The following is a 126,322-nucleotide window of genomic DNA, read 5'->3' as shown; positions in this document are numbered from 1 at the left end:
CTCATAATGCCAAGTCCTCTCCATTCATAAACCTTATGCAATAACAACAAAACCTTAATTTTCTTCTATTGCTAACAGGTGCCTTTAATTTAGAATAAAGAGTAGAAGGCCCAAGCTCCTCTGTATCTTTTTTTCTTGGGCAACAGCTAAATATACTATGCTAAATACACTGTGCATATGCTGCAGTAGATAGGCAAGAGGACCAGAGAGAAAGTTGTCCTTTGCCAAGGCTAAGACATTTTTATGAACTTGTTGTAGACACTGGGATCCAAACTTGCAACTTTACATCTCAAGTTGTACCCACCAGCCTTGCATCTCCACAAACCAGCACATGAGGCTTTAGGAAATTTGTTAGGCTATTCTTTCTTAAGGCTATCAAACCTTTAAAAAGTCATATGTTCAAGGCTTGTTCTGTTTTTTTAGCTCAGTCATGTGGGTAGCTAACTTGGAATTGGGTGTCTGACAATTTACAAAGTAATCAACAATCACAAACTCTTTCAGATGACCTTCAGTATTTTCTTTTAAAGTAAAACTCAGACCAGAATTTGCTAAGTTGTAAAAGGTATTCCACATATTAAAGGAAAACATTTACCTTCATTTTCCCTTTTCAGATGAAGGAAGTTGATCCAGAGAGCAGAAATTTCAAACCCATAAATTCAGCCTCAGATGCAAAAGCTGCAGGAAGGGGGAGAAAGGAAGGATACACTGCATCCTGCCAAATGGCTGTTCCAGGGATGCAGCAAAGTGAACTTCTCTGCAGTTCAGTGAGAGGCTCAGAAATAGCTGAGCTTTCAGAACATGCTGGCCATGTCTCCAATGCACTCCAGTTCCAGGGGCCTTTGCAGGACTATGTGTGCTGCCCATGCCAAGGCTGTGCCTGCCAGAGTTTTCCCATATGTCAGGGTAATTACATTTCACAGTTTGTGCAGGCTGGGTGCTTAGATACTCCATTGAGAAAAGGGAATACTGCTCAGTGTAGTGGCCCAGGCGTTTCATGTGGTTAACTTGTGTGCTTTTTGCTGCTGTTTCAATGTTAGCTCTCTCTGAGTAAATACTGTGCTCTCCAGATTCACATTTCTGTATTCTCGCCCTGTTTCTCGTGACTCATACTGCACTTACAGGGATTTAATTATCAATCACAGCCCAGCATCTGAGAAATAAAGCCTTCAAGTAGAAATCTGTAATGGTAAGCCAAGGGAAGAGCTAACGCAGATGTTAAAATCTGCTTTTGCAACAACAGAGCTTGAAAAAAGTCAGTTGAATTTGTCATGATCTCTGCTGTAGCCAGAGAGGGAAGACATTAAAAATGCATCAACTCCTGGAAAATTACGCTTTCCAATTCCTGCCTTTCTTCTGAATCAGAGCTGCCTCACCTAACAGCAAAACTGACTTTTGACTTTGCATTACCAAAATAAGTGTGTGCCTTTAGGAAAATGCTGCACTGTATTCTGATCCATTTCTCCATGCTACCCTTGCCTCCACACAGTCCAGATTATAAAACCTCTGGGACATTTGTAACTGTTCATTCTTGGCCTCTATTTTGCAATTATTATCACTCACAAAGCACAATAATCAAACTGAATCAAACTTGTCAACTAAACTTTAGGTAGTCAGGTGCTATTTCATGTTCATTTGGACACATTTGGATTCATATAAACACAGGCAAAGTTCACTTCTGAGCATAAAGTCAAAATGCAGCCCATGCTCATATTCAAGAGAATGTGTTTTCAAGAGATGGCAGAGGAAGAAATCATGCAGAATAACAAAACCCACGGTAAGTGCCAGCCCACCAGTGTCTGTCTTCATTTATGACTAATTTAAAGTTCACCCACTTAGGCATCATATCAGTTAACTCATCAGTTCATTTGCAAGCTGGAAAGGACAACATGGCAGAATTCAAAGTTGGTACTTCTGCTTTCTTTGCTGCCCTGGTGAGAGCTGCAAGATGTGATCAGCATTTCAGGCTTCTCACGGCCGACACAGTCAGCAGTAGTTAATTATTGTTTATAAAATGCAGAACTCTGTGTTCTCACAGTTAGAAGTTGCATCACTCTTTGGCTGTGCCTATTATTTATCAGCTGAAGAGCAAGGCAGCAAACAAAGCAAGGAGAGTGAAAAACACCAAAACCCATGACAGTTTACACGGGCTGTGTAGGGGCAGGGAAAGCAAAGGAGGAGGAAGGGACACGGGATGCACTTGCCATCAGCCTATTTTCCCTGTCTCTGTTTCGTTTATTTCTCTCAGTTTCCCACTGTGCAGTATTTTTGCCTCCAATTTAGATGTGGTCACAGCTGGCAAAGCCACCGAAGTACTGCTGTGGAAGAGATTAGAATGCCTTACCACTGGGAGCCTGGTGTGTGCTGCCTCATCCCCTTCCCACTTAAGCAGGAAAAGCAGCTCCAACCACCACTACAGGAGCCTGCTGTGCCACCCCAAAGGAGAAAACAAACCAGCCAGACTCAAAGTTCTGATAAGTTTAAGTGGCAGATGGCTACAAACACCCCACAGCTTCTTGCACCTGCACAGAAACCTAGAGAGAAACAACAACCCTTCCACACAAGCTGAGGCCCAACACGGGCCGTGAGGATGTGGCAGCCAGCTCTGCCTTCACAGAGTCATGAAACCACGGAATATCCTGAATTGAAAGGGACCCACAAGGCTCATGGAGTCAAACTCCTGGCCCTGTGCAGGACTGCCCTAAGAGCCACACTGTGCTCCTGAAGGCATTGTCCAAACAGCTCCAGAACTCCGTCAGGTCTGGTGCTGTGACCACTTTCTTGGAGAGCCTGTTCCAGTGCCCAGCCACCCCCTGGGTGAAGAACCTTGTCCTAACACCCAACCTAACCCTTCCCTGCCTTCATGCCCTCACTATCCCTCACTCTGCAAGTGGCATAACAGAAGAAAGGGCCTCAGAACCACGAGTGTCTCTCTGCTCCTCGGACTCCTGCCATCGCCCTCACGGGGGAAGGGATGGAGGGGACGGCCCCTCAGTGGGGCCGCGCTGGCTGCGGGGCGGGCACAGTGTGGGATCCCCGCAGCCCCCGCGCCCTCATGGCTCCCACTGATGGCGGCTGCCCAGTGCAAGCTGGCCTCAAACTCCCCATCTTCCCATTTCAGCCCCGTCCCGGATTTGCCATTGTGAGCCCCAGAAACCAATCCGCGCCCCAGCCCCCGGGGCAAGGCGGCCAAGCTGGGGCTGTGCAGGCCCGGCAAGGCGGGGCCCGGCGAGGCCTTTGCGCTGTTGGGGCGTTCAGAGCAGCAAAACCGACGGCCTCAGCTGCGGGTTTGTGGATTCCTGCCAGGTGAGGATCAGCCCGGGTCTGGGCTGAGTTGGACACCTTGTGGGCTTTTCTAGTTACCCACCCGAGGTCTCTGAAGGCAAGGAGGGCCCCTCTCTGTTTCGTTAGTCTGCTGCTGATCTGTCACAGAGTAAGACTTGCATCCGTGGCAGAGATGTATTCAAGGCACTAAATGGCTTTTGCAATTATTAGATGCCTTTATCAGCTTTGCTTTGGCACTTAATCAGCCGCAAAAGCTATTTATTGCCGCATAAACTCCTCTGCAGCAAACATTATCCTTTAATTAATCCCTGAAAATTACAAAGGCTGATGAGGTAACCCCATTTTCACACCACCCAGTTAAGATGAGGAGGATTTGTTGCTGTTTTCCCCTTTCATTTTGTTTTTAGACGTTTGTCAGCTGTCTCAGTCAGAGGGCTTGTCAGGACAGGTAGTAGCAATTAAGCAGCATGTCCCAGGTAACAAATACCAGCCAAATCACTGAGCTGTGAGGATTATTCACAGCTGAGAAAGTTAGGAGATGAGTAAAATTTAAACCTTAATTTAGCTCACATTAAAATAGGAAAGGCAATCTGAACGGCATGTTGCTGCAGAGTTAAAGGATGTTACAGACTCGTTAAAAGATTGGACCAGTTGCTAATTAGGATTTTTTGAAGCTAAGGACACAATGGCAGAAGTAGATCTCTTGCATACTGAGAGACTTCAGATGCATTCTTACTTCGTATGTCATTAACTTTTGTATATCAGCACTCAGAGGAATTCAAAGTAACTGAAAAGCATCAAGATCTGTCTCTGCAACAACTCAGTACCTTAAAATTTTCACTAGAATAGTGGCTTTTAATCTAGATATAAGTTTTCTTTACAACACAGACATAAAATTCTGCTATTTCCACATACCCGAACCCATACCCCCACCAGATTCAGACATTAGTTATAAAGTAAAGCAGTTCACAAAATAACAAAAATGTTAGGCATAATTATTTCAAGCTTAACTGACCTTATGAGAACTAGAATTATAGCTGGAAATTCAATGCTTTTGTGTAAATGTGCCCATTCTACTTTACAGGGGGGTGAGAGGAGCAAGAAACATTCCCAAAAATATTTGGGAGTTGGCAGTTCTGAGTCCTAATCTCTTCGCTTGCCATGGATGACTGATAATTGTTGGGAATTACCATTGGCTGCTCGGAAACCTGATGTCAAGAGAGAAGGTGTTTCATCCAGGTCAGTTGCTGAGTTGCAAAAAGGTGTTGGGACCTTGTAATCAGCCAGTTCTCTGCAGATGTGCAGAAAATGTTTCATGAACTGTAAATTGTATTTAGGAAGTACCTAGTGATGCAAGTAGTTAAGGTAGAATAAATTTGGTAGGAGACTTGAAGTATAGGAAGGAAGGTTGCTCTAAAAATTATTTCAACAAGTTTCCCCATCAGCATTTAAAGTTTCCAAAGCAAATTCTGAAAGGGGAAAAAAATCTCTTGTGTTTGAGAAATGGGAAAAGAGAAAACTGGAAAAAAAAAGTTGACTTCTATGTCCCTTAAAGCTCTTTATTTTTCCTCATCACTGAAGGAAAAAACACAACCCAAACCCACAAAAAACGCAACCTTGTTCTAATCCTGGCTCACAGCTGCTAGGGAATTTACATCTCCTGTGGCAGGTGTTAATCATGGTGAGAATAAAGAGCAGTTCCACTTCAGTGAGTCTTTCTGTGTGTTAGTAGGTGGTAGCATACTCAGGACTCAAATTATAAGAGATTATGTTTTCAGAGATGTGTTGAAAACCCCAACCCAGCAATTATGTTTTCCAAAGTGTCCATTTGTTACTGCTGGAGACATCCTGCATTGCTGAGTGGTGCGTTCTTGCCACCTGAGTTTCTGAAACATAAGTAGGGGGAAAAGGATTAAGTAGGTGAATACTGTTAAAGAAAACTTTGGAAGCTAGGAAGTCTGAGGCTTTACATCCTGAGAGGAGGTGTGGTGAGGTGCAACTGGTGCAGCTTTTTGCAATGTTAGATGGTCCAGCAGCCATCTTGCTGTCCTGCGGGGGGGTGGGGGTGGAGGACAGGGCTCTGCAGCAGTGCAGTCACCTACTCTAGCCCCAGGATCAGTCACACAGGCAGAGGGACACACCCCAGGTGCAGAAGCACCTCGATACCTGGAGTCCACAGTTTCTTGAAATTAAAGGAACCACAGTAAAAAAACTTGAGTTCATTGTGAGTTACATTGGGTAACTAAGTTAGTTCTGATTTAAGTTACTTCTGAATTAACTGTGGTAGTGAGAACACATGCTCAGGAGCAGTGACATTCAGGACTCCCAGGTCTGTATCTTGCCCTTTGGCTAAAGATGAGGCCAAAGGTCCAGACCTGTGAGTAACCTCACCTGAGGAAATACCAGCAGAGGTCCCTCACTGTGATGGGTTTGATATTTCTATGCATTTAGTTGCAGCTTTCTCATATGCCTGTAACTTCCTTTCTGAGCAGTTTGGTATTTTTGTCATGCCTAAACCAAAGGATTTGGATTCAGGAATAATGTTCCTCATCCTGGTTGCATAACAGAGCACAAATACCAGCTGCTGTCCTTTTCTTTCAGAGCACAGCTGGAACACTGGGGGGAAATGGCAGTCCCAGTCGTATTTCTGTTCTTATGTACAAGAATGATTGTTCAGTGATGTTAGTGTAAAGGCCTGCAAAATGCTAGGATATGAGTGGATTTGTGTGGGATTCCTTTCACCCTGAAACTTTTCCACAATCTGAAGTATCATGGGAAGTATGGAATGTGAGAGTCAACGTCTAAGGATATCAGGCTGCTCACTCTAGTCTGGGTTTTATGTGCTTCTCTGTGGAAAAGAGACCATGGTTGTGTCTCTGCATCACAGACTGTTCATTTTATGCATGTTAAAGCAAAACTTCCTTTGGCTAAAGTGCAAAAAAAGTCCTGGTAATGTAATTGCTACTTACCTACAGCTACTTGAAAAACATTCTCTTGACTCTTCAGGGGATACAGAAAAAAAAACAAAGAGAAGGGATTTTGTTTCCCTCAAATTACATCACATCACACAATTTTCTATTAATCTTCTTTTAAATGTAAAGAAGATCCCTGTTGTTTCAAAAAGATGACAGCATGCTGCTCAGTGGGCCAAAGGGATGATAATGCACTCTTAGAGCATGAGGAAATCAGCCTTGTTAGCTCTTCTTCCAAGAATAAAGCGAACAAAAAGGTTAATGCAGGATAGAATCCTTTAGAGTAATTCATCAAATATGTTAATGAGAGCACCACTTTGTTATAATTTCTAAAAAAGAGAGGTTGGATCAGAACAACTTGAAATTAGAAACAATCTCGGCATACTGACTCTAGGACTTGGTAAGATACAGAGACTCAGAGCTGCCTGAAGAGTCCCCTGCATCACTGAGCCCAGCCTTGCCCCACCAGAAAATCTACAGGAGGAAGCTGCAGGTGAAGTTTCTGTGAATGTCCTGGGTGAGGGGGCATTGTCTCCTACAGCTCCAGCAGCAGTGAGGTGCAAGAGGCAGACAAAGGCAGAGCTGTTATTCATGCTTTATTTGGTACAAACAGTACATCTTAACCTGCCTAACAGAAACTGAGCCAGACTGTGTCAGAACTGTTGTCAGCTTGGATTCCAGAGTTGTTCCTAATGTCTGAGCAAACCTTTTCTTCCAGTTTCTGCCCATCTGATTTGCAATCCAAAGGGGTTTGTAGAGTCAACCTAAGTGCATTGAATAGGTTTTGACTAACTCAGTCTCAGTTGGAAATGTGTATGTAATGGGATATTGCTGAGAAACAGCTTCTTGTATTGTGCTTTTCTGTGTACCAGTTTTGTTTGAATTCTGCCCGTCCTTATTGGACATCACATCTGTGTCTTTGAAACATTGACCTAATAAAATCCAGTGCTGGGGATAGAGAGCCAGGGAAATGTTCATAACCTCTCTACCCAACACAGTCCTTTCAAAGAGGGATCAGACTTTCAACTTCAGTTCTTTGCACAGTGAGAAAGAACCAGCAATTAAAGCTCCTTATATCCTTGTAGTTGTTAAGTATAGAAATTAAATTATACCAATATGTGTTCTCTACAAGGGAGATGGAGGCAGAAAAAGATCACATTAATTAGTTTTTTCTTTTGGAAAAAGGACTGGCTTTATTGAGTATTACAAGTGAGACCAGTACATTCCTGACTGGCTGTAAGATCTCACACAAGTTATTTCTTTTGGTTACTTTTTTTTGTTACTTTTATGTGCTCATTTTGTTTTCGTGCTTAGACTGAAAGTGCTTCAGGACAGAATCTCACTCTCTCTGCCTTATGTAATGCCAGGCCTAACAAAGCTTTGCTTTGCTTTGGGGCCTTTAGACACTGATGAAACATAAGTACTTTCAAAGATAATTAACTACACTGACTTTGAATGGAAAGTTATAATCTGGCCTGAGAAAGAGGAATCTTTGCTGCTCTACCCTTTCTGCTGATAAGTATTCTCTTGGAAAGGAGGAGACTGGAAATTTTTGCAAACATTCTAAATGTTCAAGATGCTTTCAGAGTTGCAGCTGAGTCTGAAGGAGCTGGAATGTGAGTGGTTAAATTGTGTTTGGCTGAAAATCAAATTAGCTTGATACCTGCATGTCTCACTAGCACCTAAAGCCTAGAAGAGGTTTAGTAAAAATTGAAGAGCTCCTTGTCCTACACAGACAGCTGTGGTTGCTTACAAAACTTAACCATCAAGAACCTTGAGGGGCAGAGGGTTGCTGTGTGGTAATATTTAGGCTGTAAAACAAACAAATCAAATAAAAATAGGCTTTCCTTTGAAGAATTATATAATTTTTTCATTCATTCTTTTTTTTCCTATTATTTTTATCACAACAGCACCTGAAAGTCCAGTCAGCGTAAAGAGCAAGGCAACATACAAACTCTGCCATAATATTCTGCCCTTCTTCTGAAGCACAGTTGGTCTTAGGGCGCAGTAAGAGGGGCAAATTAAGTTGCTTAAGAGATGCTTGGTCTGACTACATTTTATGACTTTTGCCTCTCCAGAAGTTCTTGTCATGTCAGTTCTACCAGCTGATCTACTTTATTAATTATTTTTTCCAACTTGAGTTTTTTGTAGAGTGAGATTGCATGCTATAGTAATTAGATAGATAAGAGCTGAGATAGCTGGAACTCTGTCAGAGAAGTAGGATTAAGTGTCCAGGGAGTGGAAACTTCTTAACCATGATCAGGAGCAGAAGACACAGCAAATGAACATGAACTGATTAGATTAAGTCAGCCCTGGTGGCACAGGTGTGGGAAATAAGTGCAGTCAGAAATTCCTTCTCACTGAGTTAGTGCCAGGCCATGAGTACCTGCAAAGACAGTTACTGTTGCAATTACTCTGGCCTTTAATTTCTTTGTTTAAAAGCTAAAGGAGGTCCCCCCAAACATTTTAATAAACAGAGTGACTGATGTAATCATAGAAGGGCGCATTTAAATATGGGTAGAGTATATACAGTTTGCTTCACCCCACTTCTCCTGTACTCCTGTACAAGGCTCTTTAAACACAGGAAGTGACACTAATTAGTCCACAGATGCAACACAAAAACTGTGGTCTGTGTGCTTTCCCTCAGAAGATTTGTGACTACCAGAATGTCCTCTGTAATCAGAGAAAATATTTCTGTCATGGGAGTGGTCCAGGTTTAGATATTCTGTTGGTATCATCATGGTGGACTATTCTAATTTGCCTTCTAGTTCAGTAACAAGCATTTCTAGTCATTGGAAGTTTTTGAGAAATAACACCAGGTCACTAGATCTGCTGATCCTCAAGGCAGGCTCATAATTCACTTACCTGTAGTGCATATAGGGGCAGCTAATAATAACTCATAGACCCAGTAGGGCAGGTGCATCTTTATAGGCTGTTGGATGCCTGTTGGTTGGGTGGTTGGGGAATTGTGAACCTGCCCAGTGTTAAGGGCAGTTAATGCTTTCATCCTTGGCAATGTGACTTCGCCAGGAGCAGCTAAGAGGAAGTGGTGTGGACAGCAGTACACCTGACATCTTGCCCTTCTGTAGCATGTGGGATTGTCATGTGGGACTCACACCTGTGTGTCCTTGCAGTCAACTAATTTTTTCTCTCTCTTTAATATATCATTGCAACTGAAGCTTTCTTATGAATTGTGAGAAAAGGTGGAGGCTTGGTGATGGGAAACAATGCAGGTCTACAAAAGCACTTACTCCTTGGATTTTGGTACTTTTCAGGCAGCTATTATATAGTGACCTACTCTGCTTCCCCAGGGCAGGTAGTTCTGGGTCTGTGCAGAGGCACCTTTAGGCAACTAAGTCAGCCAGAGAGTTCAGACAGCTTCAAGGTTATGCAGCAGCTGAGTAGGAATTTTCAGAAAGAGATCTGGACTTTAATTTTTAATTGCATCCTTTTTTATTTTTTCAGTTTGGTCCTACAGTGAAATTTGATTAAGACAGTACTAAAAGTTTTTCCACACCAACAATTTCACCTTCAAAAGCATTTGCAGCTGTGACCTCAGATATTGTCCCTATTTCATGTATTTCTCCTCTACTGACAGAAGGAGGAATTCATGTTCGCTGTTCCTAAATAGGATCATGCCAGAGAACATCCTGACTCTGTGCAATCTCTCTGCCTGCAGTCTGTCTGCTTGATCTGCCAACCCTGAATTTTCAGATCCCCACCTGATATGAAAAGGGGCAGATATTAGTTTTTCTCTGAAGTGAACTGCTGAATTAACAACTGTCTCATCTAAGGGCCACAAATGGAAATGAAGGGCTCATTCCCTGTGCTGTGGCGCTCAGCTCTGAATGATGTGGCAGGCGCTCAGAGCAATGTGTATGATATTCTTAGAAACCATTTTGATGAGGTATCCTTACATCAGCCGGGAGCAAATGCAGATGAAAGGCTCAACAGAAAACAAACCAGAGGAATTTCCTTCAGTCCGAGGTTCATGTCCTCATTCAGAAGTTAGATTTGGGATCTGCTTGTCCTGGGTGTCATCAGAGTACATTTTGAAAGTACGCACACAGCTGTCCAGAAAATCTGAGAGGATTGCTGGCCAGCTCATTTGTCTTTACAGCTTACATCTGGCTTTGATGAGCTGCACATACGTGCATATGATCTTTGTCCAGGTGGACAATGTCTAGTTTAATGTTTAGCAATAGGTCCTTCCTAGCCTTTCAGTCAAGGGCTTCAGTTACATATTAATGGCACAGGTCTTTGTGCAGGTTCAAGAGCAGGAACATTGGGACATACTGGGGTAGGGAATGTTTTGGCTCAGGATGTCAGATATAGCTGTTGGCCCCAATTTGGCAATTACTTCAGTGTCCATGTAATTTTAAGCACATAAGTAATTCCAGACAGTCAGGCTTGTCTTTAAAAGTGCGTTGCTGACTGGGGAATTTCTGGCTTCTATAGCTGTTCAAATCTTGGCTCCCAGGAGTCTTCCTCCAAATTTAACGTTTCTGCTTTACTCTCTTGCGGTAGAAAACTGGTACCCTGCTTTGCTCTGTCAGCACAGGCAGAAAATCTGCTTTAGTTTCTATCCTGTGAGATTCTGTCATTTATGCATTGGACAGATACCTTGATGGGAATAAACATAGGATAGTTTACTTGAGAGGCTGTACAATGTGGATTCCTGAAGCTGAGACTTGTTATTTAAGTTGAATGAAAGTGCAACCCAGAAAACTGGCAAAAATTTTACATACACTTCTACAAAGTTGGGTGCTTGTTCCACAAATTTTAGAAATAGAGCAGTACAGGAGCCAGAAGATGTATTGGAAATGGAATTGCTTTTGCACCAGCATTGGGAGAGAAATGTGTAAGCCTCTTTGAACTGGTACATGAAGCTATATCAGCTCCATGCTATATGTGAGATAAATATTATTCATGGCAGTGGGGAAAATATATAGCAGCTTAAATATTAAGGGAGAGGAAGGACTGTTTGGGACATTTGTAAGTAAGTAATATTTACATCTAAGGTGCTATTCCTTGTCCTGATTTTTTTTTAATGGATCCTTCACTGTATTGCACCATAACCTGTACAAGTGAAGGAGTTTCTTCTCTCTTTTAGGAAGTGATTTTTTGTGTCTTTTTTAAAAAATTATTATTATTCCCATGTACTAAGAAATGTCTGCAGGCCATCAGCCATTTCCCCTTTGGCCATGGAAGAATGGGCCTATAATAGGAAGACAGTACTGCCCTACAGTGTAGTCCTCTCTCCTCCTTTTTAACCACGTATCTCCCTTGAAGAGCAGAGCCTGTCCAGCCTGACCCAGGTCAAAATGGGAGAATGGCAAAAGCAGATTTCCCTGGGAAGCCTTTTTTTTCCATTTACATCTAAGTGTGTAACTTCACATCAGAGTTGGTCTAGCTAAATGAGCGCCTTGGACACCACCCTCCTCACTACATCCTAGCTGACTTCCTCATCTTCAGCTCTTCCTCCAGTTGGAAAAGCCACAAGTAACTGGGGGCTTCTGTCAGCTGTACTGCCAGAACTACAGTCAGCAAATCCACAGCTGTTCCCAGGTGCACTCCAGATATCTCCAAGGAAAGCATCAAGAAGTGGGATTCAGTTTATGACACATTTTCCTGCCCACTGTAGAATAAATGGGAGCATGCAGCTCAGTGGGTTGCATCAGACAGCCCAGTGAGGTTTTGCTCTGTCCCTTCCTCAGCTGTGCTCTTGAGGCTTCTGTTCATACTTCAGAGCAAGATTGATCTGAGGAGAGGTATGTGTAAGGGTCTAGAGCATGTCTGGGATGGTGCTCGTGGGGAGAGGTGGAACTGACAGAGCAGTGATATCAGCACCTTCCAAAGCCTCAGAAGGGATATAATGTTCTTTAGATCTAGAGAGAACCAGCATTTTCCCCAATTGCCTTGTCCCACTGCCAGGGTGAGCCTATTACAAGTAAATGTCTGGGTAATAGGAGGAGCTGCAGAAGGGCCCCAGGAGCCCAAGCAGGTGGTACAGCTGGTGATGACAGGCTCAGTCTGTGGGAACAGTATGTGTGCTGGAGATAGCCAGGGAGAACCCATTTTAGCAAGAGCTGGGCAGACTCACAGTCACATGGCCCTGGCTGAGCTGTACAGCCTGAGCTTTAGGAAGCTGAGAGAACCAAGTTTTCAGAATTTGCATATTACAGCTGAGTGACTCCACTGACGCAATTTCTTGGGGCCAACCAATTGTTCTCACACAGTCCTGTTCCTGCAAGGATCACAAAATGGATGACAAATCCCTTCCCCCCCCCAAATTTCTAATCTGATAGCGCATTTGGAATTGGGGTGGAAATTGGGCAAAGATTCAGCTTGAGTATTTGATATGAAGTGTTCACTTCTGGCTAATGCTATTTCTGTTACATCCCTCCTTCAGAGCATGATTTAAGAGGACTGTCTGAGAGAAGGGCACTGCAACTTGCTGACTCTGTGTTACCTCCTGCAGCATTTTGAATGCAGCTTAATTCCCCTGTGAAAAGAACTGATACAACCAATCCCCATGAACTCTTCACACTTGACAGAAACACAAGTGAAGAGGGTGATCCATAATAATTAGGAAATTGGGATCAAAAGTGGGCAGGCTTAGCCCAATCTGTTTTGCTCAGGGGCAATACTGCAGCTTATAAGACACAACTTAATTACGAGAGTACATCCTTTCTGCAAGTGAAGGCAGTTTCCAGAGTGGAAAAGCTGCTATAAATATAGTTCTAAATTCTACTCAAAACTAGGTTAGGAGAGCATAAGCTTGAGTAGTATTTAAAAGAGTAAAAGGAGAATGTCATGTAGTGTTGTCCTATTTCTGGCATCACTCCTCAGTGGAAAGGCCATTGCCACCTATCTGCCCTCATATGTTGTTCAGAAACAAGAAATCAAACACAAGGTAGAAATGATGGTCCTTAAGATCCCTTTCCAAACAAAAGTGGTTGTCCTATTTAAGAGCAGCGGCAGGCATCTTCAGCTCAGGGCTGCAATTGCTCTGTCAAAGGCAGACTGAGCTATGTTTGTGTGAAGAGTCCTTTTGTGTGTCACAGTTACTGACTTAATAAAAGTCTAAACTGCAGAAGAAGTTCATCCCCACACTTTTCTGCTTTTCCTCTTGCTTCATACATGTACCCTACACTCTACAGGCTCTGTTCAGTAGAGCTAAGACTCACAGGATGGAGGTAAATTTAAGATTTAAGGGTTATCTAATATGTTGTGTAAGAATAGTCTGACAAATGCAGAAGATATCACATATCTTAGCATTTGTTTTCCTTTGTCTAATACAACCCCCAGTTTCATTGAGGATTAGATGTCACCAGCCATTACACAGCAGGGAGTTAATTACAGAAGTTACTGGGTTATATAATAGTGATTTCCAGATTTCCAGACTCAGTAAGTCATATCTCCTCATGACCAGGATTTTTTCTGGCCTTCTGGCTGCATAGTCTATACTAAACTTTTTTTTTTCAGGGCAGTGATTGAAATAGTATTACTGAAGGAATTTTAGCACTGAAGTCTCCTGGTATCTGATGGATTTTTCCAGAACAAAACATTAGCAAGAGACCGTTACAGTTTGTGATGTTTATATCTGATCCTGCTCTGAGGGTGGTGCTTTCATTACATGGCCATAAAGTAATGGTACTTCTCTGCCTCTAAACTCTCCTGACAGAAAAGTGCTTAAACATTCTATTTCTGGATTTGCTTTTTTTGTCCTTTGTAGGATTGGGGTGAGTGGCACGGAGGGGTGCAAGGGGTGGGATTGCATTATCAATTATGTTTTGCCTCATAGAGTGCAGGTCTTCAGCACTTCAACACTTTAATTTTCCTTTGTGTGGCAGGTAATTTTTCCTCCGTGCTTGTTGGAGTATGTATTTTCTGCTATTGTCTGGCATCAATATTTAGCATGTTTGAATAGGACAACCTAAGCACCCAATGTGCTGTTATAAAAATCTGAACTGAGAAAAACAACTCAAGGTCTCAAAGCTGAATCTCCAAATTAAGCCAGTGATGTTGAATTTGAGCATCACTGTGTCTAATTGTTTAGCTTGTGGTGGCCACAGCATAATCCTTGTCCTTGAGTTAGGCACCTGTGAGTAAATGTGATGCAGAGCTACTCAAGGTGCTTTAGCATGGCCTAATTTAGTTTCTTTTCAGGGTGGTTTATCACACAGTGTGTTTTGTACTCTCAACAGTAGTGCTTACTTGCATTATGCTGCCTGTAACTGGAGTAAGGCTTTTGCTTCCTGTTGTTCCCCTTTATATAAAACAAATCAAGTTTCTCTGGACTAAGAGGGTGGAGCATAGGAATGATTTACTAACTGAAAGGCTTGGATGCCCACTTGAGAGGGAAGAGTTGTTGGTTCTGGTTTCTGTCCTGTTTCTGGATTCAATGTAATCATCAAATACTTTGCTTATTTCTGCCCGAGTGACTGAAATGTGTCCATTTACAAATGGCAGCATGCAGGTCCAGTCAGAATTAAGGAAGGTAGAGGCAGATTGCTCAGCAGGGCATTTCTGGCACATGTGTCTATGCTGTCATTCTGTGGGCCCTGAGTACAATATGCACAAGGCACAGTTGGAGGAATTAGGTTCATTGTGAACAAGATTTTGCCCATCTTCTAGAAGTTCATGGTTGTTATTTGACTCTGACCATGTTCTGTAGTTTGACAATGAGATTAGAGGGTGTTTTATAATTTTGAAAGGCAAAGATTTTGGAGGACAGATGAGATGAGATCATATATCTTTGCCATAACTTTTGACAGTGTTTTGCAGAATTATTTTGCATATGAATTGCACCAGCTCTATCCCTTTTTCAGGCTTTCATTTCAGTGGATACATGTTGAAACTGGTAAGGAAGTCAAGAAGGTGTATCAGAGGGCACGATCTTGTTACGTATAATTTTATGAACCAGCACTTTGATTATTTACCTTAATGGTGATGCTTGTGCTCTTCCAGAGACCATTCTTCTTCACTTGGTAGAGAGCAAAATACATATCACAAAATAGTTAAGAGTAGTTGCCACAACCATGACTAAATAGGTTTAGTTTTTGCTCCATAGTGGAGGACATTTTGAAAAAGAAAATAGTAAAAAATAAAGATATCCCCAAGTGTTTTGACCACTCAGACTATTGGATAGAGAAGGAGAAATACACCTCTGTTCTCCAGTATGTGAAACATGATAAATACGTTTTCAAGTGCTTTCTGTATTTAGGCATGCAGGTGAAAAAAAATGCAGGGGAATGCCCTGAGAATCTGAGTAGATCTTGGGTTATTGAACAATTGTGAAGTATTACGACAAAGTAGGTTTATATATTCCTGTTCACAAAAACATAGGGCAATGCTAGGGCAGCAGCTCATAGGGGATTTTAGGAAGTTGGTAGCAAATAAACATCACTCAAGCTCCTAAATGGAGACCTGGTTTTAGTGATTTAGCCCCAGGTGCCTCCCACAGTAATGGTAGGCACAGACACACTGGGAAGCTGCTGTGCTCTGGGTGGGACAGCACCAAAAAGGACCTGCCATATGACTTTATATTTGCTGATAGTTTATTTCTCCTTCAAAAACAGGAAAACAGGGAGATTTCTGGACCTTTATCATGTTTCCTTCTCTAACTGCTGTATGAGCAGTTTGTCACCCAAAATAAACTGCAAAAACTTGCTTGCCCCAGGGGAGAGAGAGGATTCATTTGAACAGGCATCATCTGTGTGTGCAGCTGGTGCATTCAAATTCGTCCTGTGTTCAGAACCGAATTGTGTGCTCTAAGGGTTTTGCAAGTAGATTGTAACGTTTTTATGAAAACAGGTTACAGAGGTTTCTTGTTTTAAAACCCATTTCTTGGTTCATCCCTGGGAGAGGCTGCAGCAATTCTGCCCCTGTGCTCATGCTGTTTATCTTCTGCTAAACAGAGGAAAGCAGATTATGGCTTTTAAGAGCTAAGCTTCAGCTTTTCTGCAGGTCTGTGTGAGGGGGAACATGTTGCTTTGGTGCCTTGAGTGCAAAGATGTTCGCTTGGGAGCATGTCTAAATAAGCTTAATACACTTCCACAGTCACATAGGTGACTATTTTAGTTCAGTTTAAGTTTGTCAAAATAACACATACCAAGCAGAAGCAAAAGAGGCCATGCAGCCTTTTTTAAGTGCACTGGTTTAAATTAAGTTACTGCGGCCTTTTTTAAATGTAGGCAAAGACTGAGGTAAATGCTGTTATCAGCTGGAGAAGGGAGTTGTCAGTATCAGTGTACCTTGCCAGCAGCATGGCTGACTTTATCAAAAAGAGAAGGACTGAGGATTAGAAGGTTCAAAGGAGTTGCACTTCTTCCCACAACTGTTCTCTTTAATTGAGGAGGGGCTAAACTCAAATTGATTTTTGTCCAGATGGACTTGGAATATTGTACTGTGAGAGGCTACACTAAGCAATTAATTGGAAGGTGTTTTAAGAACTCCCTTCTCAAATTTAGCTCTGAAGCAAGAAGCTCACAGTTTCTCACACATTCATTCATCCAGGAATGAGTGTTACAGATCACTGCCTACAGATCACAATATTGCTCACTAAAAGCACTTCTGGCAGAGCAGCCAGACCATTCTCCCGGTAGTTACGGGTACTCACTACCAGTTTGTAAACAAGTCAGCTTTTAACTTCTAGTGCTGATAGTTCCAGCAGGGCTCTTGAGCTGCATTTATGTAGACACTGAAAGAAAGCAGTGACAGACCATGCACTATTCTTGAGGCTTTCATTTGCCCTGACATAGAAGAATTCCTTTTTTTTCAAGGAAGTGTCCTGTGGCATTCCAAACAGCTACATTGCTGAGCTTTAATTGTCATATATTCTTAAAAATTAAACTTTTACAAACTTCTGTTGCAGTGCTTTTTTTTTTAACTGATCAGTCTAATTTCTGCCTGTAACCACTGTTAAACTACTAATAAAAGAGTGCAATATGTTAGCCAGCAACTTCTCTTTAGCTCAGAGAAAATAATTCAACAGTTCCTTTTCTCAAGTCACTTCATTCTACATTCCCAGAAATATTTCCATTATATATATTTTTGTATTTATATTCAGTTTAGCATAATAAATACCTCTTTAAGGTGGCCTTTCCATTTTAGAGACAATACATAATTGGACCATATACTTGCATTATAAAATAACTAGAAAAGACAGTGTGTGTGCATGTAAGGTGTGTCTTTGGTTAACCTTATCTAGTAAACAGTTTCCCAGTACAAGATTTGGGGGTTTCGTATCTAGTTTACATTCCCATAATGCATATCCCAGGATTTCCTTAGCATGTGCAAAGGATGACAAATATCAGTACTTCATACAACTATATTTAATAAGTTATTACAGAAAAAAATAAAGTTCAAACTACAAAGTTTAAGCAGTTGTAAGCAATAGCAGCATTGAGCTCCATGTTTAGTCACAGTACTGCAGTTCCATACAAGCATTAGTCCAAGCCAAAAAGGAAGAAGCCTTGTTAGAATTACTAGCAAAAACAATCTAAGAGAACATGTAGTAAAAGATACAGTACATTTAAAATTAGTTGAAAAACAAGTACAGAGATCTTAGCTGTGAATGCTCTAAAAGTTATGTCCATTAGTTTGACAGTAAAATTACAAATATCTAATACTTTATACCCCAACAGAACTACATCCAGGAAAGAAAAAAGAGCAAAAATTATCTCTTGTTAGCACCCTGGTTTTCTACTTACTGATGATCTTTTTGTCATGTAAATTTGAGTGTGTCAGACTTATGTGACCAATGTGATTTCTGACCAGCTACCCATTTGGGGTATAGAGTAGTCACTAACATGAATATAAAATACTCCGTGGTATGATAGAACACTATAGCAGCAGAGATTAAGAAGTTTGTCTGTTTAAAAAAAAGAAAGAAAGGAAGAAAAAGAAAAAGGGTTTAGCTGACATCATACAAACCAGCATAAAAGCAACTACATACAAGCCAGATTAAACAAAAGAGACATTTCTACAAATCTGTGACTAATCTTTCACTCATACCTTGCAAGTAGAGATGTCACAATACTGAAATATTAACATGGGAGCTTTTCCCAGTTAAGCGCCTTTTTTTTTCTTTTTTTTTTTTTTTTTTTACTACTCTAACAGATAGTGAAATCAGCAAAGTTATTTGCTAACTGCATATTTGCAATACAATTTGTTTTAGCCCATGCCTTGCTAGCAGGCTATAAAATACAAGCATGTCGGCAGAAATATAAGCATAAACTTTGTACCACTTAGCAGGAATTTTTTATTCCCTCTTCATTCCTTAATCTCCTTTGTTTGCAATTTGTGTACATTCCAACCAGTAGTACCTAATTTGAGTCTAAATTTTACTTCACTATTTGATCTAGTCTATACATTACTTACAGAACTGAACACACAGAGGATACACAATAGACCAACTCTGGGCACATTTCTTCCCACAAGTCACGGACGAGCCACTCTAACGCTCGAGCAGAAGTTAAGTCTAAAAGGTCATCAGCAACTTGTGGAAGTGAGAGTTTTGTCTAGAGAAAGTCATTGTATGCCCTGTTTACGCAACACCAGTTTTAGTCTGGATTGTTTCAGGTGCCAGAACAGAGTCACTGGCTTCAGGAAGGGGTTTCTTCTGGCTGCATAGGGAAACAAAAGTGATGGAAATGGAGGTGAAAAGCATTTTGATACTGGCCCTTGGTATTGCCAATACAAAAGAAAAAAAGGACAAAGACACAAGAGAGGCAGAGAAGAACGGAGAAAGACAAAGAAGCTGAACGGATGTTCAGACGTGGTGGCAATATGAGTTACTGCGTTGCTACCAGGGGATGGACAGACAGTGTTTTGCATTAACTTGGCAGCTGCTACCCACGTGGGGTGGCTGAGTTAGGAAATGCTGTGGGCACCGACAGTCTGCTCCACGCTGCCACTGGGAAACGCATGCAGAGAGGACTCGTGCAGGAAAGGGGCAATTTCAGTAAATAAATAACACGGTGGCAAAATACAATGAAGAATATATATTTTAGGAGGTTCACTCTAAGGCTATTGAAAAGAGAGTTTATTGAGTTAATGACAAGGAAAGTAATGAAGAGTTATGCTGAATGGGCAGGGTCAAAAACCCATTGTTCAATAGATTTAGTTCCTTATAACGGCAATAGTATTTCATCAACACTGGTGGTGTACAAATCTAGACAGCGAACTGGTACTGTGACATCCCTATTATCTCCCTAAATCATTTTGATAAAGGAAAAGGCTTTTCAAAATATCACGTTTTTTCTGCTTCATTCTGTCATTTTATTGCCCAATTCTTTGTTACAATTTTCCAATCACTTTACATAACCAACCATTTTCATCATTGCCACACTATTGTAAACCACATCAGCAAGTTAATACATAAAGCTTTGCATTTCAAAAAACTAGACACTTTAGTAACAATATTACAAAGATTTTAGCTTCAAAAATAACTGAAAATGAAAAAAATAAACTTTTAAAGAATCAGCATCATAAAATTAATTTATTCCAAGTAAAAATACAAAATAATATTAATGACATTGACCAGATATGAAAGTCTCTCCCAGAAACAACTATATTAATGGTTGAGAAAGCACTCCTTAAAGAAAATACGAAATAAAAATGAAAAATATGTAAATATGTTTAATTTTTTTCTTAGCAAAAAATCTTTCTAAAAATAACAATGAAAATTTGTCTCAGTACAAAGGCTACATTACTATTGAAAAAATACCAGCATGAAGAAAAGGTACATATTTGACAGTAGAAAAATGATTTTAGTGAATCACAATGTCTAAAGTCTGCAATGAAAATAAATCTGCAATAAAGATTTATGCCTTTTTTCTTTTCATTTTTCTTTTTTTTATACAAACAGTACAAACAGTATTGCACATAACAACAAATAGTCGAGGTTAGGTTAGCCTTCAAAAAAATCGACTAGTTCAAGTCTCACATCAGAAAAGGCCACAATAGGACCTGTTGTACCCAGGGGCTTCTTAGTCAAGTTGCAGTTCAGAACTCCATATTTTAAAAAATAACTTTTTTTGAAGGACCCTCTTTTAATATAACATATTAACAACTCAGGGGCACATTCATTTACAAAACAAAAGGGAGCATGTCATAATTTAATAAACTAAAAAAAGTTCTCTTTAAAAAAATACAAACAGAAGAACTCTCACAATTCTGGTCAGTCGTGCATAATCACACTTGATTATAAATATACAAATTAAGGGAAAATATTTTTTCACCTTCTATTCACAACTTTCAGCACCAAATGGAGTTTGTGTTTACACCTGTTCTTTATGATGATTTTGCTTCAGATTTAATCCAACATTATGCTATATTGTACATTTTCCAGCTTCTCTCGCTCTCGCTCTCTTTCTCTCTGGGAGTATTTTTCTACATGAAAGAGGGGTATTTCTTCAAAAAGGTTTACTTCTTTCACATAATTAGGTAGACTTCTGTAGGTTAGCTATGATCTTTAATATTACAGTTATAAAGCTCTAACTTCTTCATTTTCAAAAAAACTCAAATAAGCATGAAAAAAATAAAGTTACCCATCTGTTAAATCATTTTTCTTGCAGAATTAAATTAATATATATTTTTCTGAATAAACTTACTTAGAAAATATCATTTTCTTTCCTATATTTCAAAATTGAGGTATTGCAAAAGATCATGTCAGTCAGAAAGCATGCCTTTTTCTTTAAAAAAAATCATCAGCCAACTGTTGAAAACTGTCTAGATACAAAAAGTAGTGCATAACAAAATGTCTTGTACAGATGAAAAAAAACAGAAAAGACACCTGGGCTGGGAAAAGCAATATCACAAAACCGCCCAGAAGTAACTTCAAAAGGGATAATTATAATAAGCATTTTAAACCAGTAAAAAACTATTTTTCCTTTTTTTTTTCTCCAAAAACAGAAAAAAATCCTTTCAAAGCCAATACTTGCAACTAAACATCGGGAAAACCAACTTACTAAATTAGACACAAAGAAGGACATCACAACAAACAAAACCCAGAACATTTAAATCTACTATGCGGTGTCATATCCAGTCAGATTGTCCCCAGAACTGCAAAAACAAAGGAGGAAAAGGAAAAAAAAACACATAGTGTACACATTCTCACAATCATTAGTATACCAAGTGTGTTTATATTTATATGCTATCTGCAGCCCCATAGTTCATGCTAAAAAAATGTCCACTGTGTTAGCAGGTCTTAATTGTATTCAAGCTTCACAGGATACATCCAGGGATTAGAGAGATAACGCCACATCCACAGAGCAGACATCTCATGTTACTTTAATATGCAGACATTTCTTTAGCACCACTTTGTTTCCTAACTTCCTTAAATGTGCCTAGGTTAGTATTTGACAGACTATCTAATCGGTAGTGTATGTACGCCAGCATGAGCTCTTTGGTTTTCTGGACAAGGTCTGCAGCTACGTAAATGATGCAAGCATTAGGAAAGAGATTGTAACTAAGAGCTCATTTCTGTTTATGTACCTGTTATGAACTGTCAAAAATGTGTTAATGTCAGATACAGAGGCTTTAACAGTTAAGTTTGATCACAGTACTAGACATAATCACTTTACTATATAAAATAAATTGCACGATATATAACAGAGCACCGCAAAGTACTTCATCTACCATCCACAAATTTTTTTTAAGAATATCCTACAGCTAGTTTTTATATTTGTTGTAATATAGGTCATTCTGTAATGGGCTGATCCTAATTTCAGAAGCATTACATTTACTGAGGCATGCCTTCCTCCAGTCAGTAATCAATTTTTTTTGTTACTGAGCATTTTGTAGCCTACGTAGATTCATAATTTGTGCATTGTGGGCAGGTTTTATATTAGACATATATAAAATTTATTGCATGCAGCAACCTGATTAAGTAAACATGCAGTCAAAAAATATTGACCTTCCTTGGAAGCTTTTCTGTATGCTATACTGATCTCCTTTCAGCAGCCATCACTATTTTAATCACATATTCATTTTTAATTGATACCCTAGCCTGAATAGAGTATTATGGTATTAGTAATACCATTTTAATAGCAGCAAAAGCTATTGCAGCATACATTTACATAACACTAAAAGACCTAACAGAACAAAACAAAAAAAACCAACAAAACAGAACAAACAAACAAACAAACAAAAAAACCAAAAAAACAAACCCTCAGCAAAATAAAAGAAAAAAGTCTGATCCAGCTTATGAGGTATCATCCTTACAAGTCAAAATCGAGAGCAACTAAAGGCTTATTTTCTTTAAGGGTTATTACTATTCTAAATGACCCAAACTAATGATTGCTGAATATCTGTTTAAGTTTTTGCTACATCTGCCACCTACTCGTGAATATTACCTTTGGTAAGTCATCTGCTAGGGGCAAGTCTAAATTTCTGAAAATAAGTGCATGCTCCAGTTTAAAAATAAAAATAATTATAATTACAATAAAAAAATCTTCATCACATACGCATCAGCCCATGAAGACTGATGAGAATGGCAGTCTACATAATGTCACTAGTGACAAGTCTTGTGTAGGAAATTAAGGTACCAAGCAGATGTTTGTGTGAATCAAAGTGCAAAATCAGTACAGTTACACTCTGCCGGTTTGTATTATACTGGACACTGAGTTCAGTAATGTGACTGTAAATAATAATAATAGTAATAAAAGACCCATATCTTCATTAAAGTCGAGGACGAATGCACAGATTTCCAGAACACTAAGCCCTGAGGCAGCGCTCTCTTTTCACTCAATTTTATTTACTCCAGTACTTCTTGCTGGCTGCGGCCGGGGTTCAGCTCCAGCGGAACGGGACGTGGCGGGGCCGGTCGCCTCCCTCCTTTACCAGTGGTTTGTGGAACTCCCGCCCAGCACGAGAGTGTATGCTGGCCCAGCAGTATTCACAGTAATACTGCAAGCAGGTAACGTTGGCACAAAAGAATGGAGCAAATTTCCCACCACAGCGAGTGCCCTGGCATTCGTCACACATCTGATCATCCAGCACATATGGCTTCACTTCCACCTGCACCAGGGACAAGAAAACACCTGTAAGAATGTTTCATAGTTTTGCTAAGCAACAACACAAACCCCAACATTTTAATTCTTTCTGGCTCTACTGAAGGGTTTCAGCTGATGCAGGATTAATCCAAGAGGTTGGTAGTTAAATTTTCATACCATGCGCTTTACCTGTCAGAAAATCTCAAGGAAGAAGGGTGTGCTTTCGTAACTATTCAACATTCCTTGGAAAAGTTGGGTCTGGGGAAGTAATAAAATGGAAGTACAGTAAAAATCTCCAAGGATTTTCCACTAAGAAAGCTCCAGGAATTGGAATAGAGTAACAACAGGGGCAGGCCATGAGAGCAGCATTTAGGAAGAAAACTTATAACAAACAAAAGTGTATTTCTAAACTTCAGAGGTCTGGTGAGTTTCAGAGGCTTTTCTCCTCAGAAGATTTTTTTTGTCTCTTTTTTTTGTTCCCGATTTGCAAAATGCAGGACCAGACTAATAAGAGATTCAAATTAAACAAAATTAAATGCACTTGTATTAAATATTCTCCATTTTGTTGGCAAAAATCACTACCTAAAGATTTTTTCGCTCTTGAGTTGCAATAAAATTTCATTGTAGTTCCAACTAAGGCCTTGCCATCAATTACAAATAGTCTGGAGAGCTGCTGACTTTAGTCCTACACCCATTTGTAAACAACTTAGGGCTGGAATGCCTTTTGTTCTTAAAGCATTTGTGTCAAACACAGCAGGACTGATGCATGATTAGGCACTTGCTATAATGCTATTACAGACGTTGAATATGTTCCTATGAATTGTGCCTACACATTTAAATTGAGTGTTCATTCATTACAGGGAAATCATGAGTTCATGCATGTCTAATTCTTATGGCTCTCTGATGCTATTTATAGTGGTTTAAGTACAGTCAACTGCACTAGAAAAGATAGAAAAAATTGAAGTATACATTTATTATAAATAATTTTGCTGTAACCGTGCAAGTGCTAGTCTGGCACAATTTGTATATTGTGAGGAAAACCTGAGTCTAGTAACAACATTTAAATACACAGAGATTTAAAGAAACATAGAATGAGATGTTAAGCTGAAAGACAAGAAACATTCTACAAAAAAGCTTTATGCTGAATTTACTGCAGCTTATCCTGATCACACTTCAATAAATGCTACTCCTTTGAAGTAAAGCTTCTATAGTGAGTTGTATTTCTTGCCTAAGGAACAGCTTGGGCTGCCAATCTATTTTTTTTTAATTACACCCTGCTACTAGTATTGCATGGAACGAGTCTGAGTAACTGCCATTTTGCATATCAGATGCCATATCACTAAAATTAGAAGCATCATGTAAAATAAAACAGCACTGTCTCAAATGAAATTGGAAGAAAGCAGGTCCAATGTCCAGCACAGATCTAGATCCCCACCTACTCAAATTTCCCAAGCATGAATTGTGAAGGTCTCAAAGAGAGTCTCTTTCTGTCTCTTCTCTCTCTTTTCTTGCATTGGTTACTAGTGAAATAATTTTAAAAAGTTGGCTGTGTAGTTCAGAGATTTGAATCTATTAGATTAAAATAGACTCAAATAGAATCTATTAGATTCTAAAATAGAATCTATGATTTAAAAGGACTCATTAAGAGACTTCATACTTCTTCAAACTCACACATAAACCTATTTTTAAAATAGAAAAAAGATAACTAAATAAACTTAACTTATCAGTCGACCAAATGAAAAAAAGAATAGACTGATGAAAAAAATTACTAGCTAGTGACCTTTTGTGGCTTTAGCCTAAAGCTTAGAAAGTACCCTCTAGCAAGCATGGCTGATATAGAAATCTCAAAGGGTTCAATGTGTGATTAAGACTCCAAAAGTAATCTTCTCAATCTCTCGGTAAGATTTTTCAGAATCTAATGGACAAGAAATGTTTAGGAATAGCCTTGTCTGAGTTAATGTAATATGGTGTAAAGCACCATACACAAATTGCTTGAGGACTTAAAACTCCTTACCTCCCCAAAACTGAAAAAAGTACAATTCAGATTTGTAAAGACAAAGAATAGTTTGAATTTTGCAGCTGTGCAGATTTATAAGCATACTGCACATAAGAGATATACCTAGTACCTGTTAAACTGACTTCTGAAGAAACCATTTACACTGGATTAAGGAAAAAACAAGCCATCCCTATCAGAAAATCACATAGCAGCAGTCCATGCCACGTGTCCTTTTGAATAATTCTAAATGCAGAGTCCTCAAAACATGGGTGTTGTTTGTATGTGTAATCAAGAGGTGAAGACAGAATGTCTAAAGGAAAAAAATTTTTGGAAAGTAAGTAATGCTTTCTTTTAATGTGTTCAAGTTAAATTTCAGTGAATACTGTAACTTCATTCTCTATTTGAAAAGCCCTTTAGGGATTTCATATGGACGGAAAAAAAAGAATCTCATTTCTCACCCTTCTGCCTATCAAGCATCTCTTGGCATTTGGTTTTAGTTAAATAATTCTGAAGACTTTTGAGGTCAGCATTACCTATTTTAATTACAATAAACCTGTGCTTTAAGGACCTCAACTCTAGACCTACACTACTGACAGAAAATGGCCTAATAATAGCAAAACTGTCAGAAGCTACACAAGTAGTCGCTAAGCAAAAACCACTGATGGACAATGAGCAAACATCTAAAGGAGGAAAAAGAAGCTGGGAAATGCTATGGAATTTGACCTATGGAATTCAAAAGAGAACCAAGGACAAATGAGCTTACATTCAACTATTTGCTGGGTTTAGCACTAAACAGTTATTTAAGATGTTTAAAGTATTTTTTCACTTTGCTTCAGATGCTTAAATAAGCTTTTAAAAAATGACAAATGTCATCTGAAGACCAGAACTTAATGTTCTCCAACACAATTCTAATAAAGACTTTTTAAATACCTGTACAGTCTGGTAACCACCATTGTGCTCCATGCAGTTTTACTTACCCGTTTATCAATGTCATTGTGTTGGAGCTGGACAAAGCGAGCACTGATAGCAGCAATATAGCTCTGCTGATTGGAGAAAGCCACTCTGCCAGCACCTTTTGGGTACTTCAGCTCTGGGTCTGTATCAATGCCAGCATAGCAGACACCTCCATATAAACGGTCCATAATCATTGCCAATTCAACTGCAAGAAGTCAATTGTTAAATATAATAGATTTAACATAAATCATGGTGTTGCATTTGGATTGTTGCATTTAAAAAAGCACCATTTGCCTTATCAGATGTGTCTTCCAAAGTCTAAAATTCCAAAGTGAAACACAGATTCAATCAACCTTACATGAATTATAGTAAAATATAAAGGCAAAACCAGAATCTGTAAAAAGTTGATGTGGCTGAAGTGTGAAAAAAATGCAGAGTTATGCTGTTAAAATAGGTATCAGATGAACAAGAATTTACAATATTGCATACTAAAGCTCTAGTACTTGGTAGGCTTTTTAATGCTAGTTTACATGTAAGATCACTTAGGGATATTCGTGGTTTTAGAATCTGATATTTTGCCCAAAGTACTAAGGTTCAAAAGAGATCAAAGATGTGTTTCACATTTGAAACAAAAATCTGTGAAACATACGAAGTTCCTGCAGCTAAAGCAAGCCTACATTACAGATACAATTTAAAATAGTATTTTAGTAGAACATTATCTTGGTCGTGGATCTTTTGAAATGGTTTGTTGCTTTTTATGACATTAACAGTAACTCTAAAGAAGTTATAAATATCATTCATAAAATCAGACAGGTTGAGTGCATGGCTGGGACACATACAGAAGGAAAGTTAAGGGAAAGAACTGAAGGAAGTAGTAAAGAGGCTGAAGAAAGCAGGGAAGAGCCATGTAAATTGTGCAAGGTTGTATGGCCACTGAGCCAAGCTCTCTGTAAAACCTCCCAGGCCAACAAATTTGTCGGGTGGACAATGGAAGAACTGAGACCTGTACAGGCCCTGCCAACTCAGCCATTTTCTAGTGCTAATGTGTGAAAACCTTTGCTGTAGCAAGTTACCACTTAACTACCCAAAATAAAAATTTAAACTCACAAATACAAAACATTTAAATTCCCATAGTGCTCCCAAAATTCTCATTAGCAAATTGACTAATGTGTATGTGTTTGTACAAATCTGTGTGTAGGGAAGACCGTATGCTAACTTGTCCATTTGCAACAACCAATGTCTGACTCATTCTACCAAACCTGGTAATACTTCTGCTCCAAGGAGTAAGGAAAAACTACCAGCATAATGTAGTGATTAATAGATTGTTCTGCTTTGTAATGATTTGGAATCATCCCTTGGGTGGTGATCTCAGAAAGTGACAGTACAGAATAAACATCACAAACACAATTACAATAGTAGCTCCACTAAGTTACTCTTGCCAATAGAGAAAGAATATATAGGATTCCAGGATAAGGAAAGCAGGCAGTGTTCAAATATCTTAGGGAAAATCTGACCTTTAAAGCTGCAAGCAAGAAGAAATGGAAACTGTTTATCTGCTTTGGAGAAGTTACCTATTTAAAGGCATCAATTTTCAAATGTAATGCATTTCAAATGGGACCTGTGATAGGCCAAATGGCACACAGTTTTATAAAGGCACTAATTAGGAATGAGCTAAGGTTTAATTGTTACTATTTACATAATTACCACCTTACAGTTGGGCCTTATTTTAAGATGGTGAGGAAAGTGAAAGGTGCCAAGAAACATGGAATGAGAGAAATCTTACTGTCAGCAGTGGCTGGGTGATGTTGGTACAGTTTTCCAAAAGATTTAGGATTAGGCAAAATATAAAGTGAGGAGCTGAAGTTCCAGTGGGCTGGAAAGTGGCTGCTGAAGGCAACTGAGGGCTACAAGGAAAGGCTTCCAGACAGTGACAGAGAGGCCTTGTCTACTACAGTTTCCCAGGATTAGGATTAGGATTAGGATTAGTGTGGAGAGGATGAGAAAGACAAACCATGCAGCTGCCTTGGAGTGAGGCTGGAAAGGGAGTACAGACAGAAGTGAAGGCTGCCAAAAGATCTGGCTAGGAGAAATGTTTTAAATTGCTTCATGGCTTTGTCGTTGGCTCACCAAAAATGTCAGAATTTAGAAGAAAGAAATGAGGGTTGAGCTACAATTGGGAGCAGTGCTCAAATGGGGCCTTCAAAACAAAATGAGGGCTGCCAGGAATCCTGGGCTAGGATAAATCTTTCCTCAGGCCAAAAGCTAAGGAGTCTTGTCTATGGCTCTGCAAATAAAAGTGAAGAAAAAGAGCTAAGGGTGAAGAAAAAAAATGAGAGAGGAAAGTTACATTAGGAGTAAGTCTGGAAAATGCTCTTCCATGTGAGGCCACCAAGAGACCTGGGCTGGGAGAAATTTTCTTTGGGACAATAGTTGAGAGGCCATGTCCATAGCTCCATGGAAGAATTAAGGTAAGGGTTGAATAAAAGGGAAACAGAAATCATAGGTCTGAGGTTGGAATTGGTTTAGAAAGGGTCTGGGAGAAGGGTCTGGTCTTTGTCTTCTAGTCAAAGGAAAAGGAAACCTGTCTGCACCTCAGCAAACAAATCAGGGTTCAGTTTAAGACAGTCTACATTACAAAAAATCAGCCAAGTTCCAGGACATCATGCCAAGTTGGGGAAAGCTCTTTCTACTGGCAATCCTAATTAGTAACCTATTTAAAAGATAAAAAAGTTCACAGTTTGTATTTTGTAAACAGGAAGATACTCCTTGTCTTAGAAAGCAAGCTGTGATCTTTGAAAAACACTGAGTCCATTTTCTGATCTTTTACAGATGCTATTTATCTTTTGTCATCTTTTCTACTTAATCTGCTTCATGTCCTACATTTTCCTTCTACTCACCAGCTCGGAGAGGCCGTGGAACTCCTCCAACAAAGATTGTTTTTCTTGGATCCAAAGGCTGAGACCCATCCATCACAAAGTCACTGTCACTTAGGTTCCAAGGTCGAATTTGCACCTGTATTAAGGATCATTTTTAGCAGAGGAACTTGGCCACTTAATTAAAATTGGCCACTTAATTAAAATTAAGAAAAAACATGCCAAATCTTCCTATAATTAAAAACAAAATTTGAACTTTTCAAAAGCAGTAAGTTGGTTTTATAAGAACCAAGACAATTTATCTAAGTATCTGAAAGAAGGGGGACAACTCATTTATGACCTCTAGAGGCCAGGCTTGAGTTAAATGTCCTCATGACAAACTCCTACACTCACTAATTCCCTGTCCCTAATCGCCATCATAGGACGAAACCTGTGAAAGGGCTTTCAGAACATTTTACCATGTATGTGCACTTGCTGTTGCAGTTTGGGTCTCTGGCTTTCCTGAAATCACATACAGTGATCCACTAATTTAAAAGCACTGATAGGAGCTGATAAAATTAATTTCTGTGCTTAGATACAAAAGGAATTTTATAATATGTGAATGCCTATTTCTATTGAGCAGCAAGCAATACAGCTGATAAGAAATCTTTATCTTAAACAGAAAAAAACCTGCTCAGAAGTTATTTAGATAAAGCTGTTCATCAATCCTTTTTTTTGATCTGTGGAATCACACAAGACTGCTCACTGTGCTGCAATCCTGTGTTGTTCATTCATCTCTGGAAGATTTTTAATAGTAGTTTTAAAAGGTAGCACATTTTTTATCTTATTTGCCTGCAGTTTTCACCTCATTTGTATATCTCCATAGGCACAAAAAAAGACCAGCATTAAGGAATGTTAGAGATGTGAATAATAAAAACAGGCTGCTGTATGTCTTCTATTCTGCTATGGCTGTCTGCAGTAGTTGATTTTACCCCATAGTTTCTATAAGGTAAATGAGGCCTAAATTATAAATTGATTAGCTACTGAATATATAAAAAATAATAATTAAAAAAACTAAAACAAAATTCAGGGGATATTTGGTGCTATCTGGATCATAATTTGGCAGGATTATTTCTTCATTTCATCATATAAGGCTTTCTTTTCTCTCAAATAGATGAAACATTACCATTCCATTGTTTTACAGCTAACACTGTAAAAGGATGCACACTCCTGAAGCACATCAGGAGTACCAAATATAAAAGTTAATTGAACATGGCATTTATCAGAAAAAAGCAAATGTTAAAGCCATGTTATGCTGATACAGGAAGTCAATTCAATGCAACAGCAAGGTCAGAAACAGGAAATGACAAGTAATTACCGCTAAGTATTGTTTATTTATTAACTGAAAAGAGTAACAGCAAATGGGTTAGCAACCAGCATAAGTGTCATGGCACAAGCTACTTACTGGTTTATCCTTGATTGTGGGGCTTGACACACATAGGTAAAGTTTTCCATCTTCTTCCAGACAGGCATCTATCAGAGCTTGTACAGAGCTTTCTTCCTGGAACAGCAGAAAGGCATAACCTTGGAAAGGATAAGGGCACAAGAAAGAAAAGTAACAGATTAATTTATAGAACATTTTTAAACAAACAAGCCAGAAAAGTGGGTAAAATATACGAATTACAAATAACTGTTGAGGTTATCCACAGATATTTGGATTCTTGGCAGAGGAGAAGCAATCCAGCTCCTCCTCTGCTGTTGATGCGACACATCACTGCAATGCTGCCAATAAATATTGGAATTCTCTGGGAAAAAGGCAACAATGTATTTTGGTGTAAGAAAAGTCACTACAGCTTTTCAAAGGGTACAGCAGGGGAAGGATAAGGAGAAAATTAATTTTGTTAGTTTATGAAGCCAGCCTAGGAGATCCTTGACCCTGAGCTCCAAGATTCATTACTTTATGGAAAGCAGTGTAAGAACTAAGCTCCTTTGTACATGTCCTATTCTGACATCTAAACAGTGACACAATTTCCATATGAAAGGGTAATTTAGTCCAGTTGGTCTAATTTCAGTTAACCTTGCTGAGAATAAACTGAAAAATTTGGCATATACACTGTGTCCCACAAACTTGAAACAAGGTTGCCACTTGAAATGCAAGATACACTTGGAACGAAAATGAAGTTGTTACAGTCTGGCAAAAGCATTTTTGTCAGCCAGTCCGGAAAAAAAAAAAAATCTCTATTTCAATTAATACCAACATTGGCATATCTTCTCTAATGATGGCAACCTTTCTGTATTACTGAAAGCACAGTTTGTAATAAGGCTTCAGTGACCTCTTTCTTCAAAACAACGTGCTAGATGGAAAGCGTATTAAGGTGCCTATTCTGCCTTTCTAATAAAAGATCTTGATATTCATACTTTATGTTAAAAACCTGGAGTTTTTTGGTACAAATTACAGGCAGTCATACTGGAGTTTTAGCTAATAGTGCATTAGGTATGTATTCTGCCCATCTTTCCTCATGTTATTAACTGAAAAGAATGACTCATTCACCTTTATTATAGCAGAACGTGCATTGTATGTATTAGGCATGTGAAAGAAAATAAACTTACTGGCCCTGTGGACACCATTCAACTTAGCAAGCCACAGCTGGTAGAGTTTGTGAGAAAAGACCTAAAGCAAAAATTTCTCAAGAGTTAAAGGTTATCCAGATTCATGCCTGCCATGGCTTCCCAGAAAAAGCCTGATTGCATTTCACAGCATTCGTGAAAAGAGCATGTTTACAAAAAGAAAAGGTTTTCTTTTATTCTTCTAAATCTAGTAACACCTTCCTTTTAGAGCTCCATGGTTAGGCACAATTTGCTGGAGTAAAAGGAAATCACTGACTCTTTTGTAACCCATGGGACAAGGTAGGAACAAAGTTTGTTATATGAGAATTGTTATACTCTGTTCTGTTTAAGTGATTCATTACAAACACTGTGAGAGTAAAGGTTATCTGGACAGTTTCTGGTTACTCAGTGGTACAGGAATATTTCAGGAGTAAAAGTACAGATCTCTCACTTAATGAAGCCCAGAGCAGATTGAGTTTAATCAAGAGTTTTTCTTCAGAATTTCAATTAATTGTGAATTAGTTCAATTTTATTATAATACCTGAAGGGTACCATTTTATGCTCAACTTGTGAATACTCAATATAATTAATAATTTAAGTTCTTGCATTTTAGAACAACAGTAGATAAATTGTTGTTCAAATGCATCAACCATGAGCTGAATCTTCTGGTACAAAGCCAGCATTTGGCATGCAAATGTTATATAGCCAACAGGGAAGGATTAACCTATTTCTGGTTCTTAGAATCTGGGCTCTTTTCAAACAAAGTGAAATACTGTAATGAAGAGCTATATATAAGGTCAAAGAGTATTTGAATCTCCATGTCACATGTCTGCATATCATCTACTGATTTCATATGTAATTGATCTGAAATCCATACTTCCCAAAATTCAGCCCACTTGCAAAATCAGATACAGGAATCATAATCTAAAGGTCACAGGTTTTCAGCTTTATAACACTAAGGTTGGGTGGCAGAATTAAGAGAATGAAGAGAACTTCCTCTTTACATTGTGCATAGCAAGTCAGAAACATCTTTGGGTAGTCACATGCACTGATTTCATCTGCAAAAGGGAAGGACCATTTATGCTTGAAACAAGCTGAACTACCTTTGAAGCACAACTTTCTGCCATTTAGACAGTGTCTTTTCTGATGTTTTTATAAGCTTCAGGATTACAATAAAATCTAGCATCGACCTCAGATTTCTTACAGAAGTATTTCGATATGTAAATCTATTTCATATAAAAAAAGGATGGCAAAGAAAATTAATGTTCTAGTCTCATTTCTTTAGGGTTATTTTTAGATGGTTGAGGTGGCTGCCTCAGAGAAGTAAATTTAAATAGACTTAACATTTTAATGAAATATATATTTCACTTTCTTTTTTTCTTTTTTTTTTTTTGCTAGATTTTAAAAAATAGTTTTGAACTTAATTATGGTGGTATTTACTAGAACTTTTAGAATAAAGTTGTTTTAAAATCCCACAGGAAAGGAACATTTAGAAACAGTGTGAACCAAATTTCTAAATCAGTTAATGTGATGACAAGGGTCATTGCTCAAAGTCACCTTAGTAATCTTATTAGAAGATGCTTTGAACATGAATAAAACACATTTGAAAATCCAAAGACTAAACTACTATTAAAAAATTAAACTCATTTTTAAAAAATAAAAATCCGAGGTGTTAAAAAAACTGCAGACTTTCCTTTAAACATTGCAGTGACATGACTGCATTTTCAAAAAAACTTCAAAGGCTTTAAATACTTAAGAAACCTCAAAATAGAAAAGGCTGTAATCTCACTTAGCTACTGCAGAAGAGTGAAATTATGTATTAGTCAGGGCTGCAAAGATTAATTTCTTTTAGTCAGTCTAATTTTATATGGCAATGTTTGACCCTGTCAGCTGATTCTTTTCTCTAAAAAACAAAGGTGTATAAGAAATAGGAACAGTCTAGAATCTTAGAGAGACTCTTCTATTTCTGCACATTTACATTTTTACATGTTTTTCATGAATACCAGACAGAGCCTGGCTGGTGTGATATGCAAGAAATTCCTCCTATGCCACATTACAGACAGGTACTGGGGAAGGGTTTGTTTGATTTTAATTAAAGGACTGTACTCCATATCCTCAGTTACACTGAAAAATAATTGGAGTCTGAATCTTAATAGCAATAAAATGAAGTGTACATATCAAATGGAAGACAGGAGACATAACAAGAGAAGTCAGCAATGGAGTGGGTCACAGAGAAGAGCTGAATGAAAACTGAGGTTCTGTATCAGTAGCTTCTGTAAAATAAATTGCATGTCTTCATAACTCCAGTCTTAGCACTAAATAGCCCACATCATGAGATCACCAAAAGAATTGAAACTAAAACTTAACACTTACTAATAATGATCTTACCATATCACAAATAACAGAGAAAACAGAAACCTTCTATTTTGTCATAAATATTACAGAGTGTTTTTCTCCAGTTTAAGTGGAAGGAGAAACCCAGTCCCCACAGAACCTCTGCTCTCTGGACATGCATTATTTGTGGGACATGGGAGAGGTGCCCCAGTGTTTGCTCAGCAGAAAGGACAGCATTTCTATAGTGCTGTAGTAAAAAATGTACAGCTAAAGATTTATAAAGTCTTTTCAGTTCCAAAATATGGCAAAAAGCAGAAAGATTTTCTATACATCATTACTTTACTTTCACCACTTATGGATAAAAAAAGCCCCAAAAGAACAGTATACATATGCCATCTCAGTTTGTCCTGTAGTAAAAATACTCCCACCCACCTGTATTAAAAAAGAAAAGACTGAAATAAATTACTTGGATTTTTTTGGTGTTTTTTAAACCAAAAGAATATTCCACAGGCATACTAAAGTCTGTCTTTATCTGGCATTTTACTTCTAAACTAGTGTAAAACATTGCAACAGCAAATTTATAGTGTTGTCTCCTCTTTCAAAGGTCGCAGCCATTTTCAACATCAGACTTCAGACTGCAATATGATCTATAGCAGCTATAAATCAGAATTAAAGGATATAAAAGAAAGGCTCTAATATACAATTTGGTTACTATAGTTGTAAGAGTAGTCACATGGAATTCCTATGAGAAAGACTAAATATTTGATGAAGTGGAAGCTATCTTTGTGAAGTTTACTGAGTCAGCAGCATGAAAGAAACATTCAAATTAGTAAATATAAAAACCCCAACTAAATTCAGAATTGAATTTTTAAAATTTTGATTTTCAAGGGCAATATGCAATGGTGACCACTCTGGACAGAGCAGCTTATGGTCATCATCTGGAGGGGGTCAGGTCTGCTGCTGCTGCTTTTACTCTGAACAGATGGCTCAAGAGACATCTGCTTCCAAGTCTGAACAAAACCTGTTACTCTTCTTTGCAAGAAAACCATCTTCCAGTGCTACTCCAACCAACATTAACGTGGAAAAATTATACAGAAATAGAAATGTTCTGCTTGATTTCAGCTTCTATTTCAAGCACACTATCAGCATTGGGTAAAAAAATTCAGAGGAAGAAAGCACTGGTCCAAAAATCCAGGCTAGCCAGATTTCAGTTATTTTAAACTAAATTTGATATTGGGTTTTACAATAAAAATGGTTTTTGCTTTAAATTATATGTTTTTCTTAACAAAGAAAGTGAGCAGCACTTGCCGCTTATCCCAAAATATTTGAGACTGTTGTCAAGAATTTCAAAGTAAAGTACTTCAATCAAAAAGAAAAGACACCCCATGTCATTTGCACAGATGAACCTAGGAACATATTTTCTGATTTTTGTATGGCTGTAAGTCTCCTGTGAGCTGTAGAACATTTCTAAAGGCAGAACGCAGACCTTCAGCATTAAGCTTTGACTTCCCTTCTTTTAATCAAGTAATCAGTTTGTCATTTGCTGCTGTGGTGCTGCTAATAACCATTTGAATGTTCACTCACATGTAGATTGTTTTCAGGTTCTGATTTGTTCAAATTTCCTGTCTTTGTCGACTGTAAGAAAAAGATGCAGCTTGAATAACCCTCCTTAATAACAGAAGGATTTTTTTCCAAAACTGGATTATGTTGAACAACAAATTCCTCTCAAAACCAAAGAAAACCCAAAACTGTGTCTGGTGAATAAGAGTATGCATGTCCCTGGGAGATCAGATTAGTATACAAACAACAAAATTAAAAATACTAGACTTACCAAATCCTCTAAAAATTATGTGTTTACCTTTATTAATGAAACAGCCCAGCCTCCACTGGCATACAGCTGACTACTGGTTACATTCTTGGTATAACCAGTAGTCAGATACACTGTAGGTCCCTAAGCAGGTAGGATTTGCAGGGTATGGAGCAGACACAATCTGCCAAGCACAGCACTGAGACAGCTGAGGGAAACAGGAGCTCTGAGCTGCTCCAAGCTTTTGAGCCCAGAGAGAGGCAGATGCACTGCCTTGGGCAAAGGCACCCACAGCACATCCAGCCCCTGAAATACTCACACTGCCAGTCCTAACCTCTGATTTGAGAGGACACAAGTATAATTAGGGCTATTACCTTTGATAAATTTATGATGTGTGTAACCAATGGTCTTGCACCAATTTTAGATTACTGCATCATTATTTTAGGGGTACAATCACTGAAGTGATCACTAGGAACCAAATACATAATTTTATAAATGTAATGCCTGTAGGACTTCATGAAAGACTTCAAGTTTTTAATGCATTAAACAATTACAACTGATTGGGGGTGGGAGTAGGGAACAACTTACTTTTTAGATGACCATCAGAACAATGAATATGCTGCAGTGCTAGTACAGAATCTGTCTCTGCACCACCACCTGCAACAACCCTTTCAACATATTTCAATTATTTGAAAGGATAATTTAGTGCTTCCTAAATTATTAGCAAAACAAGATAGCAAAAGTTACTAAAAGCACAAAATAATACTAAGTCCTCAACTTAAACACTATTCAAAGGACAGCTGTTATCCTGAAGCTCATAATACTTACAGATCAATTCATGTATCTCCATTTATAAAACAAAAGAAAAGGTGACATTTAATAAAAATAGTATTGGGGAGGGGTGACATGTACAACCCACAGTAAAATCTACTTGGGTTTTAGGAGAGGTTAATGAGAATAAGACAAATATTTAACTCCTTCCATTTGGCAAAAGTGGTCTGGCTACCTCTACAGATAAACATGGAAAGCTTTTTATGTACTTAGATATGTCCAAATTATTGAAAAAGGGTTAAATGCTTGCTAAAAATTGTGGCTTCTTCTATAGCAACCCAGCAATTCTGAAAGAAAGTAGGATCTGTTGAAAGCAACATGAAAGCTGGGAGAGAATAATCCTGCAATGCTACTTCAGAATCAGATTTGTTCTGCCTACGCTTGGATGGCTCAAAAATACTTTTGTATTTTGCTTCACCAGATTCTTGTTTTCTCCTAGAAAAAGAAGTTGCAAATGGCACCGTTTTAGAGAACAGAAATTCTCTTACAGGAAGCAAGCTCCTTGAATGCTCTAAGATACCTGGCACAGCAGTCTCAAAGACAGACATTAAAAAATCATCATTATCAGTACACCACCTAGAATCCTCAAACATTTAGGACAAGACAGGAAACAGTGTTAAGAGCTTAAAAAAGGGAGGCTCAAACAAGCCACCAAAAAACCTTAAAGAAAATTCTCTGCAGAGCAAGCTAAAGTCACACAGCTGCAGAAGAGCACATGAGTGTGTACTGCATTTTGCCACCACACATTTTGTGACTTGCATTGATTTGGGATGATGCTGCCCTGCTGTGGGGCAACACAGGGACTACAAATTACAGACTTGGTCTCAGATGTCAGTGGATACAACGACTGACACTGCACACAGTCCCTGTGTTCGAACATAAACAACATCTAAAAACCCTCCCAGAATCACTCTCTGCTATACAGTGTAATTCTGGATAGAGAATGTCAGTTTCCATTCTAACAAATATTGTCATCTCTGACTTCAGCTTTTTAAATACAAAAATTAGCTTGGCATTTCATGCTGGACTGTGCTGGTATCATATTTGATCAGTTAAGCCAAAGCAGGCTGTTTTCTAGAACAGAGTGCTGTATTTGCACAAACCAGATATCTTCTTGTGAATATAACTAATGAAATTGGAATTATGATTCCATACTTTATCTTTGCAACTGTTCACTCTTGTTCCTCTGGCAGAAACTACAACTGCCACTGCAGTGACAATGGAATTAACTATGGAAATGGTCTTCATCCATGAAATCAAGATCAGTCAAAAGACTACAACAACAGTGTTCCCATCTAAACAGTACTTGGGAGAGAATCAGAGAGGCTCACACTGTCTGTCCACCAGTTGTTTTTAAATTAAAGCATGAGAATCATTTCATGTTACTTTGTGCAACTTTGCTTACACTGTTTTGTTTTCATGAGATCTCCCTCACCCTAGTGTCTCATATGGAGCAGCAGGGACAAATGTGCTTAATTTTATCAGATAACAGAATAACAAACTGAAGAACAGGGAAAACATAAAAGGATCAGACTGCTGCATCACATGTCTGAATCAACTGTAAAGCCAAAGCATTCCTCCCATTCCAAACCCATCCTATCTTCAAGCTCTGCCATGCTTCATTTTCTAACTCTAATTCTGATCTCTATCCAAATATCAATCTTTCTAAATGAAAAAAAGGGAAATTTTTGCATATTTTTTGGCATTTTAAAACACATGGTGCAGTTCTAAGTGATTACTAGAAAAATCATAGTTATCACAAGGAAAAACCAGTAAAGAGTTTTTAAAAAGTTGTTTTAAAGCTAGCAATCTGTTAAAGAAAGAACAACTGAAAAAATGTTTTTGAAACAGTTGGCACCATCTGTTTAATAAAAAAAAAAGGAAAGAAAAAAATTACTGTAGTTAGCATAAGCATTGCTTAACTCAGCACACCAGCAAATAAGTGAAAACCCCATCAATTTGTATTTAAATAAAACATGAATTATCTGGATTTTGCCAGAGATAAATAGAGTGTGACATGGTAATGTGCATCTACTTTTGACAGCATCCTTTAATACATATTTCTTTATTTCTCAGTGTCTCATAGGTACTCAAAAGATACTTAACCAAAAACCACATTTAATTCCCAAATTCTGGGGTGAAAGCCAAGTAAACACATTATGAACTGGGCATCTGCTTACCCAAGACCAACACATGGCATTTATAATTTTGCCAGATCAGTCAGTAACATATCCAAACAGATGCCAAAGGAAGTAATCCAAAGACTTCTCATGCAACGAGAATGAATTAGCCTTATTCAGAGGCAAAGCATTAAAAACCACCTCATGCATGACACAAACATACAAACATGGTGCTAAGCTTACAATGCACAGGAGGGGAAAAAGAAATGTTAAGGCAACAATGCAGATGCTCAGAACTAGAAATAGGAGCCTCTTCCACACATTGTCAGCTGTTGGCAGCTTCTCTTGCCCAAGTGAACAATATTCACTTTTAGTGACAAGAGCATCCCTGCTCTCTCAGCAACCTAAATATGGAACTCACTGGCAACCAAGGTAAGGCAAGTTGTGCTTGATCTACAGAATTATTTTGGGTTTGCTGTTACAATGCTCAAAACTCAAATGCTGACAAAGGCAGACTGCTTTCACAAACACTGATCAGTGTATTCTGTGACATCAGGCAAGATTCAGTAAGGGTAACAAACCCTTAGAACATCTGGGAAAACAGGAAAACCTGGAATATACAGATAGCAATGATGTGCTTGATGTGCAATGATGTGAATATGTTGCAGATATGTCTGTGTTGCTGTGCCATCCCCCAAGATCCACAATGGCACTGTTAAGCTCACCCTGGGATAAGTCTGATGTTACTCACCATGCTGGAGACCCCAGCTCAGCATCATTTCACACACAAACATTTATGTCCATCAGGCCCAGCACTAAATCTGAGGTAATGTGCCCAAGCAGACCTGTGGTGACACCATCCTGCTCAGGATGCCAAATCCAGGCAAACCTTTGTTCAAGCTCAGTGCTGCAGGAATGTTTCTGGACTCCAACTGGTCCCAATGACAGCTTACATGCCACTGCAGCTAAACTAATCAAGCCCACCAACTAATAAATTAGCTAATAAGGCTTGCTGGAACTGGCTACACATCTATGGCCTGACTCACTCACTAAAGTGACCAGATAAAGCCCTCGGGGGGGGCTGGTGGGTGCTGGTGGAGGTCACTAGACTGTAAGCAATATTTTAATCTTTCAGATTTCATGCTTGATCAGATTAGCCATGGCTAATGGTTTCTGCAGCCTTCTCTTCCTAGCACTAAGAATATCAACAGAGTGCTCCTAATACAGGCTGACTACAGGGAATTCATGTATTGCACCAGCATAGCAAACATTCCAAAATTCAATAAATTATACCAACAAGTAGATACTGGAAATCTGTATTGATTCGCTCCAGACTGCAGGGGATGTTGCATCACCTGGATGCAACCAAAGACAGAAAACCCTGATGTGAAGCAGCAGCAGCATAAAATTTCACTGCCTGTGCTGACCCATGGCATCACCTACTGATGCTGTCTGCCCCAAAGCTCTCAGTGAACACTTACCAAAGCAAACAGACAAAAATCCTGAACCCCGCTGAAAGACCAGACACTGCCCAATGACCTGACCCTCCAGCAATGGAAAAGGCCATCCATCAAAAGTACACTGAAGTCCATGTGAAGGTGATGACATATGTTCAGAAAGAGCAGGGCTCAATTTTACTGCCTCTGGGGCACATTCAAGGAGCTGGGAGAAGCCTTGAAGGTCAGGCTTTATCAATGTGTGAATAGCCTCTGCATCATGCCCACTTCAACAATTCATTTTTCTTGTTTTCTTTCAAGATTGCTAGCATAGAAACCCCAGCTCATTCTCTCCTCCATAAATTCATTTGTCCTTTGTTTTTTTGGACATGTTTTCCATTTGAAAGACTCATATTCAAAATGTCAGAAAATTTACAGACTAGCAATACAACATGGAAGACAAGACATCTAGAAAAATGAAGGGAGAAAACATTTGAATTCATGAGTACTTGACAGTGGAATAAGTCTCATTGAATTTTGCACCAAGCATAATTGCAAATATCTCTTTTTCTGTTTTTTAAGGAAATGTCCAATAATGCACCAAAACAGCTTAAAATAAGAAAGTAAAACAAAAACAAAAAATCCAAAATCAAAGCCCACCAACTTAAATTCTAGGTCTGAAGGAGCTTCTGATCAAAGTAAGCATTGAAGACATTTTGTTGTGGTACTTCTGAAAATGATTCCATAATAACTTTGATAAGTAAGTACTCTTTATTGAAAAAAAAAAAAAAAAAGCTGTGAAAAATTTAGAACAGCCATTCAAACTTTCCCCTCTGACTCCTGGAAATAATATTCTGTCTTCTGTGTAGGTGCTGCCTGTGTGGGATCATAGTAAATCAAGTGCATTTGACCTAGGGAGCTCGCCATGACTGTAAGTGAATGTCAGAGCCAGGCATGCAGGATGTCTGATGCTGCAGCCCTGACTGATAACTAAGAAGTCAGATATAAATAAATCTGGAACAGTTGGGATTGACTGTTGTTTAGCACTTTCAGACAGACGTTCAGGGCAACTGGCAGGGGCTTTGAAAGCTGTTTCCTATATTAGAATTGTGACAAAAATAGAAGTGAGGCTGCATTCCCTTGTCTTCTGCTAAAATAGATCTTACTCAAAAACATTTTACAAGTTTGTCAAGGCATAACTAGTCCACAGTCAGATAGAGAACAAAATCAAAATTGGAAGTCCCATGTTAATTCAACAAATAGTTACTTATTGAATTAATAAGAGGAAAAAAATAAAAAAGGGAAACAAGTAGAGAATACTAAGAGATAATAAGGACAAGGAGAAGCTGGCTTTTCTACTTTAAAAAAAAAATTTAAGTGAAGGCACAATTAGAATTCACTAGCCAGAAAGACTGCAGAGATCTTTAAAAATAACATAAAAAGGGAAAAGCATATATTTTACCAACCGTCCTTAGGAATATTGCAGGGGGGTTGGGGTTTGGGGTGAGTGTTTTTTGTTGTTTTGGGGGCTGTTTGATTTGCTTTTAAATTCAAGAACAGATGCTGCATAACTGCTAACAGCAAGGCTGAGTGGTGAGAATGAACAGGAAAGAGGAAGCATGTATGGGCTTCTCTTCTGATTTTAAGGGTCCCAAATACTGTTCACAGGGCAAGTATTTGTCACAGTTTTGCCTCCAGTAATTAAGCTTCCAAATAAATTAAGTTGGCTTTTATTTGTGTGTTTTTACAGTCAAACTATATCTATCAAAATATTTCAGGATTAGCTAGTTCACTGACTGAACAGCCCATTGTTCTGCCAAAATAATCAGTGGCCTTAATGAGCAATTAAGAGCTTCCAGGGTCAATGAGAAATGAAAATCTTTGCATATAGACCAAAAATTTTGTGTACTTCCTGCTACTGTTTCAGATCAGGAGTGAACTCAGGAACTACATGCAAGAGGCACATGTGAAAGAGAGCAGAACATATTGCACAAAATCAGAGAGCAGGGTACAGCAAGAGCAGTTTGAGTTAGCCAAGTAACCCTCCCAGAGAGATTTCCCACCAGCTGTTCTCTCTCACCCAAAGCAGGAGTGCACAGTGTTGTGCTGCCTGATCAGAGGCTGCCCCACCTGCTCACACTCTGGGCCACCCAGGTGCTCTCTGAGCAGAGCCTGCTCTGTGCCCCAGCGCCCGGGGAGCCCTGATGTGGGACAAGACCAGAGCTCCAGGGTCACAGCTCCAGGGTCACAGCCTCTGGGTCACAGCCCACACTGGAGTCACCTCCCTGCAAAACACTGCACACCCAACCCAGTGACCCAATCCAAGGGACTTCCTCTCTTACTCCCATGGGTTTGGCAATGTGCAAACCACAACAGAATCAGCTATGAAATGTCTGCAACTTGCATTCTGCCTACTGCTGGTACAAATGAAGGCATAATTCAAGGGTTCAAGGTGTGCTGAAGAAGTACACACAGAGGAGCACATTTCAATAACCAAACTGGGAATTTTTTTCCCCATCAGGACAATGGCTGAAAATATGCTTGATGAAAGATAGAAAATTCAACATAAGGAGTAAAAATTTTACTTTATAGTGGATTGCCACATGGCAGATGTAATTTCCTTTTTCCAAAACAGCCCTCTTAAGTGTATTTTAAACTAATTACCTTTAGGTGGAAAATATGACTTGCTTTCAGCTTTGTGAGGCCAGTCCACCACAAGAGGTCCAAACCTACGAAAGCTGGCAGTGATCTCATCTACAAAAAAACGAATGAGGCACCTTAGAGAGAACATAAAAGCTGACAGTGGCGAGGTAAAAAGGTCTTACTTAAAAAACAAAACAAGAACAGTGAAAACTGCAATGATGTCCATAGCAAATGCCTAAATATCATTTCATCTCTGTGCTGTACATGGCTGCTTAAAAAAGTGATTTTACATTCCACTAGTGGAAGTCTGCAGCAGGATTAAATGCAAACATGATCTATCAGAAGTGAATATGCTTCAGCTGCGGTCTATTTCTAATTATAGCCACAAAGCAGGGTCAGATGCAGCCACATGGGACTGATGGAGGAGCTCCATGTCAGCACGGCTGCTCCTTGCAGCCTGCCCTAGAAAGAGGCTGCAGCAGGTCTTGCCACTGTGGGCATTTCACCTTCCTCAGGCCCTTCAGGAAATCTGCCTTGAATTACCCAGTTTTTTCGTCACTTTTTAAGCATCAACTTGGAACCACCATGTAACACACATCAAGAGCTATCCTACAGGACAATTTTGTTTTACATGTAAATCCTTCAGAAAAAAGTATTTAAAATTCTTTTTGAAAAAAAATTATTTTCTCAATACATTTTTAAACGTACTTTAAAGGAAGAATTAGTTTAAAATCATGTCTAATGTGATCTTAGATAGATCAGAGTAACAAGCCATCAGGAGAAAAGGCAGTGGGGTTTTACAGTTTCTGCATTGCTGTTTGGGATGTGCCCAGTTTCTCCAACCCCATGAAATACATGCCAGAATTTCGAGCATCTGGAGACAGAACACCCGTGCTGTGTACCTGAAGAGCTGAAGGATAAAGGGTTACTGAAGGAGACCTCTCAGGAAAGTGGGTGACAGCTCCCAGGTCACCATGTTACTCCCTCACAGGACATACTGGGCATGTATTTTGATTCTGAGTGACCCATCAATGTGTACATCAGTCATCCCTGTTGGGCTGCTGCTTCTTACAGCTGCAAATCCAGATTACCCACCAGACCCCATACAACAGCCCTGCAACTCTTGGTGTGATGTGGGAACTGCATTTGAGGTGCTTGTAAACAGACTGGCAACTCAAACTATTTCTTAATTAAAACTGTACATGGCTTGGGCTTCAGATTAGTAGATAAGACATCCCCCTCATTTCATTACAGGGCATCCTCAAATTCCCTGTGTATGCCCATTGAAGCTAGACAGTGGTGGATTCCAGCTATATTCCAGCCATGAAAAATACACCAAATACTGTCATGATTTTAGTTTGGGAGTAAGAGTTTCTGGGGACACATGCAAGTAGAGCAGATAATGATGGAGAAAAAACTCTGACCATCCTTGCTGGGTAGGTTATTACTTTTTAACCATATTATTACCCGGTATTTATCATCTGAACCCAAGATACGTGCTGGGTATAAGAGCTGCTTATTTAAAGCCCACGATATTCTGGTAAGGACTGCATTAAGAAAGTCTTTAAAGTCAACCACATCCAAGAATAGGAAAAGACTACAGAGGAGAGACAGTACCCACTAAGTTCCCTTTTTCAGCTTTCCCACTTGACAGTCGTGGGAAGCCATGCAGATCAGAAGACTTGCCAGGCAGCCACTTCTGATCTGCAGTACACAAGAACACCAGATAAACTCTCGGGTGTTGCAGGGGTGGCAGGGAGTGTTTGTTCTAAGCACTGCCACAAGCACTACAAGAGACACACCTGGGAAAAATCATTTGCCTCTATGAAAATATCACCTTTTCAATAGTAATTATATGAAAGGCAATTCCCACATGTCAGCAATGCAAGTGATTCACAGTACCTTCATCAATGTCAGGAGGGAGACCTCCAACAAACACCTTTCTAGAGTAGCGTTCCACTCGTTCCCCGTTTTGGCAGCGTGTCGGAGAGCTGAGGCCCGAGGACAATGACTGATCCCCATGGCTGTCATCTAGGAAGCCATCCTCAAAAGGAAACAGTGAAGACCGACCTGGAACAGATTTTGTAGGATCTATAGTTAATGCTATTTCCTGGAGAAGGAAATAGTTCAGTAAAAAATTTTCCCTTTTGCTGTTTTACTTTAACAGAACTTGCACTAAAGGACCCAGCTAGGTGGTCCAGTTTTCCAGTTCATGTTCATTAGTACTGTTTCTATTTTTCCAAGAGTGTATTACCCTTACAAGACAAGAAAAAAAATCTTGTTAAATAAACCACAAAGAACTTGCACTTGAAGGAAAACAGTGGTAGCTAGAACAGCCTGTCAGCCTGTTTGTTACTGAGTTAAAAAACATCCTTTCAGTCATGAACAGGCAAAATCAACATTAATGGCTGCTACTCAATTTGTTAATGAAAAGTAAAGAATTTATTTGTAACCATCAGATGCAATAGCAACTTATTTCTATTACTAACAAAGAATACACACATTATCTTAAGAACAGATTTATTAACAAGGAACAGAAAAAATATTCAAAGACTGCATATAAGCAACACTTGCCATCTTTGGAATTTAACAGTTCCCTATACCTGAGTAAATACATCCTGCAATATAGAGAGATGTATAAATAAGAACCACACCTCAACTCTGAAAAGGCTACTTGTCCCCTCATATCATGGAGGATTTCTCCCAGGGATGGAATTATACTTAATTGATACAAACAGTTTATAGGAGGGTTGATTACAAATATAAATGTATTTATAGTTTTGTAAGTGCACATAATTAAATTCAAAGGTAATGATTCACATGAAATTGACACAGCAAGACCTACAGTTTAATACCATACTGGTATTAACAGCACAGGAAGTGAAGGGAATAAAAACAGGGGCAAGGAGAAAAATCAAGACAGAGGGACAGTAGTCAGAAAAACATACACTGAAAATATCAGTAATTGTCTTCCGTAGCAAAGGACAGATTAAAAAAAGAAACAGTAATGCTGTGTAGGAAAAACAAGCTAATAAAGTCAGGAAAGTCACTGACACACAACAGTGGCCTGATTTTTAATTACAAACATCAGGCACCAGAAAAATGTTGATTAAAAATAATATATTGGATGTTAAACAATGGAAGAGATTACAGACACAAAAATCCACTGAAGTAAAAATCCTACCATGCATTTACACATCAACATAAAAAATAGAGTAAATGCCACAATTAGAGAAGGATGTAGAGCTGCTACCTTTCAAAGACTTGTTGTCAGAAATGGTGGGTTTAGAGCATAAAACACAGAAGACTTTTGATGAATATTCCATTAATGGACAAACACGTCATGCACATGTATAAACATATGCATTTCAAAATGAAAGAGAACATTTGCATGAGAAAAAACAATGAAGAATACTACAACTGTGTAAAAATATCAAATCAGAACACTCCTTGAAAAGCTGGAAATCTGAAAATATCTCAGAGATTGACATTACTGTAGAGATAATTCATCTTTTAATTCCTGCCCATGAACCTACCTTCTTGTAAAAAAGTAAACAAACAACAAACATGAGCCATTAGTGGAAGATGACATATCAAATTAATAACAAGGTGTTCAACTAAAATACAGATCTGCAGAGGAGACTGACTTCTGAAGGAAATAATAAAAATTCACAGCAACTTAGAAAGCAAGTTATCACCTCTAAGCGCCATGCCAGACACTGGGCGGTCTACAGGCACCACACTCACCTTAAATAAATGCAAATGATGTTCTGTAAGTTTATAGCTAAGTGAAGTATAGAGCTGAATGCAAGAAGAATACATTTAAAATAATGGAAAGCATACAGACAAGGGAATAGGGAATGACTATTCATGGTCTTCTCCAGTAATGGAAAAATGAACTGCATTGAACACAATCAGTACATGCCAAGGCTGAAAGCAAAGCAAACTTTGGAAACCCTTGCTACAGACTTTTTGGGATGTTTAAAAATTTATGTAGGCTTAGAAAAGGGAATGAGTAAGAACAGGAGGAAAATGCAATCTAAGGCAATAAATATTAAAACATCACCTCAAGAGACCCCCTGGGCAAATTTCTGTGAGACCAGTATGGGAAAGCATCACTAAATGCACTTTTTTTGTAACATACTCCTGCATCCCTCCCTGGGCATCTCTGAGTTGTCAGTGTAGCAAAATAGTTTGGGCTGATTTCCCGCAGCAGTGCTTACATCTGTACCTGAAAAACTGGTTGTAAAAGTTAAAAAACAAGGTACCAAGAACATGACTCAACAGCTCAAAGCATGCTACCTACAAAGAAATGCTCATCTCTTTTCTCAGAGGAACGAGAGAATCAAGTGGGGAACTGAGAGTTCATGGCAAGCCTCAAGAAAGTCTGACAAAACTTATTCTCATTGCAGATTCTTAGTCACAATGACAGAATCAAACACTAATTAAAATATCCAAGTATAACAAACATTAAATGAGTCCTTGCACAGACTTGCCTGTGGTTACTCTGCATATTATCCCAATGCAAATGTTAAAAGCAATAATAGAGAGGGATATATGAGAATATTTGATAACCAACACATTTTTAACAGACTGTTGTAGAATTTCATGCTTTAGGTTAAGGAAGCTCAAAACCAACATTATAAAAGTCAAGGTAATGATAAAGCAAGAACATCACAGACTTTAATATGAATGAGGCAAGTCAAAATCCCTAACATTGATGACAAGAAACATACACACAAATCTACTTGTTAGTATGGAAAAGCCTGCATTTTACAGAGGAAACAAGTCTTATGGAATGAAACATGCTTCTAGGTAGTGAGAAAAAAATCTGAAAAGCCAGCACATTCAGAACTTGTTTGCCCTGATTTGTCTTCACTAATATTTAAATAAAACAGCCTAAATTACATTCATCACAATTACTTCTGCATTATTGTATTTTGCTTCTACAAGTAAACAGGAGTTGCCAGTAATTCATAGTATGCTACTGATTCCTACCTCCTTTCCTACTTTGGGGCCATTTGGTCAATCTGGAAACACCTGTCACAATCTTAAAATAAAATTAAAGTGTTCATGTGCACAGAGAGTAAGTTTGTGAGGAAAATCTGAATCTTTTGTTTCAGATTTAGCTATCAAATGAACACTAAAATGTGTCAGCTTTGAACAAAATCAGAGCAAATTCTGTATTATAAACTGTGTTAGTATGGCCTGTACAGCCTACCACCTCAACCCATACAAATGACAAAAGCCCTTAGACATATTGGTTTGTGTGATGCATACATCTGTCTCTAAGGTTCTTCACAAATGTGATGCAAATTCTACATTTGGAAAAGGGGGCAAGGTCACCTGCCTAGCTGGCAGAGAGCTTTATGGAAAGGAAGATAAAATTAAGTTTAATGCTAAAGTACCCCATGCAGATGACACTGCCTAAATGTAATTGTTAAAAGCTGCTATTTTCACTGTTATTTTCTCAATAACAACCAGTAAGCTACAGCACAGGACATAAATGTAAGCTGCATTAGTGGCTTGCTCAGTTGTTGGACTTGCTATTATCCTTGTTCCTTCATCTCTCAGAATAAACTGATATGTAGCACTGTACATTTATAAAATATTTTCAGTTTGCTTTTATGTTTTAAGGGTTGTCTGTGATTAAATACTGTTAAAATGTGCTCAAATACTGTATCTTTTTAAAATTATTATCAATATTCACTGCTGAGGGCAGTTACTAGCATTGGTATTCACACATGTTCTGAGGCAATTCAATGTAATGAAGTCTAATATTCAGCAAAAGCTGTTTCATGTAAGAAAAAAAGTCATTTTCAAATGTTCAATGCAGCAGTTAAACATTGGTCTCCTACAAAACAAACACCAAACATAAACCCAAACCCAATCTTTTTTTGGAACACTGTGCATTTCAGGTCACAAATACATGTAATGAGAATCTCTACATTCAGCCATCCTCCAGTTCTCTAGTAATAGCAACGCTTGAAGTTATCAGCTCAGGATCATCACTGCTTTAAGATGCTGTTAAAAGGGAGTTGTTTTGCAAAGGAAGAATATGAGATTGATTTATACAAAGCAATTGATCAACTAAATAATGTTAAAATTGGTAACATCATCTTACCACAAGAAAACTAAATATTTATTTCTCCCACTATTCAGCAAACAAAACATTTAGTAAATACTTTTACCTCTTCTCCGCCCATAGCTCCTGGCTGCATGTAAACACAGAAGAAAATTGTGGGTACAGCTGTCATTAGATTTAGCTCCAAAAGCAATGAAAATGTAGCTTCTACCTCTTCTCTTTTTCCCCTCCCACCATAAAGAAGGAAAAGACATTTGAAAGAGCAGGATGAAATTCAAACAACCCAAGACAAGAAAAAAAGTTGAGGATGATACAGCCAGGGAAGGAAAAAAATAACCAAACATACCTGCTGTGCAAGTTTTCTACATAGCAAAGGGCAAAGGTATTAAAAAAATCAGGCATATAGGACAGTATTATAAAATAATAATTTAGTATTATGGTTTTAAGTGGCAATAAACATCATCAACAGTAATTCTAATTAAAAGAACCAGGTTTGCATTTTATTAAATAGTTGTGGAAAACATATTTTCCAATTATATTTCAATTTAAATAATTAACCATATGTAAATACTAAAATCCTATTAAAACAATATGAACTCAATAGCCAGTACCTTCAGATGAATAAAACTAGATTGACAAAATGCTTTCATAACTACCAGAATAAATACAGCATTTCAATGAGTCATGCATCAATGGCAAATCCACAATGTTGGACAACTTTAGAACTGTATTTTGTGACGTAGTGGCAAATGCAAAACCCAGAATTTTTGATCTGAAGTTTTAGAAAAACAGAAAATAATCTGGAAAACACATGTCTTCTACACAGGATCTCTGATGGATCACAAAAGCCATCTATCCTCCCAAGGTAATCAAATGTGGAAGGCTGGGGGTCAAGCGGGTTTTTCAACAGAAGAGAGCTTAGGTAAGAGGCAAGAGAGCTTTGTTTGGTTTCCTTCTCTCCGCAGCTTCTTCCTCCTGCCCTGAAGAAACACCATGCCCCTACACCTTTTTCTTCCACTATCAATGAGGTCACAAAAGGCAACTACATGAGTATGTCACTGGGGAGATTAAAAAATTTCAAGGTCTACGATGAATTGCTTTGCAATTTATGTTTAACATGAAGACAGCAGGGGCTGTTTGTGTGAACAGCTCCTCATCCACAGTGAGGTGGTTGGTAACCCCTGAGAGAGACTCTGCTTCTTGCATAGCAGGCAATACTGAGAATTAACACCAGAGCTGGCTTTGCAGCAAGAATAGAATTAGTCCTCCTGCTTTCTAGTTATTGCTCTATTTTATTAGTTATTATGATGGCAAAGAATCATGGCCAGATCTCTTGTAGCAAGTCTTAATACCCTGCTTGTTTGATTAGTCATATATTGGTGATTTGTTAATAATGTACAGATGTAAGCTTGTGTCATAGAGGGAGGACCCTGGTTACTCATTCTAGCATTAATTCTCCTATTTAAATACAGGTTGTCTTGATGAATGCCCACATTCCCAAAAAAAGCATATTTCAAGGTATAGTTATGGACACATTCTGAGAGCAATTTATCTGAAAAGAGGTTTCTCAGAATGTTACCAATCTAAAAATTAAATAGAGAAGCATTATTTCAGTATGAGAGGAAAGAGACTTTTGTGTTTCTTCTGAAGAAAACAAAGCTTTATATGCTTAATGTAAACTTTTAGGCTCTGATCAAGATCAGTATATGGTGGCAGAAGTCTACCACAGGCTTTTGTAAATTTTAGAATGCCCTACTGCTACTCATATATTATAACACTTATATGCAATACAGCACTGCAGAACATTACTTTTATCCTATATTTGCATTCACACACAATCTTTAAGTACATAAGAGTTACTGGAACTCACTGAAGGTATATTTGCCTGTAAATTCCAGAGGCAAAATAGTGCAATTCACTTAAAACAGGAAGACAAGCAAGTCAGTTTTTGCTGATTTAAAAACACTGCATCATATTTAAATACTCAAGGTGATGTTTCACCCTTATTGATTATATTTTATATACATAGACACACAATTAGAAAATTATCTCAGTTGTAACTAGTATTCATATTAAAATGGTAACTTTTTCCAAGAAACTGAGTTATTCAGCATGACAACTTCAGAATGTCAATGCACACTTTATTATATTGCTTTCTCAGGATGTGAAGTTTGAATGCATCATTTGAAACAAGTTAAATAAAAAATACCCATCTTGCTCACAAGTCAAAATTCACAGCACAACAGATTAAATAGCAGGAATAGTTCATCAGGTGAATTTCATAATGCCTCCAGTTTGAGTAAATACTTTAGAAAGTAAACAATTTAGAAATTATTCTTGAAGACATTTGTAAGAAAATAAGATTACTGCACTATTACAAACAATGAAATTACCAGAGCTATGTACATGGAATTACTTTTTCTTTTTGGCAACTCCAACAGAAGACAAACAGCAACTGGGAGCTCCTTAAACTGTACCCTCACTAATGCATCTGCTCCCCCTGTACTGGTTTTTGGTGCCACATATAAATGTCCTTCTGCACAGAAAACCATCTCCTGGAATGTTTCTAAATCCAACACAAATTATTCTTTCCTAGGTACCTCCTGGATCATTAATATTAAGGCAAACCCAGGTGCTTTAGGAGGGGATGAGCACATTTTCCCAAGTAAAAAGTGCATGGATGGATTGTGCAGCTCGCATCAGGATCATCCCTGCCTTGGTGTTTGTCCATCCTTAGCAATGTTCTGTAACTGTCAGGTACAAAGTTACATAACTGCTGTCCCAAATTGCATGGCCTCAAATGCAAAGGAACAACAGATTCTTTTTCACCCACTGATAATGCTCCTGAAACTATTAACTCCCCTCCTCCCAGGAGTCAAGTGTATTTTTACAAACATGAAACTCTATCATGAAGGGCAGAACTTTAATCTTTTAACAAACCAGCAGAACAAACTCCCCAAACCTCAAATCTTGTAATGCAATCAAGGAAACTCAGTGTTAATGCTTTGGAATTCCCCAAAGCCTGCAGCTAAGATTGCCCATTGTTGCAGTACATCAAAACTCACTCAAATTTTAACTGCATCTCAAGGCTACATGAAACTGATGAAAAAGAACTTTTCTGGGATTTTTTGACTCTTTTATTATAATGTGGGACTGAAACTGCACCTTATATTTGTCTCAAATAATTAGCAGTCCTAGGAAACAATAAATTTGTGAATCCATAAAATATTAACTCAAAAGGACTAGATCTACATGCTCTCTATATCATAACTTAAAATTAATTTGATAATGTAATTTCAAATTTTGAATAGGCAACAACACTTATTTGTATTATCATATTTTATGGAAGACTTAATAGAAAGTATTTTGAGATTTTTAAGAACATTATTTCTTCACTTCTGGTATTTATCTTGTTCATGCAGTTATGTGGCCACAATATCAAAGATGCACACTTCAAAGAAATCTTAAAGACACATTTAATTGATGTAAAATAGCATTACCTCTATGAAAAAAAAAGAGTTCAGCATTTTCAGACTAGAAATTTTGGAGCTAAACTGGCTAAAGTAAAGCTTATTTGACAAAACTGGGAACCTCCTTGATTTATAAGGTACCAGAATCTTATTTCTAGCTTGGAACACTCATTTGTATTCTTGAAGCAGTCAGCAGTTCAGAACAATACTTGCTTTAGGACATTATGAGTTATGCAATGATTTTCTAAGATCAGAAAGGAAAATCATGTCAAGCTTTTGCTTTTGAACAGAGGGTCTCTGAAGTTCTTAGGATCTGGAAGTTTAGAAGTGAATTAAAATACCAGGGAAAAGCATTCATGAACTGAGAGAAGGTGACAGAATCAAGTATAATTATGCAATGTGTTTTTCTGCTACAGAGGGATCATCCAGAAGAATTGCAAAGATGGACACTCATCTACGAGTGGTTCAAAAGGTGGTTCTCAACTTCCACTGATAGATGGGCTGGATGTGCAGATGGGCACTACAATAATTTGGTTATATGAACCTCAACAGTCCTTTGTGGTTGATTTTTTCCAATATTAACAATGCAAGTGTTGCAGCAACCTCCCTTCTAACATATGCTCACATACATATACAACTGAATCCCATTACCAGAAAATCACAAGCTACATGTAAGCTGTATGCAGCTAAGTCCCACACACTGGGCCTCAAACACTTGATCAAACACATGAACTGCATTCAATATCCAAAACCAGCTTAGGTGTCCTTTCCTGAGGCATACAAGCAGTCAAGCAACTGTGCAAGAGGGAAGGTTTATCTATTTTCATCTTTTCATTTTAGTTTAAAAAATCTGTTACCAATAAAACTCACATTTTTAACAGCCAGGCTGCTTCATCTCCTCTAGCATCATATATAATGCTCTTGGAGTAGCCTGGCAAATCTTAAAATTCAGAGGAAACAGATGGCACCAACCCACAATAGAGAGGATCACAAAGATGAAAGGAAAGCACATTGGTGAGGTGGTGAGGCAGGAAAAGCAGTGGGGAAAACAAACAAACAAACAAACAAGAAGGCATTAAAGAGCTACCAAGCTGGATTAAAAGGAAGACAACTTAAGAAATCTTCCTCTGCTAGAAAAAGTCTTTAGCAGCCACTGATAAGAGATACTGCCTTCAGTAACGGCCAGACTGGATCTCTGGAAGTGCAGATGCCAATATAAAAAACTGAAAGGAAGAAAGAAGAAAAAGCATGTACTTACTATTGCTCCCCTGCTTCTCCCTTCACCCTTTTTAAAATTTAAATAGGTATAGAAGGGACTTTGAGATATTAGCAAGCTCACCTCACAGCCTCCAAAGCAGCATCAATACCAAGTGCTTGTACAGCTGGTTCTGAAAAACCTCACAAGGTGATGTGCAAAGTGACAGCTCCCACACTCTGGGGCTCCTCTGAACCCCGCTGCCTTTGCTAGCTCACACTTCACATCAGACATGTTTTCCTTCCACTTATATTCACTCAGATCTCTTCACAACTAAATCAGGTCTAGTTTTGCAAACCTTGTAAGTTTTCTCAGTGTTTTTTATTCCTTTCTGTTATTCTGTGTATGCCATTAAGATGGTGACACATTGGTAACCCAACCTGGCAACTGGGTTAAAGAGCTCAGCAAATTCCTACAGGCAAGAACGAAACTATTAGAGGAGATTGATGCCTCTTGGAATTTAGTCACACATTTGCCCAGAATATTATCACTACAAAAACAAAGCTTTTATTAGCTGTTAAACTGCCAAGCCAAGATCTTGCAAGTCAAAAGTAATTTAAGAAGATTTCAATTTGGAGCAGTTTATTTCAAGGTATAACAGTAGCATTGGCAAAACTTTCAAATATAAGATGCTACTTCAGTAACTTTTACATCTAAACACTATATGTGTTTGAAAACAGCACATCAGGAAGAGCTAAATACAATAGCTCTTAAGGAGATGAGGCAATTTTAAAAACAACAGAAACATGAAAATAAAAAATGAAATGGTTTTCTTGGCTTTACATTTCCTGTCATGGTGTGACAACTTCCCCACATAAATGGGATTAATAAAACAAAACCAAAATCTCAACACAGACATCTAAAAAAGTGCCCCAAATCCTTTCCTTAATGTCTTTTTCAAATTATTTTACTCTGAATAAATAGAACTAAATTACACTAATGAAAAGAAACGACAGTCAGATGGAGAGCAAATAGTACCAGACCTCACAGATGACACATTTTTGTATGAGACAAGAATGAACAGTGGAAGCAGATGGAACATTCGTAGCCCAACAGGACTGCAAAGTCACTGTGCAGAGGAGCTTTACAAAAAACAAAATTCCAGCATTTCACAAAGCGGTTTCATTTAACTACCTTTAGACTACATTTATTTTACAGAAGATTGTTAGGGATGCCAGGACAACACTTCAGTGCTTCCTTATAGAGATCACACACCCTCATTTATTCCCATCTTCCTTTTTCACCTGCCACACTCCTCTCCCACTGAAGTCACTGAGGCTTTTTGGAGTTCCCAAGAAGCCCTAAAGACAGCTCACCACCTGCCATGTAGCTGACTATGCATTCATGCTGATCACTCAGTCCTAGTTACTCAGCTAATCAGAAAAGAGCATATATTCAAGAGAAGCAATGGCTGCAGAAATGTATGGCTACAAATGGTATTGAATATTAGCAAGAAAAAGGACGGAGGACATTTCAGTTAAATTTATGCCACATTTCCCCTACAAATTACAGTATCAATTATTTAACAAGGTGCTGTAGATTAAAGTTTATAAAAATTCTTGTATTGTTTAGCTCAGTATGAACTAAAAAATTACCTTATGTCACTAATTGATTCAAAACACTATTTCAATTAGAGAAATTTCATTTAGATCTGGTACAGACAAAAGCTATACCATTTTCCCTTCAAAAATGCTTCCAATCTAATATTTGCATCTTCCTTTTGTTTAGCTGCTCTTTAGGATTATGCTTGGATCTCTGAATATTTGAACTTTGAATTCCTCTACAGAAGCCTAATTTTGAACTTCCAGAGCATTTATAATATAAACATGTTTATACACGTGCAACGCCGTATGTACACAAGCATAATGCCACTAATGCCACTAAGAGATTCATAATAATTATGCATTTAAAAGTAATCTCTTTTACCCCATGAATTTCATTATTTCAGAACTCAGTGTTTTAAGCTGGTGATGATTTAGCCTTGCACAATGAACAGAAGGGTGGCGGCACCCTCCCCCTGTGCTGCCAGCTAAGCAACACCTTCTTCCCTCACAGCAAACAATGCCCTCCAACACCCACAGACAGCAGCTCGAGACAGGCAGGCAGGAAAATCCCCAGTTTCCAAAGGCTGCAATGAGCAAACAGGAATAACAGCTGAAGCACAGTCAGAAGTGCTGCCACAGAGGATGAGGAGCTGGAGACAAACATCCCCAAAAATCCTCTCCTCTCCCTACAGCATGTGAAGTTCTGCATTGCTGTTGGCATGAGCACATGTTGTATTCCACCTTCAAAAGATTGCCTACATTGTCAGTGTGAAATTGAGCTCTTAGTAATAAATCTTAAAGATTATTACTATGCCTTCATAGGAAAAGAGAAAAATGCTTATGAAGCAATGCATTTAAATAGAATGTGAAGGTTGGATTTGCAGACTCAGCAGAGAGTGTTTGGTTTCACAGAAATTAAACCTAGATATGACAAGTATCATGATTTAAAGACATTACATAAGTTCTCAAAATTATTCCAAGAAAATACTGTGATGAAGTATCTTTTGGGAATTTTTATTTTACTTATTTTTTTAACCCAAATCATAGCCATTCCAGCAGAGAAAAGAATGTTTCTTCTTGAACTAATTTTCCTTAGTATATTTCCCCACTACAGGGAAAAGGTAATGAATGACATGGGAATTATCTAGTTCTAAATTTTTCAAGTTTAGCTACATACAAAAAAAGGATTTAAATCACAGAAAGTAATTTTTAAGCTTGTGTACTGGAATATTTGCTTTTATTCTCAGCTCTTCAAAGATTTAAAAGCAAAACTCAACAGGTTTCACAGTACAATAATTCTAGCTAAGGGCTCTCATTGATGGCCAAAAATGGCGTGGCCCTGCCTAGTAGAGAAAGGAAGGGAAAAGAGTTGCAGAAGAGGAAAACTATATGGGAACTTATTCAGACTGGGGTGTTGTGCTTAATTTCATTTTGCATAAATTGCATTTTTATGATTCCAGGCCTATTTAAGTCTTTAGACAGCTAATATTTGAATAAACCAATAATATTTTAAATAGTGCAAATGCATAAATATATATAGTTTTGGTCCCTCAGTTAGCTATGCTGATATGTTCACCATGCAACAGGACTATAGCTACAAAAGATGATTGTTTTTTATAAACAATTAGAGTATATAGTTGTTGTAAAAAGTTCAAAGAATTAGACAAGAAAAAGGTTTTTTTCATTATTTTCATCAAAAGGAAATCAGAATAAAACACAACATTCATTTATGATAAAAGCAAGTTATCCCAAAATAGTATAACTTGTTTCAGTTTTTCATTCCCATCTTTCAAAAATCTCTGTTAGACTTTGTAAGAAATGCTACTATATATTTCATCATAACTGTCAATTTTTAAAGGTAACTCAAAATTCAGTCATTGTATTCGATCTTCACAAATATATTTCTACTGCAGTCAGCTTGTTGAAATGGACACTGTAGAACAACAAATACATTCTGAGACCAGAATTCATGTCACACACCTGAACTGTGCAGACCTTATTTACACAGAGGCATGAACAGCTTCCTCTTTTAATAACCTCTTTAATTAAACAAAACGTTTCTCCTAGTTAATTATTTGATTTCCCATAATTTCATGTGCCATAAGGAAATAGGGTTTATATGCTAACTGTGACAACAAAAACTCCCCAAAATATCACCTCACCCTTAACGGTGTAAAACTAAGAAGAGGACAAGCAGTCTTACAGTTTTCAAAAGGTGGTCTTTAAAGCCAAATGTTAAACACCTTGCACCTTATCTATTACAAATTTTTGGTTCTTCACATCTATAAATTATTCTTTGCTTGGTACTACACAAAAAACCCCTGCAGTTTTCAGCTATACACAGTCTAGCCTACATAGACAGTGCAAAAGCAAAAACTTTCAGAGAAGTTTGTAAGTAATCCTAAAATGTCTAACACAACACTGTAAACAAAAATGGACATTTCGAAACAGTCAGCATTTCTCAGGATTAGGCAGACAAATATCTGCTTTGATTTGCACAGTTCAGTTCAGCATTCTGCTGGCGCTGCCTCACACCCTGCCCCCCACCCTCCCCACACAGGAACTGTCTTCCACATCCATTCTGCCAGGTTTTGAGTCCATATGTTCATGACTGGACTTTTAATCTTAACTTTTATTTCCTGACAGAAAAAAAAAGCAATAATCTCTCAGTGAAGTGCAGTTTCCCTCATTATTTAGACATCTAAACATTCTCCCAATTCCCATCTACATAATGGAAACCAACAAGGCAAACACTGTCAGTCCATGTAATTGTATGCAAAACTTGTAACAGCTCATCCCAACAGGAAGAAATATGTCTGGAGAGATATCAGAAATCAAAGTTACAGCTTTAACACACACACACCCACAAAAGAGGGAACAAGAGAGACTGTTCTGTAATATTCTCCATAGCAGGCATTATGAAGCTTGCAGAGAAACACATAAAGCCATTACAAAGTTAATAGAAAGAATCAGAGGTGACTGACATGAAAAACATTCTCAGAGAGTGAACATGAACTTCTGTGCAAACATTACACCTATTTATGTCTGACTGTACAGCTACACACACAGTAGATGTAAGAAATAATATTCTACACGGCAATATAAATCACTAGACATCAACTACTTACTGTTAAGAGCCATAATATTGTCTGTTCCTGGATGATGGAAGTTTATTCCCATACGCCCTGCAATGTAAGTAAAAGCTATTTTCAATGTTTTTATTTCAAAACTGAATTAAATTCATTAATATGAAAAATTTTTAAAGGGAATGAACAGTCAGGGTAGCTGAATCTTCTACCTACTGAAGACAACTCCCCAAGAATACACATTTAAAATATTTAACACCACAGTACCTTCAGTATTATGCACTTAAAACATAAACAACAAAACAATTATTTTAATACATTCCTTTACTTTGCACTAAGAAAGCATTATGCTTACCCTTTCAAAACAAGGCCTCAAGTTCAGCCTTGCTGCAGTTACATCATTTATAGTTGGCTTCCAATAATGAGTACAGCATTATAAAACTCCATTTAATTGGTAAAAATAAATCATTATTTTTCATACTAGATGCAGCACCATTAGCTTTCAAGTTAACAGATAGTTGGAGAGGGAGTTCTTACCCTGGTTTTGCATTCTTCCCTAAGACTCTCCCATCACCCACCATTTCAGATAAGAAATTGGGCTGGAAGGAATATTGTTCTCAAGCAGTACATTCATATGTGCTTTGAAAAACAGATATTCTTGACCTAAAGGAGACTCAGTCCAGAGAAACCTACTTTTACTGTTAGAGCAAAAAATGAGCTAACAGCAGCAGTGCTGCTCAGATTCGTTTTGGATGCTTTTTAACTGAGCTGAAGTATTAAATCTCATCCTGAAGACACTTTGGCATAGGACTTTTTAAATTAAACCACCCAAGAAAATCTGCAAGCTGTCATTTGTATTGGTCCTTACTTGGAAAAAGATGTAAAAGGATAATTATAGCCATATAAAAATTAATTTCAATTAGGAATTGTAAGTAACTTCATGTATATAATGGAATTCCATTTCATAGGCTTCTCCTAGCTCTAGGTCTGTTGCTAAGTTTGGGAGCTAAGGAAGAGGTCATTTTACATTTCTTCACTACATGGACACTCAAGTATGGGAACTCAGGACCCACTCACTGCACTGAAAACCAATATAATGGTTATGTTCCTGTACTTCTGCAAACCCAAATTTTAACAAACTCTGGCAAAGCAGAACTAAAGCCAATCCTCTCCAACATTTTTAGTTCCTATTGATAATTAAAACTTTCTATTTCCAGTCACAGAAACTGTTGTACTGTAATGAATATTCTTTCTGAACAGATGCAGCATGAAGTTTCAATACACTTCTGAAACTAAGTCATAAGCAGGTTAAGAAAAGTAAATCAATCTTTTCTTCACACTGAAGTTTTCTCCTACTTTTAGAAAAACATGCCACCACAATAAGGCTAGGAAGCAAAGAGTACCTCGAGAAAGAAGTGAGGAACAAGGTAAATAGAATTTCCATTTTTACTTTCCAACTCCTTGAGGAAAGCCTCTTAAAGAGATGATCTTCATTAACCACTTCACATTTCCTAATTACAGGCATAATTCTCCTATACATATTTTCACATTAATCTGGCACTGCAGAAACATTAAAGCTGCTATTATTTCATCTAGTATAACCTTTGCTAAAATACTTCGGACATCTCCAGATGAACATTAATCCCCTTTTCCTTACCAGTATATTAATGAGTGTGAGGTTACAGGTATTACTTGTAAAGAGAAAAGGTGTCTATACTAATTTGTACTTTAAAATTAATACTTGGAATAGAAGGGGGAAAAACTATGAAAAAATAGAGTAACATTTGAATGCATAATGCTTGGATGGCTCCTTCTCTTTTCCTCTGCTGAAGCTGAAATTCTGCTGTTCGACCAACTTCAGAAATAGAATCCTATCTGTGACATCTGGGTTTGGTTTTTTCCTCCCTCCAGGCTGTCACTGGACCAGGTGCTGCTTGTGTGACATTTTGTCACCTGCCCTTGGCCTGCTATTTTTAAACAGTTCTTGTCAGCTATCTTTTGAGAGGAGCAGAAAATACCGAGCAGCACAAGCAGAAGGACATGTTCTCCCACTGAGCTAAGCCAGCCTGCAGGATAATTCTGTACATCTTCAGAGCTCCCTTGTGCAAGTCTACAGAAACAAATTAATGGAATCCTTTCAAAACACACCTGTACTAAAAGCATTCAAAAGAGACTGGCAATATACCAATCATGAGACAACAAATGAATTGTGAACAATTATACAGCCTTTCATATTGGTTATAATGTTTTAATATTTTGTTGCTTGAAGCAAATTATTCAATTGAAAAAAGAGGCCATCTGTAGATTACAAAACTGCATAATTATCTAAGGAACAACAAGAGAGCACAGAAAGGAAATGATAACTTTTTAATTTAAAGGTGCAATGTAGAACTGTGAAATATAATTAAGAATATGCACTTTCAACAACCTATTTAGATGAAACACATAAATGAAAACTGGAAAAGAACCAATTTTAGGAAAAACACATGTATGTTACCTAAACATTTACAAAATCTATATAAGCACATATTTCTAATTATAGTTATAAAACAAAATCTCTAGATAAAGGGTTCACTTTTCAAGAATATAAAGTACACTAAACAGAAACCTAGGGAAGTCAAGAGCACAGAAGTTATGGATTCCAGCAGTTCAGTGAAATCATAAATAGGAACCCTTCCAGTAACAACATCCCCAGTACTTGTATTCAGCGTACATCTGCCATTTTCAGTCTGCCTGTCTTGGTTTCATAACTATTTACTGAGTATATTTTCAATTACATGCTTTTTTAACATACACTTAGAGTACTGCAGTTAGGCTACAACAATAATCACTCTTCCATGTCTTTTCAATTCCTAGTTTAGAAAGAAAAAAATCTAGCTGTATACTTCCTGCTCTTTAAACACTTCAGAGCATGAATGAAGGCTTGATGATTCTTGTATAGCCCAGGCTGCACTGTTGCTTATCTTATATCATTAAATTTCCTAAATTGTCTCTCCTAACAACATTTACAGAGACTTTTCTAGCTGGACTGCCTGGGTGCTCTGCTGCATGTGCAATATCATACTTGTCATGGCAGAGAGCCCAATTCCTTTTTAGAGCACATCAAGTCTGTGTATCCTCTCTTCTGCATTGTACTGGAAATGAGATGGTAAATAAATTTAACTTTACCTTGTTCCTTGTAAAGGTCCATACTGATCTTGAATGAATTCTGAAATCTTTCTAACAACTTAAGAAAGTATACCCTTACCACATATGAATCTTTCTTGATTCTTTTGCAAATAAACTTTTCTTAATTGTCTAGATAATTTTGAGTTACATGATCAGTTTTGAGAAATAATGCTGCTCCAGAAATAGTAAAAAATTAGTATCAGACACAGTTTTGCCACTATTGCATTTCTTCCTTTATTAGTTTACTCTTTCTAAATGCTTTATGGTATTTGGAACTTGTGTAACCCTAATCAGCAGCTGGATATGAACACTCACATAGTGAAGGGCTTTTAAGACTACAGTTACCTATTTTAACCTTTCTTATATTACAATCAACATTCAAAAAAACAATGTTCATTGCTTATATATTGAGTAAAACTTCTTACACAATTATACATCATGATTTGCACCAGACTGACCACTTATATCAATTCAGCAATTAGTATTTGGCATAAGATTTGCTAGAAAATAGCAAAGTTGGTCTGCTTTTGACCTGTCCTGAACTTTCGAGAACTTCCTTGGAATGAGAACTTCCTCTCACATAATTCTTAAGATCACTGTTGATATCAATTACAATTTATGACTACATAATTCTGTGGCAAGGTCAAATGAAACTGGCAACAGGACTAGGTCTGCTCATTTCTTTAGTAATAATACCTCCTTTATCACTCCTATCTGTTCTATAATTTCCAAGTTACTGCCAACAAAAGGCACTAAAACCCAGCAATACTTATTTGAATAGATAGGTAGCAAGTGGGGTAGGGTAAAGTTAAGACACAGAAGACTGCAAAAACCAGAATATTACCCCAAACATGTGAAATATGATTATTCATCTGACTCCCATGTATTTGGGAGCCCAGATAACAGCACAACCTATGACTCCCCACAGCCTCCCTCATTTCCCCACACCCCCAGCTCAGCCATGGTGTGCTCCAGGGTTCACAAATGCCCACAAAGCGTGAAGCACATGTGCATATACAGGAATTTTAATAGTTTTTACCTGAGTAGACCTTCAACCATTCTCTCTCCTTTTCCCCAAAACTACAGCTATGTGAAGCTATGCTACATTAACTCAAAAGACATGCCCAAGACAATTTCAACACCAAGAATGTTGTAAGCAAGGGTCCACATGAAAAAATATAAAATTAAGAGGTAGCTCTCTGAAGAAGTTTATTGACTTTATTCTCTCCCCTCTTTTTTATGTATATTTGCCATTTGTTCACACTCATAATTTAAACACCCACACTTACAGATCTTTAAAAAAATTAAAATACTGAGCAGAACAAAAGTACTATTGTTTGACGGAAGGGAAATATGAAGAACTATTACTGTGTTCACATGTATATACTTTAACTGTGCAAAAACATATTGTGGCAAAGTGAAGAGAAATGTGTAATTATCAGCTATGAATATCAGTAATAAAACTTCTTCCTATCACTGCCTAAGCAAGTATATCCTATCAGTAGGGAAAACAAAACAGCATAAAATAAAACAGCATATATATTACAGTGAAATGCAGACTTTATAAGTAAATTACATTGCTCCAATAAAACACAGCAGTCTTGCACATATTTTAGTGCAACATTTATAGCTTGAAAACAGCTATATTTTCAAGATAATAGTACCTTGAAAGCAAGACTTGAACTTAAATTTTGCATTACTTATAAGTGGTAGACAAGTATTTGTACACATATGCCCATTCTACATTAAATTCTAGAACTGTATTCAAAAGAGCAATATTGGCATTTTTCATTGGTGGTTTGGGAGGATTAAAATAAAACAATATCAAAGCAGACTTTACCATTAGCAATCTATACTAAAATATACAAAACCCTCAAAACAGTAGCAAAGGGAGAAAGAAAAAGCCAAAACAGCTTTAGGTCTTTGTGAGGCCAGTCTTCACTAGCACAATGAAAAGAGGGAAATAAAGAGAAGGAAAATTTGCTATCTCTATAACCACTTCTTAAACTAAACAAAGCAAACAAAAAACCCCACCACTCCTGACCAAACAGATTCAGCAGGTCAAAAACAAGGACATGCTGTTTGCCAGCAGCAAATTAGGAAGTATGACCATACTACAGGATTGTTGCAAAAGGCACTTATTTAATTTAAAAAATATGAACCATTTAATGACCTTATTCTGTCCTGAAAAAAAAATGAAAGAGGATTTTTAAAAATAAGCAGAGTTTCAAATGGAAAAGCAACATACTCTCTTTCCTTCAAAAGGATTAGCATGAGGGGCCTAATTTTAAACACAAGTACATGTGCAAACACATCTGTCTGCTCACTCTGTTTGTCATGAGCATCGAGATTTTGGGAAATGCTGGCACGCTGCACTTTTTTCCTAAAGAAAGTGTTGCAAAAAGCTCCAGCAGTGTAGCACCGTTCCTAGCACTGAGATGACAACATTTGTTCTATTTGCATGACCTTTGTGTTCAGCTGCCGACTGCAAACACAAATATTATCCATTCACCTTCACTTTTCTTGGGTCATGTGGCAAACTTAGTGCTTTGCTTACAAAAAGCTTAGGAACACCTTACAGCTGAACAAAATCAGGTGGCATGTGCTGAAATGAAGGGAAATCAAAGTGGAAAAGTGAAGGTCCATTCTGTGGAACAGAATCCAACAGTCTTAAGCTGCATATAATCTTCAAACACTTGGCTGTCAACAAAGTGAGTAATTTAAACATAAAGAAGAAATCCTAAATTTTGCTGAGTTTTCATATGACCTGATAGAGTCTTTACAAAAGTTATGAAGTAGTAACCCAGGAACTTCAGTTTTGTGTTTCACAAAAAAATGAGTGACTTTAAGTACTGAAAATCGAGATAAAAAGTTACCCCACAGTGGCTATTTTTGCCTGTGAACTGTTGTACATTTATATTCAACATCCTGATCTCTACTGAAATATTGTGACACAATCAACACATGCTTTATGTATCTCTCTACAGTGTGATATCCATTGAAATGATGTATATTAAAGCCTACTCTTGAAATCTCCCTGTACACGTGTTGTCTCCAATTATTTATATTTGAAGCTGTGTCACACTTCTTTAAAAAAACCACAATTTTTGTTAGGCAGATTACAAAGTTCATTTCTGTTCTGATTTAGAATAAAAAAGCAAATATTACTGTTATCTAGTGTAACAGTAAATTTAAAAGAAATACTTTGATCTAGTGTAACAGTAAATTTAAAAGAAATACTTTGAAGGACATAATTTCTTTCCTCAGTTTTATACTTAGTTTCATGACCTGTCAGTAGCACATGTGCACAGCATATGATCTAACACAGCTGAAATATTTTATTTAATTATTTAAAAATAGAACAAAGGCAGCTGCTAGTTACTTCTGATCAAAATATTTTTTTATAGATCAGAATACCTCTGTTTGTGTTGTAATGCAATAGTTTGACACGGATAAACATATTGCAACAGTGACATATTACACCACAGACAGGAGACACTTTTATGTAGGAAAGAAATGTTCTGGTCAGTGATAAGTGGCATCTACCCATAGCCATTCTGATAATTTACTTTTGCCCTACACCTTTAGGTCAAAGCAGAATGCAAATAAAGAAGGTTATAAAATACTGCAAACATAACCTTTCCTCATTAAAGCAAAACTGTCACTCACACTTTTGTAGTGTATAATATATTTTATTGGTCAGTCAGAAAAGAAATAAGACTGTTCAGGAAAAACATCTTAGGAGATCCTGCACATTTCTGTCCAGGAGGCCTCACTATGACTGACATGGGGAACAGCCAGATACCCTGGGCTGTACACTGTAATTTGTCATTAACCAAGTGAAGCTTAACAATTCCTTTACTCAACTTCTTCCCTCTGTTTTTCCCTCCTCTTGAAAGAAGGGAAGTATTTACAAGTATTGACTGAAAGAAAGATGTTGAAGCTGGTCTTGATGGTAGAGAAAGCAGGTAGGGAAGTCTGCAAAGGGTCTTGGGACAAACAAAAATGAGAATTCCTTTTCAATTAATTTACATTCCTTAAATCTCAAAGCATGAAAATGGCAAATTACTTTTAAAGTTGCACAGTTCCCAGACTATGAGGACAGAAAGCCAGGAACATACAGAAGGGTTCCCCTATCTGGCAGGGAAAGCTGAGAAAAAGAAATCAGTTTCATAAACAAAACAAGAGCTGACACTGAGCACCTTCTCCCAAGACTGGGCTCATGATAAAATGCAACTTAGATGGATATGCTGGTAATTTAGGTCCATAAACCACAGAGCTAGATTTCAAATCTCTTTTACAACAAGAAATACACAGAAAGAACTGAGTGGTTGAGTGACCCTGGCTGTCCTCGCTGGAGAGCACCCAGCCAGCCTGCCAATCCGCCTGGCTCAATGTGAGTAACTCAGCATTGCAGGAGTGAGGATCAGATCATTGCTGCTGCACCAATAATCTCTCAGACTGGCTCTGCTCCACACTTGAAAGCAATAAAAAAGTCCCTCCCCAAAAAAGTCACTTAATCACGTGTCCTCTCAAGGTCAAGGGGATCATGCTTTAAAATAAGTGATCTCCTTTGGTGACCTTGAAATAAACTCAATTTCCATGGCCTGCAGGACAAAGCCTGACCATACCTCAGACTGAGAGAAGGGTATGAACCTTCAGCAACTACAAACAAGGGACTCTTCCTTTCTCGCCTTGAGCTTGTCCATTACCTCCTCTGAACCAAACAGAGCATGAGGAACTCGGACCCCAAAACAAGAACAAAATATCCCAGAAGCATTTCAATTTGGTTTTCCCATCAGAATCTTTTATGGCTAATCCTCCCACCCACATTCTAATCGAGAGCTCTCATTCCATACCCAAGAGAATTATTTTTTGTTCCAAGTATCTGCTGGGACACGAAGGGCACACATGCCAAGAAGGATGATGTTCCAAGCAAAGTTTCAAACTTCAGATAAACTGCTTGCAATATTTAACTCATTAATACATATACAGACAGTACTTCTAAAAATAAGTATTTGCTGGCAGCAGCAGGGTGAAATGATCCTGAAACATGGACCTGGTTTCAGGCTCTGTAACATGCATTGGAGGCCCCAAGAAATATACAGTTTTTCTAGAATCAAATCTTCCTGTATTTACAAGATCAGAGGATTTTGGTACTCACCCTTTTCATACTTTCCACTTAAAAATTTGGATAGTAAATGTATGGCAAACTGACCTGTAAGTGCTGCTAGCTGTGATTGTTTGAGAAAAAAGGGCTCATTTACCAAAAGAAGAACAATTTTAAAAAGTCATTTGAAAGCCATCTCATCGCTTTTAATTTAAATTAGGATTTTTGTATCTACAGAAGAAATAATGCACAAACTTAAGAGAGGACAATCAGATGCAAGAGGAAGTAAAGATTTAAAGGGAATAAACACTTTACTATGAAAGACAGAGTTGGTAAAATGAAGAGGAACTAGCTCAGAGGGTTGGTTAAGTTAATAATATTCCAGAAATTTCACACAAGAGGTATTCACATGGGCTTGTCTACAAGGAACTGAAAAAATTAAGCTGAAGTACATAACCAATATATTAAAAAAGCCTCAAGGTGAAAATAAATGAAAACTTGGCAATGACTTAAGAGCAAGCCAAAGCAAGAAGAACTGATCACTTTCTGAATGTGCTAATAACAGGCTAAAATGTCCTGCTACCTTAAGGGGGAGAGTCTGAGGAGTATGGAATAAATAAAAAAAAACAAGTGAATTTATAAGACAACAAAGTGAAATGTGAGGAAGTTGCAGAGAAGGACAGCAGCTGAAAACCTTCTGCACTTTTGCAGAGAAAAAGTAGTGGTATGTACAGGAAAACATTCAAGACCAATTTTCACAGAAAAAGAAACAGCAAAAATACAGTAAGAAAGGGATGTCAGGACTGAATCAATTTTTGCAGAAGAATGGTTTTCAGGAAAAGGATTCAGCTAAAATAGTAACACAGATCTGTTTAACACAGAGGAAAGCAACACCTCTTGCAAGAGAGAATTAACATGTCCTATAAGAGCTGCTCCTGTGAATATTCCCAGTCACACTGCAGTGTGAAAACAGGAGCAGGGAAAGTGCACACTAGGCCAGGGCCAGGCTGGGGGCTGGCAAAGTCAGTCCTGTGCTTAGATGGAAGAGAAGAAAGAAACAGGGAAAGCAACAGTATCACTGGGGGGAAAATCCATAGACAGGGAGGTAACTAATAGAAAAACAGACTTCTCCAACAGCTGCTGACTGGAAGTGAGCTCATTGGCAAGGGAGGAAGGCCAAAATGGGTGAGAAACACTGAATGAGAAAATGAAATCGTTAGAAGGAGCACATCCAGTCTGAGACAGAAACCCTCGTTAGAGCAAAAGTAAAGCTAATGGTCCCACTGTCAAATGGAAAAGATCAATTTAAACTTTACACAATATCCAACTTCAATAATTAATATTCACCCAATTTCTAACCCCATCTTTTTTATTTTTTTCCACATTGAGATTCATGTGGAAATTCATTAGTAAAAAATTAGTCTCTATTTGTATGTGTAAATAAATACTGAAAAACCCCATAAAAATATAAGTTTTAGCTAAATTACAATGTATCTTACAAGAGACAATAAATACTTAACTGTATTTACTAGCAAGTTGAATTTTATTTAATGTTCTAATGCCAGCCACATGAAACATATACCCAGTAGAAATGTCCATTTTGCTAAGCATGGTTTTTTAAGTTCGACTTTAACCATTATTTCAGAGGTTTATGATCAGAATAGACATGAGACCGTATTCCCTGCCATTTTAGACAGATGAATAATGGTTTAAGACACATGAAGGCTATGGCACAGCAAATTTCAAGATAACAGGGGTAAATAAGCCAGTTTGTTTGGCTTGTGAATAAAACCTGTACCCAGAAGAGATGGCAAAAAAGGCATAGTATTTTTGACCAAGAAAAAATATTTGTACAGTGGAGAGTAAATGAGGCAGTCATGACATCAAAAAACATGTACATAAGCATTAGCATAGAAAGTGCTATACACAACTAAATTTCTTCTTTGTGTTCTGACTTCTTAGTATTTGGAAATCATTTCTTGTTCAATACTTCCTTGGTATATGGCTTACAACTATCCTCAGTTTTATAAGTCAGCAAGAATGCATATCAGCAAGAATGTGTACCTATTTTTAAACATAACCAGTGAAAGATAAAGACAAAGGAGGGTGCAGGTTGATCAGGAATTCAAAGAAATGCTGCCACACCTTTTACTATACTATCAGCCAAGTATTGCAAATGGTTTCATCCCTAATACCAACAGCTGGTAGAACAAACAGAGTTTAACAACATAAATAATCACAACTTTCCCAGCACTTAACAACAGCTAATATCTTTTGGCTTTCCCTAACAATTTGAAATCCAAATTAAGATAAATTTGTTTAAACAAAACCTGAAATTAACTATAGAGAATAACCTTGATACACTGGTTGGTTTAGGACCAGTGCATCCTAGCTGATAATCCACACTTTAGTAAAACCTTTGAAAAAGATGTTGAACACAACAATTGGACTCCAGTAGCATGAAACATTTTTTGAAGTGACAGCAGCAAAAGATCTTGCTCTACAATTTGTTGATACAAAATCCCATGTTTCAGATATGCCAGTCAGATAATACTGTGATTGTACACTTACAATAAATGGATAGACATTTCACCTTATCTTCCTAGTAGATATCTTGAGATGGGAAAACAGAAATTTCACAAAAATGGAAACTCATTCATTAATAAAAAGTTTATAGAAATACCGAAAAGCTGATTTTTGTTTAAACACCAAGCAAGCATGGACATATGAATATTCCTAACCTGTAAAATGATTCCTCCACATTATATCAGCGAAACTCATTGGTGGGCCACTGGGAGGGTAGTGTTTACCTTTCAGAGGCTCATGATCAGTCCTTATCATATCCATTAAGGAATTTTCCAAAGAGTGCAAGTTAAAAGTGTCATAGGGCCTATTCCGGTCCTAGAAGAAACAAAAAAAAAGGAAGAAAAGACAGGTGTTATTGAAAAATTTAATTTTCTAACACAGGCTCATTTCTTGTTATATTAATTCCAGCATCCAATTCTAGATGATAGAATTTGATAGAACTTTCTACAAGAAAAAAAAATTATAAATATGTCTACAGTTTAAAATTATACCCTTCATCTTGCAACTGCTGTTTTCCCCAGTACAGCTATGCAAAGAGGCTTTTAAGTATTTCTAAAAATATACATACAAGCAACTGCTAATTCTAAATATTGTCATTTAAATAAGAACTTAGAAATAAAGCAGTATTAATGCTTACACAGGAGAAATGAAATTATTTCAGAGATATTTGGTTTACAGCTTCATCATCTGCTTCCTGTCACTGTGCTACCTTAATATCAGAGCAGAAGCAAGCAATGCTCAAGACACCAGCAGGCACCTCTGTGCCAGAAAGTACCAATTAATTCTTCAAATGTCTAACATTAACCTGATGGGTTTAAGGAAAGTACACTAGGTGCAAGAAAAAATAGAGTCAAGCTAGGATAACACTTCCACTGAAGGGCACTCAAAAACCTGAGCAAGGGCTGGTCTGTATTGTTTGAACCTCCCATTTTTATTTCACTGTAGTTCTGCTTCTGCTTTTGGTAAGTAAAAGGGAAAAAGAAAAGAAAAACAAAACCCAGAATCAGTCTTCAGCAGGCCTACTAGAACAACCAGTTGCAAAGTTCAGGAACAATTCCATGGAGGAAACGATCTACCAATGCCCATGTATCCAGAGTACTGTAAATCATAAGGCAGCATAAAAGAATGGCCCCATATAGTCACCCAGATGTTAAAAAATATTTGTTTGCCTACTCTCATCACTATGATTTAAAAAAAGGGGGGTTGTATATACTATATATCTACTGCTATATACTATATATGCTACAGTTGATAAAAAGTGGTATAACATCCTACCCTGCAAACTGAAACCTTCCTTGTAATATGCTCCCACAATTCCTGGAACAATGTTTTTCACATGTTACTATAAGATATTCTTGCTTGCAAAACTCGTATCTAAAATCCTCAGAGAAAAAGCAGTATCCATAGAAAAGGTAATAAAATTCTGTCTTAATAAATACTATTTCTCTTGAACCATCTTGTTCTTAGGTTGTCTTTAAATAAAACTAAAGGAGAGAATACTTGCATAAATTCATCATTCTTTTAATATCCCTGTTCTGGAATTAAAATAAATACACATCATTAAAAGCTTGCTATTACAGAAAACTCTGAAATACAGATAATCTTACTGTCAAAAATCTCATGTTCCCACAGTGCCTACTCTAAACTGAAGATGCAATTTCCCTTATTCAGTGTGCTAATGTTGTATTTTCTATAAGCGGGCTACCATTATTGTCTATACACATTTATTTAATCTATTGAGCATTTCTGGCAGTCAAACATGATGTTCAAAGAATAATACTTGACTTCTGTTAGAAGCTATACTAAGTACTGAAGTTCAAATGAGCTCACTCATTTTCAATTCTCTTTGTTGATGATTCTTGTCTTCTACAGCTGCTTAGAATTCCATCATTTGTATACTGTATTTAAAACAGTAGTTGCTCCCCTATCCAAATGGAGCAATACACTGAAACATAAAACATAATGTATGTATGTCCAGCAAATTCAAAGTAGATCCTAAGGAAAAAAAAACCCTCAAACCAAACAAAAACATCCAAAATGCTGAGGTTGGGGTTTTTTTCCCAAAAAGAAAACTTTATTTGGTTAAAACAACCGACTTCTTAGTAATATGCACTAGTAGAGAAGAGTTTGTTTCATAATCACTTCCTTAAAAAAATGCAAGGGTAAATCAAAAAGAAAAAGCATTAACTTTGATGAAAAAACCCATTCTAGTGCTGCATTAGTAAATTGATTAAATAGGTTTTATATAATTCCTTTAAACCAAGAACTTTTGTTGGCTTTTTCTATCTGCCTCTTTTAGATACTTGTACTGCATGTAAGCGAAGAGGTCGGATGCTTCAATACCCAACTACAACATCCTTTTGAAGAGAAAATATGAATGCAAAGCTACAGCTTATATCCTAAATAGAGGTAAGGAAGTATTTTTCAGTCAGATGTGTGCCCTGACCTGGTTTACTATACAGCCATAGCAGAGCTGAGCTGGCAAAACCAGCACTGGCAGGAGAGCTAAAGGGCAGGACTGCAGCTTTTGCCACAGTGGTAGTTTATTCCAGCTTCAAACATTCCTGAGATTACAGTCTTAGAGGTCAGAAGGCTTGAGTTCAGAAGAGGACACAGCCTACAAATTGAATTTAATTGCCCTTTATTAACATATGTATGTTATATTTTAACCGTGGTACTATAGCAGCAAATCCCTGGGAGGTCCTGCTTTGTTCTGCAACCTGCCAAGGAGCTGTGCACATGGACACAAGGGGAAAAAGGGAGAAAGAAATCGTAGTGTGGCAGCAAAGCTATGCAGGGCAGGCTTGCTGGAATGCTGCATATTCCTAACCTTTTATGGGGCACACAAATCTGCAATATATTTTCAAGATTAAAACAGACCTACATTGAACACAGGAAGATCAATTTAATCAAAACCCTTTACCAGGCAATTATAACACTTCCCATTATAGCACTTGAGCAAGATAAATCTAGTAAAAGAAAATTTAGACACAACAGATTTTATGAGTGTGTTGTGGCAGTGCATAAGTATAACGTGTGCTGACTACAGACTTTGCAGTGTGGGTGATAAAACACAAGTAAGGGCTAACATTCTAGCTCCTAAATAAAAGGGCTATTACCATTTTTCTCAGTAGCTTTCATCTCAGTAGCAACTCATTTGTACTCAGCAGATTTGAAAACTGTTTTCTAAATTCAGCAATTCCTTCCAAGATGACTGGTGCTTCTGCACACACACACACACAATTATGTTTCCTCATTTCTCAGCATGAACAGGTTCTCCTGGTTTTGTGAGCTGATACTGTTCCAGCTCCTGGATTTGCCTTTTGCATTGTTTCCATAGGCCACCAATCTATTGCCAAACAATCTCAACAACATATACAATTCATAAAAGTCCTTAGCAGCACATGAGGATTTTGCAAGTTCTGGGACTAGGAACATGAACCAAAATCAAAAGATATACAAAATACAGAGTGATAAAGCATAATAAATAACTTGGAAAAGAAGTTTTAAAATCCAGCCAGTCTGGAAGATTTGCTGGGATATCTTCCTACAGAAGACAAAGCTCCTAAGACCTACTTAGATAAACTGCATTATGGATAAAAGAGAAATCTCCAGCTACCAAGCACTGCCTTTGGCTACACAATAATCATTAAGTCAGCAAAAGATTAAGTCCAGCCTGCCCATGTTGGATTGTATTTCTGCTGTGTGCAGACAGCAGCTCCTTCCTTGTTAGCTGCTGGTGTATATGGCAGAATATTTCAGTTCTCAGAATTATCCAGACTTGAAAGAAAGAAAAACAGTTTAGTAATAAGAGCTCTTAGAGAAGAGATGCATCCCAAAACTTTAAATCCCAGCCCTTTGTGGCTGTTATCTATACATTCACCTATGCCATGGACTTCCTCAAAGTGGACATCAATATAGTGACAAATCACAAATGCATATCAGGATCAGATTTTGAAGGATCACAAAGTGAAATGGACCTTTAGTTGGAGCTGGGTCTCAACTCTCTACCTCTAAATATCTTACTTGTAAGTCCAATAAAAAATGTCACATAACACAGCATCTATAATATTTTACTTTAAAAAATAAAAACCAAAGAGTAACTGCCAAAAATAACTACAGAGTCAATACACTAAAATAAAATTAGAAAATATAACAATGTGCATTTTATCTGAATCTTACACTTTCCTGCATATGTATTCTGCTAGTCTTTAATTACACAGCCATGATAATTATTCACAAGTCTCCAGTCTCCATCCAACACACATAATGAACGAGCTCTAGGAATGAATCAAAACAGTGCTTTGAAGAGGTCTGTTTATCTCTAGGACAGATGCCTGTGTCACTTACTCCAGGAGATGGCTGAGTTGTAATAAGTGCATCAGCAAATTCCAGGAAGGCAAAAGTAATTTTGAAAGTTATCTTATTTATGAAACAAATACTACTTAGCAGTACTGAAGTACTGCCACATTTGTAACATTTGAAATAAAAATAACTTTTTCCCATTTGTTGTACCCCGTAACATGGTAGGCTTTGTTTTGATCCCTTCAGACTCACAGCAGGGGCATGTAAGGGCAGGGCATACCCAGCACTACTCCAGGTCCCTCCCAGTAGATACACAAACTGTGTCTTTACTGCTGAGAGGGAAACATAAAGAATGAGAAAAAAAATATATTACTTCATCACAAATGACAATGTCAAGATCAAATCTATAGCTAGGACCCTAACAGGTGAGAAGTGGATCTTTATACAGCCTGATTTCCTCATTAACTCTCAGCTTGAACAGTAGCCCAAAGTAATTGGAACTAATGAAGTAAAAAAGGAAATGACTGCCCTATCCCATGGCAGAGACATGGACAATATGCATCTTGCTCCAAAACCTGATGCTGTATCATTTTCTTCTGACTCTGCAGAGGATTATGGCAGAAAAGACACTTGACTGTGAATTATTAAAGTACAGTTAAAAAGGGACAAGTTTTTACCCTAAGAATGCATGTCAGCAATCTAACTCATGGCGCCCAGCTATCATCCACAATCAGAATCCTTAACCATGAAACACAAGGTTGTATGTTTAAATCCTTGTTGGCATGGTCATCTACATCCATACCATAAAATACACATGGAGTTGAGAGACACCCCTCAGCTGCATATTTTTTACTGTGCAAGCAACAAATCCTCAGGTATCTCGACCTTCCCAAAGACACATTTCCCTGGGTCTACATATTTCAGTTCACTGACTTCCTACTAAGCTTCCTATATTCTGAGCACTATCTCAGTTTCTGTAATTTATTTCAGGGCTCTTCATTTTCATGCTGCCCTAGATTTTTCAGCTTTCTGCACCAGTATGTGGCACAACACAACCCAACTCTGCTGAGTAACAAGATGGCTTCGACTCAGAAATATTAACTGTTTCCAGAACACCACAACTCCAGTGAGGCTCCCCACATTCATTATATGTAGTATTTTGATCAGAACAATGAGATCTAGGGAACAGCCTAAACTCTTATGGCTTAAACAACTTTCCTATCAATGCAAACTTCTTCACAGGGGTCACTGCTGTGTAATTTTATTTATCCATAAACCTGGATTTGGCTGGGCAGGATTGCTAAGCATTGCCAACAAAAGCTGAAGTCAATGGAAGCACAGCTTTGAATAAATACAGAGTGAAGTGCCAGCACTATTTCAAACAGGGCTCGCTCACTCTGTTTTAGCACCTGCAGCACAGGTAATTGCTAAGAACACAAGGAAAACAAGTTTGTCTTGTTTCAGTATCTCAATTCAAAATAGCAAAACCAACAACTGCAAAAAAAAAAAGTATTCTGAAGCTTAGCTTGGCACATGCTCAACATGCCATGATGGTGCACATGAACGATGACATCCAGCACGCTCTAAAGGCTCACTGGGCAGTCCTTCACCTCTCACAGCTTCAGGTGGATGCCCAATCCCACTTGCATTCTCAGAGAAGTTAAAAAAAAGTCTTTCAAAATATAGGAAATCTGAGGAATATGGTCACATGGTAAATTAAAATTATCACTGTACAAAAGAATTTAAAAAATTGTACATAGCAAGTGTTACTTCCTTTGCAGCTTGGTGCTGGAATGCTGCCAACAACATGACTGACAACCCAGATACACACAGAACTAGAACAACCAGAAATTTCAGTAATTCTTCCTTATATTGGATTTAATAAAAAATGAAATAAACCAAAACAAATAAGAAGACATAAAATGTAGGTAGGATGGAACAATAAGGTAAATTTGTCTATGCCCATAATGAGGTATAACTACTAACACCAACACTTAATGGAATTTTATTTGAATTCCACTTTCTTTTTTACCTTTCCAGTTAATTTTTAAGATGGATTTATTGTGTTCCTTTACTGGAACAAACTGGGGAATATTTTCTTATGTTATTGTTGCTCTTGCAATGGGCACAGAACACATCAACTTCTTATATATTTGTCTTTTTTCAAGATTACCACTGTAACACATTTTATTTTCATAGGTGTTCAGAAGTTCACTGGGCAAAAGGTGACTTTTTAAAAGCCTATTTAGACGGCTTCTAAGAAAAATAAGGAAGACTAATACACATATAAAACAATATCTAACTGTATAAATATTACGGAAACATTTCAGTGTAATTTGAAAAGTAGTATTTCAAAACTCTAGTTAGTATTTAGTCACTTTGTCTGTGTTATATAAACTTTTATAGTTAACAAAAACTCAGACTGAATCCAAAGCCTTGAAAACTTGACCTACTCAAGCAATTTTTCCAGAAAGAAAGGTAAAGTTGTATTCAAACTTTAACAGCTTATAAATTCTGAATTCTAAAATCTTTTAGTGAAATGTTTGTAATTTTTATTTTCAGATTAACTAAAAAGCACAGAAATATGAAGAGATACAATCACAATCAGCATTATACAGAATTACAAAAACTAATAAAATTATATTATTTGGTTCAAATGTCCCTTTACTTAGCAGTTGAGATTCCCTTTTTGCACACCCCTAATGCACATGTTCAAAATGTATAGAAGAAAGTTCAGTCTTTATAGCTATAAGACTTGCCATCACACTCACTAAACTTGACTATCCTATCAAGTTCCTGAATATTCAATATTTGCTTGCAAAGTAGGGGAAGAAAGTAATTCAATTTACACTGCATTTTCCTAAAAACAGCTGATAACTTAGTTCTTCTTCCAGTACACATTTTTATAATATGCCAAGCGTACTCTACATGATCACTACTGTTATTTCTCCATTCAATGACAGTCAAGCACCAAGAGTCAAATGCCCCAATGGGGAACACCATCTTGTACCTTGCTTCCATCTTTGCAAACAGAAATATGATCATATAATACAATTAATATTTCAAGCATCATCTTTTGCCATTAAAGCAATTGAACAACATATTTAAAAAACCCAAACAAAATCCCCACAACAACAAATTTAAAAAAAAATCAGAAGAATCAACAAAACATCTATTCTTTTTACAGCCATTACACTGCTGTAGGGAATGACCTGCAGACAGTACAACTGACTGAACACTCAGTGACAGGATTTATGTTTAGTCATATTTTGTTCAATGTGATGCTTTAGATAAAGATCTGCTCATCTGTCCTGCTGCTGAATGCATCTCAAAAAGCTGATGTATCCACTTTCTATTATAGTGACTGATTCCAGTAACAAACAGTTCTAACACTTGTAAAATATAGGATTAAAGTAGTTACACCCAAGATGACCATCAATTCACAAAAACAAGCAAGTGGAAAAAAAAAGATGTCAGCAGCAGAATTTACAAGCCCATTCATTATACCCTTGAGCTATTAAAATGACATAATTTAACTGGTTCATTGGCCTGCTGTGCATGAGTTCAGCACTGATAAGTTACCTTTGGGCTCCTACCTCGTTGCTCAGTCGAATGTTGCCTGTGTCCCCATAGCAAGGAAAAAGTAACATTGACCTAAGAACTCCTTGCCAGACAAATCAGCACAAGTGCAAACCTCAAATCACAAAATGAAAGCACTGCAGAGATGTAAAGGAGGAGAGAGTACTGGGGAGGCTACAGCTCAATAATCCCACTTCACCACAGAATGTAAAAGACAGAAGAGACATGTTGTATAAGGAAGCTGTTGTCTCAAAGATTTACAGTCTGTCTGTGGTATGATAGCATAATGAGACAAAATGGGAGATAGAAAAGAACACAAGTAATCACTGTCAAACAGATCTCTGAGCACCATTGCCCAGCGGCTTCATTTACCATGGCCACCAAGCAAAGGAGACTCAAGGATTTCTCTGAAACAGTGGTTTTGTCTACAGTTACTGATCATCAGTGACAAGGAATATATTGGTAAGATGGGAAAAAAAGTGTCACTGAAATGTTTAAGCGTGCTGACAAATAAAATATTGTCTCTCACCCTAAATTATTGTGCTTTTAAGAAAAAATATGACTAACATAACATCCAACTGGCACATTCCATGTCACACTCCTGTTCCATTTCTGTCATGCTCAGAAACTAGTGCCTCCTAACAAAAATCTTGTAGGTGTCAGAACTCCAGCAGCTATTTCAACAAAAGAAAGATACCACATTTCATCTCTCACATAGGACAAGATCTTCACCTACAGGTCTGGAGAACTTAGAGAGGACAGTCATGGTCCATTTGAGAAGAGGAAATGGTACAGTGGGGATCGTTGTTCCTGATGCCTGGGGGGAACTGGGGTTATTCACCAATATTTACTCACAGGCCTAAAGCAGGCCAGAAACACCGGCAATGAAAAACAGCTCCCAGAGAAGACAAGGAGGTGATGTCACCTTTGCAGTGTGATGTCACTTTGCATCCAGCAGGATTTAAAGAAAAAATTTAACCTATTAGTTGCAATAATGCCTTTAATTACTAATTATCAATTACTCATGTGAACTACCCAAGTCCTAACTTTATACCATTATATAGCATGATTAATATGCATGATAAATAGTGGCACACAACAACCCACTCTGTCACATTCTTCCTAAGGGGATTGAGAATAGTCAGGGAGCAACTCCTGTTCATCCTGGGACTTTATCAAGGACATAATCAACCACAGAATCCCAAACTGCCTCAGACACCTTCATGTAAAGGAAACAGAACTACAGGCTTTCTCAAGCTGTGCACCTACTTCTAAATATGAGTTGAAGACTCCTGTATAGCCAGTCAGATACCAGGCAAACCTTTTCCTGAAGTGTCATTATGTCAGAAACTCTAACTTAAAAATGTTTGCTATTACGTATTTGATCATCAGCAAAATTACCAAAGGCTGCATATATGCAACTGAACAGGCAGGAAACAGCAGACAGCCGCAATCCAAAAACCACTTGTAACATCAAGCTCCACTTAGAGGAAGGAAGGACAGAAGCAGAGCAAAAAAAACCCAGTCCAAATAGAAACAACTCTTCAGATCAACTATATGCAAGCAATTCCATTTCAGATTAAATTTTATAAATAAAGGAATTTTTCCAGTGGCAAGTACTGAATCATCCCACATATGAAAAAAAAAGTTCAATTTAATAACAAATTCAGAATTAAGTTATTAAATATATTACCTTCATAGGATAATATATTAAAATAGTAACTGAATCATGCTCTGCATACTTCCATCTTTTATTGCCTAAGGGGCTTAAAGGCATAGAGGATATGAGGAAAAGAATAATTAACATAAAATGCCTGAACACTTACGTTAAAATTCTTTAAAATAACCAGAATAAAAAATTCTTCCCCTTAGATAAGAAGAGGCCATGAGCAGTTGTGTTGTCAGGTAGGTGTTATGCATTCCAATTACTGCTGCACATTTGGATTTAATTAAAATAATTCAGAAATCACTTACAAGACACAAGTACAAGTGTGAACAGCCAATTAACCAAAAGGAAACCTTCTTTATGCAGAAATTGAAAACCATATTCATACAAGCAGGAAAAGCACTTTCCTTTTACATCATAAGAGCTAAACTGATTAGCACATGGCAAATTTAGTAAAGATTGCTACAGACAGGAAAAATGTCTTGAGATAACAGCCTACCTGATTTGCAAGAGAATTCTCCTTTTTTTTTTTTTTTTTGCACAGGGTAATAAAAACTGACAGGCACCTTAAGAAAATATTGCTACAAGGAAAGAACCAGGATGTTCAGCCACTTACAGATATTCAGGGAAACTGTAAAAAGGTCAGCATGAATACCATGGGCAACAAATGTCTAGAAAAAGTCTAGCAAGACTGAGAAAAAAAAATTAAAAACACCAGAAGTCAGGAGAAAATAATGTAGCCTCCATAGCTGCTCTTCACATTCATAGAGGAAAATCAGGCAAACAAGGGTAAACAGAGAAGACAAATAAATAGTAAGAGAAAGTAAGATCACCTATTCAACTCAGTATCTGATGAGGAGCATGGCAACATTGTAATCAAAAGGAGCCAGAGTCAGTAAGGCCGTCAGTGGAAGCACTAAAGCTAATCCAAGTAACAATGTTAGCACTGCGTATATCTGACCAGCAAAACAAAAATGAAAGAACTGCAACAACTGAAGCAGGATATGAAACTATAGATGACAAACATTGTTTCTAGTTTTTATTACTGAAATTCAAGGATTTTGTCTCTTACGAAGCATAGTGCAGAAATAATGTAGCATTATGCATTATTGACACAATACCCTGGAAAAGGCGGTTCCTGCTTCTTGAAAGGGTAGGATATGGCTGATCTAACAAGGACTTCCACAGAGCATTTCACATGCTGCTACAGGCAAAGTGACCACATAAATGGAAACAAAGAAGTAACCAGTGCAATTGAGGTAAGAAAATGGCAAAACGGGAAAGAACTGCTCGTGCTCAACAGAATCTGCTAAAGAAGTGTGAATAATGCAGTTTCTCAAGGGCAAATCTTGAGACCAGTTTCCTTGAGATCACTTGAGATACTTGAAATGAGTAATATTGGTTATTAAAGTAAAAACATAATAATAATATTTACAAGACATCATCAACCCAGAAGAGATAAACTCATCATACAAGAAGAGCTGAAGAACTGCAGCAAAGCAGACTGATACTTAATAGCACTAACTACAAGGTCATGACCTCAAGAACTCAATCTTCACCATCAAGTAGGACCTCATCAACCAGTAAGAGTGACACAGAAAATAGAAATACAGGAGTTTTTTAGTTGATTTCTGGACAATTATAAACCACAAATATAAATGTTATGTGTGAAAAGATAAAATTGTAGGTTGTATGAAAAACTATGCATTTCATATGGTTGCTTTTTGAATCTATGCATGCCTCTATTCATAAAAAAGTCTTTTCATTGTGTTTGTCCTTTTAAATTGATTCTCCTTGCTCTACATGTCCAGTGGAGCCAAGGACTGGGCTATATTTTGAGACATTCACCAGTTCAAGTTTATATTCGAACAAAGCTACTGTGTGAGCAAAATAATTTGCAAGAAAACTTTCCAGTTCCTATACAAAAGTGAAGTCTTTAAAAAAACCTGTAACATTTACTACAATCCATTTTCAAGTAGTTTTGAATGGCATACATAACAGCAGTACTTCTCCCTTGCCTAGCAAGAAAAAAAATGTTATATAAGTAATCTACTACTTTGTAAAACCATGTCAGAAGAGTGTGTTTCTTTTTAGACAAGGCAGGTGAGACTGTCTGCAGAAACTTGCATCAAAACATTACCTGTAAAATCTGCTGAGAATTATGGCTGATTTTTTTACTCAGAAGTCACAGGTACAGCTTCACTTATTAGCAGCCAAAAGCAGCAGGAGCCACACATCTGAGGACCCTTACCACTAAATGCTGAATCTGGTCTAAACTTTTCAAGATTTTATTTGCAGAAATTCTCATCCGCAGAAAGTGCATGGGCATATTGTCATGTTGCATTGCCATATTTGAAAATGCCACAGCTCCCCTTCCATTCTGTACTATAAAAGTCCTATTTTTTCTTGTTCCTGACTTTTGTTTCCTCTACTCTCTTGTTCTTTCTTAGTCTTCCTGCTACACAGTCAGCTGCTACTTCAGGCTTTGTGAGTTTTAAGAAAAACTCTTTCAGTTACCGTCAGAGGTCTCACTGTTCTCAATTTTTTTTCTATTGTCACACAAAGAAACAATATAATCCTGGAGAGAATACATGAGCAAGAGAATTCTTTAGTGAGGTGAAATAATTAGGTCAGACTGTTGTGGGCATCATGATCCAAAACTAGAGGTTATCTTTATAAGTAGTTAAAAAAAATTTCAAACGCACAAAGAGTGCTATAAACATTTTACACACTTGGTTATTACACACCTTAACATTTGCTAAGCACATTAATAGATGACATTAGGTTTGCTTATAAGCCATCTGTTAACATGCTAACAATCAGTTAATACATAAATAATTTGTTAACCCTCTACAAATGTTAAGGTCATGCAGTAAATGGGAGTAACACTAGCTACCTCCATGTTAATTCATTAATGCTTTTAACACATCTCTTTCACAAAGCAAGATACTTCCAGCAGAATGAAGCAGCAACTTTCAACAATGAACTAGGAAATTTTCCTTTAATCCAAAACAATATTTAACCACTCAAGTGTTTTAAAACAAAATGTTTGCTCTGTTCATTTCAGCAATTTTGAGAAGCAGCTACAATTCCAAAGACTTTCTTTAGGAAATGAGTCTTGCTTGCAAAAAAGAGCCTCAGTCAAAGAATAAAACCCAGAGAGCTTTGGTGGGTGAATTTCTTTGTTGTCTGACATTTCTCATTAAATGATCAGCTTTAAGTTGCCTACAGTGTTGCCAAAAATAACTTTTTAGGATGAGTCTTTTTAAGCTGAGCACCTTCACAATAATTCTACATCAGAAAGGTGAATTTCACAAGAAAATCCATTTATGACTATGACATAAAACCAAATCATATATAAAAAGTCCATGAAAAAGCCATAATGAACGCTTTTCTCATTTATGTCAGAAATGGTTCTTTGTCAATCTGTGTGAAAATCCATCCCAAGTCACACATGTTCGAAGCTCAGTTTGGGCATGGGGAAAGAAAATCAGTTCTGCATGTTCAGACTAAGCTATCACTTGGTTAAAATGTCTAAATTTCTAGAATTCAGAACTTCCAGCCAGTATTTCTGAAAATTCCATTCTCCCTGAACTTGATTAAACCTACTTTTAAAACCCCTCATGCTATTAATTTTGCACAGGACTAAGTCAACACAACTACAGGGATTTATTGGGCCTTCCTCTGTAACCTAAAGCTTTGACGCCGAAAGTGGAATAGGGGAGGCCAACTCAAATGAGAAGCCTCATTGAAAAAAAGAATCAAAATTCAGGAACAGGAAGAAATAGATGTTTGAAAGCAGCTGAACAGTTCAAGGGTGGATAAAACAAAGAAAATGGACCATGCCTACTGAAACCTATTGATACATACATAATTTTGTATGTATCTGTACACATAATTTTCATTAACTTTGTTAAACCAAGAACAAAGAACTATAGAGTTGATCAAAAGCTTCTTAACTTGGGTGATGAATCATGTGAAGTTTATCATTCTAACATGCAACAGAATCTGTGGTTTTGCTTAAGTAGTTTATTTAGACTCCAGGAATTTAAAAGAAAATTGTTGCAAATTCTCACAAACAGAAAAAAATAATTAGGAAGAGCAGGAGTAATTCTCCAGAATCTTGAATATGCACAGAGACAAACATACACAGTTGAAGGAAAAGTTGGTATCAAAGCAATTAAATATTTTGCTTCTTTTCCCTGATGAAAAATTCTTAATTCCTGAGTATTTGCTATGCAGCGTGAACTGAAAATTTTCACAGGAACCAATTTGTTGTCTTCAATTTTTCATGCCTAACTTGAGATTCACACAAACAGCAAACTTAAGAGACTGCAGTGCATGTTCTATGTTCAAAGACCTATTTTCTAAATAGTTCAGGAAAAACATATCTTTTTTTTTAGTCTTCTCAGATTGAGCATTGAGAAGAAAATTAATTTCCCAAACTCTGTGCACCGTATTTACCTCTGTAGAATGGACTTCACATCATCCCTTCTAACACTGTTGTGACAAAGCAGATCAGTATCTACCCTGATTGGCACAGTGCTTCTCTCCTAGAAGATCCTAGAAAAATTGACAAATCTGTCTCTGGAATGAGCTTGAGAAACATGCAATAAAGGGACAAAGCCACTTTTCCACAACAAGGAGGAAAAGGAAGACATCAATTAATTGTGATTTAAAAATCTACTCAAAGCTTGTAGGAAAAGACAGAATCATACAAATGAAACTTAAGGAAATGAAAATGTTGACCAAGTCTGAACAAACACAAGCAAAGTTTCTGTGACTTTTCACAACTTGCATTTTTAAAATTCTAGAATTTACACATAATAATAAAATTATTACACAAATGAAGATCTAATTCTATATACAAAAATTTTACATTCTTCTAACTACTGAGACAACTGCTTAGTACCAGCATGTGCAGCATTCTAACAACTGCTTAAAAGCAATGCTTTTGTGAAACATGGAAAAATTTGATTTATAAAAATAATGAAACAGAACATGGCAGTGCTACCCCAAATTTAGGCACAGAACATATAAGATATCACAATAGCCTAAAAACTGTGAAGTCTAGAATAGAAGCAAAATTCAGATGTGTTCTGTTTAAGGTAAGATCACTTTCAAACTTTAAACTAAACAGTGCTATATTTTAGCTTCCCCTTAGTATAGGTCTGCTAGAAATTACTCTTGAATGACCTTCATGAAAGGAGAGCTATTTTACCAACTGCTAACAAACAGAAATATTCATCATTCACTCAGCAAACTCTTTTTTTCCCTTGAAGAACCACTGGAACCTGAAAACACTACTTTTCCAGGTCTCTCTTCCTCTTACATTCCATTCACAAAAGCAGTGTAGGCAAATAGATGAAAACTGGGAGAGATGATTCAAGAAGGGAAATAGCAAAATGAACTCCATGCTCTTCTCCTTCCCTTCTACTGTTCCTTTCAAAGACAGATAAATCCTCTATCAAATTTTTAAGACAGAATTGTTGATTCACTGTTTGATATTAATACCTTTAATGTTTTTAAGGAAGTCCTGTCTATGTACAGAGTTGATCAGAACATCAGCTGCCTACTGAACTCAGACCTTTGCTCTACCTTCACTAACTCTGACAGATTAACTATGATTGATTACTTAAAAATCAAAACTCTGATCAATAAGCAATTAGTGCTTAATCATCATACTTTGAATATAAAACAGTCATGTGGGGTTTTTTTGTACTATTACTATGTTTTAGTTAATTTGAACATGCAGACATTTACCATGCCAAGAAGCTAGAGCCCAGAATGAAATTTAGACTAAAGAAATACAGTGTTTTAAAAATTAATCTTTGAATAGACTTACTGCATAGTTGCATTCAACTACTTCTGACTGAAAAAAAACCCTCTAGATTTAAAAAAGGTTTTTAAAATTAATCACCAGATGTATCAGCCAGTAAAATTCCTTTACTCATATACCCAGAACTTTAGTTGTTACACTCATGAATGTTCCAATACTTGAACTCTACTTTTATACAGATATATGCACTTATATTTAAACACAAACTCACTGCATGTTAGAATTGGCATTTTGTTTAAGTATGAAATATTTAAATTATATAAAATTCCTAAATTTAGCTTATAATTTTATCTGGTCTAGAATAATTCAAAATGGAAAACAATGAAGAAAAAAACACCACACCAAAACACTTGCCCAAAAATCCTCTCTCAGTCTCCCTGCAAAAGATAGCATGTTAAAACTATCTTTATACATAATAAATACCACCTTTTTTATTTCTGCTAGAGAAATATTTATCAGTAAAGCTGTCAAGAATGGTTTGATGCATGCCAGAATCTTCAGAGCACAAACTGCAATGCATTTTTTTTACTAAAGAGCATTACTTGGGAAACAGCAAAACTCAGCACAGTTTCTGGAAAATTGTTACAGTGTTGCTATAATTAAAAATCCACAAGGTAGACATACATAATTAGAATACTGGTCTGCAAACATTTAATTCCTTCTCTATCTTCCCTGCAAAGAGAATTTCTTATCCTTGCCTCCAAGGGTCTATTTCAGGCACTATCAATCCTCCTAACCCCACAAGCTGTGTCCCAATATCTTCACATGGCCAAAAGCCAAAAGAAATACACCATTTACCTGAGAGAAGAGAGGGGAAAGAGAAGCAGGAGATGACAACAGTTCTGCACAAGCCCCACCACTCTGCTGAAAAATGGAGCTGAGCCAGTGCCAGGAGAACGGCGTCCCAGGGACAATAAGTTAATGCCAGCCTCAGATGCCAGAGCTGAGGATCACCTCACACAGCAGCACAACACCACTGCTTGCCACATGACAGTCAGAGACCCTCACCTGAACCACTCAGAAGCCAAAAAATATTCAGGAGAACAAACTGGCCATGTTTTTGTATTTCCTCTCTGGCCTAGTTCCACACCTGTTCCTATGATCTCGTCTCCAACTCTGACTTGCTACATTACATTTCATTCCAGACGGATCACTTTTTTACCTTTCAACTAGCACTTTGTATCTCTATTTTTTAAATATATACATTGCAATTGATTTTTCCCAGTAAGTGCATGAATGTAGTCTCCCTCAAAGTATTTTTAGTGGCCTTTCCACACCAATCACAAGGCAAACACCAGCAGAGTTCCTACCAAGTCGTATTTTAAATCCTCTGATATGTTCTGCAGCACAACTCCTTGGGACAGACACCAATTGGTTTTGACATACAAGATGCACTATAGAATTACTCAAATTAAGGGATGAAAATATGTAGCATATTGCTTTATATACATGTCTTAAGAGAAATATTTTCAAATTGAACATTTTTTCCTAGAACAAGATATATCAATAGCTGAGTATCAAGTATTTTCAAATATTATAGACTCAGAACACAAATCTCAATTACAGATCTCTTCTGATCAAAATTTGTGATGACTGCAAAGACCTGAACTACAAAATAGCTCTCCCTGATGTAATTTCAAACAGCGAACATATTAATAGTTTTCTTCTTTCTTAGAAAGCCTAATAATACTAACATAAGATAACAGGTTAACACAAAGAACTTGCTAATGTGCATAAGTGTGTTGCTAGGAAGTTTACTGAAAGGTATTTCTAAAGTTGCTTAAGACCACACAGTTATGGAGGGTGGCAGATGTAAACGGATAAACCTGCCAGAACCACTTGATAATGCTGACAAGCAGAACTTACTGTGTCAACATATTGCCCAATTTAGGGGTGCGGGGAAGAAGAAGAAAGACAACCAGAACCTTGGCAGCAAATATTAAACTCTTAGATTAATTTGAATTTCATTTTTATCAGTGCAACTAAACAGTTGCCTCCTACCAATAGTATGGTTTCAAGATGTCTTTGGCATTTCGTTAAGTATAGCAGCAATCAACAGTAACCCAGATTACAATTTTTAATAAGCAAAATTCAGCAGCTTGTATTAAAAAAAAAAGAGCCTAATAGAAAAAAAAAATACAAGCGTTCTGAATCTCTGAAATCAGACTGTTATACCAGCTGGTGCTGAGAATAGCCTACGCATTTGCTTTCAGTTGAACATGAAAATACCAGGTTAAATCCACAGAGAAGAAAACAAGTTTCCAATTTACATATTGGCTAATACTTTAGGTTTTTTTAAACCTTAATTTCAAAATAAAAAGAACTTTTCTTTAAAAGCAGTTAGCTAGTTTTTCCTTGTGTTGAATAAATATCTGCCAGTTTAATTCGTGACAATTTACAGTCACAATAATAAAGTTTTGTATTCATTAAAGATGTATCTCACTAACCAAACCACAGAAATAAGACCATTTACTGTTGTTTTCACTACTAATTGAAATATACCAAGATTTGTAATGTCTTACATGTAGACAATTCAGAATACTTGTAAATTGAAACACATTTCCCGCTCCTAAAAAATGACTGGGAGCTATTAGCTTTTATGGTGCTGTGCTTTGTGCAGCATAGTATTTACAGCAGGCATATTGTGTCTAAAGTGTAATCTTCCTCCAGCCTTCAGTGCTTCAGAGACATTAACCAGCAGCTCACCAGAAGCCACCCCACCTTTATTTAGGGCAGCCAATAAAAAAATTGCAACTCTCCCTTTAAACAGAATGAAGCAGCAAAATGAAATTTCAGGGCTGACTATAAGATGTCCTCTTTGAATAGGACTGGAAAGTGCATATATTTTACTTCAATAGTCTCTTAAAATAATGGGGGTGGGGATGCATTTGTTTGATTTCTTTTTTTCACTGTGTTTCTAAAACTAAAGTGTCAATCTAAATGTTATCCTTACCAAACTGGTAAGTTAAAGATGTTTGAGAGGTCATACTTTCTTGAGAAAACAACTACCTAAAGAGCAAGCATATATGAATGATTTAACTGTATTTCAAAGCAGAAAATTTTGACTTGTTGGCCACCAAAACAGCTAACCTAGAAAAGGTCTGAGATTCACTTCACCTAGTATAGATATAACTGCAAGTGCAAGCTCTGCTTTTTTTCAACTTAAAATGGATTTCACACCATGACAGGTTTCATTCTGCATTAAAATTGCAAATCTTCCATTTGGCCCAGTTTCAGCTGCAATTGATCTGCTTTGTCGTCATAGATTTAAAAAAACAGTGAAGGGCACTGCAGCTTTAAATATTTCAGAGCTATGTAGCTAGTAAATAGACTCCATTGCAATATGGCTCTGAAGGTCGTGTCCTATTGTCTCTTTTCTCTGCAAATATTCTGAACAGCATAAAATGGTTTATTTTATACAATACTTTCCTGCCATTTCTAAATCATGTCAATTGTATTAGGCATTTCCTTACTGGAAAGGACAGATATGCCACTCTTTCCATACACACCCACGCTGCTTCGAGATGTATTCAAAACGTCCACAGTGAATCTAACAGCAGGGTGGACGTGTTGGATGTACACAGCTTTTCATATGGATGCCTGATGTGAGCAGGCTCCCTGTTAAATCCCACCACAACATAAGGACAATTAGTTATTGCAATGGTGATAAAATAATTAACTGAATTTCAGGTTAAGTAGCATATTTGGTTAAAATTAACAGCCCAGTTAGAAAACTGAACCAGCAATTTCAACATCTCAACTTTCTCACATATGGGAGAATAGGAAAAAAAATTCTAACACAGCACCAAGGGAACATAGTCTGCCAAACCTGTTTTTCATGAAGGCTACTACCTTTCAGATGCTAAAAAAAGAGCAAAAAACAACAACAAAAAGCCCCATACGCCACATTTGACAATAAGTTACAAGAAAAATAAGATTTTAAACCTTAAGCTAGAATTGGAAATCTTTGTGTATGCAGTCCCTAGGTTCAGCCCCACTTCTTTCATGTAAGGTGACTATTTGGTGAAAATATGAGTTATGGAGATGCCACTCAGAACAGTAACATGAAACACAGCCCTACAAAAAATAGAAATCTGTGATAGCTGTCATCATGCAGAAGGTGTGTGTAGTCATTTACCTGAAAAGGCAACAGATTGTTGCCATTGTCCGTCCTGAACGCGTTGTCTTCCATCCAGGATTTGGGGGTTAAGGGTGCAGCCCGTGGGAACTTCGGAGGGGCAATGACATTGCTGGAGAAGGGTTTTTTAAGGGGTGAAATGGGATTGAGGGGGGAGGGCACGCCAACTCCCACTCCCACGCCAACCCCCACTCCAACTGCCCTTCGAGGGTCCCTACCAGCCTGCAGCCCACCCCAAGGGTTGGAAGGTGTACTCCAAGCCGCGTTTTGATGGTTATTCCAGCTGGAGGAGGAAGAAGAAGAGGCAGAGGAGGAAGACGGTTTGCTGGTCATGATGGGCTGATGGCTGTAAGCAGCATTTCTCTGGGCGAAAGGTGCCTGGTTAGGACTCACAGGTGACCTCCGCTGCTGCTGCTGCTGCTGAGCTTGCTGCTGCTGCTGCTGATGTTGATGGTGTTGAGTCTGAGCTAGGCCAATCTGAGGTGAGAAAGTGCCACCAAATACAGGGTTGACATGGTGTGGAAAATTCTGGAAAAGCATTGTCCCATTGACTGGAGTAATCCCTTGGAAAAAGCTATCATCCACCGTGTTTGTGGTCCCCGTAGACCAGGTGCTGCCAAACGAGGGAGACAAGGAGGTGCCGGCTGCAGGTTCTTGTTGAGGCTGGTGAAAGCTCAAGCCAGGCAAAATGGGAGACTCCATCTGCATCTTCTCCTTGCTATTTTGGGATGGAGCCGATGTGCCGATACTAGTCACTGAACTGTTGTCTTCTGGTTTGGGTGTCTCCGACGAGATGGGTGTAGAGGGGGCTTCTGCTGAGTTTGGATCTTGCTGCTGCTGCTGCTGCCGCTGCTGCTGGGGCTGGGCTTTGCTTTTGTCCATCAGTAAATCATCCTGCATGGTTTGCGCAGCTGAAACAGTAGGGGAAAAAACCACAAAGACAGATTATTAACATTGTCATTCATACCACAAGCCAGTCTGTTTTAATCATTTGCCAGCCAAAAATCTCGTCCTATTGCTAGTACTATGCTACAGCATATTGCAAGGCAAACCCGTAATCTTCCCCCTCCCCCATTTAGGAATATGTAACCTTTGATCGTGCTAGATTGCCCTTAAAATATTTTTTAAGATGCTTCACCCTTTTTGATGCCTTGTTTCCCTTCAGTCTAAATGAGAGATGTGCTTATAGGGCAGAGATATACAGCAATTTCGCCACGTCTCTTTTCTCTTACACCGGAACTCAGAGCTCTCACCCTGCAATGAGAAACTGATTCTGGTTCCTGTTTTTCCAAGCACCCTCCTCCTCCACCTCCTCCCCCTGGTTATTTGCATACGTCAATAAATACTGCTGCGTCCTTCAGCAAGGTTAAAAAGACACCAGTCTTCGCTCTTCTCCACCCCCTTTTCTATTAGGGAACCTTTAAAGGAGCCGGGTACCGATTTTCCTTAATTACCAAGCAAGCTCGCAGTGATTGAGGTTTATCAGAGCCAAGGCGCACAGGGACGCTGGCTGATACGGGAGCGGCTCCTCGCTCGCTGCACAATCGCTTCCTGCCCGCTCCCCAGCGCAGCCCGCGCCGGCTCCGGGCAGCCCAGGCGATGGCACAGCCGGCAAGGGGGGCCGGGGGCGGGGACACTCCGCGTACAAAGCCACCGACGGGTGTCACATTTGCCTTCGGTGACCTTACGATCTCTCCGCGTAAAACGCTATTTTACATCAAAGCAGTCCTTTACTTGAAGGTATAGCAATCTACTCGCTCTATTTATATACATACCCGCTCTATTTATACACATACATATGAAATCATCGGTGATTTCTGCATTAGAAAACCCTAAGGTCAAAATCAGCAGACCGGGGAGGTATTATTAGACTATGATCTTTCTAATGCTTTCAAATGAAATATAAAACCAGGGAAAATCGAAATATTTACAATATAGACATGCTGCATGTTGAAAATCATCTTTATATGGAAAAGACAAAGACTAGAGATGCAAATTATTTGCTAAATCAATATGTAAGTTTAAACTTCAGAAAGGGAATGTATGTGGAATGGTTGAGGCTTACATCTGCTAGAAAAGGTGTTCCATATGAAACAGGGCAGATCATATAATTTTATAATGATTTTGAGACCCAGTAGTACTAATACAATACAGACATCAATGAACAGCAATTGCATGAAATCACAACAGGAACCTCCACATTTTGCAGGCTTTTAGTCAATTGAGGAGATAATTCTAAATCTCAAAAGTATTTTAAATGAGCCCCAAATTACTTACATTAATTAACTATGCCAAAGATGGCCATTGCTGAATATCTAAATGCATTGCTATTGAGTTAATCATGTGACATTTACATGCCTAAGACTGCATTTTTTTGGATTGTTTTTGTAATGTAACAATGTAAAGCCAAATCAATTAACTGTTTAAGAAAGGCAGCAAAGTGTGAAACTGTCCTTTCTGACATCTGGTCTAGGTCTATCTTACATTTTTTGTTCTTTCCTTTAAATATCTTCTGAAGCATACACACACATTTTAGTCAAAATGAATTCCAGGAGAAGTTTCTGGTATCTAGTAAGTTACTGCTTATGCTGCCCCTGATTTACCAGTTCAGTATGTAAAGCAAGCAGCACGGCTTCCTGAGCAGACCATGCTGTGAGACAACATTAAGCTCCTAAGGATGGGGTAAACCATTGCATCTGTTCCAGGCAGCGCTGCTGCTGCTGCTGCTGGGAGTGCAGAAAACCTTGCAAGGCATTTTAAAGCAATACTGCAGTAAAGCACCATATACCAAGCTCTGTCTGTGTAACTTTCCATTAGCTTCACTTCTACCTACATCACTATTACTGCTAAGGCTACATAAAACTACTGATGACTCCACATCAGAGGGAGAAAAGGATTATGTGTATCCCTCTCCCCTGGGTCTGACCTATCAGTATAAAAATACATTTAGAGAGAAAAATATAGCAGCTGAAATGTTAAAATTCTGTCGTCAATAAAGTTATATTTAAATTAGTTAGTCACCAGGTTATCTATAGGGGCTAATAGAGCAGCTGCTTCAAATATGTACCTTGACTTAGCTAGCTGGTTTTGAACTTTATCCTAAGGACTGTGATTCATATTCCCTTCCATATTGCTTCTTAAAGGCAAAAATCACTGCACCGTTCAACCCTCTTGTCAAGGTCAAGACCTTCCTTTAATGAATGGTCCAAATGAAAAAAATACCGGTTAATAAATGACTTTGAAAGACAGGCCAGCCACTGCCTAATGTGGGACTAGTATGCAGTACTCTGGATTATTTGGTGTAAGTATTTGTACAAATTTACAATCCAGTACAGGAAATCTCTATCCCCATAGCAATACCAGGTCCATTTGCATGCAGAAACCCACGCAGCCAACACAGAAATGGTTAAGGAACAGTTACCTTTGGATTTTCTGTATTTAAAGATCAACAAAAGGACAGTATATTTATTTTCTTCTTTCAGGTTTGGTATATGTCAAATAGTCGACCAGTCTGGCAAGAGCACTTTGACAACTGGAAGCTTTCAGCGCATGCTCTCCCAAGGAATCATGGGGTTTGAAGTCTTACCGATAGACAGCATTTCACTGCTGCTTCCCGAAAGGAAGAGAGCTCAAAAGGAAAAAAAAAAAAAAAAGTGCACACTCCCTTTTCCCAGGGAAAACTGCTGCAATCTGAATCATCAGCTCAGAGGAAATATCTGTCAGACTGAGCTGAAAGTGGCTAACTAAATATGAGCTTTTAAATAGTCTGATTTAGAAGCCCAGATCGAATAGCCACCTATTCAGAAAAAGTGCTAGACAAAAAATATTTTCAGTATTTCCACATGTCCCTTAAAAACTCCTAGCATAAGAAATTCATTATAAGCTCATACCAGCTATAAAGTTTACAGCTATTACAAAGGAAATTGTGCCACGTTGCTTAGCTGAAGAATATATTAAATAATCATGTGTCATAATATAATTTCTAAATATATTCTGAAACTCAAACACAAATAGGTCAAGTATGAAAATTTAAAAAGAAATCAAAATCAGTACATAGGTGAAAAGTTGTACTATTTGAATAGTTTCCAATTTTCGTTACAACTTTTTTATTACTGAGTTGTTACTACACTAAAAATTCCACCAAAAAAAAAAAAAAACCAAACCAAAAAAAAACCCACAAAAAAAACCCCAAAGCTGCTCAGAAGAAAATCAAGGTGTGAATGTTACTATTTAACATTTCATCTATTCTGTACATGGTGGTGCCACATTTCACCTCCCTCCCTTTCACTACTATCTACATATCTCCAGCCTCCACATCAATACACAGCCTGACAGGAGTTTTTCTCATAAGATATTAATATAGTGATCATTAATGTAGGTCAGGTAAAATTTTCAGAATTTCATTCACTGGCACTTGGTGCTCTGTTTTGCACTAGTCCATTAATTATTCTGCATATTTATTCTGGGTAATTCATAATGCTAATTATTCAGACCAAATAGTAATGTTCAGAAGTAAATACATTGTTGAAATCAGAAGTGTGAAAATAAAAGTGTTTAATAAAAGTGCAGGCTGATTTTCCAAGGATGAAATATGCACAGCTTTGTGCATGAAAGAGAGATCAGTAAAGCTGAGAAAGATAAATTAGGGCAGTTGAAAGTGAGTTGTTCTAACACTTATGTCTCTGCTTTCTGCACTCTGTTTATGTTGGACTGGATGGTCTGCCTGCCCTAAATCAACTCTGTAATTAAGAGTTTCTCAACACTTGCTCTAACCTGTTTGTGCTACTCTGAATCATTAAAGGCCGCAAAACTGTTTTCTTACAGCAATAGAAAACACTTAACCCTATGAACTACCCCTCCTCTCACAGGGCTGGCTCTAGGCATTCTATGTCCCTCCTTTATGTCCCTATTTACTTGTGGGTTATTGCTTTTCAGATGATTTGAGGATTCACATGCAAGGGACCGCACTGTCGGTTCTTCCCAGGAGACAGTTTCACTTGATAGACCAATCATTAGGATAAGGAAAAGCACTCCAGAACCAAAGAAAATCAAGATCTAAAGACAGTTTTTGATCAACTAGCCACTAGAAGAAAACAATTTTTTTTTGGTTTCTAGCAACCAACTCCCTGATAACTGGAAGCTAAAAGATGGCAACGACAGCTGAATCAGAACACAAGAGCTTAATTCAATCTGGTATATGAACTACTTGACCTGGGCCAGTTCCAAAGAAACAAATGTAAGAAAGGCCCAAAATAAGCCAAGCTAATTCAATTAACATTGTATAAGGTGTATTTTTATTTTAAGCAATTCATTATGAAGTAATTTAATCCTCTTTAAGCCTCCTGTGACTAACAAACCATGCTAGTCTTTTTGACAGAAAGTGACTATTCCAACTAGCTTGAAGGTTAAAATGTTACAGAACTGAAAAAACCCCAAGTTCTATTGTAGAAACATGGTTTTTTACTTATATTAGTTTCCCTTTATACTAATTGAGGACTACTTATCTTTTAAAAAATGGAACCAAGTAGATGAAAAATGCCTAACTAATCTGGTAATTTAATTTTACGTATTGCTATCATGGCAGATAACATTTAGATTTGCCAAAATAGAACATTCCTATATTGCCAGGTTACTTAGCTTTGTTGTAAACAGCAAATAATTCCCACAGTTTTGATACTGCCCAGTCAGAAGAACCATATTAAGGTACAGCTCCTTCCATATTTGTCCTCTTTTCCAGGCCTCACTGGAACAGTCATATATACATACATATTTAATCTACCTCCATGTCATTTTTTCAGTACTTGCTTGGCAACTTCTTTATTAAGCTTAAATCTGTATAAATTTGTTATCAAACCATTTCATATTTTTAGAAGTTTATATTTTGTAGTAAATCCAATAGCCAATTTTAGGGCTATATTTTAAGCCCTAAATAGCTTATATTTGGTGATTTTCATTAAATTCTGTACTTGCCTTCAACTGTGCAGTTTTACTTAATTTACTTAAAATGGCTGCTACCTGCAGTCAGTGTCTGGGAGCTGAGCCCTGGCAAAGCTCCAGGAAGAGCAGCCACTTTCCCTCACTCTGCACTGGCCAAACAGAGCCTGCTCCCAGGAGAGTTCTCTCGGCTCAAATGCAGCCACTCACTGCCAGGTGCAGGTAAGAGATGACAGAGTGAGGCAGAATGCAGTGAACATCAGAGAAATGGAAGGAAGAAACAAAGAAGGCTCTATTAAGGGATGATATAGGAAGCAATAGTTGAAAAATGAAAACAAAATGCAAGAGGCAATCTGAGATTTACAGTGGAAACTGCCAATGCAAAGAAGGAAACATAAAGAACAAAAAGCAGAAAGAAAATTAGGAGAAAAGGGGGATGAGGGAGAGTGAAGGAAGAGATTGTAGGGAGAATAAAGCAAGCATTTAAATAGAGCAGCTGCATATCCAGTCTTGTTAAGGAGAATAGAGAAGGAAAAAATGACAATTCTTTCTCTGTCTAGGAGTAAGGAAGTGTTTTTTGACAAATTTAAAACCAGTTAGTTATATATATATATATATATATATATATTTAGGATCACACTTTGATTCTGGAAGGAGCAGAAAAAGAACATATACCTCAAGCTGACCAACAGTTTCCACAAATCAGTTTTTGGATTTCAGAATCTTTGAGCTATTTATGAGATGTTAAGGGTCTACCTCTATAGAATGCTTTGGGTTGTAAGGGACCTTCAAAGCTCCTCTAGTCCAACCTCCCTGCAATGAGGGATGTCTTCAACCAGATCAGGTTGCTTAACCTGACCTCAAATGTTTCCAGGCACAAGGAATCCACCCTCTCTCTGGACAACCTGTGCCAGTGCTTTACCACCCTCATAGTAAAAGATGTGTTCCTTATGTTCAATCTAAATCTACCATCTTTTAGTTTGAAACCACTAAAGCTTGTCCAATTATGCTTTTATATATCCTATTACATTTTTATTTTTCATGTTTGGAAAAAAATTTAATTAAAAATTTAAAAAGTCCAAACCTACCGAGTGTTCACTATTTGACCTGATATTCAAGTTTTGTCCATTCCAATCTTGTCATACCTTTAGTTGCCAGTGGTAGAGCAAATTAGCCACCTTTGTTACAGATAGGTCTGTAGCCTCAAATGGTAGCCAAGTGATCCTGGGTTTTAGTTCCATTTCTCAAGGTAAATATTCTTCAGAGCTATTATTAGCCACTATGACCTTTATCATAAATGGCAGGCAACCAGCCTATCCTTTCAACACCAAAGAGAAAATACAGAAACTGCACAAACCACATACTCCTAGAAATAAAACCCATTTCCCTCTTTCCATTTGTAACACTTGAGATTAAATATAAAAAACCTAAGCTAGGCTAGCCTAGCTGCTCAAGGTACTGGCCAATAGGCATTGAGCTTAGTCCAGACCAAGAATAGGAACCAGAAACTCTTGATATCCAATATTGCTCTTACATGCCATGGACAGCTGTAATTGGGACAGTGTGTATTAGGATCTTTTCCAGGAGGTCACACCCATGTGGTTTACTCAGGCCACTGTACATCCAACACTCCTCAGCAGTGGTAGCAACACCGAGTTTTATGGTCCCAAAAATAAGAGCAAAATATATTTTCTGAGAGAGAATGTTGATGTCTTCTTCCTATCTGTTTCTATACCTCTTGTAAGGAACATTTACAACTCTGTAAATACTTCAGCATTCCTCTTTATGATATTTGTAGCAATTAGAAAATAAACAACATCCTTACTATTATGCACATAATACTGCTTACAAGTCCAAGTCCGGGTGTTTTACACACATTTTGACAACACTTTTTTCTCCCCAAAGACTCTTAAAACCAGACTGATTTGTCCCTAGCTAAGGCAGCACAGTCAAAGAATCTCATATATTCCCTAAACTTGCCTTCCTATTCCACCTGATGTCCGTTGTCACGTACATGCAAAAGCTTCTCAGCCAAGAACAGCTCTAGGCTGATGCAGCTGCACCCCGGGCTTGGCCCTGTAAATTACAACCTTGAACAGCAGCTGCAGTGTAATTTATGCAAGGTGGAGGAACTAGTTTCATATAGCAAATAAGCACTATTCTTTAAAAATATAACCTAAAAAGGATTAAACGTTGATTTTTACGAACTAATCTTTCCAAGAATCTGTCATGTCACAACAGCCTCTGAAAAACAGGCTATTGCCTTTGCTTCGGGAGCACGATGTGAAGGTAGGAGACAAACATCCATGGTGGAAGTAATTGGAAAGGCAACTTCTTTCCAGATACTATCCACCGCTTTGCTCTAGAAAGGCTCCTCAGCTTCTAAATTTCCACTTTCTCAGATTGTGATGCTCTAAGTTGACTTCCTAACATACAACAAATTCTAAAAGCACCTTAGAAGGATTTTTTTTCCCATTTGGAAGCACACCAACAAAAGAGAGCTTTGCCATTACCACCGGCCGTGCCATCCCTCACCCCACTTGCACATAGAAACCAGTGGTCACCGGGCCTCCATCGAGCACCAAGTGCCACTTACAAGGGTGCTTGTCCTTGTCATCGACAACACCACCACTGAAACGGATTCATTTCCCTTCCGCCGTTCCAGCCACCGCCTTTCTGGGCAGCCCGGTCGGGGCTGGCACCGGGCAGGGTCCCTCGGCCCTGAGGGCAGGTCGGGGCCCGGCGGCCGAGCAGAGGCGGGGGCCGCCTGCACCTGTTCGGCAGGGGAGGGAACGGGAGATGCTCCTGCCCGAGGGGGTTCCTGCGGGAGCGGGGAGGGGGCAGAGCCGGCGGCCCAGCCTCTCCTTCCTTCCCTCCCTCCACCCGTGAGCGGTCCCGGCCGGCGGCGGGGGGCGGCAGGAGGGGCGGCAGCCGCCGGGCGCGGACCTCCCCCCGCAGACCCCGCTCGGTCACCCCGCCGCGCTCCCGTACCTGCCCCGCGCGCGGAGCCGGGCAGCGACTGCGCGACGGCGGCGGCGAGGAGAGACATGGGCAGGGCAGGGGGAGCGCCCCGCCGGACCTTTAAACCCGCGCCGGCGGCGGGACTACAGCTCCCAGCGGCGGCAGCACTGCGGCGGCACCGCGGCGGGACTACAGCAGGACTACAGCTCCCAGCGCTCCGGGCACGGCCTCGAGCCCTGCCCTTGGCGCAGGCGCGCTGCGGGGCCGGGCGGCGGTGACGGCGGCGCGGTTGGGCTCAGCGCTCGCCGCCTCTCCCCGCGGCGGCCCGGGCGCTCCGTCCTGCCCCGGCCACCGGCCCTTCGCCGCGTCCCGCCTGCTGAAGGAGGGGCCACCCCGGCCGTCCCGCGGAAGGGCGGATTTGCCGCCCTCCCGTTCGCTCTCCTTTCTCCGCCACCGCACGCGTGACGCCTTTGTCAGGCTCCGGGCCCTCGGCTGGGCCCGCTCCTCCGCCCGGGGCCATGGCCGAGCAGACGGGCTTGGCGCTGCCGCAGACCATGGACAGGTACGCGGAGGGAACGCTCGGGCTGGGCCTGTGACCTCCCGCGGCGGGTTTGGGGCCGGTGTCGCGGGTCCGGTTTCGTTTTTTGCCTTCTAAAACCCTCGGTGGCCTGACAGAAGTTGTGCGAGCGCTGTCGTGAAGCAGCACAAGGTACCGCGGGCAGCTGAGGGGCAGGAGGGATCGCTCCCGCAGCCCTCGGCCTCAGGAGCTGTGTGTGTGTGCCTGGGCACGGGCCCTGGGCCGGCCGGGGGCTGCAGGGGCCTGTCCCTGGGCCCAGGAGAGCCTCTGGGAAGGGAACGCGCAGACGCGCGCGTAAAGTGAGGCGCCAGAAGATGACCCAAGCTTAGCCGGCCTTGTGTGTTTTGTTGCTGGTTTTATGATCTGAAGAAAGCCTGCAATTTCTTTCTGGATCGCTTTTTAAAATTACAACCTTAGAAGTATTATGATTTAAGCATCTTTCCTCATCTATAATTACTACTTGTAAATTCTCTTTATTACATTTGTTTTCTCTATATGCTTTTATTTGAATATGTAGCACTTTCATCCTGTTCCACTGAGCACTTCAGCTTCCTTAAGTGTAATTTCGACTCATCCATGAAGCCCTTGCAACCTATTCCTACAAACAATAAACCACATTCACAGGCTGTTATTGCAGGAGTTGTAATAGCCTGGTATCTCAGAAGGTGGGGATCCAGAAGCAGTCAGGCTTCTGGTGATGAACCTGTCAAGTGTTCATCATAAGGAATCAAAAAAACCCCTGGTGGTTTTGTCCTTTCCAGGTCACATCTAAGGAGAGTGTATTTAATGAAATACAGCCTGTCATCAGGCAGGTGATGGAAATACAAACTATGAGAGGCAGGGGTAGAACTTGTGCCGCCTGGCCCTGGTGGGAATGAGAAGTTCCAGTTTGATATAGAAAGAGAATAAAAGTGATTTGGGGAGGGAAATTTTGTGTTCTAGAAAAACTGAAAAAGTAAGAGATGACAAAGGGATGATTTATGTTATAAAAGTATTGCTGAATCAACTCCTCTTAAACTAAAAAAAACCCAACAAAACAACAAACTCATCTGCATCCTGAATTTTGTAGTCCAGTAATATATATTTAGAGTCCTAGGAAACCATAATACTCTGGGCTGCCCTGATGCCCATGGCTGTTGTATCACACTCTGAAGTCCTGGTTCACCCTGTTGAGAAATGGCTGTGAGGTTGTGTTTATAATCTTTGTTGCAACCGACAGTTAAAATTAAACAGTTAATTTAAAAAAAAAAAAGGGAAATTAGTTACCTGGTGGCCAAACCAGTTTACTGTTCTTCAGTTGCTACCTGTAATAGAGATGTGGGTTTTGATGTATATTTAATATTCTTGTATCCTTTCAAGTTTGTCAAATTATAATTTGTGTCTCTGGTTCTTTTCAAAGACTTTTCCTAGTATGCTTGGAGTAGCTTGATGTGTAAAACAATTGGACAGCATCTCTGATTTCCTTAATATCAAGGACAGCAGGGAAAGAATTTGAAGTACCTAAGTAGCATAAAAGGAGGTGTGAAGAGAAGCTGGAGCTTTCATGTAAGAATTCCTTGGGCTCATAGTAGGAAACTTTAGGAACAGGAGCGTCACAAGGGATGAATGTGGTAGTAAGAAGGAACCAAGTATTTAGGATTTAATTTAATTCAGAGTGTAGCACAAGATCAATAGAAGGATTTTGGACTAATCAAAATACAGTTGGTGTAAATAATTCGTCTGGCTTATATTGGGTTTATGGAGCAGTGTTACATTTGAATAAACAGAGTTTTATGCATCTGATGTTTCTGAAGGTTGCACATAACTGTGATCATGTTGTTTGTAGTGGTGATCAAGATAAACCTTCAGTATTTCATCTCAAGGGACATGCCCCATGGTTAAATTATCTGTGGGGATTCTGAGGAATGGAAATACTTCTTCTATCCTGTTATCTTTTTTGCTTATGACAGATAGTCATTTTCCTCAGTGAGAAAAAAAATATGCAAAATCTTAAAGAGTAATTGCAAATGATTATAGCTTAACACAAAGTGCATACTTTAAAATAAAATACAGGTCTTTTAGTGAAGGGTGTAAAAACAGCTTTCAGTGAAGATAACTTTCATTTGGATTCTGGTAGTTGAGGAGGGGAAAAAGAAGGGTTTTGTTCTGTTTCCAGTACCTAGATCACTACTGAGAGGGGTGCCATGCTGTTGTATCAGGAATTAGGTGTTGCTGTAGATCTGAGTGCATGCACTGCTTTGTATACAAGGGTCAGAGCTCCCAGAGCAAGTTCTTTAATTCTCTGTTTGGGAGAGGGAACAGCTGGATTCTTCTCTTGACTCTTAGATTCTATACCTGTATGATTGCAGGTTTATTTCCTTAGTAAAGTTGGATTTCTCTAGTGCAAGGACTGACTTGATAGCATCATCACATTGCTGCCTGGGATTCATCTTTCTTTGATGTATTTTGTGCTCCATCATTTATTTGCCTGCATAATTTCAGTCTAGGAAGCAACCCATGGATTTATAGCAAAGAAGGTAAATAGCTGTTAAGATGTAAGGAGTCAGTTACTCAAAATTTCTACCTAAAGATTTTATACTTACCTGAAGTATTGACTGTAGCATAAATACAAGAAGCATGATAGTGAAGTGACACTACATTGTGGAGTGTCTCATCTGCAGCATTTGGGAAACTAATCCATATGATTGGCATCATCTTTTCTAGCCTGAAAATTGGAATTTCCAGCCCTCTTGTAATTTTTTTCTTCTCTTTCATGTTCAGATAACAGTTCCAGATAATAATTCTTGAAATACTTTTCTGCAAGCAGAAATCTTTTCAGTCTATCTTAAACCCCCATATTTCTGGACCAATGCATATACTTTTAAGGCAGGTATTAGTAACCTGGCTAAATGGTGAGATTTTAGTATTATTTCATTATTTTTAATGCCTTTGTTCATGTTAGTTTAATGCATAAATTACAGAATTATAGTAATCTTCATTAAAACTTGAAATTATGTGGCAATGGTTTTTTTATGTGCTGCCAGTGTGAGCTGTAATGCTGAAATGTACTCATATTTTTAAGCTTTATTCTCTTGACTTCAGTTGGATTATGTGTGGATTGCTCTTGCAATTGGTTATGCCAATGAATGGTTGGGGTTCTGTTTCTCAAAGCATATCCTGTGGTAGTGATTTCTGGTATTTCATATACTATCCAAATTAAAGACAGCTGCTTCCTTCTTTTCATATATTTGCCACCATGGTCAGAACGTGGTCACCACTGCTTTCTGTTACTTCAGGCTTTATAGGTGTTAGTCAACATTTGATGGATAATCTGTTGAAGGCTTGTGTGGGTACATGGTGAAGAATCAACATAGTGATAATTTTAGCATGGTTTAGTTTTTGAATTAGCATTCTTAATTTTATGACTGAGTGGTAGTTGCTCAGTTGTGGTCAATATCCTTGATAAAAACTAGAGCAGGATGATGTGACTTTAAGTCCTTATTGAAAGGAGACAAGAGCTGAAATTGCAGGTAGATTTTAAAAGCAATTAAACAATAAATTGTAGTTTGCTTAAGAAATTACTCTTACTATCTAGAGAGGAGTGCTGTTGCAATTAAATTTTCTCTTTTCCAGATCACTGATTTATTGGAAAAATGCTAGCAATTGTAGTTCAAAAATTGCAAAATAGCATTGGATTCTCCTTTTCAGTTTTTTGAAATGTCATCTGATTCCATAGTAATTTTCTTTTTTTTTCCCCAAGAAAAAAGAATATTTATGGTGTTGTACATGACTTTCTGTTTCTCTTTCCATTCCAGTCACCATTTGTGTTGAGATAGTTAATTTCCTTCCTTCTTTGAAAGTGCAGGCACTGTTTTAGTTTTATTTGCACAATTAATTGTTGATACTTTAGGAAGCTAATACACGGTTTTGGATTATTACCCTAATGCTACAACCTCAATAGTGTAATTGCTGCAGGGTGGTCCTTGATTAAAGGTGTTTATTCTGAACATCTTAGACTTGTACTGTATGTTGTGCTCTGATTTCTCTCACTGAGGGAAGTTGACACACGAGTAACTCTTTCTAGGAGTGGAGTTCAACCAGATAAGATACACAGAGTAATAAGCAACATAAAACACAGTACAGGATTTATGTATGATCTTTATTTTTCACAGAATGCCATCTCTGCAGTTACTCAGTCTGTTTGTTCTATTTCTACTGATTAAGCACATCTCTTTTCCTTGTTCTACCTCAAGTAATCATTTTCTTTCTTCACAAGAGAGTTAAATTCCTTCTGGTTGAAGTCTGTCAGTGTCTAGAAGTACCTGGCTTTTTGTTCTTCCTTGAGAGTAGGTTATTCATGCTTAGAAGAAAAGGCTGTGTAAGAGTAGAGAATGGACTGTGCTGAGTTCATCTCTACCAAGGAAACAAGGAGTTTGTTCTTCCCTGTCCTTAGCCCAACTGTTTGGAAGTTGATTTTGGTACAGGATGGGAAAAGCAAAATCACACCTATCTTGGAGAGTGGGTTTCAAGAAAGAAAGTTTGAAACAATAATAGTGTTATAATATCTTGGCTTTCTCATTACAGCTTCATCCCAGGTCCATCCCTTAGTATTTTGCTTCACTTTATCCTGAAGGTTCTATGCAAATTGACTTCTTCCCGTGTCTCACCAGTAAAGATGATTAGCGGAGACTTAATGCAGAGCTGTACATTGCCTTTTGCCCATGTGAAATATTCAGGTGTCAGCATGTTGTTTATAAACTATCTTAACCTTTTGACTGTTGTCTAATGTATGTTATTTTTCTATCTCTGATGTCTGCTTTGATATGCTTAGGAATGAATGGACGTGTTTTAGTCTCTGTTTAACAATTAACTTCTACTTGCAGACAGTAGGTAATTACTCTTCCTATTTAAGTGTGAAGAAACTCCTGAGAGACAACTTAAAATTTTTTGTATTCAAACTCTTGGCATCCCATGTATTATGAAGGCATTCAGATGATATTTTCATTTGTTACATTCACTTATCTAAAAAGGCTGTACAAACTCCTGTTTATTGATCTCTTCCATATAAAAGTGTTCAGACTCTGTAATAGTGCTTAAAGCTTTAATGGTTTCCTTTGCCATGGTGTCTTTAAGTGCTCACTGAAATGGAAACTTCTGACAGTTAATGTCAATGTGTTGAATAAATATATGTATAATAATTTACAGACAAATATCAAAAAGTTAAGGGATCAATTTTGCAACAACTTCTTAAAATAATACTTAAAGTGGTAATGAATATGCCAGCTGTTTTAGGCTTGTTTGGTGCTTTTGGCATCTCAACCTGCTTATGGCCTTTCTGCATTGCAAAGAGGGTGGAAAATTCCTGGTGTGAAAATAAATGCCTTCTGATGAACATTTTTATTTTCCCCTCAGCAGCAGAATGGGCCAAGTACTAGATTTTTATAGGATATAAATACCTACCTTTATCAAAAGAGTGTGTGACTTGCTCATGCTTTTACTGGCATTTGTAGTTTACCACAAGTAGCAAATTCATTGCCACTGCAAAAGAATAAGAGGAGTCAATCTGAAGTGGTCAAAGCAAACTGCTTCTGGCTGATGTTTCTAAATGAAACTGTTGAGATTACATAACTTGGTGAAGGGGCTGGAGCATGTGACTTACTAGAAAAAGCTAGAGGGAGCTAAGCCTGTCTGAAGAAGGGATGGCTTGGGAGGTCTGATGACCTTCTACCTACCAAGGAGGCTGTTCAGAACACTGACTGTGGAGGTTCCTGGCAGGATGATGAGAATCAACTGTGAATTTGAACAGAGAAGCTTTCAGCATGTGGGGATGGGAGTGATGCAGTTGAGCTTGGGAACACGTTGCCCAGTGCAGATGTGGATCTTGGCCCATGGGGCTTTTCAGGACCCAGCTGGAGAACGCTCTGCTGTCTGATCTGAATTTGGTGTTGCTTCTGTCTTGGGCAGGAGGTCTGACAAGATCTCCCGTGGTCCCTTCCAAGGGAATTTTGTGATACCAAGTCTAGATGCAATCCCAGTTGAAGGGAAAACAGCACAATAGCATTTGCACTGCGTAACTTAAGCAGACTGTGCTGGAGGTACCAATAGGAAGGTACAGTCTGCTGGCACCTTCAAGCAAATCTGCACTTGGTCTTTTTTAGCACCAGCTCTGAAATTTTTACCTAAAAGTTGAGATAACTTCCTGTCTAGTTGGATTGGGAATTTAGTTTTTTCCTCTTCAGAATTTTTGCTCCTGTCATGTTAATGCTAATATGAGTGCTTTTTGTCAAAATTTTCTAAAACTGAATGGAAGTGCTTATGCTCAGGATTTTTGTGTCGGTGATTCTGGGGGAAGGACTAGACACTTCCTGCCTAACACCACTGTAGGATAAGAAAACTTACAATCAAAATATCCACTTTTAAATGCTGCTTTAAAAAAAATTCAGTGAAGTTATATTAAATTAGGGGCTAGCTCTTCATTTGTTACTAAGTTAACCTAAAAATTAAACTGGCCTGCTATATAATAGTTTCCCCTATAACAAGTAAATACCAGTTGATTTAAGGGCTATCCAGGGAATCCTTGTATGTGCTTATGTTTGGAAACAACTTTCACAGAAACAAACTTTTTGGATAAGTGTTGTTAGTGTTTCTAGGTTTCCAGGTGATTGCTGATGGAAAGTATGGACTGTTTGGTGTTCTCAGTTTATGTATCTCTGCCTGTTTCCTCCTATGACCATGCAGCTCTTCTTCAATGTGTACATAGTAAAAGAAACTGCTAAAGCAGTGGGAAGATGGTAAATAAGAGAGTTGTCATGGACAAGAGGGGCTGGCATTCAGTGCTATTTTTTTAAGCCATGTTGATATAATTATTTCTTCACATTCTAGAAAAAGACAAGACCCTCTATTTTAAACCTGCAGTGTGGTCATTATGTACCTTCCAGATCTCTTCTCATTTGTTTCTTCTAAGTGCCTCCTGGAATGTGAATATTTTTGTTTAGAAGTGGATATTTTTTATTGGCCTAAAATGTGCCAACATTTAGTTAGCTTTCTGTGAGGGATGTAATTACAGAAGACCATGTGCAGGGTGCTTGTGACTGTTCTGCTGGTGAGTCATGCAGTCAGTTGCACAGCTTGTCGAGGAGAGTTTCTTTAATGTTGCCATCAGACACCTTGCAATTTTGTGCACATTTATTCAGAGTAAAGACATTTCCAAATTTTCAATGTCTGCCACATTTGATAGGGGTTTTTGTTGTTCTTGAGGTATTAACATCCCAAGAATTTATCTTGTTGGCATTTAAATTTTTTTGGTAATTTTTAGGTCAGAAATTGTTCCAATTTTTATTATTAGGATTATATAAGATGACTGACTTAAGGAGAGCTTTTTAGTTTGTTCTCTTATACTGTAAATTTTCTGGTAAAAATGGAAATTATAAACTGAGAATAACTTGAGTAATATAAACTCTTGAGTTCAAAGCAATTTGCTTGCTTTGGAGTTGGAGGACTACACTTCCATTTTTTTTTCCTTCTCTTTTCTTTGGAAGAACACAACAGGAAGATTGCTTACCCTGTATGGTCAGTTTAACCATGACACTCTCTAGGAGTGCATAAAAACCATCAAACTTCTATTTCACAAGTACTTTCCCTCAAAGTTGAACGTAAAGCAAGGAACCATGTTTGGTTTCTAACAGATGTCTATGCTAATGTATTTACTTTTGTAACTAAAGCTACTGTGCCTAAAGATTCATTTGTACTTCTGTACATTCTGGAAAATGGCTGCAGGAGATTGAGCTCACATGATACAGACTCAGTGAATAACTTTGCATTTCTTTTCATTTGCTTATCACAGCAACAGCTTAATGTCAGGATGGTTACAGTTTTAGGCAGGTCAGGCTTGGTCTATTCTGTATATAGGTCGCTCCTGATATTTATAGCATCTGTCATCTATTCTGTACATGTACCACAAATACCAGTATTGGTATTTTTCTGATGCAACTCCCTTCCCTTTTCCCCGAGTGCAAAATAGCATTGTTGGTTATAGAAACTACATATTTTTGTCTTCTCATTTGGAGTCTGGTCATCTTAGAGGTAATTAATAAGTAATTAAGATGTTTAAAGTCACATTCAAGGAAGTAACTTTAAATAGCCTCTAATGCGTAATTTCCTAGTAGCTTCACATCTCTCCTGTGTTTATGATTATTGACAGATTTGTCAAACAAGTCATGAGAAAATGTTTTCCCTATACCATATCATATGCTGTCTGCACTATAAAAAATCCATTAAATTTTTAAAGCATTAACTTAATGCTATTAGAATTCTTCACTGTTTGCTATGTATGTACTTGACTACATGTCAACTTCCTGTTCAAATCATGTTCAAAGCATGTTTCCATTTTGGAAGTAAATTGTTTCGTGTGTGTGTATGTGGTTCTTTGTTTATGTTTTGTTTGTTTAGTTTTTCTTTTTCCACTTAGTTTTAGTCACTTTTGGTTTTCTTCCTAGGATGGTGAGAATCAGTGTTACCCACCCCCAGCAGGCACTCAGTAGCTTAAATTGTTAGTTGTAGGGCAAGCTGCTGATATACATGAGTAAGAGTTCAGTTAGCAGAATGTATAATGTTTTAGTAATAAAGTGCTTATTGTATGAGTAATAGTTTTTCCTGATTTGTCCTTTGTGCACATCTAGAAGGGCCCCATTCTTCCTTCCTCACTTAGGAAATAAAACAAGTGTTTCTAATATCAAAATTCATTGCGTATTTAAAGGCTGATAGCAAGGCCACCAGCTTTGATGATTTCTCACCTTTTCCTTTTGAAAAAGTGAGAGTATGGCAATATTAAAACCTTTAAGATAACTGAATTTTGAAGACTTTGTGAAAGGAACGTGTCTGAATAACTGGTTGCAAAAAGTTAATTTATTCAGAATGAAAGCTAATTTTCTTACTGACAGTCTGGATTTTGGCAAACTAGAGACCAAAACACAAGATAGCTAGATCTGAGGAGGGATTCCTTATTCTAAGCTGGCTAGAAGCAAAGACCATAAAAAATAAGGCCAAATTTAAGCACAATAGCTGATGCCTGGCAGTCAAAGGTTTAATTTTATCTACAAGCTAGAAAGCAGCCAGCAGGATTCGGGGAACTGTCCTTTACTCGTATCTCTGCCTTTTTATAGTGCAGTGAACACAAGTGTGAAATATTTCCCCTTGATATAAGCTGTAATTAAGAATATAATAAAGCTTGAACTGAACTTCTGATAATCAGTAGATCTTTCTCGTGCACTTTCTAGTTAATTATTCTATGGGGTTTTAGTGTGTTTGTTTACTGAGTTTTAGTTATCCACATGCTTTTATTACAAGTTTTTTAAAATCTAGTTTATAGGATGTCATCTTGAGGTTAGAGGAAGTCAGAACCTATATATAAATACCACTTGTGTGACCGTGTGTTCACACCAACATTTGCTTGATTTTCTGTACTTGAGCTGTTTCTATTGAAAGCGTTGCTTTTGTAGTAAAGTCTCTTTACTGTTATGTATAGGCTCTTAACAATGTCTCCTTTACTCAGCTTTGCAGGCTATCCTTGATGACTAGGCAGAGCAGAATTGGGTATAAGGTCAGATGACTTCCAGGACTTCCTTTGAGAATTTTAGACTTTGTTTCAAAGTGACGGCATGTTGGTATACAGGCTGGCATATGGCTGCTATGCCGTGCTGCCTTAAAAGCACCCTCTGAAGTCCCCAAGGAGCATCTGAGACCACTGTTTTTGCACCAGTGTCTGTTCTTCACTCAGTGTATTTCCCTTGTGTGTTTTTCCTGTTAAGGTAGTGTAAGGGTGTTTTGAGTTTGTCAGGCAGGTGTTGGATTGAAGATTAAAGTATTTTCCAGTGTGTTTGATGGTCAGGAAAATATTGGGGAAAGAGCAGTGTTCTATCCTACAAGTGGGTTCATCTCTTCAGGCACTTCATCTCCTCTGTGAAGCATGACATAAGCTAACATTTCTCAGGTTAATGGTATTCCTTTGTAGCCTTTATCAGGGATTTGTAGGCTAGGTTTGCATTCTCTCGTGACCAGGCAGTGTCCCTCTAGCACAAGATCTTACTGCTGCTGGTTCTTCACACTCTGGAAAAGGAAATGCTTAGTGGTAGCATTTGCAATGAGGTGTTTCTCTTGCTTTTTGAGAGAACAGTTTGCTGTTCCCCTACTAAAATTCCAGCCAGCTCCAAAGCAGCCTAATGGTACTAGGTAACTCCATTTTTCTGACATCCTAGTCTTCCAACTTAAACATGATCTTGTAGTGCTTAGAGTGTAGCTGGCGAGTTTAGTGTAAAGCTTATCACTGTTTGTCATCCAAGATATTTTATCTGTTGACATAGACTATGCATAAAAAGTTGTTATAGAAGCTCATGAAAAAGTGCCTCTTCCAAACAGCAGATTTGTGGGTCATCCTTCAGAACAGTACCTTTTTATGGCTAGTGATTGGAATGCTTTTGGTCATTTCTTTCAAGGTACCTTTTCACCCCTCACTGACTTGGCTCTCTGTGCTATTGTTGCTATCAGTTATGTTTCAGCCTTTTCACTTTCTTGTTTTTGGATGTGAAATTCAATTGCAATAATCTGCTCTGACACCTTGTGTTTAGCAGGACAAGGATGCTTTACTCTTGCAGCAAGATATCAGCAAATTCCTGCCACTTTAAGGAAAAGAACTTTATGATGTGAGAGAAATGCAGAAAACTTCTTTTAAGAAAGAACTGTAATGAGAGGGAAAATGTGTTTCTAGCTCATGATTCTAGAGTACGTCATGCATGTTCAAATTTGCATTTCCCAAGGTAAGAGTTAGGTCTAAAAGTCAAATAGGACTTTCTATTCTGAGAAGTTTTCTGGTTTTGCTGACCATTCATATTTGCATGCCACTGAACATAAGAGGGAAAATTCCAAGATGCTTCCATTCCTACTTTAGTACTGAATATTTGAAACCAGATGATAAAACAGCTGTACTGTCTCAGTCTAGCAAGTCATCTTCCATTAAGTGTTGTGGATACGAAGATATCTGCTGGGCTTTTGGAGCTTTTTTGTGTTGCTTTATGCAGTCACGCCTGCTTGAAAACAAAACTGTTTCATGATGGATTCAGCTTTCACAAATTGAGTCAGATTTGATTTAAATAACGTGAATTAGATACTGTCTTCCCTCCCATCTAAGACTGGTTTTGGAAAAAAATAACCTTTAGAAGGGGTATAGCTTAATAAAAAGGAGAGCAGTCTAGGAGGTCTTAGGGATGTGTTGGAGCTGTAGCTCCAGATACCAGAGAGAGAAGCTCCTTACTAGTAAGAAACTTGCAGTTTGGAAGAACCTGGTTTTAGGCAGGCCTTGGTTTCTTAGTCAGGTAACATTTGGAGTATTGGATCTCTAATCTGCTATACAGCTTTCTCCCCATCTGCTTTGCTCTTTCCACAAGCAGTGTCCTGAAAAGAATTTGTCTTTGCTAGAGAAAAAAAAAAAACAGATCCAAAAAATGCTTTTATTCTCAGGGTCAGAACAGAATTTTTGAGACCGGAAAGCTTAATCTACTGGGGAGCTGAATCTAAAAGGCATTTGTAACCTTATATTCAGAGCTGCAATAGTGATACTGGTCTGGAGTTTTGTATGTTTTGTTTTGATTTTTGTTTTTGAGCCAAGGAAGTGTGGAAAAATACATTAGTGTTATTGATTTGGCTATGTAGAAAGTCATCAAGGAAAAAGGTTCGAGTTTCTATCAGAAACAATGCTTTGTTCCACCTTTTCAGCCCTTTCTATTTCAGGTTATCTGAGTAGCAGCCTGATTCAGTGGTAAGAATCAAGGTCATATTTTATTCAGTACAAGAAAATGGAAAATCTGGCAAGAGCCTAGATACCTGTTTTGAAATGGTTTTATTTAGTCCTTTCTGCTACAGCTGCTGTCAATGGAAAGAGATAAAGCTGATGACAGTATACAGGGAATTTATTGTTCATTATTCATGACTTGCTGAAGGTTTAAGTCTGTGAAGGATTTTGTTATTCATTTCGTAGGTCTTTCAGGTTTTCAAGCATGATTGGCTGGCAAGAAGCAATTAAAGAAAAGATGCATATTTTTCTTGACTTACTAACCTTGACAGAGAACTTGAGAACAGAATTTAATCTATAACCATTGTCATGGACAAATTCAGTTAAAATTGCAGTGTAGCAAGATTATGTTCATGCTTAAATCTCTCATTATTTGAATAAACTCTAGACTTGCATTTTGTGATGGTATCCTTAGACCTAACTAGCTCTGTTGTGAAGCCTTTAATTTATAAATAAAAATCTGAATTACAAATTTAGAGCAGTTGTAGACTTAAATAGGATGTGGAATGAGTGAGGGAATGTTTACCTGTAATGCAGGAAAAACTTCTGAAGAGGAACAATTATCAGTACTATTGTATGGTATTATTTGTTGTTAAAGTAAATTTGGGGATTCTTAATGTAAATAAATAAGTCAGACTTTGATTTTACCTTCCCATTAAGATGAATGGAAAAAACTACAGTTCTGATTCCTGATGTCAGTCATCAACTGAAAAGTTCTAGTTTTAGACAACCAGAGTTTAAATTTACATCTGTACCTACTATGATGTGCTCTGTACTTACAACTGGACATGTGGACATTACAGGTTCATTTTAAGTATTGTTCAATATTAAATTGCTTTCTCTCCAGTCCTCCCTGGAATCTGAATGTCAGATTGTATTCAGTTTTACAAGTATGCCAATTGTATGTATGCCTTTTACAATGTGCTCAATTATATTCCCTTTTTACCAGTAATAAATTGCTCCAGGTTGCCTTCTGCTCTGACACACTTGCAACTTTTTCAACATGCTTCTACTACTGTAGATGTTAAAAAGATTTAGTGCTTTAAAGAATGTCTTGCAAGTACTTTATAGGCACAGTCATTTCTATTAAAAAAGCATGGCTATTCTTCTGTAAAGGAACATTTTCAATTTACAAATAGAATACTGCCCAAAACAGTGAAGTCTTAAAAGCAAAGCTGTTAGACAACAATATTTTTCATGTCTTGGAGTTGGAGCCGGACAAAATTAAATTTCCCATTGCAAATTCCCCCTTCCTTTTCCTCAGAGGAGTTAAACAAAAGCAAAAGTGAGAGGAAAAGTATTAGTATTGTGAACCACTGTAACATCCTGGCATAGAATCCACAATCATTATTCTCAAATAATAAAGTTGTTTTGTTTACGAGCATCAGAGCATTTCTCAGTTTCTTCTTCCTCAGTTACTGTCTGTTACTCGTTACACATAAGAAACCTTTTAGTGTTTTGTGTTAATGATGTCACCCAAGTTGTTAAGAGAACAAAACTTCATCATCAAAATTGTGATGTTAAGCTTCAGTTTGGTCACAGTGTCTAATTAGATTGTGTCTTGGTTGTTAAATTATAAGGAGGCTGTTGCTGTGCTCCTTTATAAGGGTTTAACTATGATTGTAGTGGGTAGTAAAATATTTTTTAAAAATCAAACCTATATATATAAAAATTTATAGTAACATTCTTATTTTGCTAGACTCTGGTTTATTATGTAAATTTTAATATCTTCAGTATGGGAATTAGCAAATTGTTTCACAGTAAAAATTACTGGCTGAACATATCTGATATTTTCCTAGTTTAGATCCATATTTTGCTTTTTGTTATAAGTTGGCCAAAAGTGTGGCCTAATCATCAGACCCAGGTATCTGGGAGTTCCTGGTTCTATGCTCACTTCAGGTGAGGTTGTATAGACTATCAGTCTTGTGTTTTCTCCTTAACAGAATTAATATATTTGAATTTTTATGCCCACATAATTGTCAAAAACAGAAATTTCCTCCTCTACTGGTCCAGTAGTATTCTTGAAGTACTTTGTAACTTAATTTATATTATACAAAGTCAACTTGTTTGAACTAATACTTCATCTTTTCAAAGAGAGCAAATGAGTTTGATATAACCGTTTAGAGTTTTTGTGATCTATTGTATCATTTCTGTTGTTTTATCATTTAAATGGATTGGACTTCATTTCCCAAGTAACAGACTACAGTATTGATCTTATATTTTTAAAATTAAAAAAACTTACCAAAATGTTGTAGAAGGAGATGATAAAACATTAAAAATATGGATTTTCCATATGTTGAATTATTCAAAGTTTGGACTATAGTCTCAATGCTTTTTAATCATAAATTATCTAAAAGTTTAATTAATAATTCAGAAAGTATAAAGCAGTTGTTTAGCTATCTGAAAAAATATGTTTATTATGTTGATTTTATAGCAAAACTGTGGTACAAAATACTTCCATTTCTGGTGATTAGGAATGAAGTAATAATCATGATTTCCTCTAGATGCATGTTTTCTTAAGCTGTATGCTTTCACATGTGAATGTTTATTTTAAGCATGTAAAAGTAGCAGAAAATACCTTTTTTTCCTTCCTGTGATTACAGAAGCTGCTGGGTTTGCTTTGCTACCGATGAGGATGATCGGACAGCAGAGTGGGTGCGGCCCTGCAGGTGCAGGGGCTCCACCAAATGGGTGCATCAGACTTGTCTGCAGCGCTGGGTGGATGAAAAGCAAAGAGGAAACAGTACTGCTAGAGTTGCTTGTCCTCAGTGCAATGCAGAATATTTAATAGTATTTCCAAAGCTAGGTAAGATACAGATAATTTAAATTGTTGCTTATTTATTTGTTCTTGCATTCCTTTTTTCCCCCCTTTCTTGCGCTCGGAGCACCACTTCTGTTGGAAACTTGTCTATTCCCTTTTCCAGACAGAAAGAAACAACTTTATATTCTGCTTGCATCCTATTTGGTGGCTTAGTTAAATACCTTCTAAAAATTTTGGATCTATTCCACTTAGGTATATAGATAAATCTTGTGATTGACCTGTAATTATTTCCTGGCTAATGGGATTATTTTTCTTGTTGAGCAGAAGGTGACTTCTTTCAGCAATTGCCACACAGCACATAAACACATTGTTTTTTTGACTCAGCTTGCAGAGACATTTATCAGAGGAAATTTAGAGGAGAATTTCCTAAACAGCACGTGGTATTACTGGAAAAATATACTTTCACTTTGGTCAGGAGATGTTTCTGAGGCAATATTGCCCTGTAATCAAGAGGCAGAATGTTTATGAATGCTGGGTACTGCTGTAGTTCAATTTGTCAAGGTCAAAGAAAAAAAGTTGGACGTGGTCTTCAGAGTCTCTTACTTGAGTAGCCAAGTAGGATAATGCACAGTATGTTGCATGTATTTAAATTAGCAGCGCTTGCTGTTATTTCAGCCCTCGTTTGCCCATGTGTTCTATGGGATATATTAAGCAAATCAAGAAAATGAAATGTTGCCATGGAAACTTAAATTTTGTTTAAAAGTAAAATGGCTTGTTAGAGAAATGGTGATGTAGCAATTGAGTGCAGTCATTTAGAGGATTTTAAAGAAGATTTTTTTAAGTATCTTATTTCTGTAATGAAAGAGCTGAAAATAACTCACTGCCAGTTCTTCGGGATAGGACCTCTTTCTTATTAGCTTAAGAGCTGATGAAATGAAGGTGTCAAGGGAATTTTGAGTGATGACATTTACCTCCATGATAGAACACTTAGTAATGGGAAAGAAAATATACACAACAATATTGCATTGTTGATATAAAAAAAAGACATAAACCAGTATGAAACTTACTACAAGTTATTCATATAACAGCCACATTTCAGCTTTGCTGAATAGGGTAACTCCCCATCATAAAGAAGGCATCAAACAATAACATTTAGCATTGGCTTTGGGAAGAAAACTGGGTTTCCATCTGGACACAGAATGCACCACAAAACTTTACACTGTTTGAAATACTTGTTTGTATCTTGACTGATGAAATTCTAATGTGAGATACATTTGCATTTTATTTTGACAATGGCAAAAAGGGGTAGCAACTATAATTTGGACAGGATACATTAACATAACAGGCATTTTCATTTGTTCCTGCAATTCGTGGCATACTGTATTTGAAAGCTTAGATTCCAACATTCCTGGATTCTGAAGCTGGCCTAAAATTCTTGCATGAGGTTGTTCAGTTCTTGCATGCAGGTATGTGAGACTCCCTTCATGTATTTTGATATATTTTTCCTCATAATACCATCTTCTTCTATTTTTAAAGATAAGGGCATAAAAATTCAGACTTGTGTAAGAGTACACAAGACATTGGTAGTAGAGCAGGGAAATTAATCTGGGTCCATGGAACATCAATCATGACCTTGAAGTGCCTTAAACAAGTGAGCCAGTCTTGCCCTTCTGTAACTCTTTCTAGTAACCCAAAGCTGTTCTAGCACAATTCAACTACAAGTCAATCAAGGTCACACCAGGCAGAGTAAGGACAGTAAGAATTTTCCAAGAAGCCTTGGAACACTTCTTTTGAAGACAGTCATACCCTTCCCTGAAGCATCACAGTTCAGAAACTTATTTACTTTAAGACTTCCCTAATGTACTACTGGAAACTTTTTTCTAAAAATTCTGTAAAAGGATACCCTCATCACAACACTTAATTTATGATTATAGTTTAGAAGTTATATCAACTTGAGGAGACATCAGTGAATATAAGTGGGTGTTTCTTTATATATTTACTAGTTCAAAACAACCTCTCATGAAATATCTCAAAATCAGAATTCCATTTTAGATTTGATACTGCCTATCAGTTCTGGTGATTGGTGATAATTATGTTCCTGTGAGTTGTTTTCTGCTCTTTCAAGAACTTTCACTAAATAGAAAGTAACCAAAGTATCTCTTAGATAATTATTTCAGTTTAAGAAAAAGAAGCAATTTGGCAGAAAAAAACTCTTTAAAGCATGATCTATTCTTCAAAATGAAAAATATTTTTGTTTCATATTTCCTTCTTTAATTTGAGTATCAGTGATACTTATTTTTGTGTTTCTTCCTCCATACCACCTTAAAAAGCAAAAACAGTTTTGTCCTCCTTTCTTGCTACTTCCTTCCTAAGGCCTAATTAAAAGATTGTTTCAATAATTTTTTCTAGAATTTTCTCAAGATTCGATACCTGATTTTCTAGCCAGGTTTCTCTTAATGATTAGTATCAGTAGGTGTAATTTGTTAGTACTTGTGTTATAAGGCAACCTTCAGTGTCATTTGAGTCTTCTGTCTTCAAACATAAGTTTTCAAAATGGTAAAACCAAACAACTTTTTCAGTGACTCTGGGAAACAGTCAAGATGTGTAAACTACTGTGCATTTAGTACTTGCAGTTATGACCTTGTTGCTACTTCCAGCATACTGATAGACATCTCAGCAACTTCTTAAGTGTGTTCTGGAAAGTCAAACACAACTATTAAGAGTTGAACTGGATGTTCCTGTTGCCTTTTTTCCACCAGCTGACTTGAGCTGAGTGGAACTGGGGTTTTTGAAATCATTCTCAATAGAGCTGTTCTCTAGAAAAAGAACTAACTAAGTCATGAAATTGGAATCACAGTTTTGTCACTGTGAGTAAACTTTGAGAGACATGGAGGATTAGTTACTTGAGGAATGCCTGTAGGCTGGTTTTGAGAAATTTCACTGATTTTGGTAGGAAAAAGTAGGAGGGAGCTCACAGGAACTGTTCATATGAGCTGTGGGAGGACAGTCTGTATGTAGAATTTGTTGACAAATACAAAAGTAATGTGGATTAAGGTGATGATGGTTTTCACTTCCATGTATACATTTCAGTGTTCTGGCTTTTGCCTCACTCATGCTCTTGCAGTCCCTCAAAGAAAAGATGCAGGCATTGCCCTTGTTTACCTCACCAAAGGTAGTCAGGGTATTTATTGTCTTGCCCTGTGTAAGTCTGGAAAGTGCAGTTGTGCGCAGACAGAACAATGAACCTATTCATGTGTTGTTGTCAAAGGCACTGAATAACCTGAATAGGAGTATTTTTTCCTCCAGTGTTTTGAGAGGTGATCCTTTAAACATACTGAATGCAGCTTCTTCCAGTGGAAGGAACCTTTTGTATTAACTGTGCTACTTTTTACGACATAGCAGGATAGTTTAGTGACAGAATTTTCAGGTGAAGCTGTCAAAGATAAGGACATGAAGTACATTAACACAAATCGGTATTTTTTCCTTTACAAAACTAAAATATCTAACAAATAAAAAAGGCAGCAAGCCTAAAGTGGTTTCTACAAAAGAACAATTCTTACTCAACACAAAGGAAGCTAATCGGTGGGTAAATTAGTGCTTTAAGCAGTGTATCAATCTCCTGGAAAAATGAAATGGTAGGTAAGCAGAAGTTACAAGTTTAGCTTAATAGCTTTTTAATTATATATTATATTATATATATTCACTTCAACAGCACGTGTGGTATGTCAGACTTGTACTTTGCCTCGTTTGTTCTTTCTTATTGGTGATAGATGCTGACTTTTCTACAGTATGCTTTTATCTGTGTGTATCTGTATGTATATATCTCTCTTGAAACCTTACTTGAAACCTTACTTTTCCTTTATCATAGGTCCAGTTGTTTACGTTTTGGATCTTGCAGATCGCCTGATCTCAAAGGCATGTCCCTTTGCTGCAGCTGGAATCATGGTGGGCTCTATATACTGGACAGCCGTTACGTACGGAGCGGTGACGGTCATGCAGGTACACACCTCTTCCCTCTCCTGCCAGCTCTGAGAGCAAAAGTCAATTCTGACTCCTCTTTCCTTGGCTTAAAACATGCTTAGCTGCTTTCAGTGTAGTTACCAGTGAATTCAAGACGGTTTTTCACATTTAACTGGTCATAGTTTATTACTGCAAGTATTCCTGTTGGGCATGGTTCAGTCTGCAACAAACTCCACTACTGCTCTAGCTGGCTGCCCTGTGTATGGCAGACTGGTGAACACAATTCTGTTCTCATGGGAAAGGTGCCATTACCACCTAGCTACCAGTAATGAGTAACTCTTCAGTAAAGATATGAGATTTAATCTTTTCTTTTACTTAGAGAAAAACTTTGCTAGTAACATTCAAAGGATTGAAATTGAAACATGGTAAATTATTTTCTGGATAATGTGATTTTTTTTTTAATTGAATAAAGGAAAATACATGCTCTGAATGATGCAATTCATTCATAAACAAGAAATGCAAAACACTGCAAATTAATGTTTTATTACTAAAGACTGTAGGATTAGTTGGAAGGGGAAAAATAGTTTTCCTGCTTCTGTTCTTGTGAACTTACTATTTAAATAGAAAAGTAATGTTGGCAGGTGGTGCCCTATTAACTATGGAAAGACTTGTTCATGGTGATTCTAGTTCAACCACAAAACCAGAGTTTTCAGAGATTGTACAATCAGAAGCACTTTCCTTACCCTTTTAGTTGTTGATTCCTATATCAAGTCTATAACCTGTGTTTTGCCTGAAAACATAAAAGTATTTCTAAAGCTAATTCAGCTGTAGATAGAATTAACAAACCCATATGTTAATAAATACTCCTCTACACAGTTCTAATTTTAAATATACAACCTGGTTCGTCTCTCATAAGTCATTTGGCACTAGTTCTTGAGATGTGTGGTACTGCCCTGCAGTTCTGCAGATCACTCACTCCCTATGAAGATGGTGTGCTGTTTTGGTTCAGTTTCTATGTGATCTGAAAGCAGAAATGGAGCCCAAATGAGTGGTTACAGTTTCCCTGTAGCAGTGTGGCCAAGGGTCAGGCAGCTGCATAGGTGATGTGTAATGGCTTTCAATACCCCCTTCATTCCAGTGGTGAGTCGGTGTATTACAGAGTGGTGCACTGAAGTATTTTTTCATTGGATATTTTGCTCTTGTGGCTCCAACAGGAGCATTACAACCATCTGTAATACTACTGCGAGACTTTGGAAATGCACCAGTCCTTTTCTCCTTGCTCACTGCTACACTGAGCTCTTTTTCTGTAGGAAATTGTGACCTTTTTAGCTGCCCTAGAGCTCTGCAGCCAGATGGAAAAATAAATGCTTTGTTCTGAAGTTGTTTTGCTTTTGAAGTGAGTATCTGTCTAAATATTAGTTTAGGCAGCTGGTCAAATCCCAGATATGAAGAATTAGCTATTTTCATGATTTAATGTTTTGATTGTATAGATGGCATGCTGGGCAAGACAATAATTTAGTTTTGCTTGTAGAGGAGCAGACTGAGTGGGTAGTAGAGGGAAACTGTTCCAACCCTTTTGCCACTCCAACCTTGCTAGGTTTAATACAATTTTTCTCCTGATGTATTTCAGACTCTTTTCCTTTAGTTGAAGGGCCAGAGAGAAGCACAGAAGCTATTTTTAGACTTCAGGTGCAGAAAAATAAATACAGAATTGACATTGTGGTAGCTAAGTCAGTAACAAGTCAGATGGAGTTACTGAAAGCAGAGAAATACAGTAATCTAAAGCAGAAAGAGACAAGATACTGAAGCATTTTTTGATGGACAATGACTATAAGGAGAAAAAGGATAGTGTCAGACTTCACAGCTTGAGTAGAAGATACGGAAGAAGCTGGAAGACAAATACTGAATGTTTTTTCAGGAATAATTTTTTGGCAGCAACAATATTGGTTATGCCTATTTTTAGAGGCTGTGGTGTATAACATAACTTCCTGTTCTGGAGGTGTAACATGGAATGCTTTTCAGAGCAAGGCAAAACTGTACAGTTTGAAGGTACTGTGGTACATTACTGTAGCTCCTTCCCTGTGTCCTACCTATTCCAGAAGTACTGGGTTTGTTATTTTCCTTTTTTACCATTTTGCTGTTGTTTCATGTTCTTACCTCCTAATTCTAATTTTTGTGCAATTGAAGACTTGATAAGTTATTGTACTTATGGGGAAAACAAGAAGTCAATGAAAACACATCAGAAAATTCAGTGCCTGACAAACATAATTATTATTTTAGTGTTTTTAGTCCTCCCAGATTCTTACAGAAAAAGTCATGAAAGAACCTGTTCTTCCTGGAAGCAATTCAGGGACTGTATTAGCATTTATACTGCTTAAATTGAGACAAATCTAGAGGATATCTACCACTCGGATGTAATTTTTTATCTTTAGTCCTATTAGATTTATTTAAAATTAAAGCAATGTAATTTTTAAAAGACATAAGGCACTGTTCTGTTACAGTTGTAACATGTGCATTTTATAAATGGAAAAGTCTGATTAATTTTTTTATATATCAGCAGAAAAGTGTAGACATAGCAGTAATTATGATCCTTTAAAATCCTTGAACTAACTACATATGAAAATAAAGTACATGTGAAGATATGCTGCTGTTTCCACTACAGTTGAAAATAATGTTCATCTTCCTGCATTGTCCAGAGAAACAATAGTTAAATACTGTGATCTCTGTTATGTAAGGTATTCCTAAAAACCATAACATTTGGATAAAAACATCCTGAGGTATCTACTATCAATTTATCCTATGAACAGTAGTATCTGATCAGTTTCTGAGTGTAGAATTAATTGTTATAAAACTGTAAATTCTTAAATGCATTTTGGAAAGCTTGCTGTATTATTAGTGTTTCAGATGTTTAGGCTTTTACTTACACAGAAACACATGAAACCTTTCTTGAGATGTTTGGGAATTCTGTTACAGCTCTCTGCAATAATAATGATTTGCAAAATAGGGCTGGTAGCTCACCTGCATTATGCTCCATAAGCAACCAAGGATACAAAGAGAAAACAGTAAATTAGGTAAAACAGTGTTCTTTCTTCTTTAACTTAAAACATGCGGGCAGCCTCAAAGAAACACAACTTTTTAAGTTACATTTTTGTTCATTTGTACATTGTAACATTGTTGTGGCCTTTGTTATGTTTGTCAACTATATGCATATTTTCTAGGTTGTGGGTCACAAAGAAGGTCTTGATGTGATGGAGAGAGCTGATCCTTTATTCCTTTTGATTGGCCTTCCCACTATCCCAGTCATGCTAATACTGGGCAAGATGATCCGTTGGGAGGACTATGTGCTCAGACTGTGGCGCAAATACTCTAATAAGCTACAAATTTTGAACAGCATATTTCCAGGTAATGTGATTCAGTTTAAAAGGAAATGCCAAGATTGAACTTCTGCCTTTAGGAGATGGGGATAGGCAAGTAGTTCTTGCTGTTTTTAAGTAGAGATGATTAACACTATCCCTCTATTTCATGTTCATTCTGTTTAGGTTGTGTTTGTGTAGTATGTCCTGAGATGGGTGTGGCAGGAGTAGCAGGAACATGGTTTCAGTTCAGGCTTTAGTAACAAAACAAGGTACTAAAATTCATGGGTCTTACTTGAAAGTAAAACTGCAGTCATTTAATGGAAACAGAATATTCACTGAGAAGAGGGAGAGTTCTCAAAAAGTAGTTGGGCTATAGATTTGTAGTGGAGTGGAGAGTGGGCAGTAATGCACTTTCTGTGTCCTTTTTTGAGGCAGTATAGGCTATGTAACCTTTTCTTCCGCCATTCTTATCCCTTTAGGCATTGGCTGTCCTGTTCCTCGTATCCCAGCAGAGGCCAACCCTTTGGCAGATCATGTCTCTGCCACACGAATTCTGTGTGGAGCTCTAGTTTTCCCTACTATTGCCACGATAGTTGGCAAGCTGATGTTCAGCAGTGTTAACTCAAATTTACAAAGGACAATCTTGGTAAGATTCAATACTCTGTTTCATAAATTATTATATTAGAGGAATATGAAGTGTTGTGAAGGAGGGAGGCAAAGGAAAAGGAAACATAAATTGATCTGGAATTTTAAGAACAGTACTTGATTAAAGGAAGGGTTTTTTTAAGGTTGCCTGTCTTAGCAGTGGACAAACATCATGTGTGTGAAAGACTGTCTTTATGACTGAAACTAATCTCAGTTCATGACAAGGATGAAAGTTTTATCTGGCAGTATAGTAGTCAGGCCCTAGCAGTAATTAAGGCTGACAATGAAGATGAGAAGCCAGCATCTTCTAAGAACAGTGTCTGTAAGGGAAGACTGGGATTTATATTATAAACCTTTTCATATTAGCTTTTGTTTACTGATTTGGAGAGAAACCCTTTGTTTCTTATTTTAATAAGGAGAGGAAAATTAACTCTCCATAGAGTTCAAATGGAGAGGGAATGACAATCTCTTGCTTTGTGAATAACCTCTGTGGTTGCAGCCTTTCAAGGACAAGTACACTGAGTTTGGTAATATGGAATCCCTGCTCATCTGACTGTCATCACAGCCTGTTTTCAATTCCTGCATGTTTATGCACCTCTCTCTTTTATGCAGATCAAACAGTGATATTGCAAATGTTCATGCAGACTAAAAGCTTCTTGGTGTCTCATTTTGAAGACTTGAGATAAACATATTGTAAAGCTTTCTAGAGAGAAAAAAAAGGTTGTTTTACAAGAATAGATTTTATTTTACTCCACTTTTGGCAAGTGCCATTTTTCATAGTCTAGTTATAGAATGGTTATCAGTAGTATTCCCTGTGCTTTGTATAGTATACATTCAGAGAAGAGAGACAAGCAGATACATATCTGCATTTTCTTTGTTATTGAAATAAGATTTTGATTTTTAAAATGTAGAATACTGGTGAGACTTCCAAGAAAATAAAAGCTTTTATAGATTCAGTCTGTAATACCTTTAAGTAACATTAACCTCTGTAATAGTGCATTATGACAGAAAACTTTGAGATAGTCATTTGGAACTGTTCTAATTAGTTAATTTTTAGAAGAATGTATAGAAAACAAATCTTCTCTGACTGGAAACTTTTAAGAACATTTGCAGTGATATGACACTGAACTGCGCAGGTTTTCAAAATATCTTTTTATTTCAGGGTGGAATTGCTTTTGTTGCTATAAAAGGAGCTTTTAAGGTTTACTTCAAGCAGCAGCAATATTTGCGCCAAGCTCACCGCAAAATTTTAAATTATCCTGAACAAGAAGGAGCGTAAGGCTGTAACCTCCAGATGTCACAGAGTCTCACCTAACAGGTTTCCATGTTGTATTGGTTCCATTGTTATTGCACAGTAGTGGAAAATTGTGATAAGTTGCTGCTCCTCTATTTTTTTTCCCTTTAAATACAATAAAGCACTGTCTTATGGCAGGGTAAATCCTTTCAGCAACCACTGAACCTAAGAATGTGATTTGGCTTTCATTATTTTTTGGGTATTTCTGTTGGGCAATAGGCTTTTGAATTATTTTCTTTGAGCCAATATACTGAATGGAAAAAAATCAACTACAGAACATTTTAAGTGTAGTTAGGTAGGCTATATCCAAATGTCTTTTCTCTAGGTGATTTTGTACCCACGCTGTCATTCAGTTTAGCATTTCACACAATGAAGGGAGATTGCTTTAGAAGGGGAATGTGAGTCATTACCAAGGAGAAATAATTTTCCTTGAGTTTTGCTGGTATCAAACAGGGCGTATGAAATACGCAAATGACAGAGAAAGCAGAAGATAGATCACTCTCTACAGGACTTGGTATGTCAACTTTAACCACCTAAATATTAGGTGTTAAAATTAGCATGGCTTTCAGGTGACTGTTTTACTACTGGTAATTTTCAGTGTCCTGTTGTATCTTCTGCAGTGCCTAGTGTCATTTTCTCATGGCTTTACTGCTTTGTAACTGGTGCTGGATTGCATTTTTTCTTCCAGTTAAAATAATTACAAGGGGGAAATAAATTTCACTTGCTTATTTTGTAGTTAAATATTAGAACACTTGTTTAGTTTCCATATTCCTTTATGTTGTGTAAATACCCATAGAAAACCTGTGAGAAAGCAGCATTGAACACTAAAAGCTCCATGTGAACTGCCAGCAGGGCATCCCCTGAAGCATCCAGACCTGAGTGTGTAGCTCAGCTCTGCTCAGGACTGGGCTCTCCTGCCCTGGTGGAAGTGCTGGCTCCAAGGGGCTGACAGTACACTTTGGGTACCTGAACTGAGCATCCTGCCAGCAGGGTCTTTGGCTTAAGGTAACTGGGCTCCATTTTGTGAAGGACTACAGGATAAATCTTAAATGTGTCATAAAGTTTATTTATACAGTAAGCTTTATTGTTCCCATATGTCTAAAGTAGTCAGTTGAGAGAGACATTAGCACTTCCATTATTTGATGTATTTCTAAACCTAATTTCAACAGAAGTTGATTGTTTTGTGAAGTTAAATTCTGACAAACATAATTTGAATATTGCATATTCATACCAGACCTAATCTGGATTTCGTATTTGAAGTTCTTTCTTAACAACAATTTCTTTGTTTTTCTCCGAGTTTTCTCTTGTTCATATTAGTATGTCAAATGCATGAAGAATAGCTTAAAAATCTTTGAGTGGGATTATTCATTAGTAAATATTTCTTTTCACCAGAAATGAAGTAAATGCAGAATGGACTTCCTATTTGACTGCAATAATGTATGTTAGGAGAAATTCAAAGTAAGGTACTTTTTCTATAGTATGTTTATCTTAATTACCAAGATGTAATATTTTAAAACTGTACAAAAGTGTATATAAAGGCCAGTTAGTATTAAAAACCTATACAGGTGTTAAAAATTATACACTCAATCAATATCAAATCCTTTTGAGGCTCTTGCTGTAATGGAAGAATTACTATACCCTTGTAAGTCTGCTGATTATATTTGTCTTAGTAGGCTCACTTTTATATAAAACTTAAACTGAGTAGCAACCCCTGAAAGTTGCTACACTCTGTAAGATAGTCTTGAAACAATATAATATGTATTTCTTACAGAATTCCTCGTTTCAAGAAAACAGCTTTTCAGTGGTCTTCACTGTATATATTTCCAAGCAATTTATTACTGTTTTTTAAAGTCTCATGGAAAGAATTGAATGATGCAAATTAGTGGGTTTGAAACTTGTTTCATGGAAAAGCTCATTGTCTCCTCTGGAAGTTAAAGCTATTGTAAAAATACAATTATAAAATACTGTATGGACTGTAAGATGATTTCACATGAGTGGTTAAAGGTCATTACTCTGTAAATCTTGTTTTTAAGTATTGAAAATTATAGTTATGTTGAATTAGGTTGAATAAATATTTTTTACACTCCTTAGTGTACTTTGTCAGTTGAACAAAAAGCCTGTAGCAAAACTTCTGAAGGGAAAGTGTTTTGTTTTAATGCATACCTAAAGATTTATATCATTAATTTTGAGTTGATGGACTAAAGAAATATCTTTGTGATGAAGAAAGAATTACTTTAAGACTTAAGTCTGACATCACTTCTTTTTTCCTTCTCTCCAGTGATGAATAAGTGATATAGGGGAATGTATTTCTTAAACATTTAAAGCAAAAGAACTGTTGCAATATGGGCAACTTCCAGTAACACAGAACTGTGGGGAAGTGACAGCATATCTTTGGGCTGGCTGATGTGCAGCATTGATTTGGGCAATACATGAATCCCTCTTCGTCAAGAAAGATAATACTGGCTGAAGGAACTGTATTTTTCACTGATAGCCAATTTATGTCCCATTACTTTCAGGACAGGGACTATGAAATGTTGTCTGGCATTTCTCAGTATACCCTTACATGTAACATGGTTTCTCTTAGACTGCCATTACATCGACATAAGGACACAAGTTACCTGCACTCTGATTATTAAATACACAGAAGATGCTTCTCCCCTTCTCTCTAAGATAGAGAAATCCAGATAGGCTTTATCAATTAATTTCAAGGCTTTAACAATTAATTTCAAGGCTTACTCAAGAGCTTGAGTGATACAACTCACTGTGCAGAAGGGCAGCTCCCAGTACACATGCACGAAGAAGTACTGCTGTGAGTGAAAAGTCTGCAAATGGGGATGAACTACCCACTGGATCATGGCTCCTAGGCCTTCAGAAGGTTTGAAGACCTGTGGCCACTTTTTCCATTCTTGCCAGTTGGTTATTCACATGCTCTGGATATTTTATTGCTTTTGCTCCGCTGAATATTGTGAGCATAAAGCAGTTATTTCTGGGTACTGTACTGAGTTGTTGAGTAGAAAAATTCCATTCCAGAACCACTAAAAGCAAACATGAGACATGACTTGAAACTGCCTCAACCAAACAACTCAGCAGCACCTGTCAAAACATATCGTGCAGGCATCTCATTTAATGCTGGATGACTAAGCCATGGAAAAGCAATTGCCTAAGCAGTGGTCCTCCATAGGAAGTACTGTGCTTCTAAAATAAAAAATAAAAGCAATTCCTGACTTCAGACCACTCTGTGGTAGAGCATGCACAGCTTGATGTTTGGGGTGTTGAGTGTTTTTCAATTGCTCCTCTGCCCTTGCTACAACTCAGTAACACTTGGCTGCAGTTTAATGGGAGCTGATAGAGGAACACACTGCTCTGAGTATTTACTGCATGTTTAAGGACTGTTTTGTCAGCTTTTGTCATTTCTCTGACATGAATCATTACAAGAAGCTACCTCTGAAAGAGCCTCCCCTTCCTAATTTTCTAAATACTTCTCATGCACACAAGATAGAATATATAAGAATAGAATTAAAAACATGTTTAGTTTGATGAAAAGCAGGAATGATTTTTGGGGTTTTTTTCTGCAGCAAAATGGCTGGTTCAGAACTGTTTGACTAACCTGATGGAAGAAAGTCTCAACCACATTACCTCTCTTGCACAGTTCTAGGTTAACCTAGATCGTTCCCTTGGATAGTTCAGAGTTTGTTACTAATCATACTTTGCTGCATTTCTGTGGCTTTATTCTGTTTCAAACAAGACCACAGTGCAGGAGGAAAGTCCTGCTTATCCAATATGTTTGTACTTCAGGTTCAGGGGCTTTATGTATTTTATTTTATTAACCCAAGACAGATGTTGGTTAAGTATAGATAAAATATTACAATAACTGCCTCTGGATCAAGAGCACTGCAGTAGCTCTATGGAATGCAAGGTACATGATGAAAGGCATTTGGGGTAGGGGGGATGTGTGTAGGAATAAAAACAGAAATAGAAGAAAATGTCATTTTGACATACAGAATCTGAGACTCAGACCCAATTCCTTTAGCATGAAACTATGAAAGGCTAGTGGGATTTCTTCTAACCAAAGACAAGAGCAATTCTTTTGGAATTGCTGAGAGGAGCATAGAAAATTGATGGTAACCTATAAAAATACTTCAGTTTGAATTTCATTAAACAAAGATTTCAGGGTTTAAAATTTTTTTGGTACCTTTCAAATGCAAAACAGTTGTTATTGTGTTCTTGTGTTGGTTTCTTTTGAAAAAGCAAATGGCATCTTTTAACAGCAGGATTCTCTACCCCAGCATGTTTTTAAATTTCAAGGTACTGTGAAAAAGAAAGTGCTTTCCACTTAGCATAAATT

At 37.7% G+C, this 126,322-nt stretch overlaps 2 protein-coding genes across 7 annotated transcripts; one reads left to right on the top strand and one right to left on the bottom strand.

The window, feature by feature from the left end:
- Positions 1–18,349: 18,349 nt before the first annotated feature.
- Positions 18,350–97,667, bottom strand: CPEB3 (cytoplasmic polyadenylation element binding protein 3). Of its 5 annotated transcripts, none has more exons than XM_030950746.1 (11): positions 97,594–97,667; positions 88,669–89,579; positions 69,297–69,456; positions 58,320–58,376; positions 49,029–49,052; positions 44,740–44,907; positions 42,859–42,948; positions 30,525–30,643; positions 29,105–29,219; positions 26,231–26,412; positions 18,350–23,282 (listed from the first exon to the last, which is right to left on the bottom strand). In XM_030950746.1, exons 1-11 carry the CDS (start codon positions 97,649–97,651, stop codon positions 23,055–23,057), a joined length of 2,112 nt encoding a protein of 703 aa, XP_030806606.1. In that variant the 5' UTR covers positions 97,652–97,667; the 3' UTR covers positions 18,350–23,054. The 5 variants fall into 5 exon arrangements, with proteins under 5 accessions (XP_030806606.1, XP_030806608.1, XP_030806610.1 ...); XM_030950748.1 differs by having other exon boundaries at positions 69,366–69,456; XM_030950750.1 differs by lacking the exon at positions 97,594–97,667 and adding an exon at positions 90,123–90,183.
- A 167-nt stretch (positions 97,668–97,834) lies between these two features.
- Positions 97,835–124,063, top strand: MARCHF5 (membrane associated ring-CH-type finger 5). Of its 2 annotated transcripts, none has more exons than XM_030950953.1 (6): positions 97,835–98,125; positions 112,565–112,767; positions 116,591–116,721; positions 119,901–120,084; positions 120,518–120,684; positions 121,846–124,063. In XM_030950953.1, the coding sequence occupies exons 1-6, from the start codon at positions 98,082–98,084 to the stop codon at positions 121,960–121,962; spliced, it is 846 nt and encodes a 281-aa protein (XP_030806813.1). In that variant the 5' UTR covers positions 97,835–98,081; the 3' UTR covers positions 121,963–124,063. The 2 variants fall into 2 exon arrangements, with proteins under 2 accessions (XP_030806813.1, XP_030806814.1); XM_030950954.1 differs by having other exon boundaries at positions 116,621–116,721; positions 121,846–122,235.
- The last annotated feature ends 2,259 nt before the right edge of the window (positions 124,064–126,322 follow it).

Source organism: Camarhynchus parvulus, chromosome 6 (assembly GCF_901933205.1).
Source record: "Camarhynchus parvulus chromosome 6, STF_HiC, whole genome shotgun sequence".
In the NCBI taxonomy this organism is placed as follows: Eukaryota; Metazoa; Chordata; class Aves; order Passeriformes; family Thraupidae; genus Camarhynchus; species Camarhynchus parvulus.
The sequence above is the reverse complement of the archived record's forward strand: the minus strand, read 5'-3'. Positions and strand labels throughout refer to the sequence as shown.

Bases quoted from the DNA above. Each gene is read 5' to 3' on its own strand.
- CPEB3 (XM_030950746.1), bottom strand. From the start codon at position 97,651: ATGTCTCTCCTCGCCGCCGCCGTCGCGCAGTCGCTGCCCGGCTCCGCG. The intron at 42,949-44,739 runs GTACTGTGAATC...GTTTTTTTGTAG, and splicing joins CCCTCCTGACATTGATGAAG to ATGAGATCACTGCCAGCTTT. The intron at 23,283-26,230 runs GTAAGTAAAACT...TCCCTGGTGCAG, and splicing joins ACAATGACATTGATAAACGG to GTGGAAGTGAAGCCATATGT.
- MARCHF5 (XM_030950953.1), top strand. From the start codon at position 98,082: ATGGCCGAGCAGACGGGCTTGGCGCTGCCGCAGACCATGGACAG. The intron at 98,126-112,564 runs GTACGCGGAGGG...CTGTGATTACAG, and splicing joins CTGCCGCAGACCATGGACAG to AAGCTGCTGGGTTTGCTTTG. The intron at 120,085-120,517 runs GTAATGTGATTC...TTATCCCTTTAG, and splicing joins TTTGAACAGCATATTTCCAG to GCATTGGCTGTCCTGTTCCT.